The 144179-nt window shown below is 42.5% G+C and overlaps 1 protein-coding gene, 1 long non-coding RNA gene and 1 pseudogene across 3 annotated transcripts; 1 reads left to right on the top strand and 2 right to left on the bottom strand.

Annotated features, from left to right (window-relative positions):
* The first annotated feature begins 2297 nt into the window (after positions 1 to 2297).
* Positions 2298 to 115732, top strand: LOC138828465 (uncharacterized). Of its 2 annotated transcripts, none has more exons than XR_011372251.1 (4): positions 2298 to 2641; positions 14282 to 14408; positions 26920 to 26987; positions 115689 to 115732. It is a non-coding gene; the product is annotated as an uncharacterized lncRNA (long non-coding RNA). The 2 variants fall into 2 exon arrangements; XR_011372250.1 differs by lacking the exon at positions 115689 to 115732 and adding an exon at positions 87052 to 87101.
* Positions 30530 to 85021, bottom strand: Ly86 (lymphocyte antigen 86). Its single transcript, XM_070024632.1, has 5 exons — positions 84844 to 85021; positions 58193 to 58279; positions 56771 to 56899; positions 37817 to 37869; positions 30530 to 34070 (listed from the first exon to the last, which is right to left on the bottom strand). Exons 1-5 carry the CDS (start codon positions 84977 to 84979, stop codon positions 33987 to 33989), a joined length of 489 nt encoding a protein of 162 aa, XP_069880733.1. The 5' UTR covers positions 84980 to 85021; the 3' UTR covers positions 30530 to 33986.
* An 18464-nt stretch (positions 115733 to 134196) lies between the features above and the next one.
* Positions 134197 to 134640, bottom strand: LOC138827878 (large ribosomal subunit protein eL21-like; annotated as a pseudogene).
* Between the last annotated feature and the right edge of the window lie 9539 nt (positions 134641 to 144179).

Raw genomic sequence — 144179 nt, forward strand, 5'->3', positions numbered from 1 at the left:
GGCAATTCTGAAGCCATTTCAGGTCTTACTTGTTGATCAGCCCTGAAGGTGCTTTCCTGGTGGGCTCTGCCTCCTTTCTAAGTCTTCGTAGAGACCAGAGGTCATTGTGAATGAATTGAACTGATCTAGGGATAGGGAGGGGGAAGGGATGGTGGGAAGATACTGCAAGAGGAAATGGAGGATTTGTACCAGCTCTTGCTGGAGTTTTGAGGCAAGTCATTAAGAAGTGTTTGGATTGTTATATCTCATACTGGAAAACAAGATGATGGCTGCTATACTTTTCTCTTCTTTTCTTCTTTGTGCTGCTACCGAGGCTTGAACTTGGGGCCTCTTGCTTTCATTGTCTTTCTTGCTTACATCTAGTGCTATACCACTTGAGCCACGCCTTCTATCCAGCTTTTTCCTGGCTAATTGAGGTTAAAAGTCTCTCAAGGATTTGTCTATCCAGGATGGCTTTGAATCTTGATTTTTAGGCAGTAGCCTCCTGAGTAGGTAGGATTACAGGCATAGTCACTGGCGCCTGGCTTCTATCTTACTGGTTGTTTTTTTTTTTTTTCTCTTAGAAAATCTTTTACCATTTTAATTAACAGTAAGCCAGATACAGGGGTCTTTTTTTTTTTTCTGCGCTCTCTTCTTTGAGAAGGAGAATAATGCACTTCTTTACACCTAGCTGAATGCTAAGTGATGGCAACAATCCCTATTTTTCTATATAACTTTTAAAAAGCCAGGCACCAGTGGCTTATATCTGTAATACTAGCTACTCGGGAAGCTGAGATCTAAAGATGGTGGTTCAAAGCCAGCCTGGGAAAGAAAGTTCATGAGACTTATCTCCAATGAACCACCAAGAACCTGGAAGTGGAGCTGTGGCCCAAGTGGTAGATCACTAGCCTAGAGCAAAAAGACTCAGGGGCAACACTCAGGCCCTGAGTTCAAACCCCAGGACTAGCACACATACACACATACCCACATACCTCTCCCCAACAGCTAAAAATCTAAATATGACATTTTAAATGTGTTTACTTATTATTTATTTTAATCTTTTATTCATTATTCATTATTTCTTTATTTATTCAGCTCCTTAGCAAAGTTAAGGCAACTATCAGCAAAGAATCTCTGGGCAGGAAGTTATTGCCAAAAATAATCTTGAGATGATGTTTGGCCTCTGATACAGGTTGTTGGAACTGCTGTGTTTTTTGTTTTGTTTTTCACAGAAATGACCCCTGCCAGCCACCACTCAAGACCTCCCGTGGGTGTGGGAGAATGAATTGTCATGGATGCCTCCCCCAGATAAACTCCAAAACAACAGGGTGCATCTCCAGAACAGAGGACCTGCAGGCCAGTCTTCCCTGGGGGCAGCAGAGAAGGGAACATGGCACTTCGTTGGGCTCAGTGAACCCTACAGCCTGTTCATCAGTGTATTTCCTCACCAGAGGACTCAGATTCCATCTGCTATCCCCCACCCCCCTCTGCTTTAAAGAATAAACCGCAGTGAATTAAAGAATAGTCCAAAATAAACGATCCAGTCACACATCATGCATTGTGATGCACCAGCTCTCATGTGCACGTGCACACGCATGCTTGTACACACACACATACACACACAGCAGAGAGGTGTCTTTGTTTAAAGACATTGCATCTCTTCTCTGGCTGTGGGCTTCTTCCCTCCTTCTGTCTGTCTGGAAAAATCCCTTTAGCTCCCAGGACCACAACTGTGGCAAAGGACACCCCAGAGTGTTGCCCGTGGGCCCGCCTGGAGCTCTAGGGCAATGTTCCTCACACTCTCCTCAGAGCTTCAGGGATTTGGCCCTGGTGACAATTGGTACAGTTTGCAGTGTTTGGGAAACAGCCAGTATCCGGAGCTCTGGGAATAGCTTTACTTAGCTCTTTGTTTTAAGTTTGGGGTTAAAAAACCCCCAAGAAGTTTGATGCAGGGGAGACCAATTAACAACCACAGCTCGTTCAGAACTGGGCAGCCAAATGGACAGCCCAGCTCTGAAAGTCTCAAGCTGATGGCAGAGAAAGAAGTTGATCTAACAGTCTTTAGCCAACCTTAGGAAGAAATCTTGCTTTATTTCTCCAACTGTTCTACATCTGCCTGGCTGGGCGCCAACAGGCTGTGAGCACTGCAGGGTTGGTATGCTTTGGGTGAGGCTTGTGGCCATAGCAACAGGATAGGATGGGAGAGTCCCAGTCCTGGGAATGAGGACCATAGCCAAGATGCAGAGCAGGCAGGCGAGGGCTTGGGAGGAGAGGCCACGGCTGGCCCTGCTGGAGGAATCCAGCACGTTTTGGCTGTGGGAGAGCTGCTGCAGACAGGAATGGATGACAGCCCATCTCAACTGGTCCCTTCTCAGGAAGAGATGGAGCTTGAACCAGCAGCTTGTTAGGCTTGGAGAATATAATCGCCTGATCTGTGAAGCTTGTTCCTAGCAGACAGAATCAATGAACCTCAATGCTGTGGTTCTGTTCCACTAACCTAGTGTGCCACACAGCTATCTTGAAGTAAAAGGCCCTGGTGGACTGTGGGAGGATGTCTGTGATCTCTCTAGACTAACTCTTCCAGGAAAAGGGTAAAACCCAACCCATCTAAGAGCAGCACTAATCTCTCTGTGATTAGAGCCCAGGACTCTGATTGGAGGAGGTGAGTTCTAATTCCAGCGGTGCCTTTATTCTCCCCTCCCCCAACTTGCATGCCATCTTTCCAGTCTCAATTTCCTCATTGTAAAATGGGGGCATTGGTGAGGTCGTGGACGCTCAGCTCCACGCCTGACCTTTGGTGTCTATGGGGCCATGAATAAAAGATTATGAGGCACTTTTATTGGCTTAGTCTTCCTTCTCTATTTATTTTTGAAACCATCAAAGGGAGTTGAGGACCGGAAAAAAAATGACTACTTTCCCCTAACTTTTTTGGTTTTGTTTTGTTTTAAATAAAGACTTTAGCTAGTTAGTATTTGTGTCTGTACTAGGGCTTGAACTCAGAGCCTCTTGATCTTGCTTGGATTTTTTTTTTCTTTCTCAAGGCTGGTATTGTACCACTTGACTTACCCCTTCAGTTCTGGCTTTTTGTTGTTGTGAGTGGTATTAGGGATCTGGGGGTTAACTGGATATATGATTTTCATGGACTTTGCTGCTCAGGCTGGCTTTGAACTACAATCCTCACATCTCAGCCTTCTGAACAGCTGGGCTTATAGGCATGAGCCACCAGCGCATGGCTAAGACTGTTTTATTTTATTTTTTAAGAGAAGTTTTGGGTTCACAGCAAAATTAGAAGTGGAAGGTATGGAAAGTTCCTATATAACTCCCTCCTCCCCAACATGGATAGCTTTCCAATCAGCACTGCAGTTACACTGGTCTATTTGTCATGACTGCTAAACTGGCTTGGGTTTATAATGATCACATAAAGACCATTGCTGATGTTACAGCTCATTCATGCTGACGTACATTCAGTGGGTTTGGAAAAATATGTAGTGTTATGTATCCACCATTCAAGTTTTCACAGAGGACTTCCGATACCTGGGAGACCTGCTGTGATCCTCCTCTGTCTCAGCCCAGTAATCCCAGATCTTTCCTGTATCCATAGTTTGGCATTTCTAGAAGGTATTGATGCTGTAGTCTAATCTCTCCACATTGACATGCTATGTGTCTTCCTTTTCTTCCTCCCTTTCTCCTCCTCCTCCTTCTTTTCCTTATTTACTTCTACCTTCACCACCTTCTCCTTTTGTGCCACTACCAAACTCGGGGTCTTTTACTCTTGCTCTGATTTTTTTTTTAACCAATGGCTGGTGTTCTACCACTTGAACCATGCCTCCATTTATGACTTTTTGCTGGTTAATTAGAGTTAAGAGTCTCTTGGAGTCTGTCTGGGCCAGTTCCAAACCAAGATCCTCAGAGCTTATCCTCTTGAGCAGCAAGCAGCATGGACCGTAGGCCTGAGCCACCAGCACTTAGCCTGTTTTTCTCTTCTGACTCTTACAAGTGTCACCTGTCATCACAACTTGGGATGTTTGGTGAAGGTAGATGATTGTCTTAAGTCATCTCCTGTGGGCTTTTTCTGCTTACTTCCAGAATGGTGCAGCAATTCCTAATACCCAGATCCTATCTAGCCCATTTTTCCTGTCCTGTCCCCCCAGAGAAGTCCAAGTTGCTGGACCCCACTCTAACCAGGTCTTCCCAGGCACCATTGCTAGAGCCCCAGTATTGAGCACTGGACAATTTTCATATCAACTTCAGCTGTGCAATAGAATCAGACAAGGAATTTTTTAAAAAGCAAGTAAACAATTCGTACCCGGAGATGCTGGTTCTACTCATCTTGGATAAGTTCTGGCACTTTCTTTCCCAAGTGATGCTATTATGGAAACCATATTATTAAATGTCTGGCATCCTTACCCTATGCCAATGGAGGGCCTGCTTTGATATTCTGATGTGGCTACTGTGTCCAAGCACAGCCTTTAGTGAGATCACTCTGCATCCTTGAGGTAGGTAGCCTCAAGGATGTTTCTGTGATTTCCCTGTCCTTGGCATTTGGGGCCTTGGGTAAGCCCCTCCCTTTAAGCCTGTGTGACATCTCCTAGTCACTAGTGTAGCCAGTAGCATATGACATAAGTGACAGGATGCCACTTCCACGATTTTGATATAGAAAGTCTGTGCCTTCTGTCTTGTTCAACCAGCCTACTTATCTCTGTTCCCTCTCCCTCTTGGTCCAGAGTTCTTGCTCTGAGGAAGCAAGCTGAGGGCTGTGAGTAGCCCTGAAGTAGCCCACAAGGCCCTAGGCCTGCTACACCCTGGTGAGTGAACATGAAAGACTCCCCCATTAAGTTTGTGGTAATCACAGCCTCAGCTGACCCAATCTCAGCCTTTGTCTGTTACCTAGCTAAGACTCACAGATTTCTGACTATAGAAGCCATGAGATGATAAATGTTTCTTTCCCTCCCTCCTTTCATCCCTCTTTTCCTTGCTTCCTTACCTCCTTCTCTCTTTCTTTTTCCTTTCTTTTCCTTCCTTTCTTTCATTTTTCCTTCCTCCTTCCCTCCCTCTCTCTCTTTCTTTCCTTTCTTTCTCTCTTTCTTTCCTTTCTTTCTTTCTTTCTTTCTTTCTTTCTTTCTTTCTTTCTTTCTTTCTTTCTTTCTTTCTTTTCTTTCCTTTCTTTCTTTCTTTCTCTCTTTCTCTCTTTCTCTCTCTCTCTCTCTCTTTCTCTCTTTCTCTCTTTCTCTCTTTCTCTCTTTCTTTCTTTCTTTCTTTCTTTCTTTCTTTCTTTCTTTCTTTCTTTCTTTCTTTCTTTCTTTCTTTCTGTTTCTTATGCAAGGCTAATGCTCTACCACTTGAGCCACAGCTCCCCTTCTGGCTTTTTGGTGGTTAATTGAAGATTAGAGTCTCACACTTTCCTGCCTTGGCTGGTTTTATATAATGATCCTCAGATCTCAGCCTCCCAAGTAGCTAGGATTATAGGTGTGAGCCACGGCTCCTGGTTTGTTTCTTATCTTAAGCTATTCAATTTTGTGATCATTTGTTACACAGAGAAGTTAACTAATATACCTTTAAGGGAAGAGCTGGGTCCTTTAAGCAGAAGTGCATTGTTGGATGAGACAGGCTTTAATGTTATTTTCGAGAAATGGACATATATGTGTTCTGGGGGAGGGGGTTGTGGAGTTTTTCTTGAATAGGTAGGGCCCAGATGGCCTCAGTGGAAGGCAGGTGTTCAATAAGCAGTATCTTGCTAGCCAGACTAATGCTTTTCAAATGTGGGCCAGTGTACAAGCATGGGGGTGGGGTGGGGGCGGGGGTGGGGGTGTCTCTTGTGAGGATGAAGAAATTTGTTTCTCTATGTTTCAGTAGGAGGGGTGTGTGTGTGTGTGTGTGTGTGTGTGTGTGTGTGTGTGTGTGTGTGTGTGTGTGTGATTCCACAAACTCCAGATGTGTTATGCTGTTGGTCCTGGATCCCAATATTAGGGAAAATGGAGCTACATTGTTTGGATTTGTGTTTCTCTCTATGGGTTCTTACTTTTAAATAGTCCTACCCAGTTCCAAGGCAGTGGTGCAGGAAGGTAGGTGCCTTGCATCCTGTGGGAGTTTAGAAGGTAGGGCAGTGCCCCCTTGTGGCCACATGGTGGAAAAGCTAGAGGAATCACATGATAGAAGCGTTTAAGTGGAACATAGTCCAAGATTGGTAGCCTTTTAAGGTTCCAGTCGTTAAGGGATCAAAGTCTAGCTCCAGTTCTAGGCTAGCTCTAGTTCTTTTTCAGTACCACTTTTGGAGCTTCCGTTTTAATTTGTATTTCTAAAAGAAGACTCCCTAGCAGTTCTTTTTCTCCAACTCTTTCACCCAAGTTGCCTTCTCCCTAAGAACTGGGATCCTGAGACACAACAGCAGAAACTTCTCAAAAGTTTTTAAAAAATGATCTCCTATTTCATGTGGATGAAAAGAGACTGTGTTTACTATAATAGGAACATCATTTCCTCCCCAGATATATGCACAACATGTCTGCCCTGGGAAGATGTCTCTGGTCTAAGGGATGTGCTCCTGGGACAGTGCCCGTCCTGGTTTGGGCAGCTCTGCACATCTGACTAGGAGAGTCTCTTCCTCCCAGACCTCTCAGCTTCCTCATCTCCCCCATCTTGAACACTTCTTCCTGTCCTTGCTTGCCAGCCATCTTCTCTGGCCTTTGCTTGGCTCTCTGCCAAGGGTGGGTCCAAGGTCAAGCACATAGCAGAAAGTTAACAGTTACTGGCCATATCTCCGACCTCCAACTATGCCACCCTGGAAATACTCTGCCCTCCCTCACAATCTCACCCTCTAGTTGAGAGATCCAGCTCTCTGGGTTCAAGTCTGTCCTCCTGGGTATAATTTGACCCCCAAATAAACTCCACCTCTGGGCATACCATGTTTCCTCGATAAACCCCACCCCCTGGCATACCACACCTCTAGACAAGCCCACCTCCATGTATGCCACACCCTTGAATAAGCCCTTCTTGATATGCTCCACCTTCTGGTTATGTCCCATCCCTGGTTTATTCTACTCCCCTAGCTAGACCTCCCATCATAAGTTTTTCTTCCCTGACAATATACTTGAAGATAATTGTTTCCTTTCAGTGTCACACATTCCAGCCTCTCATAGCCTCTCCTTGTAGCTTAAAGACTCTTTCGTTCATGATTTTTTCAAAATTCCTGGTGACAAGAATATTCTGCAACATAGACTTTTGGCCCATCCTATCAGAGCAGTCTCAGGAGAGGAGTCTGAGAATCTGTACTTCCACACTGGCTGCTGATCGTTCTTCTCCCAGACAAGCTTGAAGAGTGCAGCTGTGGCTCCCCCAGGACTCCCTACCCAAACCACGGGAGCCATTAGGGAATTTGCCAGCCCTGTCTCCCATCATTACCCAACCAAACACTGTTGTCTCCTTTCTCACTTGGAAGATTAAGGCCATCTGCTATGAGCTTCTATCTCCCCGCCCCTAGAAAATTTCCACATTTTCCACTTTCCCCTCTTGGCTCCTTTTGTTAGAAAATAAACATCTTCCCACTGCTGACCTCTCTCTCTCTCTCTCTCTCTCTCTCTCTCTCTCTCTCTCTCTCTCTCTCTCTCTCTTTCTCTTTCTCTCTCTGGATTTCTACCCCACCCTGCCCATCTCTTCTGGCATGAGGATTTTTTTGATCTTCAATCTTTGCACATTTTTCCTCATCAATGAGTCTCCCACCTCAACTGACTTTTTTTTTTCTTTCTCTTTTTCTTTTCTTGGGTCCGGTCATGGGCCTGAACTCTGGGCCTGGGCACTGTCCCTCAGCTCTTCAGCTCAAGGCTAGCGCTCTACCACTTGAGCCACAGCACCACTTCTGGATTTTTTTCTGCTTATGTGGTGCTGAGGAATCGAACCCAGGGCCTCATGCATGTAAGGCAAGCACTCTACCACTGAGCCACCTTCCCAGCCCTGACTGACTTTTTATCATCTTCCTAAAATACAAGCATCTCACAATAACTTGACTTCTCCTTTAAGCTACTGGCTCACCTCTCTGCTTCACCTCTCTTCTCTGGTTCTCCCTCTGTCTTGTTTTCCCTCTTTTCTCCCTCTGGGGTCACTTGGTGGCCTGCACAATTCTTTGTAAGACCTTTGAATAAGCTTAGGTAGTGCAGCGTCCACTGCTGCAGCAGCACAAGGTAGAGATCATGGTTAGAAAGCCGAGGACATTTTAGACTAGGCAGCTGCCTAGGTTTTGTTTTCTCTGACGCTATTGTGATCCAAGTCTATATTTTGGTTCTTCCTTCCAAATTCACAGGGTCTATCTTTGTGAGCAAGTTAGCTTTGGTTACAGTAACAAAATGCCCAAGATCGGCAACTTTGAAAGAGGAAAGTTTTCTTTTGGCTCATGGTTTCAATCCATGGTAATGTGGCTCTGTGATCCTTGGGCCCGTGGTGATGAACACATCATGATGGGACCACATGGTGGAGCAAGTACCCCTCTCAGGGTAAAGTGGAAAGAAAGCAAACAAGAGAGAGGAATGGACTGGGATACCAATCTCCTCTTCAAGGACACACACCCAAAGACCTAACTGTGTCTCAGTAGCCTCCCCCTCACTTCTCTTAAAAGAGCAGAGCCATCAGCAAGGGACCAATGCCCAGCATTGGTGTGCTCCTGGCGGGCATGGAGGGCAGAAGGTTGCGAGGCCTATGAGTGTAGTTCTTTGCACAGAAGTTGGAGATTGCAGAAAACAAAAGCAAAAACAAAAACACCAAGAGCGAATGGGTATCTAAGGAAAGTTCCACCTCCAGACTAGATCTAGTCCTGAATAGCACAATATTGACCATGCAGAGAGGCGAGGATGGAAATAAAAGTGGGCTGGCAGTTCTGCTCATTAACCCTGTAACTCTCGGTGTTTCCACATTTTACCTGATGATGACAAGCTTTGGGGTTGGTATGATGCAGGTTGACAGATGAACTGGAAACCCTGTGTTAGTGAAGACTCCTGACTTATTCTGAGCAGGACCAAAATAAAAGCCACAAAGACCAAGTTTATTCGTCCCTTTCACATCGTCTTCTGAAAGACAGTTGGTGGTTGTTCACTTGTGATCTGTGGGGGTGTGGCTAAGAGAATTCTTTGATAAAGACCTTATTATTGAGCCCAGATTCTGAAATTAGAGTAGGCATGAAGAAAGGACGTTGCCTGGCTATTGAGATCTTTCATTCTGGTGACTTCAGAGCAAGCTGCTGGACAGACAGTTCTAGAGGTCTCTTTCATCTTTTGATAGGCATCTTGTGGTATCTTTGCTCAAGGAAGAGCTGAAGTAAAGAAGTTTAGAGGCTGGGCGTCTAGTTCAGAGGTAGAGCACTTGTCTAGAATGCTCAAGGCACTGGGTTTGATCACTAGCAGCACTAAAATAAAAATAATAAAATAAAATAATGAATAAAATAAGTTTAATAAAAAGAAAAGGGAAGTTGGGTTTGGAGGCTGGCTGAGAAGTCTCACCAAACAAGGTCCTCAGAGGAGTTGTATTAATTGTGGTCACCTTTATGGCTCCATCAAAGTCAGCTCAGAACCAAGCTGGGTCTTCCACAGTTGGCCCATTTTGGGTCCCTACAACAGAATTTCTTGTCTAGCTCTACATGCTTCATTACACGTTTAAATCATGAGCCGTATCGAGGGCATTTTGTACACGATTCTTTATGCATTTATAGTATCTAGAACTATGCTTGCTCGGATCAGTGTGGTAAGTTCAACCAGTGATGAATCCAGGAAATATTTTATGGATTTTTGTGGCTCTTTATCTAATTACCCCCCACATCTTATTTAAAAGTGTATGACAAAACTAGGGGTGATGGTACATTTCTATAATCCCTGCATCTGGGAAGATAGAGAATCATGATGCGTTTGAGCTACAGCTTGGTCTATATAAACCTTGTCTCAAAGAATAAATAAGTATGCATGGCAATATTCATGCCTATGAGAGGCATAACGACTTGTTGGTTGATGGACTGATTTGGAGTTATGAGTAGACAGACCTGCTGGGTATTTGTAAGGGTCCTTTCAGTGTGAGGATTCTTCATCATGCTGGGGGCCATCTTTCTGCTCACATATAGAACCATCCCTTCCTGTTCTTCATTATCAGCAATCCTGGACCATTGTGCATCTGTTGTGCAATGTAGCTATCACTCAGAGTCAAGAACCTTCTGGATATGTTTGTATTGACACCACCCTGATCTTGCCTTTGTAGCTTCCTTATACCACAAACTGTAAATGTAATGTTGGTGATGCCACTCAATGCTGGTAATGTCATTGCTCAGTGTTGATGACGTCACCGTGCAGGTGGCTACCTCATTCAAGGTGTGTCTATGCATAGGAGCTTTGGTTAACTCAGAGTTGTCCCTGTGCTTTATTGGTAATGGTCATGATGGAGGTGGAGAAGAGGCTAATCACCTTCTTACCCATCTTAAAGGGTTGTAGTTCTTACCCTTACAACAAAAGATAAGGCAATAAGAAAAACTATAACACTAGCTGTGTGCCAGTGGTGCATGCCTGTAATCCTAGCTATTCAGGAAGCTGAGGTCTGAGGATTTGGGTTTGAAGCCAGTTGGGGGCAGGAAAGTCCCTGAGAGAATCTTATCACCAATTAAGCACAGAAAAAAGCTGGAAGTGGTGCTGGTGGCTCAAGTGGTAGAGCACTAGCCTTGAGCAAAAGAGCTTAGGAACAGCGCCCAGGCCCAGAGTTCAAGCCCCAGGACTGGCAAAATAAAAAGTCTGTAATATTTATTAATTTACAAGACAAGAGCCTTCATATTGAAGACTCAAAGGCCCAGAGTGAATGACTCATTTTCATGGGTTTGATAAGTGATGGACAGCCCATGATTGGAAAAAAAATGATGTGGCTTCATAATAATACTTGGGATTGTTCTTGGTATCTGGTTATGGGATAAGACCCTTTCTGAGAGTGGGAGTCTTAAGACCTATAGTCAAAACAAGGTGCATCAGAAAGTGTCTCTAATGGCCAGCTTTTACACAGAAATGTGAGGGTACTTAGATCATATTGTTAAGAGTTAAAAATTGTTTTTTGTTAGTACTCAAGTTTTGAACTCAGGCCTTCATGCTTGCTAAGCAGGTGCTCTACCACTGAGCCTTCTCTTCAGTCCTGTTTTACACTGGTTATTGTTGAGACAGGATCTTGCTTCCTGTTCAGGTGTGTGTATGGCCTGTGGTCTGTCTATTTGTAGCTTCATGTCATGGTTGGGCTGACAGGTGTACAATGTGCCCAGCTTTCTTCTGTCAAATTGCATTCTTGTGGGCTTTTATGCCCTAGACTGGCCTAGAAAGACAATCCTACCATGAAGCTAAGATGACAGATGTACACCATTGTACCTAGCTATGAGTTGAGAAGGGGGTCTCATGAACTTTTCTGTCTGGGCTAGTCTCACACAGAGAGATCTCTGATTCTTGACCTCCTAGATAGTTAAGATTACAGGTTGGAAGCACTAGCACCTAGCTGAAAATGTTAAAGCTTTATGGCTGGCTTTGGGGAAAAAGGACTGTGGCTTCCATATTCCATCTTAGGGAAGTATAATTCTAGTTTTTGTTTTGTTTTGATTTTTTGAGACAAAGCCTTGCTATGTAATCCAGGTTGCTCTTGAACTCACAAACATCTTGTCTCAGCTTCCGGAGTGCTGCGGTTAGAATTTGAGTTTTTATGGCTTGCCTCTGGAGGAGACTGGAATGAGGGATGAGAGACAGGAGGATGGAAGAAGGTTGGAGAGATTTGTTTCTGGGCCAGTTTCTGAGGCCTTGAGTTTAGGATATAATTTTCTGCAGCTCCACACCACAATTACAAGTGTTATTAGAGCATGTGGAAAGACATCAACCATAGTGCATCCTCTGGCTATAAAATGGATCGGAGCAAGGGTCAAGATGATGGTGACAAGTTGAATTGTGTTCTCCAAAAGATCATCTGGTGAGGTCTTTCCTTCTCTCCTCTTTCCATGGTGCTGTCCTGTATCAGAGAATGTGACATTATTTGAAAATACTCCTTGTAGATTGTGTCAACAGTAGGTAAGGCTGTTAGGTTGAATCCTACTCTAATATGACTGGAGCCCTGAGAATATGGAGTTTGAGCTGGGCACTGGTGGCTCAGGCCTGTAATCCTAGCTACTCAGAAGGTTAGGATCTAAGGATTGTGGTGGTTCAAAGCCAGCATGGGCAGGGAAGTCTGTGACACTCTTATCTTTAATGAATGACCAGAAAACTGGAAGTGGTAGAGCAAAGTGGTCCAAAGTGGTAGAACACTAGCCTTGAGGGAAAGAACTCAGGGACAGTGCCCTGACTGAAAAAAAAATGGAATTTGGACGGACACTGTGCAGAAAGTGAAGCATTTTGCACAGTCAGTGCCTAAGCACTTACCTAACAAGGATGGCACATACCTTTCCCCCTCTCCTTTCTAGGCCCAAGGCACCAATGCACCAGAGCCTGCTTGCCCAGGGGCTCTGATTCAGCCCTAAAACCTCTGCGCAGTTTAGCAAGTGCTCTCTGAACTGAAATGCCATTCTCAAGTAGAACTTGGATATCTGCCTGCTCCTGTGTCTCTGCTGTGCAGTCCCAAGGCATTTCCAGGGCTTACTGACAGGCAGGCAGCTATGTTTAATGACTGAATTCCGTGACTTCCAGGTATTTTGTTAGGACACCATTATCCAAACAGTGCCTAGCAGAGCTTGGGCTTATTGGAAGAACACTCATTTCCTGGGGTTCTCTGCCAGTTTTTGATTTAGGAAAATAAAGGGTGGAGGTTTTGGTAGTCATGGCAAGGAGGGGAGGGAATTGCTTAGATGTGTAGAACCCATGGGTGGGGTGGGTAGGGATGAGTCTGTTGCTCTACGGGGTGAGGGACGAGGCGTGTACTTTCTGAGGGTTCCCACAGGGTCGGAAGTCAGTGTCAACTGAACAGAATCAAGAAATATTGTGTCCCAGTATTCCACGCCAAACTCTTCTGTTTTTAGGAGTGAAAGGAAAGAGGAAACATGTTCTATCAGTTCCTTTCGCTTTTCCTCTCCTCATTAACCAGACACTCTTAGGAAGTTTTGGGTAGAAGGGAAATGGGTTTTCTTCAAAGGAGAATATGCACACATACCACAAACAGATCATATGTATACACATATACATGTGTGTACACACAGACACCCTGCCCTCCCCCATCCAAACTATGGCATCAGTCTTGCATTTTCTTACAACTCTTCTTAGTTTGGAGCTGAGAGTTCTTACCCTTTGCTTGGGCTTTCCCTTACTTCCTACTGACATTCCTCTAATCCTGGTGAGGAAAATCCATGGACTGAGCCCACCACTTTCTAATGCTCACCCTGGAAGTATGAAGCCATGGGGCTATGTATGCTGCCATGTATGCTGCTATATATGGTGGATATATGCTGCTGATATCATCCCTCGGGCAGCTGATTGTAAAGTGTGCTCTGCAGGTTGTCTGAAGTCCTTGGCATAGACTTTCTATGGAAATAGTATTGGTGGGCAACTTGATAACCCATTTGTAGAGTGACCTTTCCTTTTTCTCTTTCTTTGCTTTCCTGCGTTGCCTTTCCAAACAAACGACTGCTCAGCTTTTGGGTCGACACCATCTAAGGCTAATGGAATATTGTAACTAGCCAGATTGAGTCCGGGATCACCTCAACAAGAGCAAGGTGGCATAGGGTTTGGTGGAGAAAGCAAAGAAGGTTCAGATCAACAAAGCAAAGGGGTCCTACTGCCACCCCAGATGGAAATAGCCCTACATGAACCAAAACCAAGGGAGCAGGGGGAAAGAATTACCCACTCTATGTAAGAAGGACTTCTGGAATAGTAGAAACAAAACTAGGACATGGCTTACTAAGGGTGTGCTGGAAGTTTACCCACAATTACGCCCTGGTATTTAGTGTTCCCTTCATGTTCTATCCAGTCATCGATACATATAAAACAGCTGCCTTCCCCTAATCCTTAATTTTCACCACTCACTTCTACAGAAGGTAAGCCCATGACTCCATCATGGAGATTGGAAAGCCATGAAAGCCAGTCCTGCTGAGTCTGGGATTGTGCGTTGGGCTTCCTGCCTGCTGGGGTCAGGCCTCACCTTTCCTGGAACCAAGTCTAGGGAAGAAGGTTTGCTGGGTTCCTGGAAGGAAGCTATTTGCATGTGTGTGCTTAAGGCACTGCACATGGGCAGAACACTACTGCAGGTGTGCCTAAGACAGGGCGGGGAGAGCAAGCTAGGCCTGGAACGGGCTGTGTCATCCCCTGACATCTTCCCTTGACTGGACTTGTCTCAACAGGATGTAGGAGAGCCTTCTGCTCCATCCATGAACACCAACGGGCAGGATGGAACTCGCTGCTCTGTCGACGTGAGTCCTGTTGCAGAGGAAGATCACTGTTTGTTGTGGAATGCAAAGGAATGATAAGGTGACGATCCTGATGCAGATTGAATTGCCTCCAATGTTAAATTGCTGTTTTTGTATGTGTTAACGAAAAAAAAATGCAATCTCAAGACAATCTGTGCCCACCTATGAATCCAGAGAAATCAGAAGCATGCTGTTCGCCCTCCCTCCCTCCCTTCTTACCTTCCTTGCTTTCATCCTCCTCCCTTTTTCCTTCCTTCCCTTCCTTCTCTTTCTTTCCTGCCCTCGCTCTTTCCCCTCCTCTTTTATCTCTCTTTCCTTACCCCTTTCCCCCTTTTCAGGGCAGTTCTGCTTTACTTTTCAGCCTTTGGGGAGATGCCTGGGGCTGCATACCAAGTGCGGGGAGTGGGGGAAGACACAGAGATCACAATGTACTTGGCATGCGTTCATGGCATTTACATGCATTGCTTTCCTTCCACTCTGGCAAGCGTGGGGGAACGTGCTGGAATCATCCTTTTTACAGACGAGCAGCTTGGAGTGTAGAGAGATGAGGTAACATGAGCATCACTGGGCAAGTTAAATGAGAAAACCAGTCTCCAGACCCAGCTCCACCCCCCTCAGCCCCAAGGCCTGTGCTGTTTCTGCGGGGTGGGGGTGGGGGTGGGCGGCAGGCTTCTGAAACCTGCACAGCCTCTATCCAGCTGTCTCACGCTGCTGCCCATGCTGGAGAGTTCACCAGGATCCAAAATCTTGGGCTTGCCTTTTTTTTCAATCTGTTTGTTTCCTACGTTTTATTACAGATGCCAGAGTTTCCTTCTTTCCTAAGAGTTATTTTAGGGTAATTAAAAAAAAAATCTGGCCAGGTATGCCAGTGGCTCATGCCTGTAATCCCAGCTACTCAGGAGGTTGAGATCTGAGGACTGCAGTTCAAAGCCACTCTGGGTAGAAAAGTCCCTGTGAGACTCTTATCTCCAATTAGCCACCAGAAAATTGGAAGTGGAGCTGTGGCTCAAAGTGGTAGACTGCCAGCCTTAAAGACCTGAGCAAAAGAACTCAGGGACTGCTGCAGGCCCTGAGTTTAAGCCCCATGATTGAAAATGAAACTGTATCTGGCTAGAGGGACAGAGTGGAGAAACTGAGGTAGAAGGCAATGAAATATTAAACTTGGGGGCCATATTTCACTGATTCTAAGAGGAACACTTGCTCCTCTTGCCACTCTGAAACCTCCATGCCTTGCATTTGCTGCGCAACTGTGTTACACAGCTGTCATGGCCTCTTTGGGAGCAGTGAAGCTCAGAGAATGAGCTTCTGAGATATGGAGGAAAACCCTGAGGACCTTTATGGAGATAGGCTCACTACAGAGCCCCGGCTGGCCTTGGACTTTCGATCCTCTTGCCTCTGCCTTCTAGAAGGCTGAGATGATAAGCTTATACCACCACATAGAACCTTCTCAAACGTTCTTGATGGCTTCTAGGATGGCAATCTGAGGAAAGACCGGATGAAAGATCCTGACTTCAAGAGTAACAGGACAAGCCTGTAATCCTAGCTACTCAGGAGGTTGAGATCTGAGGACCAAGGTTCAAAGCCACCCGGGAAGGAAAGTCTGTGAGACTCTTATTTCCAATTACTTACCAAAAATCCAGAAGGGGAGCTATGGTTCAGGTGGTAGAGCTCCAGCCTTGAACAACAAACAACCAAAAACAACAACTAAGGGACAGTGCCTAGGCCCTGAGTTCAAGCCCCAATACTGTCACAAAAACAACAATAAAAAATAAAACAAATCTCAAACCCCAAAGATAAACAAGCTCTGCCATATTAGCTGGCTTCTAATTAGGAAGGAACTTACTGTAGCTCTCTTGATTTGCCCCATAGCATTAATATGTTAATAAATATATAAATATATAAATATATGTAAATAAATATATTAATAATGAATATATTTAAACATATTGTACACTTTTAACTTTATCACTGGTGCTACAGGTGCATTTCTATGCTTCTTTCACTGATGGCCAAATCTATGTAGCAGGGGATAGAGATAGAAGTGTATGCTTGGAGGAAGTTATATTCTCAAGAACTCCAATGAATTCGTTTGAATGTAGTCCCACCTAAAAGAGGCTCCCTGAATAGCATTGTCTCCTATAGGTATCTTTACCAATAACCCATCTCCTGCTCCCCGCAGGGCCCCAGTCCCAATGCCAAAGCCAAGAGGATGAGAAGGTCTCCCTGCTAGGTTCTTTTTCCTTCTGTGGCCCATTCCTCAGTGTGTGTGTGTGTGGGGGGGGGAGGTGTTAATCTTTCTTTCACAAGTTTTAAATGGTAACCCATGATGTTTTGTGTAACACCTGACTCCCCCAATCCTTCGGCACTGGAGTGAGCTTCTGTGTGTCTTCTGCTCTTCTGCCTCTGTTCTCTGGGGCCTCATCAACTCTGCAGTCACTTTGACCATGTTGACCATGCCCCAGTTCCTCAAATGTGCCCGTCTTGCCTGGCCTTTCCAAGCTCATTGCAGGATTCATGTGGGTGCCACTGGCTTTTTAGGAGTCCTAGAAACATTCTTTCCACCTCACACGCTGCTCCCAGAGCTCTAGGTGCTGCAAACGTACTAGAGGAATCCCATTGGTGCCTGGCAGTTGACCTTGTAGAATGCTGGATGCTTCCATAGAGATGGTTGAACCTGTTCATCCCAACTTTGTGAGGAAGGACTGTGCATCATTTGCAAGAGGTCTAGGTGACCGGTGATGAACTACTGACTTGGCCCAGGAAAATGGGGCAGTTCCCCCAGGGCTCCCAACAATGGGTAAATGGCTGACACACCTACTTCCCCAGCTAAGGGCCCACGCCTGGGGCAGGCTTATTCTCTGTGCTTACTTGGTGTGAAATCGGCATTTCTCAGTAGAAGTTTCTCACTGCATGGCCCTGTGAGTTCCTGTCTTCCTTCCAAGCAAGATGGCCACCTTCCTTCCCTTGTGTGCAGGCCATGCTACAGCTCGGCTTACTCTCAGGAATTTAGGACCAACATTCTCAGTGAAGAATGTCAACACCAAAGAGTGACTTTTCTCTAGTCATGAGGAAAGCACAGGCCTGCTCAGGGGAGTCTTGGCATGGGGGCCCAGAGCTAGGCCATCTGGGGTGTGGAATGTGAGGGGCTGAGCCCCAGGGGCCTGCTCAAGTATGTTTAGGCAATGAGAACAGTCTCTAGGACAACATACTAAGAGAAGGAGGGAAGCAGACCTGGGTATGAAATGGAGGAGGGATCCATTTGGGGTGTGTGTGTGTGTGTGTGTGTGTGTGTGTGTGTGTGTGTGTGTGTGTATCCCTCAGTGTGTACATGTATATGTAAGGCTGGTATGTGGGGTGGGTATGTATATGGCATGTGTATGTGCATATGTGCATGCTATGTGTGTAGTATTTGTATATAGTATATGGTATGTATATGTGGTATGTGCATGTGTGTGTATGAAGTGTGTGTGTGTGTGTGTGTGTGTGTGTGTGTGTGTGTGTGTGTGTGTGGTGTAGATCAGTTGGGAATGGAACCTCAGGGCTCTCTCAGCGTGGCTGGCAACTGTGCACTGTCTTCTGATCGCTTCCCAGGGCAGGACCCTGCCTGTGATCACTACTGTTTATGGGCTTAAGTTAAGATTAGTGACTTACTAACACATAACACTCATTTGGCTGTCACAATAACCTTGAGGTAGGAACTGTTTCCTTAATTAACATTCATGGAAGAGGTTCTAGAGCTTCCGAGTCTGGAAGCCAGTCTCCTGGGACACTACATTCATAGAACCAGGCCACCATCATTCTCTCCTGTGGCATGAGGAGGATTCAGGGCTGGCCTAGAGCTCACGGTGGAGTGTCCTGGCTCCTATGTGGCAAAACCCTGCCTCAAACAAGAAAAAGTGAAAATCAGAGCAATAGAAACGACTTCCCTTTTGCAGCAGAAAGGAATATTCTAGACGTCCTCAGGATTGTTGAGAAAATGTGTCCTGGTACTAAAATTAAGGGCAGGAAAGCTGCTTAACATGCCCCTTTCCCACCTTCTTCCATGGTCCCCTAAATTCATGTAGAGATAGAGAACTCCCTGCTTTCAAACCTGTCAGTGGTGCCGTTATCCCTGAGTTAGGTGACACCTCATTGTGGCTTTCCAAATCTTCAGATGACATCTATGAGCTCATTTTCTCATCCATTAAAGAATTAAAAGGTAGGAAATGCATTTAAAGCAGACAGAGCAAGTTTATTTGAACCTGAAAGGTGTGAAAGTAGGGAGTCACTCTAGGGAGAGAGGCCCTGAAGATGAGTCCTTCGGAGGGAGGTTTTTGTTCTATAGGGCCCTTCCCACATCTCTTCTAGAGCTTTGCTCAGATTGCTTGAAGGCTGATGCATGTACTATCCTGGTTCTTTTCATTGGTTGGGCTGGTACCAACCAATGGGATTATGGGAAGAATCATTTGAGCAGAGGCCTGAGGCACTATGGGAACAGGAAGCGCCATGGTGGGCCACATGTTGTCTGCCACCTGTTAGATTCGTCACTTTTTATTGCTTTCTACCTAACAGTTCCTCTTTGTTTCCCTCAGAACCTTTTCATGGTCTAAGCAGACACACAACGGTTTAAAAGCTGGCAATTTTGCCATTGCCACTGACATCTCAGACCGGAGCTTCTGGGCCAGTAAATGCTGGAGTGACTCAGGACTTGGGAGACTGAGGTTCTCGGCTCCCACCACACATGGCTCAGCTTCTTGTTGCTAGTTGCAGAACTTCCTGCAGGCGCGGCCTTCCCCAGTGGTGCTGGATCAGTCTGGTGACTTGGCCGGGTGCTCCCTCTTTTACACACCTCCTCCTATTCAAGGGATGATTTCTGGGCAAGGCTGTCAGTAGGAACACTTTCTCCTGCTGTCTAGAAGGCACAGCTGCATTTGGTTGCTGGAAAAAAAATGTTTGTTGAAGGTTTTTTAGAGATAGCTGGGAGAGTTTGACATCTTCGAAAAGCACAAACATCCTTTATCTGCAGGATGAGGTTACTCTCTGTTTGGATTGTGTGTTTTTGAAAGAAGGAAATCATTTTCAAAAGCATCAAATTTATATCCAGGAAGTATCCTTAGGACAATGAGACGTTGAGAAAGAGGCAGAGTATTCAGGTTTTTTTGGTCATTAGTCACTACTGCCATCTGCTGGCTTTACTAGTGAACTACATGGGCTTCTTAGTGAACTCTCTCCCTCAGCCCTTTCAGCAAGTTCTCCTGGAGTAAAAGCAGTGATGGGAGCATTCATCGGGGTATTTCATTAAGCTATGGTGACAAAGCAAACACAAGAATGAGAAAAAAGTCACAGAAGAACCGCATCTGAGGCACTTGGATAAAGAATTCACAGGACAGTTAATTATATTCTCTTGAGTTGGTTAGCTTTGTTCAAAGTAAGTATTGAGTTGAATCTGAATTTCTAAGACACATAGTTACAGATTTAGAGAAATCTACTAATTTGAAAATTAGTGAAAAATTAAGGAATTAAAAAGTAAAAATTGTAAAGTAAATGGGGTGGCTATTTCCTGTAATCTCAGGAAGCTGGGACAGGAAAATCTCAGATTAGAAGCCAGTCTAGGCTACATAGTCCCTGTCTCAGGAGGCTGAGATCTGAGGACTTAGATTCAAAGCCAGCAGAGAAAATTAAGTCCAAGACACTCTCATCTCCAATTAACCTTTAAAAATCCAGAAGTGCAGGTGTGGCTCATGTAGTAGAGGGCCAGCCTTAAGCAAAAAATGCCACGTGAGAATGTGAGGCCCTGAGTTTAAGCCCTAGTACAAAAATATACCCTATCTTTGAAAAACGTAGATAAGGACTATCTCCAAATCAGGCACAGAAACAACTTGGGATCTGTTCCCTTGCTTGTGTCATATAGGTTTCCTACATTGGCCCTTATTGTGTATAAATATAAATTCTGGGACAGATGAAGGATGATTGGACCATACATACAATATACAGACCCTGAAAGACAGAAACATTGCTTGCATTTCAGTTCAGTGAGAGGTTGTATTTGATCCCTAATGTTGAAAGTGCCGATTGATCTGTAGAGGAGGACTTCAGAATTGTAATAGGGACAATGAAAAGGGCCCATTCTTCCTTCTCTTATCCCAGATTCCAGGGGGCCACACAGCCACTGTGTTAGTCTGAGTCTTCTGTGAGGATGATCTACCAAAGGACTGAGCATGCAAAGGATTTATCAGAGGGGGCATCTGCCACAGAGGCTGGGAGGGATGAAAGGAAGGCTTAGGAGGCTGCCAGACCACAAGTGGGTAGGTCTGACCTAAAGGGGAGTAGGGAAGAGGTAGTTAGGTTGGAGACATTGTAGACCACAGCACAGATCTAAGAGAAGTGTGGACTCTTGTGGATGGGAACACATCACAGAAGTTTCCCACGATCCCTGTCTCCTGATGACCACGTGATGACCCTCTCAGCGACTGGCTTCTTCTGAATGCAACGTGGCAAACCAGGAGGCATGTCACTGTCATGAGTTCACCTCGCTTGTAGTTCTCTTGGCTATTTGGTCCATCAGGGAAGATCTCTGCTGCCTAGAAACAAACCTGACTCATCACCCTGAGGAGCTCAGTGGCTTGATGGATCATCATAATGGAGGTGGTAGTGCGTTCCATTCTGTCATTGCTGTTTTTAATTAAGAGATGAAACTTTGCTGTGCTGCCCCAGTGGCTATTTACCACCCTCCTGCTCATCAGCAAGTATAGCCTGGTGCTCCCTGCCCCTGAGATGTCACCAAAGAAAAGCCAAACTTAACACAGATATACTCTCAGCATAGAGCACGTTTGCCCCTAACTGCTGGCCTCAAGTGCTCTTCCTGTCTCAGCCTCCCTAGTAGCTGGGATGACAGGCTTCCTTCCCACCTCTGTGCCCTGATGTAGGGATGGATTTATATTCCCCATAGTCAGAAACTGAGAGGCACAATCTCATGGCCACTAAAGACACTGAAGCAAATGTTATACTATATACTTCTCATCTTCCCTGATGGCTTGAATAATCTCTCTCTCTCTCCCTCTTCCTCTATCTCTCTTTGCCTCTTCCCTCTCCCTTACCCTCAGCCTCTTCTTCTCTCCTTATCTCTGAATATTGTTTCTATAAAACAGTCTAACATGTTGGTAGTCTGTAAAATGGAGCTAGCTGTGTGTGACTCCAGCTAATAGCCAAGGAAGACACAGAACCACAATCACGTTAGGTGGCCTTCTGGCCAATAGGGTGTGTGTATAAACTATATACACAACTCCAGGAAGGGTTCTTAAAAGCGAGAAGGTGCCAGGTGCTAGTGGCTTGCACCTATTATCTGGTTATCTGGTAAAGCTACTCAGGAAGCTGAGATCTGAGGATGGTAGTCTAAGGCCAAGCCAGGCAGAAAAGTTCATGAGACTCATTTCCAGTTAACCAGCAAAAAGCTAGAAGTGGCTCAAGAGGTCGAGTGCCAGCCTTAAGTAAAAAAGCCAATTGAGAGCAGATGCCCTGAGTTCAAGCCCCGGTACAGGCATATAACAGAGGGGGAGAGAGAGAGAGTCTCACTTCTTTGCACCACCTCCTCTCTGGCTGGCAGAATGGGATGGGATGGCTGGATCTGGAGCAGCTCTTGTGGAATATGAAACAGAAGCCATGGGTGGAGTAGCCAATGATCACCAAGGGCAGGCACTTTGTTACTGTTCTCGTTGTAACAGAAATTACTCCTAACTGAAAATAAATGAATTAAAAAATCATCATTTTATTGGGAAAGTCTGAAGGTTAAAGGAGTAAGCATTTCTTAGGGGCTAATTTATGCCAAAAAGAAAATCTCCATGTGCCAGCCCTTTGCAGGTGGTATGTTTGCTCTACCTGGTAAAGGTGGTGGTATGTCCTCCTGTGGCTGGGAGGGCCGTCCTCGTCATTGGCAAGGACAAAGGAAGAAAACCCTAGTGCTCCTCATGGAGAAGCCTTTGAAAATCAAGCAGGAGCAAGCAGCTAGCATCCTCCTCTCCCTGAGTGGCAGCTTAAAAACTCTGGTCCTGGAGGCTGAAGGTTATGGAGCAAAGAGACCCAGGAGGAAAGCACTTTCCTTTTAATTGTCATCAAGTCTCTTGAAAGCTTTTCTTTAAACTATCCTTTTTGTTTTCAAAGCTGGAGAACATAATAAAATCATCCTTCATTGGGTTTGTTATTTGTTCAAACTAGTCCTGTTCTTTGGTATTTTCTGGAAGGGTATGGTTCTTCTTTTTTTTTTTTTTCTATTACTCATTGGGCTTGAACTCAAGGCCTGGGTGCTGCCCTAAGCTTTTTCATTCAAGGCTAGTACTCTACCACTTTGCGACACAATGTCACTTGCTCTTTTCTGGTGGTTAATTGGAGATGAGTCTCATAGACTTTCTTGATTAGTTTTGAACTGCGATCCTCAGTTCTTAGCCTCCTAAGTAGCTAGAATTACAGGCATGAGCCACCTGCGCCTGGTGCAGATAGGGTGATTCTTTATGGTGATTTTCAGACATGAATTTACCCTTCAACACTGTGGCTGGTGTGTGTTGGGAGAGCCCTTGCTTGCTTTGGTGGTTCTGGGTGTGATTCCCAATATGCACAAACAAAAGTAAACCACAGCAAAAACAATGGTAGCAAAACATTTTGGGCTGTGTTGTTCATAACACTGTTAGTCAGCATTCATACTTTCAGTGTGTCAATGCAGACGTGGCCAGTAGGGTTGTTAGAAGCATCAAGTCTGATAAAGCTTGCGATCTCAGAGGCTTAATAGATAGAGTATGCCTTTGTTGTAGATACACAGCAAACATGAGCTCTTATTATCATTGCTATTTATATTAGCATCTAATCTGCAGTTATATGCTATCTGGTATGGCATCTACAGTGGCTCAGGGCCTGTGGTCACTGCATATTTGAAATAAAGCCAGTCCCAGCTGAGATGTGCTGTAAATATAAAATACATTGGAGTCTTAGTATAGAACTAACAATGGACGAGATCTCACGAATCATTTTTAAAAGAGATGACATGTTGCAATAATAATGTTTTGCATAATTGAGCTAACTAAAATACACATTGACCTTTTTGTGTGTACTGGTACTAGGGTTTGAACTCAGAACTTCCTGCTCTTGGTTAGCTTTTTCACTCAAGGCTGAAGCCTACCATTTCTGGCTTTGTGCTGGCTAATTGGAGATAAGAATCTCATGGACTTTTCTGCCCTGGCTGGATCTCAGTCTCTTGAATGGGTAGAATTATAAGCACGAACGACCAGCGCGTAACTCTAGAGGTTTTCTGTTGTTGCTTTGTTTTTGTAAATTTTTAGGAGGAGTGGAGGCTGGGCAAGGCCGAGGTAAGGTCAAGAGAGTAAATGCAATGACGCATTGTTATTTTAATGGAGCAGGCCCAGGGCCCAACACATATGCAAGATGATAGAGGGAAATTAGGAGGGAGGCTAAGAGGCTCAGTGTCTCAAGTTTTGCCTCCAGAATAACTTTCAGCTGGGATGTTTTCTTATTAAAGCTGAGGGTTGGTTGGCAGGGATGGGGTCTGGGGAAGGGGTGGGTTAAGATGATTTCAGGGAGCATCAACCAAGAGGCATAGGCTGGTATCTTCTTCAGGCAGAATATTCTTCTTATTGAACGCTTTTTCTTCACTATGTGCAATGTGGCAGGAGAAGAGTCTGGAACCTGACTTGAGCCACTGGGTAAGGCTGTACAGGTTGTGGACTGCACAGGCATCCCTGGCCAAAGGGAGAGGAAAGACTGAAGTCCAGGGTGTGGGTGTTCCTTTCTTTGCCCACAGGTGCCATCTGCTTGCGAAGTGGGATGCCATGGCCCCCTGTTCTTTTCTTTAACCCACTGGAGGGCCATCTGTGCTGGTGGGATGGCTGCATGCAGTCTTGGGGTCTGGCTGCATGACAAGGCTTTGTTTCATCGAGACAAAGGCCATTATGCATATTGGAAGACACAGGGGTCCTTGTTACACAGTGAAAGCCTTGCCCTGGATCAGCAATAATGAGTACTCTCATCTCATTAGCTAATTACCAGCACCTCATTTACTGTATGGCTTTTGATTCACACACCTTGAGTCAAGACCATATGTGATTTTTATGCAGCCTACAAAGTCAGGGACATAATAATATTCGGAGTAATTGACCAGCAAATGTTTGTTCTAGGTATGTCTGTGTTGTTAGGACAATGGCTCTCATACATTGCCTTTTCGTTGCTTGCTTGAAGGACATATGTTTTGTTTTGCAACCTCCCTGAGTTTGCTGTTCCTCCTCCCCAAGCGCCACACACATTTGTTTGGGTGCAAGGCAAACAGATGGCAAAGGGCCAGGTATACTTCAAGCAGAGGCTCCGCGGTGGGAGCGGGGAGGAAGGCACACTTTGTGGAGCAGCACATCCTTGCTGGCTGAGAGCAGGAAAACCAGCTCTACAGGGACAGAGCCAGCCAGGCCAAGCTGACTCCCAAATGGCAGTTGGGGAACAGCAGGCCTGGGGGACGGGCTTGGATGGAACATGCTATCCTTATCCTGGTATGGTTCTGGGGGAGAGAGAGGGAGGGAGGAAGGGAGGAAAGGAAAGAGTGAGGGAAGGAAAGAGGGGAGTCCTACCAAGCAGGAAACCTGGTTTTCTGATGTTACGATTATCTGTGAGTTCATAGGAAGATACTTGAACAAGAGTAACTATTAGTCATCACTGTGAGCATCACAGTCTCTCCAGGCTCTCCCCCTTTGCTACCTAGTTATATCTAGGGCCGTTATGTCAGCTCAAGACATTCTTGCCAAGGGCGGTGGGACATACCTGCAATCCTCACTCTCTGGAGGCTGAGGTGGGGAAGGTCACAAGTTGGGGACCATCCTGGGATATACAGAGTGATGCTGTTTCCAAAACAAACAAATAAACCAACACATCTCCAGGATCTTGAGGTTCTTTGAGGGCTAAGCCTTGAGGCTACAATGCTTCCCATTCCCATACATTGTTCCCATGCAGCCAAGCCCTACACCAGGACACCAAGTCTGGTACCTTCTCTGCCCAGCCATGGGCCGGATTATTTCTGTTCTGCCTTGCCATGATCTCTTTCCCATTCCTTCCTGCCTTTGCCTAAAATATAAGCTGATTCCAACCAGGCATATAATAGTTATTATAAAATGAATATTATAATATGTAAAATATAAATATTATAATTTTATCATAACATAATATATGACATATACTATATGATATATAATCATATATAATATAAAATATAATTATCATTATATTATTATATATAATAAAGTACACAATTTATAATGCAATATAATAACATTATATAACATAATATATAAAATATAATATATTATTATATTATGTTATATATCATATGATATATTATGTATAATATATCATATATTATATTAATATAATAATATGAACTATTTTTTTGTTTTTTTTGTTTTTTTTTAAATTTTATTTTATTTTATTTGAGAACATACTGTACAGAGGGGCTACAATTACATCTCCCCAACGTATATTACGCTTTTTGTTACAATGAAATAGTTGATTTCATTATACTATAATAAATATACGTTATATATTAAATAACAGTATAGATAATATAATAACATCTATTAAACATAATAACATTATTATATATAACATATTTATATAATATAACATATTACATATAACAATATACTATAATAAATAATTTATAATAGGTAATACTATATAATATATATGATATATTATAAAATTCATTACATTATTTAATGACTATTATTCTATTATAGAATTGCATAATTATAATAATATATATTTTAATATTCTAGAGCTCAGCAAGCAGTAGGTGCTGAATCGAGGTTTATGGGAGGAAGCAAAGGAGGGCAGGAGGGAGTGGGGAGCATCCTTCTGTCCTTCCCTTCATCTAGGTTGGAGTTGACAGTGCGTGAAGTCAGGTTCTCATGGAGCACACAGCACAATGTCCCTAAGTTCTGAAACTCAGCAGTGCAGTAAACCCATAAACATCACAATCTGTCCTCCTCCTCCCTCTCACCAAGTGAATGAGCCCAGCATTCATTAGCTTACTCTGTGTTTGGCTCATCTGCTGCTCCTGTTACCAAATTCTGCAGCCCAAACTGAAACCACAAAGCACTTCTTCATTAGATCAGCTCTTACCTAAGGGACTAGATGGCATAAGAGTCTGGATTTAGAATCAGACCAGCTGAGTCCCAGTGGCTGAGCTCAGGGAAATGGGGAACCTTGGGCCAGCTACCCCACTTCCCCAAAGTACAATTTCCTCATTACCCACCCACAGGCTGTCCATGGAAATTGGATTATTGAGGTGGGAGTAAGATGCCCAGCACATGGCCTGGCATGGAGAAAATGCCCCAATTCTCATCAGTTTAAAAAACACTCTTTAGTTCTTGCCATCTTTCTTCCTCTGCTGGTGCACGCATCCCATGGACTATCCCAGAACTACTTACTTCCACTCTGTCTGAGCAGGAAGGAAGGAGGAAAAGCAACAGTCAAGCGGGAGAGGCTTTGGGTGCTTGAAGGTTTTATTTATTTATTTATTTTGTCTTTCTACCCTTCTTGTGTTTCAGGAAAGGCCAGAGAAGTATCATGGTTTGCAGCTAAGGAAATATTGGTGGATAAAGTCCCTCCCTCCAGGGTAAGGAGAACAAATGATGGAAGGAAAGAGTCTTATTTTTGGTTGCACATTGTGTAAATCAGCTTTCTGTCACCTTAATGAAATGCCTGAGATAACCCGCTTAGAAAGTCTCAGTTTTGTACTTTCCAGTCCTGGGTGGATTGGCTCAGTTGTTTTGGGCCTGTGCTGAAGAAGCCCGTCATGGTAGGAGCATAACAGTACAGCCAAGCCACTCACTTTACCAGCCAGGAAGCAGGAGGAAAAGGAAGGGCATCCAACAATTCCCTTCAAAGTCATGCCACCACTAGGCTTCACTTCTGGGAAGTTCACTGTCTCACAGGGCCAGGCATAGTTGTTCAACCCTTTAATCTCAACTACATGGGAGGAGGAAATTAGAGGTATTGTAACTCAAGGCCAGCTTGGGTAAAACCTTAGAGAAACCTCATTTTAACAAATAAGCCAGACATGGTAGTATGACCTGTGGTCCCATCCAGCTACATGAATGATGTTAAGTAGGAGGATCACGGTCCAGACTGGCTCTGAGCAAAAATGGAGGCCCTATCTCAAAACAAACAATGTTTTTGCTATTTGTAAAGCAAAAAAAAAATGGAAAGTTTGGTACCAGTGACTCATGCCTGTTATCCCAGCTACTTAGGAGGCTGAAAATGGGAGGATCGTGGTTTGAGGCCAGCCCTGGCAGAAAAATTCTTAAGATTAATTTTCAACTTATACCTACATATAGTGGTGTGTGTCTGTCATCTTAAACTAGGTGGAAGGCTGAGATTGGGAAGATCACCATGCCAAGCCAGTCCAGGCAGAAAACTCCTTGAGACCCCATCTTCACAGAAGGAAATGGGATGCATGGGTGCATCCCAAGGAAGATGGCATGACTAAAGTAGGAGGATTGCAGCTCAGATCTATTCTAAAATTAACCAGTGAAAACAAGAGCTATAGATGTGACTCAGTGGTTTACTTGGGTTACATTTATGGGCCAAACTACAGAACACATCAAAGGAAAGCTGGATCAGAAGGGATTTGCAAATGGTTACCAATGAATTAACTGAATTTTAATAGACTCTATGGAGAGGTCAAATGGTATAATCTTTTAGAAAGACTAGGTCAAAGCCCAACAATATTGACACCAGGAAATTGCTACCTGCAAGAAAGGGATGGGGCCAAGGGGCCAAGATTAGACTAATGAAGGAGAAAGGGGAGAGAAGGCAGTCAAAAATTCATTGTACATACTACAAAACTAAGAAAAGTAAAGAAAGGGGCGGGTGGAAGGCAGGCGCACTTGGTGAGGCAGTGACACTGATCAATTCGCATTGTAGTCATAAACGGCTTTGTTTTATGGCACTTGCTATGTACAACTACTTAAAGATAATAAAACAATGAAAATAGATGGATAAATTTGAAACTTGCTTAGGGCCAAACTGAATAATTAAAACCATACTCTGCTACAGAGGCATTGGTAAAGTGGAGAGCTCTGCCAGCCCCTGTAGGGACTGGCTTGTCAGGGGTGGTGAGGGAGGAGACAGAGGCGCGTGGGTTGCTGATGCAGAAACATGCAACCCGCTCACATCTGAGCCCTAACTGGTGGTGCTGATCTCTCCCTGACAACCCAGGCCACAATCAGGATGTAAACCGTTTCCATCTCTTACTGGCTATTTTTTAAAAATTCTCCATCTGAAAGAAGATATAATTGTTATATTTTCAGCTGTTATATTCAGTTCTTCTTGTCTTGGAGATGTGTCTTTATTTACAGGAAACAAGTTTAATTTAAACACACACACACACACACACACACACACACACACACACACACACTTTCTTTCAGCTGTTATATTCAGTTCTTCTTGTCTTGGAGATGTGTCTTTATTTACAGGAAACAAGTTTAATTTAAACACACAAACACACACACACACACACACACACACACACACACACACACAAACACACACACACACACACACACTTTCTTTCCAAGGCCTTTTTGGCCTGTTTCTGGGAGAAAAGATTTCCCTCAATCTTGTGAAGAGTCCATTGTTGCAGAATGTAACCGAGGGGCATGCCTCCACCACTTAGGTGAAATCAAAACACCAGAAACCATTTCAGACTTCCAAAGGGAATGGGGTTTGGGAGTGCTGTCCTTTGGATCTGGTATGGCTTAGTTGAAGGCTTGGTTCCTAGCTGGCTTTAAGATTGAGAGGTGACTCTCTCTGCTCTTTTCTAGCTCTTCTCTAGCTCTTCTCTTTTCTAGCTATTTTCTCTCTTTTTTAGCTCTCTCTTTTCCCCATCTCTCTGTCTTTCTCTCTCTTTCCCAGCTCTCTCTTTCCCAGGCCTTTCCCCACTGCGTGGAGGACCAAGATGGCCTGGTGCCAGCCTGAATGATGAATAAACCTACCCCTTACCTGAATAGCACGTGCGTGGTGCATTTCTTACTTGGCTACCTCTTTTTAAAAACCTAACATTAAAAAAAAAGATTGAGAGGTGATGAAACCTTTAAGAGTTTAAGAGACAGACCTAGTAGGAGGAAGTTAGACACCTTGCAGCGTGCCCTTGAAGCGGTTACTGGGACCAGTTCCTTTCTGTCTTTATTTCACTTCCAGCAGCCATGGTATAAACAACTTCCTTCACCCATGTCCTCTTTCAGGATCGAATGTGCCTTTATTAATTTGATTTTTTTTGCTGGCATTTTGCTCAATGACAGATTGGTGATGAACACAGTGTGTTCCTCTCATTTTAGTCTCACAGGATCAATTGCTCCCAGGTAAATATGATTAGAGCTTGCATTTACAGATGAGGAAACTGAACCTTAGAAAAGACCAGGTACTTGCACATTGAGCTTCATATCTCAAAGGTAGCCTGATTCTAATCATGTTTCCAACTTCTACTGTCTTTTTTCCCCTTCTTCTCCTTTTACCCCTTCTCTACTTCCTGTTTCCATTTAGATTTATGTGTGTTTCCAATGAGAATAGGATGTATCAGGGACCAGTGATTAGGTAAATCCATCAGGACAGGACCAGGGCCATCAGAAGTGGTCATGTGACTGGTGATTAGTGTTCTACCAATCAGAATGAATGACAGGGCTTCAGAAAAAAGATGGTATTTTTTTTTCCCCAATGCCATTCCTGGGGCTTTGAACTCAGGTCCTGGGTGCTGTCTCTGAGCCTTTGTCCTCAAGTCTGACTGGCTCTACTACTTGAGTGTCAGCTCCACTCTGGCTTTTGGTGGGTAAAGAGTCTCATAGACTCTTCTGCCCATGCTGGCTTCAGCCTTGATCCTTGGATCTCAGTCTCCTGAGTAGCTAGGATTACAGGCGTGAGCCACCAGTGCCCAGTTCATCTGTAACATGGCAGTGTAAGGGTGGGCTTTCTAGCTGCTGAATGGATTTGCTATTACAGGGAAGATTTTTTTTTTTGCTTTACTTTTTTTTATTGTAAAGATACTATACAGAGGGTTACAGTTACATGAGTGAGGTAATGAGTACACTTTCTCTTGAACATTGTTACCCCCTCCATTATTTTCCCCCTACCATCCCCTCCCTCCCTCCCTTCCCCGAGGTTCTTTTTTTTTATTGTGATTAAGTGATTACATAATTTCCAGAATTTCACAGTATTGTGGAATAATGATGCTCATTTAAAGTCACAAGTTCATTCTAACTTTCCTGGAGCAAATTGTCTATCACAGTCTGTAACATATAACGGTGTTCACATGTTATATACCATATATGTGATCAGCAGCATGGGGATATTTAGTAGTGGTTCAACCAGATGAGTGGGAATTCTTTGTTTCTTAAGTCCTGTTAGTTTTGTCGTATCACCTAACATTTTGGATTTATCATCCACTTATCAGGGAGACCATGTACCGTTTGTCTCTTTGTTCTTGCTTACCTCGCTCAACATGATTCCTTCTAGCTCCATCCATTTCCCTGCAAATGCCATTATTTTGTCATTTCTAATGGCTGCATAATATTCCATTGTGTATAGATACCACAATTTTTGGATCCATTCATCTGTGGTGGGGCATCTGGGTTGTTTCCATATCCTAGCTATTGTGAACAGTGCTGCAATAAACATGGAGGTGCACGTGTCCTTGTATATTGGTTCCTGTTGTTCAGGGTAGATGCCTAGAAGTGGTATGACTGGGTCGTAAGGCAGGTCAATCTTTAGCTTTCTAAGGACCCTCCAAACTGCTTTCCAAAGTGGTTGAGGAAAAACTTTTTAAGGGCAAAGCCAACTTTCAGGGAAGGACTGAGGAAAAGAACCACAGAGAGTTGAAGGTAAAGGCTTGACAACAGCAAGAACCTCCCAGAAATCACTGGCAGACACAGGAACTCCTCAGGATTCAGCACTCACAAGAGCCAACATATCCACATATAGTTAAATCACACCAAGTTGTGTTCTCTTTTACAGTCAAAAACTTCCAAGTGGGGCAGGGACCTGTCCCAGAGGGCTTACCACCATTCTGGCCAGACCTTTGCCTAACGAAGATTTTCTGGAACACTGGAATTTCCTTCAAAAGTATTTCTTTAAATGATGTATACAAAATGTTGGAACTTCCTCAAAACTATGAAGAAGGCTGAGTAGGTACCAATGGGTAGACCTGGCTGATTCCCATGACAGACTTGGTCCTGGGTAGAAAATAATCCTGAACCAAACTGTTGCTTTCCCATCAGAACTCTACTGTAGATAAATCTTTGGAGTTTTTGATGGCTTGTTTTGAAAAAGTAGTAAACTCTGTTTATGAGGACAGAAGCAGCTTTGGGTTATTTGATAGATTGTCTGAGAGTCACAACACCTTCTCTTCCCCAAGATAGCTGCCTTACGAGAACCTGGTTGTAGTACCAGCTCCCCTTAACATACCCTGCCTTCTGGGCTACCCAATCCATAGCCGATCTTAGTGATTGTATTCTGGCTGAGATAAATAAATGTTGATCATGACTTTGGCCCTTTCGCCTTCCTTTTAATAGTAGACTCCTAAACACTAGAAATGTTCTTAACTTGCATAAAACTCATGGTGGGGAAAGTTAATGCTCATGGCAGGACATTAAGACATGGCCCATTTGGGGACAGAGAAACATTTTCTTTTTCTCCTATGTTGCATCCTTCGTGACATTGCTGAGCACTGATGTATTCACTCAGCCTATATTTACTTGAGTCTCTAACATACCCCATCCCACCACATACATACAGACACAGACACATTGTCAAATTCAAGTTCAAGGACAAAGGAAAAGGAACAGCTGGGTTCATTCATGTCCTTGGCAGGCTGTGACTCTGAGCTCTGGGACATGGGAGTGTGCAGAATATCTGGAGAGCCTGTGCTGGCTGTGGGATTGTGCACCAATAAAGGATCTGTGTCTCAAATGCGAGGTTGTAGGTGGTCAGAAATGTCTTGTTCATGTGCCTAACAGTGCTAACCCTTATTGTGACCAGAGGTTTGTCCTGAGCCTGGCACCATCATGCCTGTTTTTTTTTTCTCCTGAGCACTATGGGCTTAGATGGAGATACAGCTATGTATCATTTTTGTCTCTCCACAACCCAGAAAAGGTTTAAAGGTTTACTAGTCATTTATGGCCAGCCATTTCAGGTAGTTGAATTATGTGTATACAGGAATTACAAGCACCTAATAGTTTTCTGAACTATGGAATTGTTTTTCCTCCTTTAATCTACCACAATGGTAGTCTTCTGGATGTCAAAAACGAGTAAATGATACAGTCAACCAGTCCGCCCTACTGTACCCCTTGGCAGAAGCAACCATTAGGCCAACCATTAGGCACACGGGAAGGAGCGGGTGGGAGGATCCACAGTGTGGAGGAGGGGTTGCGGAGCTTAGGTGTTATCTTCACATGTAAGATACATGTGAGGTGGCTTCAGCTATACTTGGTAGGCAGCTTGCTTGTTCACTGAGGCATTAGAGGAGGATTTCCACACAGGAATGAATGAACCCACTACTGGACATGTGGTTTCTTAATATTTCAGGAGACCACTAGCTGTATGCTTGCAGGGACAGTATTTATTTTGCTCCCTGGTGCATCCTAAAAGCATAGTATCCTATATGTAATGTTTAATAATAATTCCTGGAAGGAAGGAAGAAAGGAAGGAAGGAAAAGGAAGGAAAGAATTAATGTCATCATATGCTGAGGCCAGGTATAATTATGTTTTGGGGGTTGGTATACTTTAGATCTTGAATGTTCTTCCAAAGACCCATTGTTAAAAGCTTGGTAATTGGGAACTGATGGAGCCTTTAAGAGGTGGGCCTATGGGAGGTCTTTAGGTAATTGGGGGAGGTGTTCTTGAAGGGGATTATGGGACCTGATCTTTTTTATCCCTCTTACTCCTTCTGTTTGTTAGGTGAGTTTGCTTGGCCATATAATCCTACTGTGCTTTGTCATCGGTTAAAGTATCAGGGCCAACAATCATGGACTTGAACTTCCATGTATTTGTTAGGGTAATGGCAAGCTGAAGGAGGTAAAATGAGTGTGGATCTCAGTTATCACCCCAACCCACCCCGGTTCAAGTGCATAGATACTGCCCAGGAGCAGCAATGGCAGAATCTTCCCTGATCCTCAATTTTTGGCAGGCCACCACCCTCTTGACTTTCCTAGAACTACTCTGCTGTATTGCTGTATCAATGGAAGAAATGGTCTGGAGGAAATGGCTCTAACAACAGCACAGAATTAAAATTGTTTGTACAAGCGATGAACACAGTTGTGGGACACCTGGTTTTATTCTGGGAAACTGAGGGGAAATGTTCTTCAAGTGTGAAATGGACGTGAGTCTGAGATGAGAAGGCATGACCCTGAAGTCTGGTGAGGCCACCTAGAGTGTCCTGGAAGGTGGATCATTCCAGGGGCCTCATTCTATCCACAGAGCCTGGCATCACGTGATCCTAGAGCAGACTTTGGCAGCTATACTCCAAAAAAGCATCACCTTAGAGCCATTTTCTGTCATCTCTTATAGAGTAGGTGGGTCTGGGGGGTCCTGGAGTTCCCATGAGATTCAGTTTCCAGGCCAGTCAGGAGCAGATAACAGTTGCATTGGCACATGCCACGGTGGAGCGTTTTTCATTGTATAGTTCCAGCAAGACTTGGTATTCTCCCTGAAAAGGACACAGGTAAAGTATTAGGGGAACGACTCACAGTCCGGTCATCCATTTACTAAGTACAATCATCCCTCCACACCCATGGCATCCATGAAGTCAACAGTTGATTGAAAGACAATTGCATCTGTAATGAACATATACTCCTGGAGGAGTGGGAACTGATGGAATTAGGTAGTGGAGTTAGGTAGTCGTTAATAGGATGCTAATAGGTGTTAATAGGATGTCTCTGGCTGCTAGCTGCAAAAGAGGCTGTAGCTGGTGAAGGTGAAGCCAGGAGGTAGGGAGTACTGCAGGTCAGGGATGGGAATGACTTGGGGGGGTTGGGGAGAAGAGTAAGACTCTGGATAGATTTCAAAGATGAGCTAGTAAGATTCCCTGTGTGTATACAAGATGCAGGGTACCGGAATCAAATACAGTGAAAACAGGGGTTATACCGTGGAGGAGGAACATACCAAAGAAACAAAACTTTACAACCTCGGTGGGAGGGGGTGAGTGGTGAGGGGTGGAAAGGGGTAGAGGGGAGTAGTTGGGGAGGTGGGGAAGGAAGGGATAGTAAGGGAAAAAACAAAGGAGGAGGCAACAATGCTCAATAAGAAATGTACTCATTACCTTACTCATGTAACTGTAACCCCTCTGAACAGTATTTTTACAATTAAAAACGTGTGTATGTGCTTGTGTGTGTGCATGTGTGTGTGTGTGTGTGTGTGTGTGTGTGTGTGTGTGTATGTGATTTCCTGTGTAGAGGAAGGATAGATGGGCTAAAGGTGATTCCAAAGCTTCTGGCCTGAGCAACTAGGATAGCAGAGACTATTCCTGGGGTTTGGTTGAAGGGGAATAGGTGGCTGTGTCTTTTAAAACCAAAAAACCCCCCAAAACCCAACTCAAGCCAGGCATAGTGGCTCATGACTGTAATTCTAGCTTGTCAGTCAGAAGGCTGAGATCTGAGGATCACAGTTCTAAGTCAGCCCAGGAAGATCAAGTCAAGAGACTCATTTTCAATTAACCAACAAAAATCCAGAAATGGGACCATGGTTCAAGTGGTAGATTGCCAGCCTTGAGTGAAAAAGCTAAGGGATAATGCCTATACCCTGAATTCAATCCCAAGTACCAGCACTAAAAAAAGAAAGTATTCAATATAAAAGTTTTAAGTCCCATAGCCTAGAAGTGAAGAAAGATTGGGTTTTCTTCTTTTACAAGACTTTTAAATTATACTTAAAAGCTCTAGGAGAAAACTCTGGCAAATTCCAGAGCAGGGAGGCTGGAAAGTCTCACTGGGAGAAGAAAGCTAGTGGAAATCCAACATGGCCACTGAGATGATGGCGGCTGAGATCATGTCAATTTAGCAACTCAGAGATTGGGATGGGAATGAAACAAATATTGGAATGCAAGTCAGTTGAAGAGAGAAAGACACTGAACTTCTTTCGGGTTGTGGATGCTCAAGAAGATGAAGTGGAAAAGAAAGCCTTGTAAATTATTGCGTACTTTTTTACAATTCTTTTTATGTATTCCATCAAATTCTTCCTGTAGTTGCATACTGAAAATGTATTGCCATGTCAGAGTGGCCCAAATCCAGACATTTCATAAATCTCATTTGTGTGTGTGTGTGTGTGTGTGTGTGTGTGTGTGTGTGTGTGTGTGTGTGTGTGTGTGTGTGTGTGTGAAAAAGGAATGTGTCTCAGCTCTAAGTCCTACCAGCAAATACTTAGGATGAGAGCTTCTTGTTTACTTGGTGGAAACCTGCTGGGTTTGGAAAGTTGCCAGCTAAAACTGTGTTGAAAGTCAAATCCCCAGAGGCCTTATTAAGAGGTTGGACCAAGTAGAACCTTTAAGAAGTAGTTAGGTCATCAAATTGGAGCCCTCCGGAGTGGATTAACTCATCCATGGACCAATGGGTTAATGGGCCAGTGGCTTTTCTGGAGAGCAGGGTTTGTTATAAAATCTATTTTGCCTCTGTGTCCTGTGATGTCTTGGGCTGCCTCAGAAATCTGTGGGGATGCCAGCTGAAAGACCCTCATCTGATACTGCCCTTGACCTTGGGCCTCCCAGCCTCCAGAATGTGGGTCACATAAACCTTTATTCTTTAGGAATTAACCATTTTTAGCTAGGCAGTAAGAGCAATCTAGACCGGACCAAGGCACAGTTTGGGGCAGAGGAGCTGTAAAAGCCTTTGGGGTTTTGTATATTTGCCTTCATTGGAAGGAAGTCCAGCCTCCCCAAGCACAGTTCCTAGCCTGCCTACTGCCTCTTATGTGCTGCTAGCAGCCCTGGGCATGTGGAGATGTAGAGATCAAAGATCCTGTGGACAAGACCCAGCAGCCCAATTCTCTTTTGTGTGTGTGTGGGCCTGGCATTTGAACTCAGGGCCTGGGCGCTATACCTGAGCTCTTTTGCTCAAGGTTAGTACTCTATCACTTTAAGCCACAGCTCCACTTCCCTTTTCCTGGTGCTTAATTGGAGATAAGAGTCTCACCAACTTTCCTGCCAGGCTGATACTGAACTGGGGTGATATTCAGATCTCAGCCTAGCTTTGAGCTTCTTTTGCTTAAGGCTAGTGCTCTACCTCTTGAGCCACAGCTCTACTTCTGGCTTCTTCTGAGTAGTTTATTGGAGATAAGAATCTTACAGACTTTCTTGGCTAGGCTGGCTTTGAACCACGATCCTTAGATCTCAGCCTCCTGAGTAGCTAGAACCATAGGCATGAGCCATGAGCATCCAGCAGCAGTCCCATTCTTAGTGGGCTTTGTGCCTAGAGGATTCTTGAAGGTTCAATGACACATCAAAGGCTAAAATCAAACATGTAAGTGCCAAATATGTAAGTGCCCACTGTATAGTAATATCTCTCTCTACTGCTTAAATAAGGGTGTGTGTGTGTATGTGTGTGTGTGTGTGTGTGTGTGTGTGTGTGTGTGTGTGTGTGTGTGTGTGTGTGTGTGCTGGTACTAGGACTTGAACTCAGGCATTTGGTGCTTTTTCAATCAAGGCTGGCATTCTACCACTTGAGCCACAGCTCAACTTTGGATTTTTTTGTTTGTTTTGTTTTGTGTTGGTCCTGGGGCTTGAACTCAGGGCCTGGGCACTGTCACTGAGCTTCTTTTGTTCAAGGTTAGTTCTCTACCATTTGAGCCACAACTCCACTTCTGGCTTTTTTGATAGTTTATTGGAGATCAGAGCCTCATGGATTTTTCTGCCCAGGATGGCTTAGAGTCTCAGTTCTCAGAGCTCAACTCCTGAATAGCTAGGATTACAGTCATACCAGGGCCCAGTTTAAACAGTCTTTCTATGTAGTCCAGGCTAATCTTGAACTTGAGGTTTTTCTGCCTCAGCCTCACCTAATTGAGATTACAATCATATGCTACTACACCTGGCTAGAAATTGTTTTCTTACTGACAGAATATAGATTTTTTTTTTGTCATGGGGCTTGAACTCAGGAATACTGTCCCTGATCTCTTTTGCTCAAGGCTAGTGCTCTACCACTTTGGTGATAATTGGAGATAAGTCTCAGAGACAGACTCTCCTGCCTGGTCTGGCTTTAAACCATGATCCTCAGATCTAGTTTCCTAAGTAGCTGGGATTACAGAAGTGAACTACCAGCACTGGGCTCAGGAATATTTTAAACTGTTTCATTCCTTACTTTTGCTTTTCTTTGTTTTTCCTTTTTCCTTTTACTTCTCTCCTCTTTCAAGAAATAAACTGTTCAATACAATAACTAAATAACAACACAAAACAGAAAACCACAATCTTACCGTCGGAATAATTACACCAAGATTATTGATGGGACCCGCGTAATAAAGTTGCTCTGAAAAACATAAAGCATAGAAAATGTTATTCAATCATTTAAAAACTATCTGTGTTGACGGATGACAATTGTGGATACTAAAGTGCCATAATCAATAGCCACTAACAGAAATGCTTTATTTAGCTTCTTGATCCCAACAGACTCTTCATTCATTTGCTCATTTATGTGATTACATCTTTATTGTTCTCTTACCACATGGTAGGCACTGGGGAGCCAGGTACACATTGTTTACTGTCTACCAAATAGACTGATAATACTGAAAGAACTAAGCATGATAATATCTAGGTTGTAAAAGGTGCTTAAAAGAAATGAGAGAGGGGTTGGTATGGTGTGAAATTGGGGCTGGAGCTAGGCTGCACAGGATGAAATTGTGAGACCATTTCTCATAACTATTTGACCTCAGACTCAGATGCACATTTTGTCTTTAGTCTGGGGTTCTTTGTTTTTCAGTCATTCTAATGTAAACACAATGCCCTCTTCACAGAGTTGTTAGGACTTGAGAGTTCATCAACATAGACCATGGATAACGGCATCTGGAAAGCATTTGATGAGTATTTGCTAGCCCTGGGACCCAGGGACACAATATGTGACAGAATGGCTGATGCAGGAAAGGCATCTCTACGGAGACTTTGGAACTAAGCAATGGATGTAGCTCGGTGGTGGAGTGATTGCTTAGCATGTGTGAGGTCCTGGGTTGGATCCAAAAGAAGGAAAGAGGAAGAAGGAAAAGAAGGAAGAAAGGAAGCAAAGAAAGAAAGAAGAAACAAGGGTGGGAGGACAGGTGACAGAGAGGGAAGGGAAGAAAGGAAGGAAGAAAAGGAAGAAGGGAAGGATGGAAATAAGGAAGGAAAGAAGTAAGAAGAAAGCAGGAAACTAAGAGTGAAGTCCTGAAGGCCAATGTGCCAACTACTTCAACAGCCGAGAAAAGAGAGTTTTAGAGCAGCAGAGTACAAACAGAGGCCCTGATGGGGATAAAAGACAGATGGGAGGTGGGTTTGCTGAAGCAAACTGGATCATCCTGGAGAAGCTTGGATACATGGAGAGGCACAAATATTTTAGCACATTGAAGGCAGGGCAAGAGTTTGGGCTTCTGTACCAAAGGTAATGAAAAAGGTGTTACAAGCTCCCGTAAAAACCCTTGGGAGAACAGAAAGGGGAAGTGATGGACTGGGTAAAGGTGGAGGTGGAGAACCACCAATGAGAGCATGGCATTAGGAGACAGGACTCAGGCCGAAACGCTATGGAGAGTGAAGGCCAGGAAGCGCTACAGCCCACACCTCTGGCTAAAGGAAGGACCAGGTGGAAGAACCTGGTGAGGAGAAAGCCATGACTAAAGAGCTTTATTTCCCGGAAATAGTTAACGAAATGTCTTTGAAGGCAATTTATGGAAAAGGAATTTTGGGTAAGAGAGTCAGTTGAATGGAATTTTTCAAGGTCCTACTACTGGGGAGCTAGAAGGTGGAGGAAAGTTTTGATGTGAGATTTTAGGAGTGAAATATATCTATACCTATATAGCTGTATCTATATGATATAGATATATGCAGTTTCAAGTCATTTAAGTCTTTTTATTGTTAATAGAAAGGTGATATACAGAGGGTTTACAGTTATATGTCAGGTAATGAGTACATTTCCTTTTGGACAAGGTCACCCTTTCCTTCACCCTCTCCCAGTTTTTCTCTCCTATTTCTATCCACTCATTTTCAGTAGTGTCTAGTGTGAATACAACTGTTACATTTGTTCACCCTTTGCCCCTCCATTTGTGTGCCCCACTTACCCTACTGAAAACAAACTAACAAGACAAAAAGCAAGAAACAAAACCAAAACAGCAACAAAGAAAAAAACCTCCTATTTTCATTTCCTGGAGATCATCTCAGTAAATATGGCTGTCTATGATCAGATGCCTATACGCATTGTGCCTTTGTGTGAGGAGTGGTGCATTTTTACAGTCTGTGACAACATCCAGGATTGACATGACAGGTGGTGAGGATGGGGAAGTGCTGGTTGGAGGTAAGGAGGTGAAAGGATGTGCAGGCTTCAATACTGAAGTCAGCCAGAGGGAAGAACCTCACCAGCTCCTCAGGTGATTACTGCCTTCTGATTCTTGGGACCATGAACTTAGCACCACAGTGGCTACGACTTCAGACTCTGGGGTCAGACCGTCTGAGGTGAATAGCTCATTTTCCTATTAACTCAGGCAACCTGACTTCCTTGGGCTCCAGTTTTCTGACCAGTAAATGGAGTGATGGTGACGCCCACCTCACTGGGTCATCACGCATCAGCACCTGGCCCAGGCTAAATACCCAATACATGTTTTGCTATTAACAAACCCACTCAGCAGTCCACACTGGTGGATAAGCTCAGGAGCTCTGTGGGGGAGCTGTATACAGCAGTGCACATGAATGATTTGTGAAGAGCTATTTAAGTCACTGGCCACCTGGGAGTATAAATCATTGGTTTCTGGGGCTGTTTATTTTATGGGATTCTGTCTTCTTGTTTGCATACCTCCCACTGCACTGTGGTATCTAACTCAAACAGGGCTGTTGAATGAGGCTATTGAATGAGTAGAGCCAGAGTCAGCACACAGGTTTGCTAATCCATTTCATTCATGCTCTAATTCACCCTTTCTACCTGCTGGATGGGTGGAGCCTGGGATGACATTGGATTAAGGAGCAAGCTGTTCAGAGTACTGATGGGGTATGGACAGGTGTGGGAAAAGGGAAGTAAATAAACATTGGGTTATTGATGGTATTGCACCAAGCTCTTTTGATGATATAGTGGCTTCCTGCTTTGCCCAGCACCTGTCTTTCCATAACTGCTCAGAAAATATTTTGGAATATTCAAACTGTCCCTATTCAAAAGGGCTTTGGACCAGGGACAGCATGGCTCTTACATAAGCAGTTGCCAAAATTGAGTGAATTCAAAGGCATGAGGATAAGTTCCCTTTTAAAATGCTGCTACAAACCGGGCTTTGGTGGCTCATGCCTGTAATTCTAGCTACTCAGGAGGCTGAGATCTGAGGATCATGGCAGGAAAGTTCATGACACTCTGATATCCATTAATCACCCAAAAACCTGAAGTAGAGCTGTGGCTGAAGTGGTAGAGTGCTAGCCTTGAGCAAAAAATCTAAAGGACAGCACCCAGGTTCATGTGCATGTATGCGCATGCACGTGCACACGTGAGCACGCATGCACACACACATACACACACACACATACACACACACAACTCTGCAGGGCAATCAGGGATTGAAATCACGGGACAGAGGACAGGAGACTAGCTGTTAGAATAGCTTTTGACTTCTCTTAATACCCAGGGTCTCAACATATCTATCCTTTCTTTCTTTGGTCAGTTCTTGGCACCAGACAGATGTAACATGCAAATACACAAACATAACATGCATACATATTCATGGGTGGTGTCAGTTATTCCTTTATCCACACTAAACATCCTGGGACATGACCTGAGAAATGCATGTTTTGCTATGCACAATTTATTGTGCAAACATTATTGTGCAAACATTGTGGAGGGTACATACACAATTAGGTGGTATAATCATATGGAACACCATCAGATATATGGTTTCTGATAGGCTGAAACATTGTTTTGTGACACATGGCTACTTGGCTTGGGACAAGCAGGAGTTTTACTAGAAACTACTAGTGTGGATGATGTGGTATTGGAAGCAGACATGTCAAAGTTCTGGATCTTATCTTCAAGGACCTTTCGGTGTTGCTGGGGAAGACACAGTAAGAATCTACACCAAACCCTAATTGTGAAGAGTGAGGGCACTGAATCTAAGTGTGGAGGGTTTGTGGGGGCAGGGAGGGTGGTTCCCCCTGGGACCAACACATTTTCATGCCGGTGCTTTGTGTATCCCAAGGGAAAACCCTTCCTGGCATCCCAGCACATGTGCAATGGAATGTCCCAGTTAACAATCTAGGACCTATAGGAAATTATCTTTTTCCAAGTGGATATACTCTGCCAGGACATTAGAGCAGAAGGTCAAGGAGACCTCTGCCTGGACCCTTCTGGTCAAAGGTAATTTCATTGCAATCCCTAGGGCTGTCAAATTTCTGCCTGGCTTTCTGCTTTCTTATAACCTCTGTGACTCCTAGATGCCCTTTTCAGAATTACTCTTCATTTGTTCCATGGAATGGGTTTTTGCAATCTACAGCTCAAGGATGTGATTTCTAGGGGCACAAAACACTTGAGTCGCAGCTGCCATGGCTTAGGAGTTAGTGTGGCCTCAGCTCAGAGTCTGAGAATGAAGAATGGATGTGCCAGGCTGCGTGTGGTCCAGTTTATGCTTCCATGCATTGCTTTGGATGACATAATGCAAAAGATTTGACCTAGCAGGAGTTCACGACCCAGTGCCCCTACTTATTGGCCAAATGATAGTGGGCCATTTGCTTAAATGTCACCCCACTCAATCCTGTCCTTACAAAATGTAACTTGGAATGGCTGCTTGCTAGCAGAGGAGGGCTGGAGAACTTATATACAAGCATACTAAGCACAGCAGGGTCCCCAGAAAGGGGAGACGCAGCAGTAGTTACTATTCACTGTTGAATATACTGCTGAAATACCGAATAAACTAGGTTTTGGGGATCTTTTGGTGGAGCCATCATGCACAATCATTAAATCCTTTGCCTATGTTTTGAAAGCTGGATTAGACTGCCTGTGTGTGTGTGTGTGTGTGTGTGTGTGTGTGTGTGTGTGTGTGTGTGTGTGTGTGTGTGTGTGTGCGCGCGCGCGTAGGGGGGTGTTGTGTGTGTATGTGTGTGTAGGGGGCGTGTTGTGTGTATGTGCATACGGAGTGTCGGTACTAGGGCTCAGGGCCTCGTCCTTTCCCTTGGTCTTTTCACTCAGGCTGGCATTCTGCCACCTGTGCTCCACTTCCATTTTATGAATGTGGCTCTTGAAGGAACCAAATGCCTTTAAGAGGTTCTCCTGTGCTCATTCGGGTCCCTTGATTTGCTAGGTGTGTTCTTCACTCTTAACAGGTCCTTTACTGGGGTGGAAGATTTTCATTAAATTGGTCTGCTACACTTTGCACTTTCAATGGGAGCTTTTATTTTTGTGGTAACAGGGGTTATCAAGATCTTGACAAGAGTTGCAAGTAACTCATGGAGCTGTCTTTTTTTGGTTGTTGTTGTGAATTTAATGAAACAACATCTAAAATTGTACCTTTACTCCTTCCTTTCTCAGATCCTCTCCAGTTCTGAGATCCCTTTAATTAACATCCTCACACTCCAGGGCTATAAAAAGAGCCCAGTATATTTGCAGCCATTTCTTTCTTTCCTTCTTTTGAAATCCTCACCTGTTTTAAAAGATATTCACATCCCTAGTTGGGAACATCGATATTTTAAAAAACTGATTTGTGTTTGTTTTTTGGAGAGGAAATTGATTTCTCTTATTATATTACTATTTTATTTCATTTCTTTTTGTGCTGCTCAGGGGATCAGCCTCATGCATGGTAGGCAAGTGCTCTACTACTGAATTCCACAGCCCTGGAAAATAATAATAATAATAATAGTAATAATAATAGTAATAATAATAATAATATTTGTGCTGGTCCTGGGACTTGAACACAAGGCCTGGGCACTATCCCTGCTTTTTTTTTCCCTCAAGGCTAGTGTTTTACCACTGAAGCTACAGTTCCACTTCCAGCTTTTTAGTGGTTAATTGGAGATCAGAGTCTCACAGACTTTCCTGACCAAGCTGATTCTAAACTGTGATCCTCAGATTCCAGCCTCCTAAGAAGTTTTAAATTGTGGAAGATAAAATTGTGAAGATAAAAGGACACTGATGGACACTGTGGGATGCTGATTGAACCAAGGCCAGTGTCCCGCTTTGCCTTTGCTGTCAATAAGCAGTACAGATTCTGTGCTGTAGGGGGTGTGCTGTGCTCATGAACTCTGCTAGGCAAACCTCCCCATTTCCCAGCTCTTCCTAGCTCCTCACAGCCATTGCCTCCAAATGTGGACACGTTCTACAAAAATACCATCAGCATGGGAACATTATGAGGGTGCTTAGCAATGTAAAAATACTTAAGAGTAACAATATATGATGCCAACTCAATTGGTATATCTAGAACAAAGATTTTGGTTAAAAAGATTATTTAATTAATTTTGTTTTTGATAAGGATGGAACCCAGGGCCATTGATGTAGAAAGCAGGCGTTTTACCACTAAGATACATCCCCAGACCTCATTCTGAGCCCCTTTTCTAGATAGGGCATAGGAAGGCAATTATCACCCCAGTGAATGATTGACAAATGATCGACTTTATCTTTAAGACACATATGGCTAACATAAGCATCCTTTCACCTAGTGAGCATTGTTAAAATTACTGTTTTGTGATGAGAACACTTGAGCCTACTTTCTCAGAAGATTCCAAGTGAACAACGCAGTATGGAAATCAGACATCTGGAATGGATTCAGTGTCCCCACTGTACCTCTGTACCCTCTGACCAACATCAACCCCTCTCCCTTCTCCTTCATCCTTACCACTCTCTACTGAGTTGATAGATTTAGTCTCTTTTCTTCTTGAGAGATTCCACACAGAAGGAGATTGTATAAGATTTGTCTTCCTGTGCCAGCCTAGTTTTGCTTACAATGATATTTTCTAGGTATATTCAATTCCAGTTCTCAGGGCTTCTTACATGCTTGGCTTTTTTTTTTTTGAGGGGGGGGGTCCGGTCCTGGGGCCTGAACTCTGGGCCTGGGCGCTGTCTCTCAGCTCTTCAGCTCAAGGCTAGCGCTCTACCACTTGAGCCACAGCGCCACTTCCAGCTTTTTTCTTTTTGCTTATGTGGTGCTGAGGAATCAAACCCAGGGCCTCAGTCATGCAAGGCAAGCGCTCTACCACTGACCCACCTTCCCAGCCCCACATGCTTGGCTTTGTTGCTCATAGTTTGCACTCTACCACTTGAGCCATGCCTTCAGTCTGGCTTTTCGCTGGTTACTTAGAAATGGAGTTTCATGGGCTCTTCTGCTTAGGCTGGCTTTGAACCTCTATCCTTCAGAGCACAGCTTCCTGAGTAGCTTGGATTGTAGGCTGGAGCCACCAGTGCCTAGTCAAATTATCATTTTTAATTATTTCATTTGCTGTCCTGGTTTGAGAGTTTTTTGGAGCCCCCCAGGCCTTTTAAAAATTAAAAACTTTTTTGGGGGGAATTCTGGGCTTTGCACATTTCTGAACCATTTTACCCTTGGAGCCTTGGATTTCTTTTTATCTCTCAACCAACCCTCAGAAGTCTCAGACTTGCCTGACTGCGATGTCTCAGAAGAGTCTTGCTGGGCCTCCCAGTCCATTGCAGGGAGTGGTCCTGGTGAGTGGTGAGTGGAACCCCAAATCCAATTTGCACCCATTGGGCCAGCTCTGGGCTGAGTCTCACGGACAGATTATTTTGGTGTCTGGGTCACAACCCCTCAGCCCATGTTGGAAAATCCCCACCAGTGTGGTGGGAGGCAGCTTCTTCGATATTTTCCCAGCTCAGGGCTCTCAGCTCCCTGGGCATTTGGCTTTGGAGGAGCCAATGGAACAGGGAAGTACAGGGAAGTGGAGTCCTGGGGAATGTTCTCAACTGAGTGTGTGTGTGTGTGTGTGTGTGTGTGTGTGTGTGTGTGTGTGTGTGTGTGTGTGTGTGTGTGTGTGTGTGTGTGTGTGTGTGTTGGGGGGGGTGTCATCTGACATTTAGGACAGTTTTTAGCCACCCACTGCAGATCCTCAAGGATTCTGATGGATGGGGCATCAGCTCCCTACCTTGGTGATCAGCTTCCTGTCAACACTTCTGAATGGCTTTTCCTCCTCACTCAGTTCCTCTCCCTCCTGACTTCCCTCTGCTTCATGCCTACATCTATCCAAATCTTTGCTAGGAGAAAACACTGAATGAGCATGTCCTGGTAGAAAGTGTCTGCTATGTTTTCAGTATGGGTCATCCTCACCAAATCTCATACTGGTCCCTGGTGTCATAGAGGTAGTGAGACTTTAAAATGCCTCTGGGTTAAGAGGAATCTATCCTGACAAAGCGATTGAGTCCTCCCGGAAGTGGGGGTCTGCTTTCCAGAGATTGGATTAGTTATCATGTGAGTAGGGCACTATTCAGCTGGGTGTTACCTCATGTCTCCTCTTTTTCCTGCTTGGCTGTGCTGTCCTCTTTATTATAAATCAGCATAAAGTCCTCCTCAGGTGCAGTGATTGGGTCTTGGACTTCTCAGCCTCCAGATCCATGGAGATCTCTTTTCTCTGTCAATTCTCCAGTCTCAGGTAGTTTATCACAGCTGCCAAACACAGACTAAAACCACTGCCTGCTTTCCTATGCACATCAGCGCTATCCTTGAGCTAGTTGAGGTACAAGAAGCTTGGCTACCAGTATGCTGTTTCTGACAATAGGGCCATAAAGCTGAGACATACATCAGAATGTTCTGGATGTAGCTCCCTGATTTTTGTTCCAAAACTAGCAAGGAGAATTTCCATGCCCTGCATTGTCCCTGAACTACACACTTTGGGAGAAGACAGAGACAGAAAGAGAGAGAGGGAGAGAGGCACACACAGAGAAACAGACAGACAGACAGACAAATAGAGAGGCAGAATGAGACAGAAAACAGGGACAGGGCAGAGAGAACCACAGCTTTGCATGGAAGGGGATAAGCAATAAGGAAAGTGTGGTTAGAGGAGGAGAAAAGCATGACTAGCCTATTTTCTTCAGTCTTTTGGATGGACTTTTGCTGCCTTTGAATAGTGGACCAGTGTGGTGCAACCTTCAGTGAAAAAAAATGAGTTATTACAAGCTGGATTTGAAGATTTGGGGATGCCTTGACATATCAGTAGATACTTTATTTTGTGTGTGTGTGTGTGAAGACCATTTCTGTTGCTACTAGAAGCTCAGTCATTAGAACTTGCTCAATATAACTCCCCAATTGGGGCCAGTGGCCCACATCTGTAATCCTAGCCACTCAGGAAGCTGAGAGCTGAAGATCTGGCTTGAAGCCAGTCTAGTCAGGATGTCCATAAGACTGTTACCTCCAATTAATCATCAAAAGGCCAGAAGTGGAGGTGTGGCTCAAGTGGCAGAGTGCCAGCTGTGCGTGAAAAAGGTAAGGGACAGTGCCCAGCCCCTGAATTCAAACTCCATAAGCACGTACACAGAATATATTACTTCTAAATACTTCCTGGAAACACTCGGAATTTTGTGCAGTCCCTTTGACTGAACTGAGGGTGAGTGTGCTCTGGGACCTCTCAGTGGGATCTTTTTGGAATTGTCACCATACTTTAAAGTTCAAAACTATGTAATAGGAGTTTGGATTACTTTTCTTCTGCATGGATTATCTTAGCTTGACCTCAGCCATGCTCCTTGGCTCTCTTCCCCAGTGTATTCAGCCAGGCTTGTGAAGAAGTCTTTACTGCATAAAGAGGCTTATTGTTATTGACAAATTGAAAACATTCACTGCGAACTTTCAATGGAGCTCTTACAAAATTACTAAATAAGACTTCTCAGCTGGGTGCCAGTGGCTTACACCTTTAATGCTAGCTACTTTGGCAGCTGAGATCTCAGGATCATGGTTCAAAGCCAGCTAGGGCAGAAAGTCCATGAGACTCTTCTCTCCAATTAGCTATCAAAAAGCTGGAAATGGAGCTATGACTCAAGTGGCAGAGTGCCAGCCTTCTTTTTGCTCAAGGCTGAGCTCAAGGCTCAGAGATAGTGCCTAGGATCTAAGTTTAAGCCCTAGTACCAACATACACACACACACACACACACACACACACACACACACACACACACACACACACACACACACACAGAATTCTCTTAGAACTAGGAGCCTGTAGTTTATACCTGTAATCCTAGCTCCTCAGGAGGCTGAGACATGGAGAGTCACTGTTCAAAGCTAGCCCAAGCAGAAAAGTCCTTAGGATTCCATCTTCAAAGGAATCAGCAAAAGGCTGTGTTGGAGGAATGGCTCAAGTGGTAGCATGCAAAATGCACAAGCTGAGCAAGTGTGAAGCCTTGAGGTCAAACCCTAGTAAAAGGAATTCTCCTAGGTCGATTCATTTGAGGTCCTCTACTCATACCTCTCTGATGATTCAGATTTATGCTCACTCTCTCCACTCTTTTTCCCTAATAGTAGGCTGGTTTCCAACAGAGATGGTTTCAATACATGAGTCATGTCACTGGCTTTTGGACAAATAGCTTCTTTTGTGGGTCGAGGATGTGGCAGGTGGGAGTTTCTGGGGAGCCTGGGAATTGGTGACAGTAACAGCCCAGTAGTCAGCCTTTGATGGAGCTTTGATAGAAAGCAATGATATGACCCTCTAAGAGAAAGACTCATATCTTGCCTCAGGCCTATGAGCAACTGTATGATCTGTGAAGTTCTCAGCGTTACATGACTTTTCTGAGGACATTTTAATCAAAACATGTCGACTTTGAGGTTTCCTTGGATTATATACAATTTTTTGCCTTCCTTACCCAGCATGCAGTAGTCAGATAAATTATGCTAGTTTTCTGGGTAGCAATGGTCTCCCACAGTCTAAACCCCAGAAACTCTGAACTTTTAATGTACATGGCGACAAGGTCTTTGCAGATATAAGAATAGTAAATAAAGAATTCTAAGATGGGGATGTTATCTTGCTCTACCCATGTGGACCAAGTATAATTACAAGAATCTGAATAGGAAGGAGATAGGACATCAAGGAGACTATGTGGGGATGGAAGTAGAGAGAGGATGGTTGCTGTAGTGAGTCGAGGAGTCCAGGCAGCACGGAGAAAGCTGACATGGAAAGAAGACAGATCCCCTTCCCCTGTGTTCTCATAGGAGCACAGCCCTGTTGATATGCTGATCTTAGATTTCTGACGTCTAGACTAGAAGAGACTAAGTCAGCGTTGAAAACTGCCAAGTTTGTGCTCATCATGACCGCAGCAATTAGAAGCTAATACAGAGGTTTTTGGATTAAGAGAGAACAGCCCAGATGGTCAGCTTGAGAGGAGGCCATGCATGGTCATCTGTTTGGAGTTGGGCTTCCCGTAGAGGGTCTTTGAGAATCATGCCATACATTTAATGTTGGATTTGAGCAGAAGACAAAGTCCTTGGGTTTGAGCTTGGTTGTGGGGAGGAAATTTCTAGCATAAATGTCCATGAGTTCGGGACAGAGTTAAATTAGAAGAGTATAGAAATACTAGGTCATAACCCAATGTACCAGAACAATGTGCAAAGGTGCTAGTGTCCTGTATGTGGGCTATCAAATGTGCTAGCTGTGGGTACCTGGAGCTCTGAGAGCTTGCATAGTAGCTAATGTGACAAATGAGTTCAACATGGAACTTAATTAAATGGATATGATTGAAACAGCCACGTATAACTTCTTGTTGCCATATTAGACAACATAGTTTGGAGTCAACATTAACAGAAATATAATGTGATTCATAAATGTAATTCTAAATTTTCTAATAGCCACATTAAACAAGGAAAAGTAAAATGACTGAGATTCATTTGATGAAATATTTTGTTTAACTTGGTTATTAAATATTAGCATTTCAGTATAGAATGACACATTGTATTTATGATACACTTATATTCTGCATACTATTTTTGGCACAAAGTCTTTGAAACCAGTGCATGCCATAGATTTATCACATCTCACTTGGAAATGGGCACGGTCCAGGGGCTAAATGGCCACAGGTGAGTCATGAGGCTTCTTCTGGACTGAGCTGTGCCCATTGTTAAATCCTGGAAGGGAGGGCTAGGAGGTGAAATAATTTGTTTTCAATGTCTTTCTTCCTGCCAGGCCTATTTGTTATTGCTGCTTAAGTTCTCTTAGAGAAATACATAATTTCTGGCAGCAAGGGAAAGAATATTTAAATTGCTTTATTTCCCTACGAACCCAGTAGATTACTGCAGATGACCAGACTCAATATACAACTTGTAGAATGGTGAGCTGATTGGCTCCACTGGTATAGAAATGAAGGCATTGGTGATGGGAGGAAAGAGGAGAGAACTTGGCTTGATCTGCAGAACTGTAGGCAGCTCTGGGCAAGAGCCGGTTGACTAAGGAGTTTGACTCAGTAAGCATGATAGAGGGCTGCGTCTCTCAGACAAGGGGGCTCCAGTGTCCATACCCAGCTGACCTTTTGGGATGTTTACTTGCTTAAAATGCAAATACCTTTAGGACTGGTGGCTCATGCCTGTAATCTTAGCTATTCAGGAAGCTAACCTGGGCAAAAAAGTCTGTGAGACTTCTACCTCCAATAAACCAATAAGAAAAGCAGGAGATGGGTGTGGCTCAAGTGGTAGAGCACCAGCTTTGAGCAAAGAAGCCATATAACAGCATAAGGCCCTGAGTTCAATCGGCAAAAAATGCAAATGTTAGTGACTATGGACAGATTGGTACTTTCTGGAAGATGTGGCTTGTCCTTTTTAAAAAAAATTATTGTTATTATAAAGGTGATGAACAGAGGGGCTACAGTTACTTAAGTCAGGTAAAGAGTACATTTCTTTTTGGACAATATCCCCCTATCCCTTGCTCCCTCTAGTTTTTTCCTCCCATGCCTACTCTCAAATTGTATAGTTCATTTTCAACATAGTGTCCAGTGAGTACTATTGCTGTATTTGTTTACCATTTTTCTCTCCATTTTGGTGGTCCTTCTTAATTAGCTTTTTAAATGATTATTACGTGAAAGTGTGTAAGTCACTGAATTTGACTGATAGAATTTCATAAAAGGATAAGGACTAATAAAGAAGGTTGAATTGTCTTAGGAACTTAACACTTTTTCTGGTCCTAGGTCATCATTAGCTTTAGCCTTGTGTGTGTGTGTGTGTGTGTGTGTGTGTGTGTGTGTGTGTGTGTGTGTGTGTGGGTGTGGGTGTATGTGGGTAGTGGGGCTTGAACTCTGGGCCTGGACGCTATCCCTCAGCACTTCAGCTCAAGGCAAGCGCTCTACTGCTTGAGCCACAGAGCCACTTCCTCATCATTAGTTTTATTAAGATGGTTTCACTACTCATGGAATAAGTTGGCTGATGTCAAAGAATCATTTCAACATGCTCATTTATAAATGCACCCAGATTTGTGGATGGAGAAGCCCAGAGCTATTGGATTCCTTATCAGTAATGTAAATTCTTTCATGTTGCCTAGAAAGGAAGAGTCCTCTCTTGCCTGGTCATTGCTGGTACCTTTTCTAGGGTGGCCACTTTCCTAGGTCTGTGCTCTGCAGTTCATGGTAGGCATTTTCTGCTAATTCAGTAAGTCCATGAACTTTCAGCCATTACATCTGTGCAGGAGGAAATCTCCAGCTGCTTTAAGTTTGTCGGCAAAGAATAAAACATGAAGATAAGAAAGGAGTTGGAACTTCACACTTCCAGTTTCATAGGAAATGCACAAGGGCCAGGAAGACTCCATATTTTGACAACTAGGGAATAAGCAGGCTTGAGGCAAAGACATCTTTCCTGCTAATTTTGAAGGAAAAGGCCTTAAACTTCCAAGGATCAAAGGAGCCTCCATTGCTTTTCCAGGTACCTGTTAAAATGCATACTTCTGCTGGGTGCCCGAGGCTCATGCCTGTAATCCTGAGTTCTAAGGATTGTGGTTCAAAGCCAGCCCAAGAAGGAAAGTACATGAGAGTCATATCTCCAATTAACCACTAAAAAGCCAGGAATGGAGCTGTAGCTCAAGTGGTAGAATATCTGCCGTGAGAGAAAAAGGTAAGGGTCCTGAGTTTAAGCCCCAGTAATGGCACACATGCATGCGTGTGTGCATGCGTGTGCACACATACACACACACATACACACACTTCTACTGTGAGACTAGTAATTTCTCAAAGGTCTCAGAGCCTTGTGTGTTCTTAGCTGTATGAAGTCGTTGTCACTGACCACCTGGTGGGTGTTTACTCTCCTAATCTCATGCTAAGGCTTCACATACAATATCCCATTTTACCCTGATGAGAACCCCATGAGGTTGCTCACATTTTCCTTATTTGTATAGATAAAGGAACTGAAGCTCAGGGAGGTTAAGTAACTTGCCTGAGTCACAGAGGTAGGAAATGGAGGTAACATACCTGTCCAGCTCTCTGTAGTCTGGCTTCAAAACCTGTGTCTATTCACAAAGCTAATATAGTGATGCTGTGGTCCCTGGACCAGCATCATCAACTCTGTCTGAAGACTTGTAAGACATGCAAATTCCTAGGCTTCTGTCTCCAGATATGCTGAAACTCTGGAATGGGTTCTGTAATGTGCTGTTGAACAAAAATAACCTCCAAGCTTTGCTGAGGTATGTTCAATTTTGAGAACTGCTGGGCTGGGGTTCTCCTCCTAGCGGCTAATGGAAACACTGCAGTATGATAAGGTAGGGAGCCAGGGATTATTTCTAACAGAATAATATTACTCTTGGTAACATCCTGCCTGCAGCTACAAAATGATAGTGGGAAATATGATGGCAGGAGAAATAGTGCAATTTCCTAGGTAGAGAGACCTATCACTCTCTCCATGAGCCATGGGAAACAGAATCAAGACATTTGTCATGTGGGCTATTTACAGTGATTGATGAAGGATAAAACCCATAGCTGGGATTAGGAGGGACTCAGAATGCAGTACGGGGACCACTGGAGCAGAAAGCTCATAGCAACAGCGCTCACAGGAGCAGGTGGTCTAAAATGCCCCAGAAACAAAAGGTGCTAACAGTGGAACAGAGGTGACATATTTTATAATGGAGGTTTCAGACATAGCTGCCTAATCCCTTTCTGTTATGGCAGAAATCAATGAGCAAGTTCCCTGGGCTTGCATTTGTTAACATATACAGAGAACATTAAATAATTGAATAATGAGGCTCTTGACAGTGGTGCCACGTTCCTGGCATGCTTTTAGAGGTTGTCAGGTTGTCAGCATAGATTAGTGCTCTTCAAGGTAGCCTTTATCTGAAAGGTAGGTTTTGCCTTGTCTTCTCCTATAACAGTGCAAAGTATAAGGAATTTTTGCAGAAAGTGTTTATGAGAATTTTTTCCCCAAATCTAAGCCATACATAGATTGCATTCCTATCGTTCACCCAAAGATCCCTCCTCCCCTTTCATTAGCCTGTGGAAAGGAGCACATTGAAACAGAAATAATAGAGAAGTCAGCCAATGGAATTTGAATTGCTGATTTAGATAGAATGGTTAAGATTGGATATAGACATTTCAATTTAGAAAGCTCTGCAGTTAATGACACTCAGGATTATTATGTGCAAATTGTTCAGCAAGAACTGGGACCAAAAAGAAAAACTAATAGCCAGCATGAACATTCACCATAGTGGTGGCTTGACTTATTTGCATATGTAAAATCAATAAATATTATAATCCAATCCTTTAGATGCTGTCAGGGACGATATCTGTCTTACGGGCAGTTATCATGCTAGGCTTTAAGTATAGCTCTCTTGGGATCTATGCTGCTATACATTGAAATTCATCTAATTATGATATATTCCCCACTTTGGACAAGCACTTAAGGTAGAAAAGTTCAGATTTACACAAAAGATAAACCAGAGAGCAATTATTCCCTGAAGAATTCTTTGCTCGAAATAGCTCTTACCGTGATATTTTCTTTCAGTTACAAGCTTTTAAAATTAATGCAAAATCCAAACCTATTTTTGTCCTATAACGTACATAGTGTAAGAACTGAGATATGTCCATATTTGTTGTACATGTTTTGCAATAGAACTTTCTTCTACATTTCTGCTGAAAACTGGCTTTTACAGGAATGGTTGCACCATAAATCAGCAGTTCTTGTGGACATCATTGTCTTCTCTGGGCTTCTGACTAGGTAGCTCATCATAGGAGGAGCTCCTAGTAAAGAAAACTCATAGACAGGAAGCAAGAGAGAGAAGAAGGAACAAGGTTTTATAATCCTCTGAAATCACACCTCTAATGACCTAAGGCCCTCTCACATGGCTCTACCTCTCCCAATACCACCATCCTGAGGACAAAGTCTTTTTAACAATTTGGCCTTTAGACTATCTATCTATCTATCTATCTATCTATCTATCTATCTATCTATCTATCTATCTATCTATCTTCTATGTAATGCCAAAACCCTGCAACATGTGTCACCTAACCTAAGGGAAATAGGAAAGTAGTCCTTTGTTCAATTTCCTGTTTGTATTCCAACAGTGGACCCCATTGGGAGCCAGCTCCACTTCAGGCTGTTCCTCTTCACTGAACACAGCACAAAGGACAACTTGAAGCTGTTACTTGTGCATCTGTCATTTCCTCTAGGCAATCAGGATATCCTCGATTATAGAAAACACTTTGTCTTAGCCTTACCAGAGCACTTGGTACAGACTAGGACTTTGCTATTGTGGAAGAAAGTAAAATAGGAAGGAAAGGAAGGAAAAAAGGAGGAAGTAGATAGAAGAAGGGAGGGAGAGAAGGAAGAAAAGAGTAAACAGAGAGATAGAAAGGAGGGAAGATAAGAAAGGAAGTAAAAAGGAAGAGACACAAGAGGGAAGGGCTGGAGTGAGGAAGGGAGGAAGGAAGGGAAAGTAGAGGGTTTTAGCTAAGGCTTTTGGTTGGTCTAGATGAGGAAAGATAGAAAAACGTTAATAGAGGCAAACTAACAAGGGTTAACCATGCTGAAGCAATGCGTGAATATACTCAATTCATAAAGAATCTTTCTAGGAAGTTGATAGAAGACTGGTGGAAGACATATTCTATTGAGTTAGCTAAACGGAAAAAATATATCTTAATTTGAAACATAACAAGATCAGTGGACAGCAAGAGTCCTTAATGATTTTAAAAAATAAACTCCTAATTTAAAGATACATTTATTTCTTTCCATAGATTTCATTGTTCTTTCATTCATTCCAATGTAAGATTAGGGGTTGGGAGCCACCTTGACAAGGTTAGGCTACTAGTCCCTTACCAGCTCTGTAATCTGAAGTTTAGAGATTGCTAAAGCTCTGTGGCTCAGATTTCATATCCATGGATTTAGAATATTAATGGATTTACTTATAAGGCAGGAAGTAAATGACTTAATGGATGCAAGCTTCTTACAACAGAAGCTGGTACAACTCTGGATAAAGTTAGCTGGTTCCTCTGTGTGTCTGTGTGGAGCACTCCCTAAGTACTAGCCACAGCTGGAACAGAGTCAGCCTTCTGCATCTACAAGTTCTACATCCTTGGATTCAACAAGTCATGGGGCAAAAATATTTGAAAACCAACCGAGTCACCCACCCATTCACCAACCCAAAATGAATCAACCAACCAACCAACTATCTAACATTGTTTCTGTATTAAAACGCAGGCTGGGTTTTTTGGCATTATTTTCTAAACAATACAGTATATCAACTATTTACACAGCAAGCATTTACATGTAAGTAATCTAGAGCTGATTTCAAATATACATTAAGGTGACCACAGATTCTAAACACTACTATTCATTTTATGTAAAGGGACTGGACATCCATGGATTTTGACATTTTCAGGGAATCCAGAGACCAGCTTCCTATGGGCACTGCTAGATGATTGTATGGGGACTAAAGAGACAAAAGTGACTCTCAGGAAGCTCACAGACTGTGGATGACAAGTGAGGCTCAAAGCCTGTAGTACAATGCATTCAATGCTGCAAGACAGCAATCTGCAAATCCCCATGATGCACTGGTTTTCCTTCTAGTCTACCTTCCTTTAAGTTCCATGTTTTCTTTTCTTGCAGATATACTTCTTTCACCTGAATCTCTTGGACTAGGAAAGCGTCTCCAATGTCTTCTGCAGCTTTCATTTAGAAAGGATAAGGTCATTTTTTTCAAGGACTCTTGCTGCTGAAATCCTTAGCTTCCTTGAGTGGAGAAGTGGGCAAGAGGATGTTTCTGGAGTGTGAAGTTGAGTTCTACTCCCTATTGGCCAGTAAGAATAGAATGGAGGCCCTGAGTAGGAGGGAATGGCTTATAGAGAAGGCCATCAGAGAATAGATAAGTTTTCATTAAACAAAGGAACATTTTGAAACCTTAGCCTGACTCTGAGGAGGGGTGGAGAGGAAGGATGGTTAACATTCTGACTTTCTGGTAGTTGATTAGAAAAAAGAGTCTTACAGACTTTTCTACCTGGGCTGGCTTTGAACCTTGATCCTTAGCTCTCAGCCTCCTGAGTAGCTAGGATTGCAGGTGTGAACCACCAGTACCTGTATAGTAGGATTCTTCATTAAGAAAATGGAAGCAATAGCCTGAGGCCTTTAGCTTCTCTGCTTTGAGTCTAGCTATCTAATATCTTTATCTGCTATCTACTCCGATGGGAACAGCAATGACAGAATGCACTTTGGTTTAGTTTCCTTCTACTTTGTTATATTTTTCAGAATCCATTATAATATTGAGGAGACCCTGCCACTAAAAAAATTGAGAGTAGGGGGCTGGGAAGGTATCTCAGTGGTAGAGCACTTGCCTTGCATGCCTGAGACCCTGGGTTCGATTCCTCAGCACCACATAAGAAAAAAGAAAAAAGCCGGAAGTGGCACTGTGGCTCAAGTGGTAGAGCGCTCGCCTTGAGCTGATAAGCTGAGGGACAGCGCCCAGGCCCAGAGTTCAGGCCCCACGACCGGACCCCCCCCCAAAAAAAAAAAAATTGAGAGTAAATCTGGAAACCGGTTGAATCCTCATGGATTTTTTTTTGAAACTGTGGGTCCTTTGTACTGCCAGCCTTTTTTTTTTTTGTAAAATAAAATAAAAATAAGGTGCCACTCACAGCAACAATTTTGTCTGAAATCATCTCTTATGCACCATTTCAGTTTGGTGTTCATAAAAGTCCTGTAAGGTAAGCCCATGGATGGATTTTCCTGTTCTTTTTATATATCAGGCACTGACAGATGAAGTCAAGGTTGCCCTAGGTGAGGGGCTGAGTAAAGCTCTGCTCCGGGCTCCTAACCTCAGATACAGGTTGTCAGCAAGGGATGGCTTACCTCCTTTCCTTCTTCCACAGAAAGAAAACTTGGGCAGATCCTCTTCACAGACAGGATAGGAAAAATTCAAAATAGGAGAGCCTTTAGTGACCAGAGCTATGTCAAGGAACAGCTCTCTAATGTCCTCTCCTAAAGAAAGGAAGAACAATGCTGTAACTATATTTCTCCATATTCAAGGCAGTGAGGCTCCTAAATTGTGGATTCCCCTTCTTCTCTTTGTGAATAACAGCTTCCTCCTCCTCCTCCTCCTCTTCCTGCTGCTGTCTTGGGCTTGAACTCAGGGACTGGGCCTTATCCTTGAGCTTTTTTTTTTTTTCTCTCAAGGCTCAGTTTTCTTCTTTTCTTGGCAAAACAGCGTTTGGACTATGCTACAGGGGATCACAACCAGCACCTTGGCTATAAAAGTGGCCCTTTGCCTGTTTGGGGCAAAGTAACTCATTGGCCACATTCCTCATTCTGCAATCTGCCTTCTAGAACTTTTCAAGAGACCTAGTATTATTTATCTTTCAAGGCAGAGTAGGGTGTGGTCAAGCCACAGATTCCCAGTATGGTTGTGGGGACCACCATGGCACACAGGATGCACTGGGAGCTTTGGTGAGCTTTCTTGTGGTTTCTGGTTCTTTCTGCATTTTCCTCAATTACTGCCTTTGTCTGCCTGTCTGTCTGTCTGTCTCTCTGTCTGTCTGTCTCTCTCTCTCTCTCTCTCCCCTTTATTTCTTTCCTCAAAGCATTTTAGTTTTGAGATGCTGCAGACACTGTGTAAAGTTTTACTGGAGTTCGTTGATTAAGGTGGGGAAGAAGGATTTCACACATCTTTGTCTGGATCAAGGTTTAAGAACTTGCATTAGCAATCCAGGAAGCAAAATAATGCAAATGTGGTTTACATTGCTGGAAGGAGGGGACAGATTTACATGTGGCACAAATAGCCAGGCTAGGGCTCTGTCTTCTGTAAACATCAAAACTTGTTCTCTTTCTTTCAGCCAGGGCAGAAAAGTCCATGAGACTCTTCTTATGCCCAATGAATTCCTCAGAAAAAGCCAGAAGTGGCGCTGTGGCTCAAGTGATAGAGCAAAAGAAGCTCAGACAGAGCCCAGGCCCTCAGCTCAAGTTCTAGAACATGGGAAAAAAACCCAAAAAACAAAACCCTTTCTTTTTTTTGTGTGTGTGCTAACCTTACTGATTTCAAGTGTTTATATAATCCAAACAAGTGTCTGGAGTCTTTTTAGTGCAAAAGCACAGTCTTAAATGAGAGTTTTATACTACCTAGGTTTTACTCTGGGAAAGATCTGAAAATGAAGATGAAACAGTTCATTTGGGAGTATAGTTTAGTCAGCTCTTAACAGTGGATGCAAGTCAGCTGGCTGTATACAGCAGGAAGAAGCTGTGCCGTGCTTTATTCCAAGGTACTGCTTTTTTACTTACTCAGAATGAGTCCAATTCTAATGTTGAGATTTTGTTTTAATTGTTTGGAACACTGGTCAATAGACAAGCCAAAATCCTGTAATGGATCTGCCAAGAAGAAAACAACAGATTATCCTGAGTACATTAAATGGTCTGAAAACTCATGATCAAAATTCAAACCAATTACATGAATTGTGTTTACCCAAGTCTATTACTATTTTATTTTATTTTTTGCATATGCCAGACTGGGGCTTGAACGCAGGGCCTCTAGGACTCTGCTTTTTCACCCAAGGCTGGCAGTCTACTGCTTGATCCATACCTCCTCTTCTAGTTTTTTTGGTGTTTACATGGAAATAAGAGTTTCAGGGACTTCTTTGCCTTAGTTAGCTTCAAACTGTGATCCTCAGCTTTCAGCCTCCTGAGTAGCTAGGATTATAGGCAGGAGCCACCTACAGCCTAAGTCATTAATATTTATTTAAAAACATAGACCTCACTATGTTTTAAAATTTTATTTTATTGCAAAGATGCTGTACAAGGGGTTACAGTCAAATGAGTGAGGAAACAAGTACATTTCTTGTCAAAAATTATTTCCCCCTTGTTTGGAGCTCACTATTTTTGATGTTTGTGATGTTGTCACTGACTCCCTCTCTCACTCTGTCCAGTCAAGGTCCTGTCCACTCTCAAAGCTGTCCAATGCCATTGATCAGTGTAGTGTTCACTCTTACCCCCTCCCCCAGGGTCCCAATTCATGAACTAAGTGGTGTGTCTTGAAAGTTGAGTTTCAGTTTTATTTCTTAAAAATTTACTCAAGTTTCATCAATGAAAATTCAATTATCATTTGAGTTCTTTCAGTTCCTGAACTTTTGGCCTTAAAATGACTCATTGATTGCATAGACCATCTCATAAAATATTTGTTATTGTAACTAAAGGCAGAGGGAGAAACGTGCAAAATTTCAGAGTTAAGACCTTTCTTTGTAGTTCTATTTGATCCTCTTCTAGTCCATCCCATTCAATGTAATCATTTTCTTCTTTTTATCTTTCACTCATAATTTCCTGCTTATTTAAGAGACTCCTATGGCTCATCCATGCCTCAGAATGAAGTCCAGGGATGGCACATTACCACTAATATATTGCACATTGAGTCTGGCTAGTGCCATACACACCCAGCACACTTCCAAGGAAACCATGTTTCTTCTATGCCAAATGATCCTACTGCTATTTAAGACAGGTGCTGCACCATTGAGCAACATCTTCCTACTTCTTATTTACACTTTATAGTAAGAATACCCAGGTCTTACTCATGCCTGCCTTTTGAGAAAGCTTCACTGAAAAACATATATATATATATATATAATGCATATATATATAATTTTTAAGTTCTTTGTTACATAGAGCTTATTTTACAAAGAAAAAATAAAGGCTGCTCAGGAGAATGAGCAGTGGTACCAGAAAATTGATTGTCTAAAACAATTTATTTTCTTTATCTATTTATCTATTTATTTATTTATTCATTCAGTTTTTGGTGCCTGGGCATGTCTCTGAGCTTTTCTTTGTTCAAGGCTAGTGGTCTTCCACTTAAGCCACAGTGCCACTTCTGGCTTTGGTGACAAGAGACTCACAGACTTTCCTGATGGTGAAAAACAGACTCAGAAAGGTTGTGTTAACTTACCCAGATCCCAGCACTAGGAAGTGCCAGAGTCAAGATTTAAACCCAGAGTTAAAAATGAACAAACACAAACATACTAATGCCTTATACTTTTCAGTAATATTCAAGAAATAGAGTTCCAAATATATCTGGTGATTATTGGATTCATAAGATTGTCTGGAGTATCTTCTGTGCAGGCATATGCCATTGCATAGTTCTGTTCCATACTGGTTTCCATTTCAGCTGAGCTGTGAGTGGAAACATTTGCCAATAACTGTTCCAGACTATTTTATTGTCCACATAGCTTATGGCATTGCATAGCAAGTCCAGCCTTGCAAATCTAACACAGGCACATTTTTTTTTTGTCAAATACCTTTGATCTAATTACTAAGTTTTGGGGGATGGGTAATGTCCTTTTTCTCTCTATGACCATTTGGTCTTTCCTAAGCATTCATGCAGTCTGAGGACTTCTTTCAGATCAGAAAACAGGGGTTAAGGAGCATAGAGACCATTGCTCTTACTACATATTTGACACTCAATACTGAAAAAAAAAAGCCAGCATGGTGGCCCATGCCTGTAATTCTAACTAGTCAGGAAGCAGAAATTAGGAAAGTTGCAATTTTAGGCCAGTCCAGGAAAATGTTCTGTAGACTCCAACCCAAACAATAAAAGTTGGGTATGTTAATGCACACGGTTCATCCCAGATATGTGGGAGGTATAAATAAGAGTATCTCTGTCCAGGCCAGCTGGGACCTTATTAAAAAATATAAAACAAGCCATCCCAGACAGGTAAGTCTGTGACACTCTTATCTCCAATTAATCACCAAAAAGTCACAAATGGAGCTGTAACTTAAGTGGCAGAGTGGTAGCATTGAGCAAAGAAGCTCAGGGATAGGGCCTAGACCTCGAAATCAAGCCTCAAAACTGGTGCGCACTCACATAAAAATAACGAAAGCAACAAGCACTGGGTATAGAGTTCAAGTAGTAAAGCAAGGTCCTGAGTTCAAACCTCAATACTACAGAGAGAGAGAGAGAGAGAGAGAGAGAGAGAGAGAGAGAGACAGAGACAGAGACAGAGACAGAGACACAGAGAGACACAGAGAGACACAGAGAGAGACATAGAGAGAGACAGAGAGAGAGAGAAAGACAGAGAGAGAGAGAGAGACAGATAGAGAGTAGAAGCCAGTTACTAGATAGTGGCTGATTCATCTGTATCTTCCCAATTATGGATAAACAAGTTTCTAAGGAAAAATAAAAGAGGCTAGCTGTGTACTGCTTAGTTAATTAGCAGCTATAGAATTATATTGTATGAGCCAGGCGCTGGTGGCTCACGCCTGTAATCCTAGCTACTCAGGAGGCTGAGATCTGAGGATCGCGGTTCAAAGCCAGCCTGGGCAGGAGAGACCGTGAGACTCCTATCTCCAATAAACCACCAGAAAACCGGAAGTGGCACTGTAGCTCAAGTGGTAGAGCGCTCACCTTGAGCTGAAGAGCTGAGGGACAGCGCCCAGGCCCAGAGTTCAAGCCCCACGGCCGACAAAAAAAAAAAAAAAAGAATTCTATTGTATGAGTGTTAATATTTTAAAATATAGGAAGAATAAACTAAAGGGAAGAAAAGGAACTAAAACATTACTTCGTTACCAGAAAGAACATCATTGATTGTTAGCAAGCAGTCAGCTGTCTTTCTAAGGAAAGGCACATAGAAGCAGAAAGACAGATTGCTTAAAATGTCCTGAGGGGCACTGGTGCACTTTCTTAGCAGTTATTTTGAGTTTACATGTGAGAGTGATACTTTTTGAACATACATATGTCTTTTGCAACTCCATCATTTCCTCTCCATCCTCCATCTCCCCTCATGAACTCATACTCTATTCTTCCTTATGTTTTCACTCCAGCACTTGGCAGGCGCTGGGTTACATTTGTTTTTTTATATACCTCAGCCTTTCCTTCACTGATGCTGCAAAGGCAGGCTCCCAGCACCAGAGGCATTGTGGGTAAGATTACACTATGAGTGCTGGACACTGATGGCTCATGCCTGTAATCCTAGTTGCTCAGGAGGCTGAGATCTAAGGATCATGGTTCAAAGCCAGCCTGGGTAGGAAAATCTGTGAGACTCATCTTCAACGAGTCAACAGAAAACTGGAAATGGTGAGGTGGCTCAAAGTGGTAGAGCACTAGCCTTGAGCAAAAGAGCTCAGGGACAGTGCCCAGACAATGAGTTCAAATCCTACAATCAGAAGAAAAAAAAAAAAAAGATTACACTAACATCCTAAGTCATTGTTTGTGGAATGAATATGAAAGAGTATTTGGAGTTAGTTCAGTGGGAACCTTGAAACATAGTTTCTCAGCCTCCTCATTACTGCCCTGCTTTATATAATCTTTCCTGTGGGACTGTCTTGTAGGCTTTTCTGTTCAGTAGCATTCCTGGGTCTACCTACTAGGTTACTTGTCCTCTTTCTTTCCCTCCAGTGTAGCAACCAGAATGTTTGCAGGCAGTGCCAAAGTCTCCCTCCCTGGAGCTGGGGGAGAGAGAGCGCAAACTCACACTAGTGAAGTATTGCTTTTAGGAATTACTTTTTCATGCTTTACCTGTGCAAATGCCTTGGGACCACCTACCAAAAGAAGACGCGATGGTTAGGTTTTGTTTTGGTTGGTCATGGGGCTTGAACTCTGGGCTTGGGCATTGACCCTGAGCTCTTCATCTCAAGGCTAGTGTTCTACCACTTGAGCCACCTCACCATTTCCAGTTTTCTGTTGATTCATTGAAGATAAGAGTCTCACAGACTTTCCTACCCAGGCTGGCTTGGAACCAGCGCCACTTCTGGTTTTCTTGTGGTTAATTGGAGATAAGAGTCTCATGGACTTTTCTGCCCAGTCTGGCTTTGAACCTTGATCCTCAGATCTTAGCCTCCTGAGTAGCTAGGATTGCAGGCGTGAGCCACCAGCATCTCGGCTTGGGTTACATTGTGAAGGAAGTTTCTCTAATATGGTTTAAAAGGTGGTTGGAAAACCCTGAAAATTTGCCTTAAGAAATGCCCTGCCCTCCTCCTCCTGCCCTCCATCCCACAGCCCCAGTATTGGAGTTAGAACTCAGGGACTTGGGCTTGATAGGAAGGAGCTGAATCTCTGTGGCTTTTTTTTGCTTTAGCTATTTTTCAGGTTGATTCTTACGTTTTTGTCCAGGGCTGGCCTCAGACCTTAATTCTCCTACTTAAAACTACCACATAGCTGGGATCATGAGTGTGTGCCACCATGCCTGCCTTTGATGAGATGGGGTCTCCCTCACTTGTTGTCAGGGCTGGCCTTGGAACTCAAAACTTCGGATCTTCCCAGCAAGCTGGGATTATGGGTGTGAACCACCACTCCTGTTCTCAAGTATCTTCTAATACATGTAAATCAGATCACCTGATTCTGAATCTTCTGAAAAAAAATGAAAGCTTAATGAGACTTGGTACTCCTGGGCTTCGAGGGCAGAGATAAATGTTTCCTGCAGAAACTCCATTACAGAGCAGCAAATGAGCTATCGAAGGAGGTCAATGTTCATCATGAAATATGTAATCTGTTCATTTTGAATCTTTCTTTTCTGGTCTCTGTACTATTCCCTCTTTCTGTCTGTTCTTTCGATGTGATGGCTTCAGCTCAATGGCGGACAATATTATAGTGAGTGAACCCAGAATGCCCTGAATTATCCCAGTTGCCCCCACTCCTGGGGCTTCCTTCCTGGAAGGAAGGTATTTAGGAGGACTCCTAGATAGCTGAGTGCCAGTCCTGCTGTGGGGAGGCGTGGGGTGGTAAAAGCAGCCAGCAGCACCAGCCTTATGTGCAAAGTGTAGCCACAACCAAATCCTGCCTGTGTAGGTTTTCCTGCATATTCATGGAGTAGAGCTGCAGAAATAAGCTAGGCTTACAGCAGGACCTCAATGAATCCCAGCCCCCGAGCCTTTTTCATACCTTATTAGTGGATTCTGGTCTTGGGCTGGCTGTACTTGGGCTGTGGTCCGGGGGCTGACACAGCTTCCTTAGTAATTTCTAGATACTGTGGGTGTGGGAGCTGGCAGTAGGGAGAAAGCAGTTCTGAAAATGCAATTCCTGGAAATGCAGTTCCTCTGCAGAGAATGTGGTAGAGGCCAGGAAGGCAGAAGCACCCTGCTGGGATTCTGCATGGTTTGATGTCAGGGAGCCCTAATGGGTTCATGTACCAAGTCCTGGCCTCTGCATTGCTGGTGGGGTGGTTTGAGACCTAGATAGGTTGCTGAATCTCATGGAATTAGTCCTAGTTGTTATGTCTTGGAGCTCTGTGGAGTTTTTTCTTGCTAACATGATAGGTTGATAATAATTATAGATGGACTGAGGGAAGTTTTATTGTAAAAGCTTCCATATAAAAGAGACCAAACCAGGTTATGGGCACTGCTACCATTCAAGAGATTCATTTACATTTCACCAGTGTAATAAAGGTGTGTGTGTGTGTGTGTGTGTGTGTGTGTGTGTGTGTGTGTGTGTGCAGGTACATGTGCACATCTATAACTCCAGAGCTATCATTTGGATTTTAAAAAAGGCCAGAAATCAGCCTACCTTTTCCTATAGCTGATGAAAGCAAAGGCACTGTGAAATTAGCTGACATCCTTCCAACTTCACTACCACTCTTTCCCTCTCTCCTCCTCCGCTTCCCTCCCCACTCCTCCTCCCTCTTATTCCTTCTGCCCTCCTCTTACTCCCTTCCAGCACTTAGCCTGGAACACAAGTGTTCCTCTAACATTTCCTAACCATCATGGCTTCCTGTGACTCACCTGACTTTCAGAGCTTTTATTGCTTCCTGTGTATGCTATTAGCATAAAGAACCCTGACCCAGGAGAAGGTCAATGTCAAGAAAATGTGTGTACTTGGCTAGTTCCCAGTAAGGTGAAAAGTCTTGTGAAAGGCTTGTACCTCACACTTCCTGTTTCTGCACCTTTACAACTGGCTCAACCACAGTTTTCTGGATGGCCTGAGTTTTCTCACCTGTTCTTCTTCTGGTCCTCTCAGCCATCCTCCACATCATACCTCTACCTTTCCTATCAGTGCAGACACCATGCTCCATTGCCCTTCTCTTAGAGTCTACCAGAGGTAAGCTATAGAGACTAGGAACCATGTTTTATTTATTTGTGTTTAAATAACTGATATCTGTTTCTTGTGGACCTGCTCAATAATATCGACTGGTTGGATAAATAGATGGAAAGCAGCAGAAGATGTGAGGACAATGAACTTTTATTTCCAGCCTTGACTTTGATGGGTGCCAGCAATTACTTGGGAAACCTGGGTGTGAGGCTAGTGAAATCCATCTCATTTGCACACTTGGTAATGCTCTCTGAAAACTGCTAGGAAAGTCACTTTGATTTGAAAATAATGGGGGAATTTACTTTGGGACTTAGGATGGACTTTCTGAACGTAGGTACACAGCTAGTAATCTGAGGTTAAATAGTAGCAGATACTCATTTTTGAGAATTCTAAGTAAAATAACCAACAGACACAGCTTTTAACTTTGTCATTTAGACTGGCTGGCTACCAGTTCCACAAGCTCACACTCTGTGTGTGATCCAGATCTCATTGTGCACTGGTTTGCCTTCTTATCTGGCTCTGTTTGGACTGGGGTGTTTTAATTATTCTTTTGTATGAATTCAAAGGTCATTGGAAAACTAAAAGAAGATGGTGCATATGGCTTTGGAAATTCATTACCTTCACACTTGTTACCAGCACAATACAAGATAAACTTTCATCTTCTCTGTACTTGAGTCTACCCTATTTCTTCCACTCCACACTTCCACCTCTTCTCTGCCATTGTCAAAAAAAAAAAAAAAAAGAGTAACTTAGAGTGTGGCAAGTGTATTCTAGTTATGCTTTTGATTATTTCTTTATCTCTTCTTTTTTTCTACCTGTCAAATCTCATCTCTATAGAGTAGCAGAACAAAACCAAAACAAGATCATTGTTTCAAATAATAGCTCCCAATCAAGTCTCTTCTGCCAGAGTTACTAGGAGTTGACTGATACATTCAAAGTTGTGTATATTATACCATATTGTATTTCTAACTGAGATTTCTAGATGCTTAAACATGGTTCTTGATACCAAATGCAATACAAATAGAATTTAGATGGTTACAACAGAGTAGCTACTGTTAGTGAAATAAGAGATTAAGAGCTTTAGTGCTGGGTTGGGAAGGTGCTTGCCTTGAATGCATGAGGCCCTGGGTTCCATTCCTAAGCACCACATAAGCAGGAAGTGGAACTGTGGCTCAAGTGGTAGAGCTCTTGCCTTGAGCTGAAGAGCTAAGGGACAGTTCCCAGGCCCAGAGTTCAGGCCCCATGACTGGCAAACAACAACAAACAACAACAACAACAAAAAACAACTCTAGTTCCCTGTAAGCTTTCTGGTAATGTGGTGAATAGCTTTTTCTTTGGGGCAGTGTGGGGGGGCAGTGGGGCACAAAATGGGAGAGTGATTAATTGGAGATAAGAGTTTCATGTCTGGGGTTGGCTTCGGACCACGATCCTCAGATCTTAGACTCCTGAGTAGCTAGGATTATAGACATGAGTTATCTGGCTTTTTATTTTTGATGCCAGTCCTAGGACTTGAACTCAGGTCCTTGAGCATTTTTGCTCAAGGCTACTATTCTACCATTTGAGCTACAGCATTATTTTTAGCCTTTTGGTGATTAATTATAGATAAAAATCTCATAGACTTTTCTATACCCTCTGAGCCTTGATTTTCACATCTCAGCCTCCTGAGTATCTAGGATTACAGATGTAAGCCACTGATACCTGGTTAGATGTATTTTTGAGGGTGAAGATGGTTGCAGAATTGAAAATCCTAAGTTCTTGTTTCCAACTGTGAAATAAATGGAAATCATTAACTCATTAGTTCTGTCTTTATGTTGACCAATTAGAGGAGGAATCTGTATGGCTCACTCTGTCTTTTCAATCTAGTCCTTTAGAACAAACTAAGTTTGTTTTCCTTGAGCATGGGAGGTTTGGACCATGCATGGTACAATAGTCTGTTACCTGAGATTCTACTTTATATGGTTTTCATTATCCATGGTCAGCTGAAGTCCAAAAACATTGGAAGGAAACTACTCAAAATATACAAAACACACATTTCACATTCATGCCATTTTGGATGCTGGGAGAAAATCCCAAGCCATTTGTCAGGATATGGATTATCTCTTTATCCAAATCATCTATGTACTACCAACCCATTAGCCAGTACCTGTCTGGATTAGCAAACCTATTGTCAATATATCACAGTGCTTGAGTACAAGTAATCCTTATTTGACTTAATAATGGTCCTAAAGTGATGCAGGACCAGGCCTTACTTCTTGCTTTAGTATGAATCAAGTGGTCTATAACTTTGATCTACTTTTTGTAAACTCACAATGCTTTGGAAAGAAAAGCAATAAATTATTGTTTGCAAACAGCTTGATCAACCAAAAAAAATAATTGTCCCTAAGCACAAGATTGGAAATGCTCTCATTTTGATTATGCCAAAGGGAAGCTGTTAAGTGTTTCCTCCAAGTGAAAAAATAAAACCTGTTCATTTCATAAAGAAAACAGGGCTTGCTGAGATCTGTGCTAAGAATGAAATGTTATCAGGCCCAGCAAGCTCTATGATTTTAGACATCCATGGAAGGCTGAGAACCTATTTCCTGACAAGAGGGGACTACTAGAAATAGGGTTGCTTTGAACTTGATTCTGTGGTTAGAGATGATATTTCTCGCCAGTTCTCAAACACAGCTGTATGAGAAGTACTGTAAAATACCCAGGCCTGAGTCTCACTCCAGGTGCTCTGATTTAAGGTGTTGGGTGCTCAGCACTGAGAATTTTCGACACCTCCAAGTGAGATACACTTTATTTGGAAACACTGTTAAAATCTAAACAAATTTTTCTGTCAATTTCCCATGTGTGTGATCTAATGGGTGAGCCCCTGAACCCACAACACATCACTCCAGTCTCAAAATTTAACCCTTCTGTAGATTTTATAATGAATCTCTTTACAAGTCACTGCTAACTTCAATAAAATTTATGATGTAGGAAGCTTCAAGAGAAGTATCCATTGATTACCTGTTCCTGGATTACCTGTTCCTACCTGTTCTCATCTTGTAATCTATTGTCTATCTCTTGAGAAAGAGCACCTGTTCCTTCAATGCTGAGGAGTTAGACTAGACTCGACTCTCCTGGGGCCTCAGCTAACTACCACCAGAATTCTCCCGGGGAAAGGAAGGGCTTTGAGTAGGTGCAATTCATGCAACTACTCCAAAGAGCTTTGTTTCCCTTGAGCATCAGCTCCCTAAACAAACATGATCATGGCATGGAAAGACTTGAGATCAGGATCCAAGGATAAAGAAGATGGAGGTAAGAGGAGGAATGGTGAGAACCAGCAGAGGTTGGTGAAGAATCAAACATTAAAAAAATGTGGAGAATGTGGGAGAACTGCAGAATTTTGGCAGATGTTAGTAGGAGGCATGGAGCTTGGAGAGCCAAGGCTACAGACTACTCCTGAACCTTGGAGTCTGGGGCTACCTGCAGAGCCCACCAAAGTGCACTTGGCTGTGGAGCAATCACTTGTGGATGGTGCTTGCCTGTCCATGCACAGACTAGAGGTCCCAGAATCACCTGCAAAAGGATTGTGGCAAGGCCAGGAAATGGAGTCTATTTTTGCTTAGTATCAGGAAAGCTGCTATGACCATTCATTTTGTAGGAACAACATTTTCATTTCTCTGGAATAATGCCCACGAGTGGGATTGCCGGGTAAAAATATGGTATGTTGGTAAAAATATGTTTAGCTTTGTCAAAAATTCCCCACTGCTCTCCAACATGGCTGTGCTTGCACGGATGTCCTCTGCTAGCAATGAAGGAAGGATTCAAAAGACAGGGACTCTTGCTGGACAAGCTAGGTGCTGAGAGAAAAACTGAGTATCTTGGAATCCAATGTAGGGTCAATAACTTGCATGCCCACTGAGTCCTAAGGAGTCTGACAGGCCTTCTTTGTGACATAATTGGTACCAAAGTAGCTATGTTGCACTGTCGGGAAGGGGACAGCAAGGTGGCTTGGCACAGCTGGAGTTTTTGCTTAGCTACCTTCCTTTATTTCAAGGCTGAACTCAGGACCCCTGAGGTAATCGGCCCCCCTCTGAAGCCTAAAGAAAGAGTGTTAATTGTCGAGATTTGTCTCCCAAATGCTTTCTAGTATGAGATCAGTGTTATCCGTTTTTCTATTTTTCATCCTACTCTTCCTGTGCCTGGTAATGAATTGTTCACTGCTGTGCCCAATCCCCCTGCCGGCCTGTAGGAGTTAACAAAATCAATTTACACATTTCCTAAGAAGCAATCCTGTCAACAGAGGTGCTTTGCCACGAGCCTCCATTTCCACATTAGTGCATCTCAGTGGGTGTGAATGTGGCTGCCTCTGATTTAAAAGCCAGTGGGCTCAGAAGTCAAGAAACATTAGAGACTCAGGTTTTCCCAGAGGATACGAGGCTCAATATCTCCCAAACATGGAATCCCAGGCCTTCTACAGACTACATGGAGTCCTTCAGAGAAGGCAAAGAGGATACTCAATGCTAGGATGACTTGGACTGAAATCAGACAAATGAAATTCCTCCTTCCCAACCAGTTCACCATTATTTCTTGCATCTTGTGCCTCACTGAGAAGGAACCTATGTAAGGTTTTTGGATTCTTGGCTCAGCAAGAGAGATCTCTCTGCCAAGAGGAGGAGATATTTCCATTGGAAACTCCACACTCCTTGTTTTCATATTATCTCTGATGTGACACAGAGAATTTGGGAATGAGATCCCATGAGTATGAATAATATGGGATTCTGAGCTCTGGCAAGTCAATGTTGGAGGAGCGAAGAATTGACTGCTGTAGGCCTGCAAAATAAATTCTTAACCAAGGAAATAACTTGTTTCTCTTTCTCCCAAATCAACACGTCTTTGTGCTGTTCTCTTCTTTATTAGAGGGCTTAAAAAAAGTTTTCTTAAAAAGCGAAGAGAATCACACCAGAAGGTAAGACCAAGATGTGTTGTATTCATAAACTGCTTTGTTAAATGGCAACTCTTATAAACTACTCAGAGATAATAATTTTTTTAAAGTAAGAGGTGGTCACTAAAAAAAGGTGGGGAAAAATAAGGTAGGAAAGTTAGATGCTGGGGTTCAAGTCTGTAATCGTTGCTACTCAGGAAACTTGAGATTTGAGGATTCTTGCTTGAAGTCAGCCCTGGCAGACAAATTTAAGAGACTCTTACCTCCAGTTAACCAGCAACAAGGCAAAAATTGAGGTGTTCTTCAAATGGTTGAATACCAGCCTTGAGTAGAAAAAGTGAAGCAGGAATGTGAGACCCTGAGTTTCAGCCCCAGTATTGGCGTGCACACACACACACACACACACACACACACACACACACACACACACACACACACACACACACACACACACCAGTTAGAAACTGGATTTTGGATGAATATATGAGAAGAGTACACCTACAGACAGCCTCTTGACCTTGTTCTACCTCCTTCTGTGAGACAGAGGGTTTATGGGTTTGTGGCAAAGTAGTTGTGCGTCTCTCTCCCTCTCCCTCTCTTGCTCGCTCGCTCACTCATTCTCTTGATACTGTTTTCTAGCACTGTGAAGATCCACTGCTCCTGGTAGGGAGCCCCCTAGGGACCCTGCAATCAAGTGATGTGCACTAGGCCTCCTGCTCCTGCTTGGACATATTACTTTTAAAACCTCAGGGATATTTTTTTGGTGGGGGAGGGGAGTCAGGATAGTTGATCAGCAAGCTGATCAAATAAACAAAGAGACACTGGCAATTTCCTCCTTAGTTATCTTTTGAGAACATAAATTACACAGGAACTTTGTTTTTAATTTAGTCAAGCTGAAGCCAAGTGTGAAGTGGAAAGCTATTGTTTCTTCTGGAAAAATGGAATTCCTGCCCACTCCCCGCTCTATTAGAATTGCACACAACTCAGGGTGAGTCAGACTAGAATTTGGTCTCTGCAGTCTCAAGGTTTCTTGTATTTCCCTTATGGAGCATCCTCTATCCAGTGATCTAGACTAGGACAGACAGTCCCAGGGGAGGAGAAGGGAGGGGGAAGAAGGGCTTGGGCATTCATCTGAAGGCTGAATTTGGTAGACTGTAGCAAGCTTTTCTACACATAGACTGCAGACCAGAAGAAGCAGACTCTGGTATTAAGATTTCAGACTCTGGGGGCCCTGAGTCACCTGTCATATTTTCATCAAGTCTCTCCTGTCATGGTCATTTGTTTACTACAAGCTATAATAGACCTTAAGAAGGCTTATGTCACAGAAGGCCCCAATCTTTAAATAGGTTTTTGCTTTCAACGTTGTGAATAACACACACACACACACACACACACACACACACACACACACACACACACACACACACACACACACACACACACACACACACAAACTCAGCAGTTTCTATTCATCTATGGTTTTATTTTATAGTTTCCACAGCAGCCCAGAGATATTAAGTGGAAAATTCCACAAGTAAACGATTCATAAATTTTAAATTGCATGCCATTCTGAAGAGCATGATGAAATCTGTTGTTCTCTTCCTCATTAGAGGGGTGAATAATGGTTTTGCTAAAAATATGAAAAGAATCACATTGAAAGGTAAGAAGTGGACAAGAAAAATAAGGTGGGGAAAGCTGAATGCTATAACCCTAGCTACTCAGGAAGTGAGATGGGACCTTTCCCTCCCCCTGGGGAGCTGGATCCTCCCCTTGCCTAGTGTATGCAGACCAATGTGCTACCCGCCTGTTAGTCACTCAGTAACAATCACAGTTATTGGAATGATTCCTCAAGAATCACAGGGCTTATCGGCACATAACCCTTGCTTTGCTTCCTAATGGTCCCCAAATGTAAGAGTATTGTTGCTAGCAATTTTATTACAGTGTATTATTATAATTACTGTTTTACTGTTCATCTTTATGGTGACTATTTATAAATTAAATTTACCTTCGGCATATATGTGTAGGACAAAACACAGTATATATAGTATGTAGTACAATTCAAAATTTCAGGCACCCACTGGGGGTCCTGGTACATATCCTCCATGAATAATAACAGAAGAAAATTATATGTAATTTCCATGTGAAGTCTCTAATGGCTTTATACGTGTTGATACTCCCCAAATTATAACTGAACCTCATAGATTCCTTGTTTATGCAAGAGTCTAATTCTACAATGTCTTCAGTAAGAAGGGATGTGGGCAAATCATCTCAAGAGAACTTCCTGGAAAGGATTCTTTGCACTTTGGAGAGATGGGTGCGAGGAGATAGTCTGATCTTGGCTTCTGTGATAGCTTTGGCCAAGATTGGGCAAGTTCCCATGGTGCTTTTTTGTACTTGCTTGGGACGCTTCAACCAGATTCTGCTGCAGGTGAGCTTTGTGAGTGAGGCTAGATGCATTGTCTTTCTGGCTCAGTGGCTCCTCTTTGGCCCAGGGGAGCACTTGCATGGCAGCTCTGAGGATTAGCCTGGCTGCACAGTTTCCATTTCTACAAGAAGCCCTGAAGTCCGCCTTGTGGGTGGCAGGATGCTGACCTCTCCCTACAGAATGCCAGGCTTGTGGGGAAATTAGCCAGCACAGGACACCTTCCCCCAAACACAAATGTTTCGGACCATCCAAACCTACGACTCTGCTTCTCAAGATATTACGAGAACATGTAAGAGCTGCTTTAGACTTCTCAGCCTGGGGTAGGGCATGTTTGCCTTCCCTCACAGACAATGAGAATGTGACTGAACAGACCAACCCCTGCTACATTTACACTGCCACAGAGTGATGAACAGACAGGATTGCGAGATCTGTAAAGCCCATCTGTAGAAGAGGGAGAGTGGATTGGGATTGAGCACTCTAGTGCCTCATCCTTTTTTGATTGGAGACAAAGACATAAACAATACCAGGAAGTTGCTGGGATAGGAGGAAAGGCAGTGTCTGCTGTTTTGAGTTCTTGGAGATCTCACCTCTGTGGCTGTGTCTCTAGGAATTACTTAGCAGGCATATCGAGTGCTAACAGAGCTGGGAAGGAAATTGGGTCACATCCTAAGCATTAGATGTGTGCAAAACCTCATTCTTTGTTATTTGGAAATTCAGAATGCTGTTAGCCATATGGACAGACCAGAAAGAACTGTGTGTTTTTCTCGATCTTTGAAAGTAAGTAGGAATGAAAACAAAGAGTTATAAAATGAGCCAAGTAGTCATGGGGAAAAAAAGAATAGGAGAACTGATTAGCTCAAGTGTTCCCATATTAAAAGCAAACAAAAACCCAGCGGAAACCCAGACCAGCACTTAGCACCAGTAATGGCATGGAACATCCAAGCAGATAGCTCAATGTTAAGTCCTAAGATAAGGAGTTACCTAAATGTTGCACTATGCAGACAACATCTGCCCCTTCTTCTCAAACAACCTTTCTGATTGTGTGTTGAGATGAGCAGCCTAAGTTCCCAAGGTAGTTGGTGAATCAGGGTATAACAAGGGCAGGACAATGAGTTAAAAGACAATGACCCCAAAATGAGAGAGCACATCATTTGAAGAGAAAACCCCAAAGTAGAGAGCATGTTGTGAAGAGAAGAGGCCTCTTTTTAAGGTCAGAGAGGACACCATTAAGTACAGAGAGATCAATTTGATGACTAACTACAAGACTAGAATTAACTAGATGGTAATTCAGAGCTTGTATCCTCTGCTGACCTGACAATCTTTCTCATTTTAACCTTTTTCTAAAGAGCACAGAAAGGCAAATGTATATATATATAAGATTCAGGGTACCAAAATCAAGTATAGTGAAAACAGGGGATATACCATAGGGGGAAGAACATACAAAGGAAACAAAAACATCACATTGTACATTTAACACAATAACAAAAAAGAAAGACCTCTTGTGTCTATATCTTTGCGGGGGTGGGAGGATAAATAAAACACTGACACAAGGACACAGGATGACCTGTTGCAACAATAATACCCACAAGACAGTATATTAGAAATGAACTTTACAACTTTGGGGGGGGGGAGTGAGGGAGGTGAGGGAGGGAAGGGATTGTGGGAGAACACAAAGGAGGGGTAGCAATGTTCAACAAGAAATGTGCTCATTACCTTACTCATGAAACTGTAACCCCTCTGTCCAGCATCTTTACAATTAAAAAATGTAAAAAGAGTAGAGAAAGGTTTATCATCTGAAACACATAAGAAAAACATCGGAGTTATTCAAAACATAATGTCCTTCTGAACAGAGGATGGGCATTTTATTCAGATATATAGATTTATATAGGAAAGTGCTAGGGACAGGCATATTTCTGGCATGATTTGTTCAAATTAAAAAAGTAAAATGACAGACATATTGTTGCACATATTTAGCTGAAGGTCATGGAGCGAATGTGTGAAAGGTTAAAATGGTAGACAGGAACACTTTTGTTCATGCCCAGTCATCATAAAAATGGCATATAGGATAGAGGTTCCTCAATTAAACTAAAAGTAGAATGACCATATGATCCAATGATGTCCAACTTGGGTGTATATCCCAACAAGTGTTAGTCGGAATACAACGGAGAGACTTATACTCATATGTTTTATAGTACTACTCACAATAGTTAAGTTATGAAGCCAAATGCCCTACAACTGATGAATGAATAAAAAATATGTGGTATGTTTTTTACACAATAGAATACTATTCAGCTATAAACAAGAATTAAATAGTTAAGTTATGAAGCCAAATGCCATACAACTGATGAATGAATAAAAAATATGTGGTATGTTTTTTACACAATAGAATACTATTCAGCTATAAACAAGAATTAAATTATGACATTTGCTGGGAAATAGATGTACTTAGAAATCATCATGTGACGTGAAGTAAACCAGTTTTATAAGGACAAAGAAGGCATATTCCCCTCCCCTCCATGTGGATGAGTCCTAAAAAACACACTTCCTCTCCGCCCCCCTATATAACATAATGGTACCTGTGAGATTGTTTTGGAGGACCCCAGGGGAGAAAGTAGAAGGAAATAAAATGACAGAGGGTGAATACTATTGAAAGACATTGTGTTTATGTATGAAAACAGCACAAGGAAAGGAAATCAAAAGCTATTGAATAATACAGGAGTAAGGAGAATGTGGAATGAGAGAACAATGGAGTGGGGGTTAATCTGAATAAAGTACAATATACATATATGTGAAATAAAGAAAGCTCTTGTACAATTAATATACATGAAACTGAATGATAAGGCATTCCTATACAGTGAGACTAAAGGATGATATTCTTAAGAAAGGAACACAAAGGCATCTATGCATCTGATCATATAATATAATATTTATCAAAATGAACTCCAGGAAATTGAGTTGAGGTTTTTATTCCTTTTTTTGCTGTTTTTATTTTCCTTTCATTTTGTCCTGTTTGTTCATTTATATGTCTTTGGGAGTGTAAGGGGAGGCAGAAATGGAGAGACAAAGGGTGAAAAAATGCAGCAGTGGTCCTTACTAGACACTATGTTGAAAATGAACTATACAATTTGAGGATGGGGATGGGAGGGAAAAATTGGAAGAGAGTGAGGGAAGGGGTGACATTGCCCAAAAAGAAATGTACTTCTTACTTGACCTATATAACTGTAACCCTTCTGTACATTACCTTTATAATAACAACATATTTAAAAATAACTGTATGATTAAAAAGATAATGGGCATAAACACTTCTGGCCATGCTAAGGAGATAATATTTATCCCTCCATATCAAGAAAAAAGGAATAAGTATGAATACAAAGGTGACAAGGAAAATTTAAACCTGTAGTACCAATATTTTGACACAAGCTTAAGAATGATAATAGCAAGTGAATGATTTTGTGATAATTTGTGTGCACTTTGGTACTGAAGATTTTTTTAAAGCCATTAAGAAAAACTCGCTGAATTCAATTAGATGCTTAAGGCAATTCTATTAACAAATTTGTGGATAATATGTGCATGTCTACAAAAAAGGTTAAATCAACAAAATTCTGATTAACAAATGCGTAAGTAGTTTCTAATTGTTTAGGATTATGTTTAAACACAGAATAAAAAGAAAAAAATGGTCAGTGAAGCATACAGAGGCCTGTCACTGGTGACCCACACCTGTAATCCTAGCTACTCAAGAGGCTGAGATCTGAGAAGGTTGAAGTTCGAAGCCTGCTGGGGCAGGAAAGTCCATGAAATGCTTATCTCTAAATAACCACCAAAAAACCAGAAGTGGCACTGTGGCTCAAAGTGGTAGAGTGCTAGCCTTGAGTGAAAAAGCTCAGGGACAGCGCTGAGGCCCTGAGTTCAAGCCCCATGACTGACAAGAAAACAAACAAACCAAAAAACCATAGAGAGTTCTTTGAATAGGAAATGTCTCAGCTGAGAGAAAGGTTGCTAATGTTCAACAGACAAAGGGATTTTGATTGCTCTATTCTTGGTTTCTCACTGGGGCTGCTGTGGTTTCTGTCTAGTCCGAAAGGCGAGGGAGATGTCAGGTTGCAACCAAGGGATCCTGCAGGCAGCACTCTGGTTTAACAGACAGCCCCATGTGAATCTTAGGGCTGTAAATTATGTGTGCGGAAGGCAAGCAGGGATTTGGGATGTGGGGATGCTTTTCTTTGTTTCCCTAGCTGTGGAGCTGGTTACCACACCTCTCTGTTCTGTAGGTGGAGAGGTTAGAACAACTGGCTTGGAGTTTCAAGAAAGGACTAACAGCGCTGCCTAAGGAGTTTGGCCACTAATGGTCTGGTGTGGCCACGAATGCCTTGCACGCTGAGAAATGCACATGTCACTCACCAGCCTCACACAGATGTGCAAATACTTATTTTATGAGACTCCAATACACTTCTTCTACAACTTGGTTTCTCCAGCATTCTAGAACAAAGCTACCAGGGACCTGTGATGTTACCTTATGGGGCATCCTAGCAAAGGAACTATGGCAAATGAGGTGTCCTTCAGTTCCTGGGCAGATTCCACCCTTTTCTTCCAGTGCAAATCCACATCCCATTATAGGGGCCTGGGAGTGAGTCTGTGTCCCTGGACAACTGGTATCATGACTGGCAACCTCTGCCAGCTGGTTGCTTATTCATCACTGGGGCCTGGTGCTTGGCAAACGATACCAGGAACTCAGCCACGCAAGCTGGAGCTCATTCACCTCACTCCAACAAGCCTGCTGCTTTGCAGTGTGCTGTCTATACTGTCGCTTTTAAACTGACTGCTGGGGTAGAGCACAGACCACCTCCCTTGCTGTCTCTTTGCTGATTCTCCTCCTCAGACATGAGCAGAGCCAGCTGTCCACAGGGATCTCATCAGAGGGAAGGAGTGAACAGCCCTTCAGAAGACATTTCCTGCCTGCACAAGAGGCCTCTTCACAAAACCACAGCCTTTTGGCTTCCTTCCCTTTTTAGGTCCCTATTCACGAAGTTGTTTAGCATCTCCTTTCAATTTGCTTTCATGCCTCCTCGGTGTTTTGGCTGCAAAGGGGTTAACACCAAATGGAACCCAAGAGCAACTAGTGGCTGGGTCTCTGGAGCATCTTGCATGACTTCCTACCCTCCCAGGACTCATTTGCTTTCTACGAACATTTTTTAAAATCTCCATCTCCTTGTCATCACTTGTATTTCTTTATCGTTTTCCTGTCTTTACAGTTGATCCAAAATGCCAGCCCTACTCTGGGCAGCCTGCTGTTCAACCTCACATGCCCAAAGTTATCATTTTACAATTGCATCTCTGTCTCTCTGGGTGTATGTCTATTTTTCCTTAATTGTACAGTTTTATAGCCCTGTTAATCTGGGAAAATAAACTCCAGGAGAAATTGCTTTCTGTGTGCAATATTTGGAAGTATTGCTAAATGACTTTATGGTTGTCTTTTTTTTTTTAGGGGGTGAGGGGTGTTGTGTCTCTTTGGTGTATGCTCCGTTTACTTCAGAATTATTAGGTTCTGAGGAAAGTAGGTTTATATTTTTCCCCATCCCTTTTCTCTCAGGGCAACTTAAATTTCTTTTTTCTCCTGTGAAACATTCTATCAATTTGTCTTGTTCTTTCTGCTCTGCAGCTAAGTCATCTGCAGTTTACCCAAAGCTTTGCTGGATATGTTGCCAGCATCTTTTTTGTATTCTGGAATCTGAAAGTCTGATTAATTGTCTTGCTTGACTACTCTGATGGATTGATTATTTGGCTGCAATGTGACTCAATGTAGATTTGGTAATTAAGGGACTTTTGGAGGTCAGGTAAATTGCCTGCCCTGTAGCAAACATTAGCAGCTCATGAAGCCTATTTAGGCAGATGTGGGCAATACTGGTTGCCTTTGAGGACAGGAGAATGGGTGTTGACTGTAATTCTGAAGCTAATCACCTTCCTGATTAGCTAGGATTACCAGCCTGAGCCACCACTGACTGGCCTCCTCCTTTTGCTTATTCTGGTCAGAAGTTGAAAATCTCCTAAAACAAAAACTCATTAAATTTTAGTAACAATGTCACTTCCTTATTTTATTTGCCTTCAAGGCAAATCAAATATACTTCTATTGACTGAAAAATACCTTACAAAGTCATCAGCAGCAAAGATTTATTGAACATGTAGTAGATGCTAACTACTTTTCATGTAGTCCTTCCAACTTAATCCTCTCACAGCTCTGTGAGGTAGGTAAAAGCATTATCATTGCTATGGAAGACTGAGTTCTGGTCTCCAAAGGCATCTACGTCCTGGCCCCGAACTTTTCATGTGTGATTAAGGATCTTGGCTGGGGGAAATTATTCAAATCACAACTGCCAATATGGGAGAGTAACAGAGAAAAGTTTGACACAGAAACAGAAGGCAAGGCGGTCATTAAAGGCAGATGCTAAATACTCAACCCCAAAGTGATGTTATTAAGAGGTGATGATGTCATAAGGGTGGGGCCCGCATAAATGGGATTGGTGCCTTTATAGTCAAGGTCTTATACATCTCACTCTACATGAGTAGATAGGCTAAAACCCACAAGAGTCTATAACCTTGTTGGCACCTAGATCTCAGACTTTCAGTTTCTTGAACTGTGAGAAGAGACCCAAATCTGTGATAACATGTCATGGTAGCCTGAGCTAAGAGGAATAAAAGAGAAGAAAAGGTCAGGGCCCATTACAGATGAGATAAGGGCTTAGGATCAGGAGCAAACTTTATTCAAACTCAATCAATATTATTTCTGTCTCAAGTCTTTGTGAAATGGGCATATTCCTTTCCATTGCTGCTGTAACAAGTTTCTGCTCCCTGGCTTAAAAGATCTCCCACAGTTCTTGGGATCTGAAGCCTAAAATCAGTTTCCTAGGTGAAGGTGTTGGCCGGGAAAGGCCTCCACAGAAGCTCCTGAGGAGAGCTTATTGTACAGTTATGTTTCTTGGTTCATGGCTGCTTCTTCCCTCTCCAGAGCCAACAGTGTAGCATCTGCCTTTAGTCACCACCTTGCCTTCTGTTTCTGTGTCAAATGCTTTATCGCATTTTGGGTCTAGAATCAACTGAGCCAAGGACTTCAGACTAAAATCTCTGAAAATATGAGTTACAATAAATCTTACAGCCGGTTGCTGGTGACTCACATCTGTAATCCTAGCTACTCAAGAGGCTGAGATCTGAGGGTCAAAGTTTGAAGCCAGCCTAGTCAGGAAAGTCCATGAAATTAGATCTCCAACTAATCACCAAAAAGCCAGAAGAGAGCTGTGGCTCAAGTGGTAGAGCACTAACCTTGAGTGAAGAAGCTAAGGGACAACATCTAGGCCCCAAGTTCCAGCCCCAGGACCAGCAAACCCACACAAAAATCTTTCTTCCCTTAAGTGGCTTCTGTCAGGTATTTGATTGCACAATGAAAAATGTAACAAATGTTAAAAAATGTAATAAGAGAGTGACAAGGAGTCCATAAACACTTGACTCTGACTTGTGTGCTCTCCCTGAGACCTCCTTGCTGATTACATATGATACACAGGATTCCATTTATACATATTTCATAATGTACCTCATCTTAGTGTACTGGAAACCACATGGAAAAAAAAACCCTTGTGGGCATTTGTGGCATGTTTCTGGGCTTTAAAAATGACTTTATAGTTGAATAAAGGAAAGTTCCCAAATTATTTTCTTGTACCTTGTGCTTTGATAAAGAGGAAGGCTCTTGTTAATTGCCTTCCTGACCATTAAGCAGGGTAAGACTTCTGCTTTTTTTTTTCTTCTTTAGAAAAAATCTGCTCATTTCCTGATTGATGTTGGTAGCTCAGAAACTGCTAGCAAGTCCCTTCCTTCTCCTCAAGTACTTCTGATTACTCAGAACAGTTTCTAACCTAAGATCTCCTTCCCCGCCTCTCTCTCTCACACACACATACAACCAAATGAAAAGAGAAGAAACAATGGAAACACATACCTGGGCACACAGCAGGATCCCAGAAGCCCTTCTGTTATGCACTGAGGGTGTCTACACTTTGGCCTAGATAGAGCAGCAAGAAATTCTATGTAATCCTTGGGAAGGGCCCAGTGAGGCTACCTCCCTGTGAACCCAGCAGCTAAAGTGGGGGACCATCTTCACTTGGCAAATGTGTGCAGCCATTCAGCCCCCAAGAGCTTAGTGACTTTCAGGAGACAAAGTGGAATCCACTCTGCAGAAGTTGCTAGGTCAGCTTGCCTTTCTGCTGATACTAAAGTATGTTCAAGACTCACCAGATCTTAAGGCAGAGGGATGATGCTCGAAGTTCCACTCTTGCTGGCTATAAAGCCTGTTTGCAGCCACATATGGCCTCTACTCTGCTGTCCATGTTCCTTCTTCTACAAGGCACCCTCCTTCTAAAGAAAGACAGCCCATTCTTATCTCTGCCCCCATTGCCAATCTCAAATTTCACTCCCATGTACTACCAGACCTTCCTCAGTCTTTGTCTACATAATGTTGTTCTCTTTGTCAAATTTTCACTTCCTCTTTTCTCCTCCATTCCATCCAGCCTGCACACAAAACACTAGACAGCACAGACATGGGGAACATGGTGTCCAGAGCCAAACAGGCTGATGATCAGTTTAATTCCATAATTATATAAAAAATGCCTTGCCCCTCTATGCCTCTGGGGACATAATTCTACCACCCATTCTGTTTTAGAAAAGTTAGCTAATACTTCGTGTGGCTGTCACAGAGGCAGGTATCAGGTACCAGGGGACAAAAAAGGTCAGAAGAGGATGAGGATGGTGTGTGAATATGTCCAGGAGGGAGTCATCAGGCTTAAAGAACGATTAAAATAGCTGGGTGACTGTGGCTCACTCTTGTAATCCTAGCTCCTCAGGAAGATGATATCTGAGGATAGTGCTTGCAAGCCAGCTCAGACAGCAAAGTCCATCAGACTCTTATCTCCAGGTAAGTGCCAAAGAGCCAGATGTGCAGCTGTGGCTCAAGTGGTAGAGCATTAGCCTTGAGCAAAGAAGCTCAGGAACAGCACCCAAGCTGCCCAAGCTGGCAGGACTTGAGTTCAAGCACCAGGACTGGCAGAAAAAAAAAAGAAAGGAACAAAGAAAGAACCAGAAAGAGAAAAGGGGGAAGGAAGGAGGGAGGGAAAAGGGAGGGAAGGAAGGAAGAAAAAGAGAGGAAGAAAGAAAGAAAGAGAGAGAGAGAAGGGGGAGGGAAAAGGGAGGGAGGGAGGGAAGGAAGGAAGGAAGGAAGGAAGGAAGGAAGGAAGGAAGGAAGGAAGGAAGGATTAAAATAGGTATGATGCCACCTCCTATTGCTGCAGGTTTTCTAGTATGTGGCAGGTACCTTGCTAAGTGCTCTGTAAGCTTTGCTCTTGTTTTATAGATGTGGAAACTGGGGTTGAAAGATGTGAGCTAACTCTTCAATGCTAACCCATTCATAGATGTAGAGGAAAGCCGTGTCTCCCCTGTTCTCTTATCTCCAGTGTTTGAAACTGGCTTGTCCCTGAGTTTTTGGGACTCCATGGAGAAGCCCTGTCTCCAGAAGCATGTACTATCCCCGGATGGGCATGTGATATGATAGGTCCTTGCTCTTTCTTGGATGTCCTTAGTCTTCTTGCCTCCTCTGGTGGTGAGTTGAGTACATGCTGGGCTTGGCTGGAATCTGAGGCCAGTTGACCACAGACACCTTTCACATGTGATAAACTGGAAAGATAATCTTGGTCTTGCCATGCTTCCTAGGCCCCCCATCATCCCACACAGCAGCATCCCCCTGGGAAAAGCAAGAAAGATGACATAAGCACTATCCCCATCTGGCCACTCATTCTTGCTTACGTTCCTTCTTTTGGAAGGAGTAAAACAAGTCTGTCAAATGGTTCTGGTAAGCAGCCCAATTATCCTGCTGTTCCAGGGCCAGCTCCTTGGGTGACAGAAATCAGGACCAGCTGTTTGCACAAGAGCTGCATCTTCACTACTCCCTAGCATTAGATGGGGTCAACTTTGATCTTCAACAGCATCTCTTCTCACCACCTCCTTTGGCCCAAATAGCACTTTCTTGCTCTGTTTCCCTCCAGATGGGCAGAGTTTTGCAATTCTGTGCCTTTCCAGGAGCCAGTCCTAACCTTCATTGCAGGGGTGATCCCATAGCTGTTTTCTCCCTACTCAGGAACTCTTTTATATCGTGCTCCCAATTCATGAGTTAAAGTTGTAAATACTCCACACTAGCCGCATTTGGAGATGAGGTCTTTAAAAAGGTGATCAGGCCCATTTCAGAAATGTAATTTAGTTACTGATGTATTGAGACAGAATCTCACTCTAGCCAGGCTGTCTTCAAATTTGTTAAGTAGAACAGACTAGCTTTAAACTTGCCATCCTCCTGCCTGCTTCAGCCTCTTGAGTGCTAAGATAACTTTCATGCATCAGCACACCCAGACCTAACTACTTTTCTTTTTCTGTGCTGGGAATTGAACTCAAGGCCTCATACATGGTTGACAACTACTCTGAGCTACATCCCCAGCCCATGATTAATGTAAAACAAAGTCATCAGAAGATCCTAACCCAATGTGCCTGGTGTCTTTGGAAGAAGAGGAGACCAGGACACAGACACATACAGACATATGCACACAGAGATAAACACACACAGATTCCCCTTTCTCAGGCCTTCCCCGCCCCCCCCCCCCCCCCCCCCCCGCCCCACAGCCTCCCTTGCTCTCCTGAGAAAACACAGGGGGGAGTTGCCATCTGCTAGCCAAGGAGAAGAGGCTTCAGGAGAAACTAGTCCTGCTGACTATCTGATCTTAGACTTTAGTCTCCATATATGGGAGAAGATGAAGTTCTGTTTTTTTTCAGCCACTAAGAGTGTCATACTTTTTTCAGCAGTCTTAGCAGATTAAGATGTACCCAATGGGTTAGGTCAGATGTTCTACTCATTGGATTGAAATTTCCCTGCAGGCAGGTTGCTCTGATCCATTAGAGTAACTACCATATCTCCCACTTACTGTCTTGGTCCATTCTGTGCAATCACAAAATACCACAGACTGGGTAGGTTATAAAGAACAGAATGTTGGGACTGGGAAGGTGGCTCAGTGGTAGAGCGCTTGCCTTGCATGCCTGAGGCCCTGGGTTTGATTCCTCAGCACCACATAAGCAAAAAGAAAAAAGCCGGAAGTGGCGCTGTGGCTCAAGTAGTAGAGTGCTAGCCTTGAGCTGAAGAGCTGAGAGACAGTGCCCAGGCCCAGAGTTCAGGCCCCACGACCAGACACCCCCCCCCCCCAAAAAAAAAGAACAGAATTTATCGGCTCAACATTCTGGAAGGGTGAGAAATCTGAGATATGATGAGAGCCTTTGTGTTGTGTTATAATAGCAGGAGTGAAGGGTGAGCAACTTCTGGATTGTGCATAGTGGCACTAACCCATTCATGAAGGTGGAACTCTCTCAACTCCATACCTTTCATAAGATCCTACTTCCTAACATGGATACACGGGCAATTGAGTTTCCAACTCCTGCCTTTTCAAACCACAGCCTCCCTTGTGTTGTTTTTACACTAGGGAAAGCCCTGGGGGGCCATGGCTGCTTCCCAGGTGCTTGCAGCGAATGACAGATCCTGGTACCACTGCGTGGAAGCGGCAGCAGAGCACAGGAACCATTGGGCTCAGTGACTTTTTCACTTGATAGGCCAGCTAAATGCACTGCAGAGCTAGCTCAGGGGCACAGCTTGGGTGAAAAGCTTGGTGGAGATGGCGGTTCCCTAATTCCTTATATGATTTGGAATACTCCTTGATTATTGTTTTAGGCAGTACTGGGGTTTGAACTAAGTGCCTTCTGCTTGCTAGGCTGGCACTTTACCACATGAGCCACACCTCCATTCCTCTCTCCTCCTTTATCACAGGTTCTTTTTGAGATAAAGTCTTGATTCCCCAGCAAGAATGCACCTGGTCTGTGATCTGCCCGCTTTAGGCTTCCCATGCTTGCTAGGATTACACGTGTATGGACCTAGAGTCTCTTGGACTTTTCTTCCTGGGCTTCAAATCATGATCCTCTTGATCTCAGTCTCCTGAGTATCTTAGATTATAGACCCAAGCCACCATTTCCTGGCTCTCTTGGCTCCATATTTTACCTACTTTTTTTTGTCTTCTTGTTTTTGTCAGTTGTGGGGCTTGAACTCAGGGCCTGGGCAAACTGTCCTTGAGCTTTTGTGCTCAAGGTTGATGCTCTATCACTGTGAACCACAGCAACATTTCTGGTTTTCTGGTGGTTAATTAGAGATAAGAGTCTCACAGACTTTCCTGCCCTGGCTGGCTTTGAGCAGTGATCCTCAGATCTCAGCCTCCTGAGTAGTTAGGATTACAGGCATGAGCCACCAGCACTGGCTTAGACTCTTACTTTCTCTTTCTTATCCTCTCCATTGTTCTCCCTCATCCACCCCCACTCCTTCCTCTCCCAAGGACTCCAAAAGTCTTCCAAGTCCCCTGCAGGTAGGAAGGGGGTTGGGGTATTGGTTCCCATTCCCTCTCTCATCCAAGTTAGCACTAAGGTAGCCCATAGCTGTAGGCCTTAATTGCCCCATAAACAGGTGACATTGTGAAAGACCTTACCGCAGCTCCGGTAGAGAACCTCCAAGCCATCACTGCTGCAGGCCCTGTGCACCGGCCAATCTTCACTCCCACCATGGCCACCACTGCTGCAAGCAATCAGAGTCCAGATGAAGAAGGTGGCTGGGACTCTGATCATGGTGAGGGCCTGCTTGTGACCAGCAGATAAACAACAGGCTCAATAAAGAGGCCTCTAGGTTTCTTCCCCCCACTCATGAAGGGGGAGGGCATGTTTCACTTCTCAAATTTTAGGCTCCTGGGGACTACACCATGACAGGCAGAAGGCAGTGAGCAGAGACATTTGAATACTGACTGCAGGACTGTTGGCATTTGAAGTGTCAGGGTGAAGCTGTTCTGGGTCTGGGACAGGTTGAGTGTTGATGGTCTGCTCTCCCAGGGAGAGGGCCCAGTGATGCATGAGCTCATGCCTCAGGCACCACAGAGAAGCCCTTGTTAGAGCCTTCTCCACCATTCCTGGGGGAGGAGATATGGGTTACAGACTCAGGAAGGACAAGCCACCATGTGTTTCCATGTACATCTCCACTGGCTCCTGGCTTGGGCTGTGGGCAAGGACCCCAGCTGGGATAGTAGGTAGTATTTGGTGTTTCAATGACTGTGGAATGATAGTGCATTCTGGAATGAGACTTGTCATGTTGATATTTGATTCTCCTCTGGTTTTTGCTCCACCATTAGAATGAGGATTTCAGTAATGAATTTCCCAGCTACAGAGCAGAGTCTTACTTTTAAGAAGATGGGATATGGTCTCTGGAGCTGGGGGCAGGTATGGCCCTAAGGAGTGAGCCTTCTTGTTTCTGGCTTTGGCTCAGTAGGAAGAGATAGAATGGGTAGGGAAGGGAAGCAGGGCCTCCCTTTAAAAAAATTGTGTGCCAGTACAAGGGCTTAAACTCAGGGCCTTGTACTATCACATGGCTTGCACCTTCCTTCCTTCCTTCCTTCCTTCCTTCCTTCCTTCCTTCCTTCCTTCCTTCCTTCCTTCCTTCCTTCCTTCCTTCTTTCCTTTCTTTTTCCCCTCCCTCCCTCCCTCCCTCTCTCTCTCTCTCTCTCTCTCTCTCTCTCTCTCTCTCTCTCTCTCTCTCTCTTTCTCTCTCTCTCTCTCTCTCTCTCCCTCTCTCTCTCCTGCTCTCTTTTTTTTTTTGCCAGTCCTAGGGCTTGAACTCAGGGACTAGGTTCATCCCTGAGCTTTCTTGCTCAGAGCTAGCTTTCTACCACTTGACCCACAGACCTACTTTTGGCTTTTTGGTGGTTAATTGGAGATAAGAATGTCACAGACTTTCCGGCCCAGGTTGGCTTCAAACTTTGATCCTCAGCTCTTACCCTCCTAAGTAGCTAGGAATATAAGCATGAGCTGCTGGCACCCAGCTCACTTTGGTGCTCGATTACTTGAGCCATGCTTCCATTGCTGGCTTTTTGGTGGTGAATTAGGAATAAACGTTTCTTGGACTTTTCTGCCCCAGGGTAGCTTCAAATTACAATCCTCAGATTTCAGCCTTGTGAGTAGGCAGGATTACAGGTTTGATTGAACCACTAGTGCCCTTTTATGGCTGGGTTAGTTGCTGGGTTGCTGGTGGCAGGATTCATGTTGCATCCCACTTTCCTTTCAGAGCCAAGATTCTGTTCTGCTTCTCTGTCCTGATTTAGGACAACCAAGGCTTCTTAACCCAACACCCCACACCACCCCAGTTCCACTTTAGTGTGAGACACAGTTAGGGACAAGGTCAGCAGAGTTCAGGAGCAGCAACAAAGACGTTTCTCCAGGATAACAAGCATTTCCTCAAAGGCACTTAGTAAATTGATTATTTCTTCTAGTGGCTAAAGAAGAAATAAAGTAATCTCAAAACATTTTCTTGAAGGAAGTGAAATTTTATTACCGATGAGGACAAATTCATCGAGTTAACTGGTGGATAATTTAGATGTCTTGGGAAATATCAGGGAGTAGTCATGCAGGGAAAAGAAAAGCCTGTGTTTTTTTTGTTTGTTTGTTTGGTTTTTTTTAGATACCCATTTGATCATAGGTTCAGTGATGCTAGGTTTCCACAGTGGTTCTCAAAGTGTGATAGCCGGAGACAGTTTCCACTGGGGGCTTGCTGACACACAGGCACTGGGACATATTCCCAGGTGATGTTCATGCCGCACTTGGAGAACCTTTGCTTTAGGTTATATGATTTTGTCTGATTTATATTGTTCTTGAAGGAGGAAGAGAACAGGAAGGAGAAGGAGGAGGAAGAGGAAAGATTCTGAGACCAGGAGTCCAAGTATGAAAGAATGTAAGGATGAAGCTGATTCATATGAGGAAATAAGATGATCCAGAGAGGAAGTGGAAAAATGGAGGTCAAGTGATGAGGAAAGGCTGCTTGGCATGTGAGGTGAGGCATCCTGTCCACAGGTAGAAGGAGCCAAAGGTTCTTACAGCATGCTGTGGGACAGGCCACCCTACTCTGCGATCCTCATTTAGTAGAGACGTAAACTCCTAGGAATGCTCTCTCTCTCTCTCTCTCTCTCTCTCTCTCTCTCTCTCTCTCTCTCTCTCTCTCTCTCTGTTTGTGTGCACATGTATGGAAAGAGAAAACATTCATGTCTGCATCAATTCTCCTTTGGGAATAGCCAACCTAATCAAGGGGTTGGGCACTGTACTTCCCCGGGACATTCAGGACAATTTCTCTCCATTTCATGTGCAGATAAATGGCAGACAGCAGCTCCTATCTGTAACCCAACTCCATCTAGCATTTGTTTTGGTCTTTGATACTAAATGTGATTTCATCATTATTGGTATTTGGCTGTGGCTATCCTCCTCAAATTCCTCTCAGATAGTTCTTATACACATGCATTGCATAACAATGTTTTGGTCAACAATAGACCGTGTTTATGGCAGTGGTCAACATCATATTTATCACATTGCCAGCTTGTACCCTTTTCCCTTGTGCTTAGTTTCATCTCATGTTGTTTTAGTTATCAAAAATGGATTTTGCACCAGGCACAAGTGGCTCATGCCTCTAATCCTACCAACACAGGAGGCTGGGATGTGAGGATCATGATTCAAAGCCAGCCCAGGCAGGAATCTTCGAGACTCTGAAAGGATCCTTCACATCCATCCCAGGGGACCACCCTGAGGCAAACAGGCACACAAGAAAAATAAGGTTTATTAGAGGGGTCATATTTCTCAGGAGAGGAAGCACATAGCACCCGTCCTTATCCAGGTAGCTGGAAGGTCTGTGGGAGCAGGAAGTGAGGTAGGTGGGTACTCAGGTGGGTGAAGCGAAGGAATGGCCAGCTGTAGGGTGGGAATTCCAGGGTAAAGAGAAGCTCAGGTATGGGTGGAGCTGAGGACCAAAGGTGGGCATAATGTTAACATTCTTATCTCCAATAAATTACCAAAAAGCTGGAAGTGAAGCTGTGGCTCAAGTGTTAGAGCAGTAGCCATAAGCACAAAAGCCAGGCCCTGAGTTTAAGGCTAGGCATCAAAGATAGATAGATAGATAGATAGATAGATAGATAGATAGATAGATAGATAGATAGGATTTTTGCACACACAATCCATGTCTAATATTGCTTGTAAGAGACCATATCAAGTATCTGACCCAGAACCAAATTCAAAGTGACAAACAACTACAAAGGTGAAATGTCAGTGGTTGCTATTGCTTACCATTCAGAATCATCCCATTCCACCCCATGGAAGATCTTGAAGAACAAAAGCAAAGTGTCAGCAATGTGGAAGAACATGTTCCACTGAAAGCAATGAGGTGATGGATTTGTGAAGAGCCTGTATCAGAAATGGACAAACTTCCAATAACCTGGACTGAAAACCAGAGACCATGATGACCATAGTAGATCTGAGAACTTTGTATTTAATGTTGAAATAAAAGCTGGTCCCAACTTTATTCTTGAATTGACTGCTAACTCTGGGTGATTTAAACAGATGGAGAACTTTTACATAGTGAATTGTAAATCTGCTAATGCTATTGTGAAGGCAGCTGAAGAATTTAAGATTTAATTTCCAGAATCTACAGAGAGTTTAGAGAATCAACAACCTAATTAATAAATCAAGAAACTAGCTAATTAGGGACTTCTCAGAAGAAGAGTAAAAATGGTCAATAGACACATGAGGAATGATCAACATCTCTGGCCATAAAGGAAATGTAACTCAAAACAACACTGAGATTATACCTCACTATATTTAGAATGGCCATCAAGAATATAAACAATAACAGACTCTAGCATGGATGTGGGAAGAACCCTAATTCCCACTGTTGGTGGGAATGTAAACTTTGTCAACCACTCTGGAAAGCAGTTTGAAGATTCATCAAAAAAACTAAACATAGAACTACTTTATGATCTAGAAATTTCACTCCAGGGCATTTATCCAAAAGATTAGAATAGGATATAGTGAGGCCACACATACAACCATGTTCATTGCTGTATTATTTATGATAGCTAATGTAGAGAAATAGCCCACATTCCCCTCAATTGACAAATAAATCAAGAAAGTGTGGTACATATAGACAATGGAATTTTATCCATTAGGAAGAATGATATTACATCATTTGTAAAGAAATGGATGGACCTGAAAAATATTAAGTGAAGTAAGTCAGGCCCAGAGAGACAAAGGATGCATGTTCTCTCTCATATGTGGAAAGTAGAACGAATTTATAAATGTACAAGTGAATACATAGGGAGTGTATTCAAGTGCTCACAAACTTATTAACTGAGGTATGGTATTTGCAGGGAAGAATTCAAATGATGTAATTCTTTTGAAAACTAAGTTCACAGTCCAATAAAATGAATAGAAGGAAACTGATACTTGAAAAGGTGGTCGATGGGGTCAAGGGAAGGGGGTTAGAGGAATACAGAGAAGAAGGGGAGGAGAATGCAGTCATAATATTCAATGTATATCATATGAAACTAGAAAATTTGGGGGAAGGAATTTAGTTGGGAGATATAGGGGAAAACAATGACAGGGATGACATCAGTCAAGAAGCATTGCACTTGTAAGCTGATTTGTTGAATGGTAACCCCTTTGTACAACTACTTAAAGATCATACAAATATAACTAAAATGAAGCTGCTTCTTTGCTCCTTTTTCCAGTGGCATGTCACTTTTTAGCGGGAGGAGACAGGCCTGATCTCAAGAGGCTTTTGCCTCTTGATTGACTGAAAACTAAAATCTGCCCCTCTATTGTGTAGAAGTCAGGAAGCCAGGCTACTTCCGGTGTGAGAATCTCCCTTCCCCTCCCCCCGTTTTTTTGGTTCTGGTATCAGGGCTAAACCTCAGAGCCCAGGCACTGTCCCCACTCAAGGTTGGCACTCTATCACTTCAGCCACAGCTCCACTTTCAGCTTTTTGATGGTTAATTAGAGATAAGGCTCTCATGCATTTTTCTTCCCTGGCTGACTTTGAACAATGATTCTCAGCCTCCTGCGTAGCTAGGATTATAGGTGTCTGATGCCAGTGCCCAGCTCCTGTGTGAGAATCTTTAGTAGCCCCCTCCTAGTCGAATACTGAGCTTTCTTTCTCTTCCTCCTTTTGCTCCTCCTCCTTTTCTTCTTCTCAGAGCTTCCCACTTGTTCGGCAGCAGGCTTTCTACTACTTGAGGAACATCTCTAGCCCCCTTTAGTGTTGGTTATTTTCCAGGTATGGTCTCATTTTATGCCTGGGCTGGCCTGGGCTCTTAGTTATGCCTCTCTGTGTTGCTGAGGATGACAGTTATGTGACATTTCATCCTGCCTTTGTGTTTCCCACATAATGAAGATGACAGGCACACACTACCTTATCAGACAGTTAAGTACAATGGAGTCTCAAGAACTTATTCCTGGGCTGGCCTTGAACTTCAACACCTCAATCTCTGACACTGAAGTAGCTAGGATTACAGGCTTGAGCCACCATGCCTGGTACTACTGAGCTTTTTGGCAATTTTTTTCTATGGCTTTCAGGTTTCTGGAGGACTCACCTAAGGAAGGTATGGTTCTTGACATCACATAGGACATGGATGTACCTGATAGAAATGTACGAAACACAGCCACTTGTTTTATGGTCTATCAGGGAAATGCTACCTATTTATCATTCAATAGATTCATTCAATAATTTATTCAGCAAGTATTCATCAGGCATGTTTACCACACCAGCCCCAGTTCCAAGCACAGAACTCAGCAAAACAAAGTCTTTATTTTTACAGAGCTCACTTTGCAGTGTGAGTCGGCAGATAATAAACGAAATTGTTGAGTGCCATAAAAGAGGCTTCGTTTGTTGGAAACTTCTTTGGGTTCTAAATAGAAAATTAGACTGAGCTTTCTGAAGTATTTTCAACTGACTGCTGCACATACAACAGTTAAATTTTTTCCCCAGACCAGGAGCTCATTAAAGTTTTTCAATAACTGTGTGCTTCAATGGACGAACAGTAGAAGGCTGATCTGAAATGTCACTCCCCTCCCATTTTCTTGCTGTTTCTGGATTTATTATCGTTGTTAATGTTTAATTATTCCAGGGACACAATATGCAAAGCCTTTGGTTTCTAAATGGGTCTATAAATCCTATGACAGACTATACACAGAAACAAATTTTATTATTTGAGAAACACTTGCTGCACCAGGAGAGAGATGGAGTTTATACACCAGCCTGATCAATTTTCCAATGATTGAATGGGCAACTCACTGCACTATCTGATTAAGGCAGAAGAAATTGCTCTGAGATTTAGGGAGGGGAGGTCTCATCTAAAAGGACCGATGTTCATTGTATACAAAAATTTTCCAAGCATGGGACAAATTACAAACTTGTAGCAAAAACTCCACTCTTCAAATAGAGAATGTTCTTAAGAGCAAGCTACTGATGAGATTTTGCCAGTAATTTAAAAAATAACTGAAGGGGAAAACATTAAAGAGGAAGAACTATAGTAACTGTAGTAGTAAAGAAGTAGTGGTGTGGCTCAAATGATAGGGTGCTAGCCTTGAGCCAGAAAGCCAAGGGACAACTCCCAGTCCCTAAGTTCAAGCCCAGTTTTGCTGTGTGAGCATGTGCATACACACAATCACAGACACAGATACACACACAGATACACACACAATCTTTCACATGATATGTAAGGAGTCTCATGTACTATTATAGCTGGAACCCTTGGTTGCTTCTAGAACTTCCTGGCTATTATGATGGAATTTACCCCTGTTATATTTAACTCAAATTATTGGAGTACACATTTTGCTGCACTAGCATATGTTATTTGGAATAAAATAATTTACTTATATTTGCCAAAATATATGGAACTGCATACCAAAAAAATGTGAATCTTCCTACAGTTAAATTAAAAGCTTTAGCATTAAAAATACCTTAGGTCATACTTTTCTTTCTTTCTTTCTTTCTTTCTTTCTTTCTTTCTTTCTTTCTTCCTTTCTTTCTTTCTTCCTTCCTTTCTTTCTTTCTTCCTTTCTTTCTTTCTTTCTTTCTTTCTTTCTTTCTTTCTTTCTTTCTTTCTTACTTTCTTTCTTTCTTTCTTTCTTTCTTCCTTTCTTTCTTTGGTACCAGGGTTTGAACCTGGTACCTCTCTCACATTTGGCTTGCTTGCTCATCCAGCATTCTACTGTTTGAGTCATACTTCCAGCCCTTACATTATGGTTGTCATGTTTTTCTATTCTTTATTTTCTCTTTTGGAACTCCTTTAGTTTTTATTGTCTATTCTTTAAACAGTTCCTTGTCTCATAATTGACTATATGTTTCATTTCTTTATGAAATTGAGTTTCTCCAGGAGTGTTAAGTCACCACTACAACCAGGTCACAAAGCAATTCTATCATTCTCCTACCTCAAATTTCTTCATACTGCCCCTTTGGGGTCCTGCACTAGCTACTTGTAACCCCTGATAATTTTCCAGAATTTCATTTAAATGGAATCATACAGAATGTAGTCTTTTGAGCCTGCTTTTCACATAGCATAGTATATTTGAGTTTCACCATTGTTGGTAAGTATATCAATAGTTTGTTTCTTTTTTTTATTGCTGAATAATACTCTTTACTTTTATTTTAACTTATTCTGCCATATTTTGTTTGTTTGTTTTACATAGATGAAAGACAACTGGGTCATTTCCAGTTAGGGGGTGATTAGGAATAAAGATACTACACACTTGCAAAAAACCCCCAAAACTTACTTGTTCTTTAGGGCAGACCTCTGGGATTTTCCCCCTTAAACTTCTCTCTCCTCAGGAGGACAGCCATGCAGAATTTTGAAAAAGTTCTAATGGAGAGCTTTCTAGTACCCACAGTACTACACTTATCCAGTAGTGATTTTAGCATCATGACTAACCAGGTGGTCTATATTTTGGTCACTTTTGGAAAGATCAAGAATAGCCAAAATGTAATAACTATGTGTCAGACCCTCTTTTGATATCACTCACACACACACACACACACACACACACACACACACACACACACACACACACACACACACTCTGTTGTTCCTTTAGTCCTCACGACAGCTTTTCAAGGTAGATACAACTACATATGCCCCTCCCCAATCCCACCCTCTCCCCCACTCTAAAATCCTAAAAGACTTTCTTTTAAAGACAATTCTTCTTCAGGGCTGGGAAGGTGGCTCAGTGGTAGAGTGCTTGCCTTGCATGCATGAGGCTCTGGGTTCGATTCCTCAGCACCACATAAGCAGAAAAAAAAAAAGCCGGAAGTGGCACTGTGGCTCAAGTGGTAGAGCACTAGCCTTGAGCTGAAGAGCTGAGGGACAGCACCCAGGCCCAGAGTTCAGGCCCACGACCAGACCCCCCCAAAAAGATAAAGACAATTCTTCTGATAGAAAAATGCCATCTAAGTTGAAGACACTGTTTATAGTTTTCCTTGATCCCACCTAGATGAGTCTTAATTTGTTTCAATTGAAAAAAAAAACCCAAAAATTAATATGAATGATGAGTTGGTAACAGTTCTTGTACCAGACTCTACTGGGATGAGATAAAATGTAGAATCTCTAAAAATCAAAGAAATTCTGATTTTCTTTTCTTTTTTTTTGGTGGTATAAGAGTTCCAGCTCAGGGCATTGTGCTAGCTTAGCTGGTATTCTACTGCTATACCTCTAGCACTTGTTTTTGTTGGTTATTTTGAAGATGGAGTCTCACAGACTTTTCTGCTCAGTGTAGCTTTGAACCAAGTCCTCCAAGTCTTAGCCTCCTAAATAGCTAGGATTATAGGCATGAGCCACTGGCTTCCAGGAGAAATTCTATTTCTAAAACACATTTGTGACCAAGGATTTCGATAACAAGATTCTGCACTGATGATCTGACTGATGATCCTCATTTACAAGATGAGGAAACCAAGGCATACTTTAATAATTTGTCCTGCATCACACATGTGGTGACACCTCTGAAGACTGGCCAGTTACATTCCAGAGCCTCAGTTCTGGACCTTGGTGAAAATGACTTCTTGGCTGCTATGCACATCTGCTTGCTTATCTTCCAGTTTGTAATATCAGCAAATTATTCCCCTCTCTTGGAAACCAATGGGAGTTGCCCAGTATTGCTTTAATAAGCGAGTTGGACCTGTAGCTAGGATTGCAGGCATGAGTCACCAGTGCCTGGTTATCCGTTGACGTTCATATCTTCTCAGAAAACCAGATCCCAGGAGCCAGCCTGAGGCTCAAACTTCTCCGTCATCAGATCCTGGTCATCAGCCAGTGTGGGAGGATGGCTTCATGATCGGGACTATAAGCTACAGAGACATCTGCCCATTAGAAAGGTTAAGTGACCCAAAGAAACCATACTTTGGAGGAGCAGAAGAGAGGCTGGAAAGGGGCTGGTGACATGGGATACCCCTAAAGAAAGAATGGCTCCTTTTCATCCCCTGGCTAAAAGGACTGAAACAAAAGATCAGCTAATTTCATGACAAGTTGCTACCAGTCAGAGGCAAAGCTCTCCTTTGAAGCAAAACATATATGCTATATCCAATTGTAATGTTACCAGTGAATAAAGTGGGGGAAAAACCCATTGTGCATCTGTCTGCTAAAATGGTGCTTCCCAGGGGTGTGGCCTGCCTCCACTCACCTGGAATTTAATCAGGGTAAGTTCTTGGCTGTGAATGGTCACTTTCTGACCTTCAAAGCTTCTGTTTCCTCAATGATGTGTTTGAAGCTCAAGATCAGAGAATTCTCATTAGTGAGTAAAAAAATGAAGTTCCAAACTGGATGCTGGTGGCTCACACCTGTAACCTTAGCTACTCATGAAGCTGAGATCTGAGATCATGGTTCAAACTCAGCCTGGCAGTAAAATCTGTGAGATTCTTTTCTTTTTTTCTTTTTTTTTTCTTTTTTTTTTTTTTTTTTGTCGGTCGTGGGGCTTGAACTCTGGGCCTGGGCGCTGTCCCTCAGCTCTTCAGCTCAAGGCGAGCACTCTACCACTTGAGCTACAGCGCCATTTCCAAAATCTGTGAGATTCTTATGTTTAATTAATCACTATAAAACTGGAAGTGGAGCTGTAGCTGAAAGTGGTAGAGTGCTAGCCTTGAGTGCAAAAGTTCAGAGACAGTGCCTAGGCCCTGAGTTCAAGCCCCATGATCAACCAAAGGGAAAAGCGTGTGAGAGTACATGTGTGTGTTTGTGAGAGAGAGTGTCTGTCACTAGTATGTGTTGGCATTGGGACTTGAACTCAGGACCTTGCACACTTGTAGCTTTCTCACTCACGCACTCTGCCACTTGAATCACAGATCCATGTCTGGCTTTCTGTAGAGATAGGAGTCTCATGGATTTTCCTGATTTGGCTGTCTTCAAACCACAATCCTCATATCTCAGCCTCTTGAGAAGTTAGGATTATAGGCATGATCCATTGCAGCCTGACATGGTTAACTATTTTTGTAAATTCTTGTGAATGATTATTGCTTTTCAATTATGCATGACATTTGAATGAAAGAAACTAAAGATAAGAAGCTGCTAAATTTAGACAGACCTTCATGAAAATTCTACTCAAGAAACATTACTATCTCTTCCTTTTTATACTATTTCTCCTTTCTATCTTTAGATAAACTGTTGAGAGTTGGTAACAGTAGAGATTATCCTGCCATTCAGCTTTGTTTGAGACTCACATTTACTCTGAGGATGATGTAGACTATTAATACAACTATTATACATAAGTAAAACTAAAGCATTTTGTTTCTTTAAAAAAATTTAATTACCATCATTTATTTAGTTATTTACTTTTGGCCCGTCGTGGGCCTTGAACTCTGGGCCTGGGCGCTATCTTTCAGCTCTTCAGCACAAGGCTAGCGCTCTACCACTTGAGCCACAACACCACTTCCCATTTTCTGGTGGTTAATTGGAGATAAGAGTTTCACAGACTTTCTTGCCTGGGCTGGCTTTGTACCTTGATCATCAGATCTCAGCCTCCTGAGTAGCTAGGATTACAGGTATGAGCCACCAGTGCCTGGCTAATTATTATTTTTTAAGGCACTGTCTCACTGTGTAGTCTAGACTGGCTTCAAACTCATGATCCTCTGGCCTCAGCCTCCCAAGTGCTGGAATTATAGATATGAAGCATCATGTCTGGCTCAAAAATAATTGTTCACATGAGATGTTGTTTTGGCTGGGGTAATCTCTCTCTTTTTTTTTTTTTTTGTAGATGACTAACTGGGAAGACATGTAGGAAAAGGTGATTTCTTCAGGAATGCTTCTGCAACTGTCTCTCTTGGCAATGAACACATGAGTTTACATTGTAGGGGCCACAGTTACAGCTCCAGCTCACAGAACATTGTCTCCTCGGAAAACTCTTGTGTTTGATAAGCATTGAAGTTGTGTGACTAGGTCTTTATCCCTTTGTACACATAAGAAATGCTTGACCATTGCTTTCCCCTAAGCAGCATCTAGAAGAGCATTCATAAGATATGGTAGAATCAGAAAGACCTATGTCTGTATTCTGGTCCTTCCCCTGACTGCAGTGTGATTCTGACAAGTAGTAAACTCTACATGATACAGACTAGAGTACAGGTTTTAGGTTTGAAAACAAGACAAAGACATGTGGTGGTGGTTCATGCCTGTAAACCTAGCTACTCAGGAGGCTGAGATCTGAGGATCACAGTTCGAAGCCAGCCCAGGCAGAAAAGTCTGCAGGACTCTTATCTTTCAGAAAACCAGAAGTGGCATTGTGGCTCAAGTAGTAGAGTATCAGCCTTGAGCAAAAGAAGCTCAGTGACAGCACCCAGGCCCAGAGTTCAAGCCTCAGGACTGGAAAAGAAAAAGAAAAAAAGAAAACAAGACAAGCCTGGATATGGATAGAAAGCGCTTCTTAGATATTTGGTACTAATATCCTGTTAGCTCTTATTGGAGAACAACTCAGCCTCTGTAAATAGGCACTGGGGATAGAACTTGTGTGTGTGTGTGTGTGTGTGTGTGTGTGTGTGTGTGTGTGTGTGTGTGTGTGTGTGTAAGTACTGGGGCTTGAACTTAGGGCCTCAAACATTCACTCAGCTTTTGTGCTCAAGGCTGTTGCTCTACTACTTGAACCACACCTCCACTTCCATTTTTGTTGGTTGTTAATTGAGGAGTCTGACAGACTTTTCTGCCTGGCTTCTTTTGAACTGTGATCTTCATATCTTTAGCCTCCCGAATAGATAGAATTACAGCTGGGAGCCACCAGCACCCGGCTGACAAGCACAGTCCTTTTGAAAGAAGAATGCCAGTAGGGAAAAATATCAGCACAGTCCAAATTCTTGATGGGCAGGGCCATGGGCCCAGTTGATGCTACACATGCAGAAAGTTTGTGATTCAGCCAAGGAAACCAGAATTGAGAGTTGAGAGGATACAACTTTTGAACAAAGCACAAGCATGGTAGAAGGCAGCAAAGAAAACATCCTATCTACTCCCTGGTGGAAAGCCCACAGCTCCTCCCAATCACCTCATCTTTGCTGCTTCTCAGTCACAGCTTCTCACTCACCTCCGTGATTAGCTACCACAACTGGCCCTTGTCAGAAGACAGACAAGCCAAGTCCTGCAGTCAGAAGAAAGACAAGCCAAACCCTGCAGTCAGGTCCCTTCCACAGGAATGTGCACATACGCTTCCAGCCTGTGGTGCGTTGCTTCTCCTAACAGTTGTCTTCAAGAGAAATAAAAATAAAAATTATTAGGAAAAATGCTCTTTTGAATCATCCACATACTTAGCATGTTGGTGTGCCTCATTCTTTTTTGAGAGATCCAGTTCCCAATACTATTATTACTTTTCACTGAAGGATTTTGAATGTTTCCTGAAGTATAGGTTTGATGACAATGAATTCCCGCAGCTTCTGTTTATCTGAGAATATCTGGATTCACTTTCATTTATTGAAGTATTTTTGCTGTGTGTAGATTTGTAGGTATATCAGTTATTTGCACAGTGACTTGAAGATGGCATCCTATCCTCCTCCAGCTTTTGTTGAATCTGATGACCAATTAGGGATCATTTTTTGTTATTATTGTTGAATCTGATAGCCAGTTAGGGATCGTGTTTTCTTTCTCAGTCATTGCTTTTCTTTGTTTACTTAAAAATGTTTCAGTATTAAGTAGTTTGTACAAAGAAGTTATCATTTCATTGCTTTTAACAGTTCCTTTTTATCTTTATTTTCTAAAAATTTGATGATGATGTGCCTTCCTGTGGTTCTAGCTGTGTGAGTGTTTTTTGTTTTTCTTTTCCAGTCTGGAGTTCTTGGAACTATTTGGAACTGGGAGTTGAATTTACATTTGGAAAAATTTAGGCTACTATTTCTTTAAATATTTTCTGCTTGAACTTTTATCTCTTTTCTTTCTGGATCCAAATTATTTTTATGTAAGACTGATTTTCTCATACAGATCACTAATCCTGTTAAAAATCCTATTTATTACTTATCCCCCAATGCTTTTGTTTCTATTTAAAATTCAAAATATATTTTAAGTAATATAATATCAGTTCATATATCAACTAGTATATTTCAAATAAATTTTCTTACAGCTGATTTTTATTATTTCTCTGATGAGACCCCTCCCCCATTCTCTTTATTTCTTCCTTAAAAATCCTTAATCATAGCCTGACACAGTGGCATGTTCCTATAATTCCAGCACTCAGGAAGCTAAGGTGGGAAGTGGATCGTAAGTTCCAAGCCAGCTTAGATTGTATACTTCAAAAAACAAAATAAAACAACAACCCTTAATGGTTTTTATGGTAGCTGTTTTAAACTCTTTTTAACTAAACCCAGTATGTGAGACCCTTCTAAGTGTTCTATCAGCTGATATGTTTGCATGGATTGTACTTTTCTGCTTCTTTAAGTATATACGAATTTTTCTATTCAGTGACAAAGCATTATGCTGTTGAAAGTTTGAATTATGCTGACTTCCCTCAGAAAACATTGAACCTTCTTAACAGAACCTTTTAACAAATACCATTGAGGAGCTAACCCAGGGCAGCACAGCTTGATCATGGCCGAGTTTGGATTAGACACTGTTAGAACAGGCCTAGAGGCCAGTGAAGGCTGGTAAAACTCCACTATCTCCCAGCACAGCTTCCTCCAGAATCTATCATGTTTCTAGCCCCTCCTTGGGTATGCATTGCCAGGGTTTGCAGAATTTTGTCCTGCATGTGTTTAACTTGGTATTTCCCTAAAGAGTTAAGAGGCTATGAAAATCCAGTTACCTCAGCCATCTAAATGTCCATCTGTGTCTCATACCAGTTAGATGTTGTTTTGTGTGTTGCCTACCTGTGCCAGAGCTTTGAGAGAGCCCTTCAAGTGAAAGTCAGGGTGATGAGAAGCCTACTTTGTTCCTTATTTTAGGTATCATGTTCTATGGGCAGACATTTTGGAAGCATTGTTCCTTATCCCAGAAAGGAATTGACTGGAGCGATGACTCAAGCCATTTCATGGGGGCTAAGACTTAAGAATGATGGGGACAATGTCTTCTGGAAAAATGGATTCTATATTTTATGATGACAATCATATATGACATTCTCCCAGTGATCTGAGGGTCCATAATAGACAGCAAAGAAGAGAGGGTGTTCTGAAAGTTTCCTTGTGTGTACCACTTGCATCTTTTACAACAAGCATAATGCAATTTATGCAGTTTGTAAAGAAAATTCAAAACTGGTAATCAACTTGGTACCAAGCAGAGATTGGGTTTTTCACTTTTAATATAATTTCTCCAAACCTTAAATATCCCCAGTATCTTCAAAGTCAGTTTCCTGTGGCATATAATCAATGTTTTGGTTTCTTTTTCTTGAATTTCAACACTCTCGATGGTAAGAGAAAAAAAGTAAACTTTTTGATTTTGTAAAAAAAAAAAATTGAAAAATCAGCTTCTCAGCTGCAATGAGTTGGCTTTGACAGATTAATGGAAGCAGCTACATCTCATCTGTCAGGAAATCCTTAAACAAATTAATATGCTTTTGTGAACAGGAATAATGTGGAAATTCATACATATTTCATACCTCTTTCCTGAGCATCTCCAGTGGTTGAATTTTCTCCAAGGATGGAGTCAGTGGAGAAAATAGAAGACACTTTCTGGAGGGAAATTCTTCTTCATTTTTTTCTCTTAATATTCTTCTCTTAAGTTTTAAAATTATTTTTAAGGAGCTGTAAAAATGGATTTCAATGTAACATATCAGCGTATGAATACAATACATTCTTGGTCAATGCCACCCCTTCCATCATTATCCCCCAACTCTCACAACCATGCCTGTCTCCTCAAATTACCTGGTTCCATTTGCACATATGTACATAGAATTATAACTGTACTTGCCCACTCTTTCTCTCACCATTCTTCTATTTCCCTGCCCTTGACCCTCCTTCCCCCTGACAACATATGTTTCAGCTTCCTGGTCTTCATTTTGTTAACTGTAAGTCAGTTCAAAAAAGTTACACCCTTGGAATCCTCCCTTGCAGACACTATCCTTCAGTCAATTATTTTGCATATATATATATATATGCATATGACCTTACATATCATACACTGGCTATCAATGGTGCCTACAGGTTAGTCCTCTGGGGAGAAAATACTACTCTAGTTGGGATAAACCTTTTCTGGAAGTTTCCATTTGAGCCTCTTATGGTCTTGATGGCTCTGGACTTTATCTTCTGGACTTGTCCTTACTGGAGTCAGAGGAATCCTGTTTGCATGTAATATTTTTGTCTAACCAGTTGATTGCCACAAGGGGAAAAAAAAGACAAGAAAATTGCTTTCTACAACCTCTTGGCAATAGCCTTCATGTCTAAGAGTTGTAGACTCCACTTAATTCAAAGTGAGAACAGATTTTAAAATGTCAAGGACAGCTGGGGAGTGATTCTCTCAAAGTCCCAAGGCTCAAAATACTTGTCAACCTGGGGGAACAGGAGAAAGAAGCTGTACTCCAGCTGTTCAAATAGGAACTGTTGCATCTCAAAGATTCTCCTCTAAAACAGTTCCTTCCTCTTCTCTCTTCTTGTGATTCCATGACATGTATGTCTAGTCTTTTGCCCTGTTTCCTTACACACAGATTATAAAGCCCTTGGACTCTTCAAGATGATGAGTGTCTTTGTTGCAACTGATTTTGTAAACACAAAGGCAGATAGCTGAAGGCTAGCAGAGCTTCCATTTTCTCAAGATGGCTGCTGGGTGGTTTAGAATAGTGTCATCAGCTAGAGCAAGGCAAGTATGGAAGAGGAGGACCTCCAGCTTCATATACAACCTCTCCAGGGTGGCCAATGACTTACAAATCATGCCAGTTCCCCAAAGGGCAGGGGTTGACGTGCTATACTTGGACAGTCTTGGAGGTGATGTACCAGAGAAGGCTCAGAAAGGCTACACCTCTCATACCTCTTACATCTGACTATTCTCTAGTATCCTTTCCAATATCTTCCACAACCAATGGATAGCATAATTGTTTTCTTGAGTCCCTTAAACTGCTTTTGGAAATAATTGAACCCAAGGAGAGATTGTGGGAACATCAATTTACTGCCAGTGTATCAGAGGTACAGGCTACAGGTGGCATCATAAAAGCCTACACTTTTAGGAGTTGAACCTTTGACCTGTGGGATTTGAGGTTGTGTCCAGGTAGACTGTGCTGGGTTAAGAGGAATTGGAGGACACTCAACTTAGCTTCACCATAAGTTTATTGAGCAACTAAGTGTTGGCAGAGTATAGGAGAAGAAGCACAGTTTATTTCCCCTTTCCCACCCCCAATCAGCTCTGTGGCTGACCTCTGTGACCCCTCAATCTTGGATTCCATACTGCAGACTTGGATGCTCATCTTGATGCTACACCTCTATTTGCTCATGCAGACAGTGGGCATGAGCATGAAAAGAATAGGCTCATGCACCTAAGCTTCACTCCTGCTGCTGGAGGTGAGCCTCATCTCTACTCAAAGCCCCTGGTGGCCTTTCATGTGCCATAAAGATAACCACCTGTTTTCCCAGGATTGCTTGTAAATGAAGTGAAATAATTCTTGCAAATGCATCTGTGGCATAGAAAGCATTCAATGCACACACACACACACACACACACACACACACACACACACACACACACACACACACACACACACACACACACACACACACACACAGTTTTAGAGCCCATCCCCATCATGTATTTTCACCTCTGCTTTCTTACTCTGGCTCCTGTGTCCTTGCATCTGAGTTAGGAAATAGCTTCCAATCTAGCTTCTCTGTCTGGAGCCTCTCTTTCTAAGGAGTTGAACCCTAATGGATACTGTCCCTGAGCCATGCTGTCTTCCAGGTCTCTCCTTGTATATTCTATTTTATCCAAGATGGCACCCAACTCCTTGGTCTAGTGATCTCAGTTTCCACAGGTGATTATCCCAAACGCAGACCATCTTGAAGTCTCCCCATTCACAGAAGGTGGTTTCTGTTCTCTTCACTTTTCTAAATAGGCCTGGTGGCTGCTGCTCCTTGCCCTTGTCATTCTTCCTGTACTTCCTCTCCATTCTATATCAGATGGGCTTCCACAAAAACTTTCCCATTATACCCACCTGGGTGGTCTGTCTGCTCAGCAATCCCAGCCTAATGACTCAGTACTTCAAAGTTGTACTCTGTTTTATATATGTCCTGTTCCCTTGACTGTATTACAACTCCGATAGGGACTACCATAGATAGCTCTAGCTTTATGAATATAGCAGAATATTTTACAAGATCAGTACATTGGGGTTAATAGGAGACAAGATGAGGTGGATAAGAAGATCTTCCCTGACTTGCCCCCTAGTGATTCTGATACTTGGAGCTCTGTTTCACAATGGCTCCTTAGTATTTGATATGGATTTGCTGTTCCTTTATTCTGGAATAAGTTTTCATGGAGCACCTACTGTGTGCCAGGCCTAATTCAATTTTGCTGGTAGAACTTTCTTTCACACTCCTTTCCCTTCCATTCCTTCCCTCCCCCCTCTCTCCTTCCTTCCTTCCTTCCTGCCTTCCTTCCTTCCTTCCTTCCTCTTTGTCTCTTCCTCCCTCCCTCCCACCCACCCTCCCTCCCTCCCTCCCTCCCTCCCTCCCTTCCTCCCTCACTTTCTTTCTTTTTCTTTCTTTCTTTCTTTCTTTCTTTCTTTCTTTCTTTCTTTCTTTCTTTCTTTCTTTCTTTCTTTCTTTCTTTCTTTCTTTCTTTCTCTTTCTCTTTCTCTCTTCCTCTCTTTCTCTCTTTCTCCCTCACTCCCTTCCTTCCACCCTCCCTCCCTTCTCTCTCTCTCTCTCTCTCTCTCTCTCTGTCTCTCCCTTTTCTCTCCTCTTTCTCTCTCCTTCCTTCCTTCTGTCTTTCTTTCATTTTTGTCCTGGGGCTTGAACTGTGGGCCTGGGCACTGTCCCAGGGCTCCTTTTGCTCAAGGCTAGCACTCTACTACTTGAGCCACAGCATCATTTCCTGCTTTTATTGTGATTCATAGGAGATAAGAGTCTTACAGACTTTCCTTCCCAGGCTGGCTTTGAACCACAATCCTCAGATCTCAGCCTCCTGAGTAGCTAAGATTACAGGTGTGAGCCACCGGTGCTCAGCAAAGCTTTTACTTTGATTTTATTTAAAATCATTCAGAAAAGGTCAGAAGTAAACCTAGGTTTTGGGAAGGATGGAAAGTTCTTCAATTTTTGCCTTTGAATTAAAAAATACTAAAATGTAAATACAATTAATATCCAAATAAAATATATAAAACAACTGTAAAATCATTATATTTAAAACACAAATGCCGGTATCACTGCAAGATACATGGAAATAATAATTTAATTAGCTAAATATCTGCTTTTGCTGAATATTTGATTCAACTAGATATTTTTGTCTTCTCCCTCTTCAGATAACATTTTGTAATATTTTCATGTCTGGGGACTAGGGTGCTCATTCCATATTTCCTCTAGCATTATTGATTGAATTTATTATTAAAGATAGCTTACAAAATGACTTTTTTCCTTTCCAGTTAGTTATTGATAAATATTTTCACTCAAATTTGAACAAACATCTATTGAACTTCTTTCATACAAAAACTAAATGGCCTTTTCTAATGTTTTCATATACTAATTGCAAAAAGCCCACAAAATAACCAAAACACCTTTGAGGTAGAAACATAGGGCTTCTTAAGAGCTTAGGTTCTTATTGTATCAGTGATTTGTGCCAACTTGTCTCCTTTACTTAGAAAATTTATTCTTATTTTTCATTATTGTTACTACTATTACTACCATTACTAGTACTGCTGTTATCATTACCTTAATATTGGTGGTGGTAGTGCTAATCATGGTTAGAGAAGTGTTCCTTTTTAACTTTAGTGTACTTTTCAGATAAAGTCTCACTTTTGCCAATTTTGGATCATGATGCGCCTATCTGTACTTCACACATAGCTGAGAGTACAGACATGTTCTACCACACTCAGCTTCTAATCCTGTAAATTGGAATACAAAACAACCCAAAGAACTTGTTCTTTACTTCTACCTAGCACATAGCATTACTTTGGAACGAGTTACTACTTTTGCTTTACTATAAAGGAGCAAATTGTAGTATTGCAACAACTTACTCTTTAATACCAGAATAATTCTTACTTGTTTTATTGTTCTTCATATGGATTCTGTTTACATTTTATTTATTTTTCTTTTCTTTTTTTTTTGGTTGGTCTTGGGGCTTGAACTCTGAGCCTGAGCGCTGTCCCTCAGCTCTTCAGCCAAAGGAGAGTGCTCTACCACTTGAGCCACAACGCCACTTCTTTTATTTATTTTTCAACCTGACATTCACCTTAGCTTCTTAGGCAATACATTTAAGGATGACTATAGCAAATGCTTCTTTTTTAAACCCAAGATGGGGAGTTAACAATTTTTATTCATTTTATTGATATAGTCTCAAAGCTCCCTCAAAATTGCAGATAAAATGACATCTTCAAGCTTTATAAAAATAACTCCATTTGAAGCTCGTGGCTGATGCCTGTAATCCTAGCTACTCAGGCAGCTGAGACTTAAGGACTGTGGTTTGAAGCTAGCCCAAGCAGAAAAGTTTGTGAGACTTTTTATCTTTAATAACACCCTCCCCCCCAAAAGCCAGAAGTTGAGCTCTGGCTCAGGTTGTAAGTGCTAGTCTTGAGCAAGAGAAGCTCATTGAGTGCTAGCCCTGAGTTCAAGCCTCAGGGCCAGTACAAAAACAAAACAAAATAACAATACAAACTCCATTTGCCTTACAAGACTGAAAAGTGAGTGGATGATTTGTTTAGAGCTGTATTAAACTGAACAATCCAATATATTTGTAATAGGACAGAACTTCTATTTTGACAGAATGCTTGTAGAAAATGAATCCTTGCCAGGCATTGGTGGCTCACACCTATAATCCTATCTACTCAGAAGGCTGAGATCTGAGAACCATAGTTTGAAGTGAGTTTGGGCAGACAAATCAGACTTTTATCTTTAATTAACCAACAAAAAGCCAAAAGTAGAGTTACAATGCAAGTGGTAGAGTTCCAGCCTTCAGGGAAAAAGCCAAGCAAGAGTACAAGGCCCTGAGGTCAAGCCCCAGTACTAGTGCGTGAGCACACACACACACACACACACACACACACACACACACACACACACACACACACACACACACACACACACACACAAAGAAAAAACAAAGAATGAAACAATCAAACCCCAAAATGCTACAGAACTCCAATCTGAAAACAAAAACAAACAAAATAAACAATCTTTTACTTAGAATGATTAATGTCTGCTCATCAGAGTTCATTTCAATCCTTGTTTCTCATGATGTACCCACACAATTCTGAGATTTGATGCTGTGGAAATGTGTAAGACAGCCACCTCTGGGCCTGAACCTTCCATTCAGTTCTGATGGATTCACAGAGTGGTGGTGGGGCCCTCCCCACAAACACAGTTACTCTGCATACCCAAATATACCCTCACTTCACCAAGAGAATGGATGCTTGGCTCTGTGGCCCTCAGCACCATCCCTAAAAGCCATTGGCCAGCCCATCCCACCAGGAGAGCTTTAGATGGTGCCTTGGATATGAGCCCTTTGAAGTTGACTTCTTTGGCTGCACAGTAAGTCAACCTATGGCCCAAATATGTGTTGGTCACATGCTGATAGCAAGGAGTGGAGTCCTTTAGGACAGTGCTTCTTATTGTGAGATCTGTGGACCAGCAGTATCAGTGGATACCTAGAGCTGTAAAAGGTAAACATTGGGACCCATCCCAGACCTACCAAATCAGAACTGAGGGCTCTGGGTGGTTCTGGTGCTTAAGAATGGCTTGAGAGGGGCTGGGAAGGTGGCTCAGTGGTAGAGCGCTTGCCTTGCATGCCTGAGGCCCTGGGTTCGATTCCTCAGCACCACATAAGCAAAAAGAAAAAAGCTGGAAGTGGCGTTGTGGCTCAAGTGGTAGAGTGCTAGCCTTGAGCTGAAGAGCTGAGGGACAGCGCCCAAACCCAGAATTCAGACCCCACGAACGGACCCCCTTCCCCCCAAAAAAAAGAATGGCTTGAGAAGGGCTGGGAAAGTGGCTCAGTGGTAGAGCGCTTGCCTTGCATGCATGAGGTTCAATTCCTCAGCACCACATAAGCAGAAAAAGCCAGAAGTGGTGCTATGGCTCAATTGGTAGAACACTAGCCTTGAGCTGAAGAGCTGAGGGACAGCACCCAGGCCCAGAGTTCAGGCCCCATGACCGGCAAAAAAGAAGAAGAAAAGAAGGAGAAGAAGCAGAAGCAGCAGCAGCAGCGGAACAAGAATGGCTTGAGAATCATTGCTGCTGAGTTATACATTCCAATATGGTAACCCCTGGCCATATGGCTGCAAAGTTAATTAAAAGGAAATAAAATGAAGACTCTCTAGTGCTCAGTAGCTGCATGTGGCTGGTGTCCAGCAGAGTGGGGTATACAGTTACTGAATATGTCAGCAGCCAGCATAGACAGTGCTGCTTTAGAATGTACATCATCCAGGTGGACCCTCATCCATAACTTGTTCCTGCTAGGGCCCAATTGCACATCTCAATGATAACGCTTATCACACTGCATGGATTTGTTTATTTATTTGTATTTTGCAATGTTACAGATTGAAGGATTGAACCCAGAGCCTTGTGTGTGCTAGGAAAGTACTCTACCAGTGAGCTATACCTTTAGTCTTTTTGTCATTATTTATGTATGCTTATATTTCTCCATCGATAAGCTTTGTGGGCTCTAAGTCTGTGTATTTTCCATCTTCATAGTCACAGAGTCTGGCCAGGAGCTTAGAACACATTAGTGGTTTAGTAAATATGTGTACAATAAGCATAAATAAAATATGCCCATATAAACTATTCTTATAAAATGGAGACAATTTTGCTGTTTCTTTTGTAATTCTAAAATGCTTATTTTATCTCATGTAAGGATGCTTTAAAGGTATTACAAATGTTTTGATTTGGGGGAGACTAGACCCATTTTTATTTGATGGAGGCCAGTGGTCTTCTTCAAAGGGTAAATTGGAGACTTTCTAGTTACAGACTACAATTATTTTGGAAGCATTCTTTACTGAAATAGTCTCTCTCTGTGTGTCTCTTTTTGCTCTCCAGAATCACGAGATTGTTATTGAAATAAATAACACAGGCAGGGAAAAGCATTGATGATAGTGCTATTCATTCAATAACACTAAGATAAGAGCCACATTATTTCACCTACTTACATCATTTTTATCTAGCTCATGAAAGGAAGATAATTTAATTTCAGGAGATTGGAAGCATTGATTGAGCAGGGAGTCCCTAGAGTATTTATTAGACAAATGAGACCAATGAAAAAGGAATGTATTTCTCATCTTTAATTTCCATAAAAGATTTATAGCCAAACACAGGAGAGTTGATTTTGAAATTTCCCCTAAGCCTGATTTGTTCAGGACCTTGAAGACAGACGTGATCAGGAAGTTGAGCAAAGGTAGCCTTGGGTTTTCTACCGTATCATTACCTCTTCAACCTGCAGTCTTTGTTCTGAAGCCAAAGGCTGCAAAGCCGAGCAGCAGCCATGGCTCCACTCTACTGCATTTCAAATCACAGACCTTTCATATTAATTATAGCCATTATTATAGGGTGCACCCGGTACTTGTGATTTTCCCCTCCAGGATGAAAGATATTTTAAAAGATTAAATTCAGATTTAATAAATGTTTCAATTTGCGCTCAGTGGATATGAGATAGGAGGAGAATTTGTTTCTGTGTTAAATGACAAAGAAGAAGTTCCAGCTTCCTCCTCCTACCAGGCCATACTTGCATCAGTCTCGCCATTTTTCCTGATGACCTCACTCCATCCAGCTTTATCCCAATTCCAGCCATGCAATTTATCTGAATTTAATATCACAAAAATGTGGGAATCTTACTAATGGTGGGGAGACTGGCAGGGTCTTTTATAGCCTGTGTCTAGTCTCCATGTTTGTAAAAGGTGAAGTAGGTTAAGATTCAGGAATGTCATTCCTGTCCTGCTAAGATTTCTCTACCATTGCTGCCCGAACCTACCCTGGCATCCCATTCATCACACTAAGCTTTATGGTCTTTAGGTCATTCCCGGAGGTCATTTCTTCTCTCTACCCAACCATCTTTCTTCTAAGTGTGGGCCCTGTCTATCATGGCACACATGTAGTGACTCTTCAGATCCAGGGGCCCTTCAGGATGACTTGAGCAGTCCTGCACATCCCTTTGAGTGGTTTTGAGGAACCTGTCACAGACTGGTGGGATCTCCATTCCCAGAGAGGCCCAAAGTTTCCCAGAGCCTGGGAGTGCCTCCTCCCTTCCTTTGAGGATATTTATGTCCCTAAAGAATACCTGGGCAACTGCTTGTCCTGCTGAGATGTAACAGTCAGTCTTTCCCTCTGCAACCTGGCTAAACCTGAGCCTAGCACCAAAGGCAGATCAGACAGCCTGCTCTTCCTTGGGGTTGAGTGGGGTTCTTCTGCCTATACTAGTGTTCTGCCACCACAACAGTGAGGGAAGGGGAGGGGGTGTCCTGTTTACTGTGGGAGCCAGGATGCACTCTCTCTCTCCCTTCAAGGGTAGAGGTTGTGAACTTGAGTGAAACTCACCAACTATAGGAATGAAAAGAAGAGTGTAGAGGGCTGGGAAGGTGGCTCAGTGGTAGAGCGCTTGCCTTGCATGCTCGAGGCCCTGGGTTTGATTCCTCAGCACCACATAAGCAAAAAGAAAAAAGCCGGAAGTGGCACTGTGGCTCAAGTGGTAGAGCGCTAGCCTTGAGCTGAAGAGCTGAGGGACAGCACCCAGGCCCAGAGTTCAGGCCCCACGACCGGACCCCCCCCCCAAAAAAAAAAGAAGAGCGTAGAGCCTTCAGGAATCATGGAGTCAATGTTGCAATCACTGACTTCAAGAAGAAACAGAGGGACAGAAAGAGGGCTTGAAGAAATAACAGTGGAAAAACACATAAAATTTGGCAAAATACATATTAGGTGTAAGAAGACAAGGACAGTCCAAACAGGATAAACTATAAGAAAGCTATGCCAAGACATACTCAAAACTTTCAAAGGTGAAAAAAAGACAAAGAAAAAAAATCTTGAAAGTAATCAGAGAGGTTAATTCTAGTCAAAGGTAAATTTTAAAATATAAATAAATAAGTTTATTTTAAAATTTATATGAGAAAGGCATAGGCCTTGGATAGTTAAAACAATCTTGACAAAGAACAATAAAGAAGGGAATTTGCCTGATTCAAAGTCTTAGTATGTGGTTATGGTATTCAAGACTGTGTGGTAATGGTGGAAGGACAGACGTACAGATGAATGGAATAGCATGAAGAACTATACAGATCTGACCAATTATATAAAAATGAACTAAAATGGATTATGAACTTTAAGGCAAATATGAACCTTGAAAATTTTAAGAAAAACTTTAATATTTTTGGGCTTTAGGGCTAGACAAAGAATTAATAGAATTGTCATCCCAAGTATAATCCATGAAAGGAAGAAAAAAATCAATACAGTGGGCCTCACAAAAATTTAAATTTTGCTCTGTGAAAGCCCACATGGAGAGGATACAAGACACAATCTTGAGCAAATATTTGCAAACCATATATCTGAAGGATTAGTATCCAAATCATATATATATATATATGTATATATATATATATATACATATATATATATATTTAAAAAACCTCTTGAAATGCAACAATCCAGAAACAATCCAATTAGAGGTTGGATACAAATCAAGATAAGATAATCCACCTAAGAGTACCCACGGTGGCAAAGTTAGCTTATGAGAGCGCTCCACATTCTTGGCCATTGTGACAGTTAAGCATGACTCAAATGTTCATGGAAACTTTGTTCAATGGCCAAACATGGAATCAGCCAGGATGTACTTCAGCCTGTGGATGGTTAAGTGTTCTGATGGTCACAGGGACTAATTACTGCTGAGCAACACAACAGAGTGGACTGCTAATGTGTACCGAGACTTGCCTAACTTTTATGACTCTCTAGGGAATTATGATGAGCAAAAAACATCTAATCCCAAAGAGCAATGTAGCATTTATATTACATGTATAGAGTATATGCACATTCCATTTCTGCACTGTTTCTTTTAAAAATATTATTGTAAAGATGATGTACAGAAGGGATGCAGCTACATGAATCAGGTAATGAGTATATTTCATTTTGAACAGTGTCACTCTCTCCTTCATTCTCTCTGTTTTTTTTTTCTCCTCCCAAAAAAGTTGTACAGATCATTTCCAACATTGCGTCTAGAGGGTTTCACTGCTGAATTGGTTCACCCTTTGTCCCACCATTTCTGCTGCACTGTTTCTTAAACGACTAACCTTTAAAAGTGGAGAAGAAAGCAGTTGCTCCCATAGGTTTGTGTGTGTGTGTGGTGGGGGGGTCCTTCAGGGGGTGGGAAGTGGGTGTAGTTAGAAAGGGAACTGGGGGTGTTTACTGACTTGACTGTGGTATGAATGCATGAATTTACAGACTAATACAACTGTATAGAACCACACACACACACAAATGCACAAACACATACATGTGCACACACAAACAAGTAAAACAGGAAATCTGCCAGTGGTTTTCATATTATACTGTAGTTTTGTAAAGTGCTGTACTAGGGAGAACTAGGTAATTTACACTTGGAATCTTTGGCGTATTGATTAATAAACAATTCATCAATTACTTATTGCAATTGATGATTACTGATTAGTAATAATTGCTACTACTCACAGCTTAGGACTGCATGTGAATCTGTAATTTTTCTCAGTAACAACTTTAGCTTAATGAAAATGTATCTCCCCTACTGAAATATTGTTTTCAGGTAGCTCTAATGAGATTCCTACTTTCTCAAAGTTGGAGCACCCTGCATTTGTTGGACCAGAGGCCATGTTGGTAGTTTTCTTGGGAGGGTTTCCAGTGAGAGCTTTGTTTTGTACAGCCCAGTCCCTTTGGACACTGCTGGCCAATATGAAACTCAGTTTCTTTCCAAAAGCAAGGTTTCTCCTCCTTTGAGATGTGCTACATTATCATCACTTTCAAAATCTTTGTGGAACATGAGCATAAATATGATTGTGGAATAAATTGTGTAGAACAGGCCAGTAACTTCAGGGGAGCACGCTCCTTGGCTCTTCTGACGTTAGTAGGGAGCCTCCTGGTGGTCATTTGGCCAGCCTGCATCTTCCCAGGAGGCTCTGGAATTGGACCAACATGTTGGGAGAGAGGACTAATCTTTTCAATACAGGTACTGCTTAAGTCTAAAGTTTGATGTTGTAGGGTGGAGAATTTCAAAAAGTTGGGTTTTGTGAGCCATTGTGATCATGGTCTGACTGAGCACACACAGACTGTGGGGTCTTAAAATAGTTTTCTACAGTCAGATAACAGAATGACAAATAGAGTTCAGGAGCTGTGCTATTGCATAGACTGAAGATACATATTCATTAGGTCCCCTGTGGCCCTCCATCTAACTTTGAGGAGGGCTAATTCCATGATGAGACAAATGGAAATTATTGAGCAATATTATGCAAGTTGCACATCGGGCAGATTTTACTGCTACTTGGAGTAATGAATGCACTGTGAAGGACTAAGCAGGGAGGGGAGGGTGGGATGAGCAAGGGGGACCAGGAGCGTGCTCTAGTCTACATGAGTAGTCAACTATCCCAGTCTAGAGAGCAGTTAACATTTTTCTGTTAGAAGAACCACTGGAGTTTTTTCTGAACAAACTTCATCATTCTGTCTATCTTTTTTTGGTACATTCCGGGACAGTCATCTCAAGATGCTATTTTGGCCATAGGAAACCAGATGGACCAACCTGCTGAAGGACAGAGAGGTGGTAGTGTTAGAAGGGTGCTTGTGAGTCATTGGAAGTTTCCTCAGGAGGAGTTAAGAGTGCTCCAACAGAGGAAGCCCCCAGAGCTGGTGTTTTCAGACAGCTTTGGGAGTATCAGGCTGTTCCTGGTCCTGTGGGGGTGGCTTAGAGTTTGGCATTATTATGCTGGATGAATCATAATTCATGTACGGTATGTTAGAAGCTGAGACTAAAACGTTCATGAACTTTAGTTCATGGTATTTGATAGTTAAAGGGAAATACTCAGTGGATACCATGTTATATCAAGTGCAAGGATTGTGTGAAAGTCGAAAAGAAAGCATCTGCCATAGATCCTGTCCCAACAATCTTCCAAGATTCTTGAGAAGATGCATTATATTGCCACCAAGAACAAAACAGAGGCTCTGCTGGCATTGAAGACATGGAGGTTGGAGGGTGAGTGAAACAGGTAGGGACAATGCAAGTCGTTGTGGGATGCTGCAATCTGAGTGGGTCAGAAGTCTGGGTCATAGGTTCATAGTTCATTTATTCTTTGCAGATTTCACTATGGTAAGGAATTGGTACAGAACATAGGGGCTACATTTACTTGATCAGAAGCCGAGAACAGTCCCACTGTGCTCTTTCCATATTTTTAGCTGGAATGCACCCTCCAACGTCTACATTTTATCATCCCTTTGCATTTTCTGAGGAAAGGCTCTGACTGGATCTCACATGGTCTAGGTTTATTGATGCTCAGACCTCATGTCTCTGCAGGATTTCTTGTCTCTCCACATCTTCCTGGGGGATGGGAGGAAGGCCTTTCAAACGCACTGGTGAATACACACATCTCCGCACTCTCCAAGCTGCCGAGACAGTGCTGTGGTCTCCTTTTCACGCTTCCACGTGGCAGTACATTGTCACCCACCTGCTCTGCCAGGGGCCTCCATAGTGTCATCAAGGGTTCGTGAGTGTCACAATCGCTACTTCCTCTCCTAGAGCTGGTGGTGATGTGGCAATTTCAGTTTTTATTATTGACAGTTTTATTTATTGACAGCCCCGTGGCCAGACTCTCTGGGCCCGGCCACTTGCATGAGAGACAACTTCGCCACCATTTCCCTGGGTCATCTATGACCAAGGTGATGTGTCAAGCTCAGTTTTGGTAGGAAGATTGGAAAGAAGCTCCAAGCTTTCCCCACTTACCCTTGTTCTTTTTTTCCCCCCTGTAAACTCCCTGCTCAGACGCGTGGCTAGCAGACCTCAGCTAGGCACTTAGGGGGAAAAAATGGCACCTTGGACAACATGGCAGAAAACAAGAATTCAGCATGTATCACCTTCCTAGTACCCAGTAGGTTTCTTTGGGGGTGGGGTGGGGAAGGAGGGATGTTCAAGAAGTTGACATATGCGTTTTACTAAAGTAGAAACCTATGCACTTCCACCCTCGAGCTTAGGGGATATATGTGTAGGGTCCAATTAGAAGGGAACTTCTGTGCTCTGGCTCCCAGGCTTAGGGGCAGTGGTGATCCAATCAGAAAGGCCTCCAGCAGCAGGTGGCTACTGTTTAACCAATCAAACTTAAAGATGCACTTCTCCTAAGAGATAAAGAAATGGATACTGAACACCTGGCCAGTCTAGACAAAGTGTCTATTGATACCCAGACTGTGGAATTTCTTCTCTTTGGAGGTTCTTTCCCTTTCCTTTCACTTTTAAATAAACTTACTGTTTAGAGGCTTTCCTGATTCCATGGAATCAGAGATTCTAGAATTTAGACCTCAACTCCCCTAAGTGTAACAGGACATTTCACATCATACAGGTATCACATGGAAAAATGGCATAATTTTGAATTAAATTCTCTCACTCCGTAACTATTCCTTGGTGGGTACCAGATTTGAGTTAAGTTAGGCGCTGAAAGAGGACACAAAGGAGAGTGTGATCATAAGCTTTAAAAAGCTAACATGGTCTTCTCTGTCTCCTCCTTGAGTCTAACTTGTGACATACATGGGATTCTAGAGACAAACAAAGGTCATCCTTCGAAGCTGCTCACTTACCCCAAAGCACATCCCTTTGATTTTCCAACGCTTGACCTTGAGGCCATTCAAGGAAGATTTCTTTCAACTTAAATCCTTTCGAGTTTTTCTTTTGGACTCTCCTTTTCATCCAAACCACAAACCATGACACCAATGTATGATTTCATCGTTCAGTCATTGTATTAAGACTGAACTGGCCTTTTCTGTCTACCTCTATAGTCCCAGATTTAGTTTGTAAATGTATTTTTATAAATCAGGAATGATATAAAACTGAAACAATTCTTAAATGATTTTCATCACTAGACTTCAAAGTTCCTGTCTGTCTGTCTGTATGTCTGTCTGTCTGTCTGTCTGTCTGTCTCTCTCTCTCTGTTAGTTGTGGGGCTTGAATTGTGGGTCTGGGCGCTGTCCCTGAGCTCTTCAGCTCAAGGAGAGTACTCTATCACTTTGAGCCACAGAGCCACTTCTGGTTTTCTGGTGGTTAATTGGAGATCAGAGTCTCATGGACTTTCCTGCCAGGGATGGTTTTGAACTGCAATCCTCAGATCTCAGCCTCTTGAGTAGCTACGATTACAGACATGAGCCACAGGCACCCAGCTCAATGTCCCTCTCTTAATTCCTCTCTATCCTCACATATTTTTATTTATTAATGTTGTATTTATTTTAGTGCAGAGATTGAACCCAGGGCCTCACAGATGCTAGGTACCACTGACCTATACCCAACCCCATCCCAACATAATCTCTGCAAGGATCCGGCACAACCATCCCAGGGGACCATGCAGAGGCAAGCAGGCACAGGAGAAAGATTATTATGTTATTTAGAGAAGCCATATCTCCCCCAGAGAGAGAGCTCATGACTACCTCCACCAACTAGGCAGCAGCAGGGTCTGGGGGTTAGGAAGTGAGGTAGATGGGAGTTCAGGTGGGTCTGGGTGGAGAGAGGGAGGGGCCAGCTGTGGGGCAGGAACTCCAGGGCAGGGAGGAGCTCAGGTTTGGGTGGAGCCAAGGACCAAAGTAGGCATAATGCTTACAATCTCCACCTCCCTATATAGAAACTCTTACCCCATCTGCTTAATATTTACTCTTTACTCCACTTTGCTATATGCCGATGTTTTCATCTGGTGTGTTCTCCACTCACCTTTGCACTTTGTCCTTTAGCTCCAAGGAAGCCCACCGTGGAATACCGTTCCTGTGACTCCTCCAGTGAAGTGACGGCTCCAGTTTTCTTTACTATTTTGTCCAAGGGTGCAGAAGCTTGTACCTTTGTTGAAGATGCAATTTTATGAACATGCTTGATGTGGTGGATTTCCCATGGGCTGTCCTTCTTTTCGGTGTTGGGGAGATTAATTACCTCCCATTATTTTCAGTCTTATTAAGTTAGACTTGGCTCAATACATTGAATTCAGCAGGCTTCAAATCAATGTTATTAATGAGTGATGGAATTCCTTGACTCTGTCTGACAGGTTTAAACCTTGTTGTACTGCTTCCTTGGTGAGTTATGTCAGTTAGTTAGGGAATGATAGTGGACTGTTTCCTAAAAGGCAAGTTTACTGGGGGAAGTAGGAGAAAAATGAGGGAAGGGGTAACAAGTTTGACAAGAAATGTGCTTATTACCTTACTTATTTAACTGTAACCCCTCTGTACATCACCTTGACAATAAAAAAATAAAGAAGTGAAAAAGGGAGTTTACTTTACATAGAGAAAGGCCTGTATGTGATTCCCTGCAGTACCTTCCTCTCTGATATAGACTAAAGGTTGCACCTCTCCTCCATTTCCTGCATTGAAATCCTCCTAAAGTGATAGTATCAGGAGGTGATAATGTCACAGGAGCAGAAGCCTCATGAATGGAATTAGTGTATTGATACAAGAGGCCCTATAGAACTCTCTCTGTCATGTAGAGATACAAGAAGTTGTTATTCTGCAACCCATAGCAAAGCCTTCACTAGAACTCAGTTATGCTGCACCTTAATTCTAGTTTGCTAGATGCAGCACTGTGAGAGTTAAATTTCTCTTGTTTAAGGCAACCAGGCTGTGATACTTTGTTACAGTAGTGCAAAATGAGATATTTTCTTAGCAATCATCTTGCCATAATGCATGGTGTATGTGGAGTATAACATAAATCTGTTTCTCTTTTGAGGATCCTGGCTTAAATAGTCTATTTATGAATTTTTGATCTCAGGATAATTCTTCCCCATGTGATAACTGAGCAACTCAAAATACTGCTGCCATGGAAGGACTCTTTTCTCAACATGGATGGGAGACAGAGCTGAAGAGTTCACACTGGCTCTTAAAGGTTTTGGCTCAGAAAAGACATAAATCAATTCCACTCATAGACTGTTGGTTGACCTACATCATGTTGTCCTGCTTAACTCTTAAGAGGCTAGCTATTTCATACGTAGTAAGTATCTTTGTTCAGATACAATATTGCTTCAAAGAGTTAACACATACTTTAAAGTTATCTAAGCATGGCTGAGAGTCTGGAACAACATATTTCATATATCCTTCCAAAGCAGCATTTTCAAAAAAAAGTATAATTGCTCATTCAAAGGATAGGTGCACTTACATGAATTTGTTGTAAGGAACACTGGCCAGTCCAGGCATGATGAGACATATCTAAAATTCCAGCACCGAAGAGGCTGAGGCAGGAGGATTTTTGAGTTTGAGACCAGGCTGAGATACATGACAACACCCTGTCTTAAGAAAAGAAAAATTGCTGGCCAAAGAGAGCCATAATTAGTTCCTGCTTAGTCAACTTCTTCTTCCATAAATCACATCACTCAATGCTGTCAAACATTGCTTTACTCTGACAGTAATGACATTTTCATATGATCATTACCATAAATTTGTACATACATAAAAAATGTTCTGAGAAATAAAGGATTTTGTGTGACAAGAATTTCCTTGCTTATAAAATTATAAACATCTTATTGAATTTTATATACATGAATTTATAGATAACATTTATATTATAAATGTTTATATGTTGACTTGCATATATAAGATGATATATAAGGATGCATATATCATAAAAACAAATTACAATACTAAGGCTTAAAACCCCAAACTTCCTGTGCCCTACCTCCTTCCAGAGTCTACGCTAATTTAACTATTCAAATGTTTCCTGGAGCATATAACTTCAAACAGATGATTGCTCATTTTGTTATTTCACAATTCCCTTCCTCTTTACGTTTAAATTTATGTATTAAATTCTTATTGTGGGAGATGAAAAATTTGACCTCAAATCCACCAACCTCTTTGCATGCATTTTCCTACTTGTCCCATCAACACAAAAAAACTATGCATCATTTTTGGTAAGTTAATACTCTGTGTTTATATCACCACAACCATAGGAACCCTGTTCATAGACAAAGCAAGTAGTGTTCTATGAGTATATTTCCATTATTAAGTGCAACTTTTTGTCTTTTTTTCCTGGAATTTATTGTTGACTTAGTTTAAGATTTTTTTTCTAGTCCCGGGGCTTGAACTCAGGGCCTGGGTGCAATTCCTGAGCTTTTTCATTTAAGGCTAGTGCTCTCCAACTTTGAGCCATACTGCCACTTCCAGTTTTCTGGTGGTTAATTGGACACAAGAGTCTCATAGATTTTACTGCTTGGGATGGCTTTGAACTTCAATCCTCAGATCTCAGCCTCTGGAGTAGCTAGGATTATAAGTGTCAGTCACCAGGGCCTAGCTACTTTAAGCTTTTTATTGCTCTTGTAGATTTTTGTCAATAGTTGTGTCAATAATTCATTCCCACCCTTCCTAAGACTTACCTCCCAGTATATTTAATTACACTTCCTCATTTTAGCAAACGATTATCTAAAACTACTCTCACCTTGCTATTCAGGTTTCACCATCAGGCCTGAAAGCTTTCAAACCACATTTTGCCAGCTCCCTTCTCAGCTGCATTCTGCTGTTGGAAGTATTCACAGGAATTAGAAGGTGTGAAAAGATGGGCTCTGATGTTTCTGGAAGCGGTATTTTGCAGCAAGTGTCAATGATTCTAGCTGAGTGACAGATCAGGGTAACCCCGGACTCCTGCAGTACCTACACTGACCCCAGCAATGACTGACTCCTGCTTGGCATAACAAATACAGGACTGAATCTGGAGCCCCTACCCACAATGCAGCTGGGGAAGATGGCCTCCCGTGTACACTGGCTCCTGAAGCGTGTGGTGGTCGCCCTCTGGGAAGCAGGATTTCTGGCAACATTACCTTTCACTCTTTGCTCTTCTACTCTTCATAATAATTTGGTAAGCATACTAAATCTCCCTCATGTCAAAAATACCTAAAATGATTTTTGTTGTCTTCTCTAGAAACTGATGCCCTGAGCCACGATCAATTAGTAACTGGCTCAGTAGTAAATCTTTAAAGATCAATTGTCATCCAATACAATGACAGCATAAGCCACGTTAAAAAATTCTCATAGCTATATTTTAAAGGAAGTCAAATGAAACAGGTATGATTAATTTTAATATACATCTAATCTAATCCAACATAGGTAAAACACTTAAACTTTTAGCATATAATTGAAGTAACATGATAATGAGTGACACATTTGGCATCCTTTTTCATATTACACACTTCTGAGTGTTAATAGCCATGTGTGACAGGACTACTGTATTAGTTGACACATTTTTAACCCGTAGCCCTGAGATGGAAGTGTGCCTTCTAGCCTGAACACAGTCCACAAGATGAAACTTTGTGGTTCTAAACCCAAGGGGTGCCATCTTCCTGAGTTCAGGGTCTTCCTGTGTGAATTGCTGAAATTCCTGAACTGTGAGGGAAGGAGAGGCCAAGGGGCTGGGCTCAATCTATCAGGTGACATTTGGTTTAGTCTTCTGTTGTCATGGTTGGGGATTCTTTAAAAAAAGTAAAAAAAAATCTTGCTATATAGCTAAGCTGGCATTAAGGATTACATTTAACATCAAGACCCTCATATTGTGTAGTTGATTTTGCTTCTTAGATAAGATGTCAGACTTTTCTTTCATTTCCCCTTCTCTCTTTCTTTCTCCATTTATTAAAAAAGTTGACCATCTTTTTTCTGTTTTGTTCTACTTCCTGGGAGCATCTTTAAACTTTTATGCTTTTTTTCTGAATATTTCATTATTATGATCAGTCTTTTTGAAAAAATGTTGAGGCTTTCTCCATTGCGTGAATATTCGTCAACTTGCTTCATGCTTTTTCTGCATGGAATATTTTTTTATTCATTCGTCTGAGAATGTTAATGATAGTTTCTTGGAGTTTCTTTTGACCGCTTGTATTTCATCTTTTGGGTTCCTTGTTTGGTATGCACTTCATATTTTATGTTAGAAGTCACAACAGATGCATTTGGTTTGGAAAAGACAATGGAATTTTATTTTCCTCCCCAAAGTAAGAGAATCTGAACAAAGAGGTGATGATACAAACATTTAAAGGGCAAAAGAGATAATATGGAGAGAGTTTACATGAGGTGAACTTCATCTCTGGAAACTAGGAGACTTTATTGCTCAAAATTGTGAGACTTTGTAAGGGGAGAGCCCCAGATGGGAAGGAAACATTTGGAATGTCTGCAATGCAGGGATCCACATATGCTGAAAACCTTGAGCTGCAGTAGAACTCACCTGAGGCCCAGAAGCAGAATTTGGTGACCTTCCCTAGTTAGCCTTGGTGGGAGGGGGAGGAAGGACTTGGCCAGTGGTAAGGTAAGGTTTCTCCTGCAGTGTGGAGCTCGTACTTTAGTCCTGGGGAATAGGGACAAGAAGCGCACAGGAATGCAGGAGAGCACCAGAATGCAAGAACAACTCCACGGCTGAAATCAAGAGAGATGGTCTCAGCTCTGGCTGGGGAAAGTCAGATAACCAGCTCACTTCATGGCTGTAAATCAAATTGAGGTTGGATTTTGATCTCCAATAACACCTTCAATTTCAAACCCAGAATGCATAGGATAGAGGGGAAGAAGGGTAATTTCTGTTCCAATGTAAAACATTGGTCTTAAGAAGAGACCCCTTGCCTGGTGATTCACTTACAAAAAAGAGAAAGTCAAAAACAAAACCCCAAGTTAAAATCCCGCAAATCTCGAGCTATAAAACAGATGTTAGCACCGCTGCAGTGGAGCCCGCCGGGAGGCTGGGAAGGAGAACATTACATCATTCCATTCGGCCGGGTCTGCGACTGGCGGCATTCACGCCGCTGATGACCACCAGATGGCGCTGTTGGCTCGAGATCCCGCACTTTTCCCCAGCCTGGAGGTCCTGGGAAAGCCTGACCTGAATCTAAAATTTCCTTAATCACCACATTTGGCTCAAAAGCAAGACAGCAGAGAAAAGCTGTGCATCCCAAAGAGGCAAGGAATGGCAGCTCACTGCCATTGTGTGAGCAAGTTATAGGTGGTCCCTGAAAATCTGATTGCAAGAAAATGGCTTCAAAATGCAAAGAATTCGGGGAGCCAGCGCCCCCAGACAAACGTCCTTCCCCGCAGTCCCCGACATGGAGCTCTCCGGCATGCGCCACGCGGAGGTGGCCAGCTCCGGGGACCTACGCAGCGTCTGTCTGCGCAATGCCCAGATGGCAGGGGCTGGGAGGGCCTCCAGAGAACTGCGATTCCCTTGCATTTTCCCAACTCTGGCCTCCCCAGCCACCCTAGCGCCAGGGCTCCTGCATCTGCTGGTTCTGACCACCCCAAACCGCCAAGGGGGGTGAGCTCGCTCTCTAGCTGCTTGGGGTGGAGGAAGGAGGTAAGGGAGTTGGTGAAAAGGAAATTAGGAGACCCAATCACCAAGGCTGGCCTATTTGCACACTATAGGGGCCCTGGGATCCCACAGTGTGCATGCCATTGCTATTATCCAGGGAGCAAAGGCAGCAGCCAGGCTGAGCCTGACATATCTAGGATCTGGGGGAGGGGGGTGCGTGCGCTCTTGGCTCCTGGCTCATGGCAGGTAGGCGTGGATTGCAGATTTGGACCCTAGAGGGGCCTGCTGGTTCCCTGGAACTGCATCAAAAAGCCTGAGCCTAATTGTTATGGCTTGTTCCGCAGCCCCCTACCTCCCCCCCTCCTTCCGCCCATAGCTCTCCAGCCCCCCTGCCCCACGTCCCTCGGCAGCCTGGCGGCCTTCTTCCCCAGCAGCTTGTCCCCCAGGATGCGTCTTGCTCCTGCCGAGGTCATCTGCTGAGCGCAGCTGGGCGGCAGGCGGGAAGAAACTGATGAATTTTTCATGGCGATTCCCTTGGCTGTCGATCTGAAGGCAATTTCTGGGGCCGGAGCCATTAAGGTGTCTGTACCCAGGGCAACTCCTCCCCTCCTTGACCGTGCTAATTACTGACCTCTGGGGAGTTGGAGAGAGTTGGGGTCCCCCTTCCCTCTCCAGGGCACTTCTTGGTCCCTTTTAGCCTTGTTAGATTTCCAGACCTGGGGCAAAAACAGAAAGGCCAAGGAAGGGAAGGTGCCTGTCCAGTTTAGTGGCGTTTAAGGAAAGCCTGCCTGGATTCAGCCTGGAACCAGAGCCTGAGAATGCTCCCCAAGGCTCTCTGGTGGGGTGGGGCTGGGGTGAAGGATGTATGTCACCAAGCAGTGGAATGGGAGCCCTGGGCCTCAGAGCCATAAGACGCGGCAGGTGAAGGCTGGGTTTAACTTTGAGTTCCAGGGGGAAGAAGGTGTGGCCTTCAGACTATGTGGCTAGCATTTACTTCTCTATAAAAATGTGGACATAAAGCTGGGAAATGGTGGCTCATGCTTGTAATCGCAGTACTCAGGAAAATCCATGAAACTGTAAACTCCAATTAACCACCCAAAAGTTGGAGCTGTGGCTCAAGTGGTGGAGAGGGAACCTTGAGCACAAAAGCTGAGGCACAGCACCTAGGCCCCAAGTTCAAGCTCCAGGACTGGCGTGTACGCACTCGCGCGGGTGCGTGCACACACACACACACACACACACGAAAAATGTGGAAATAACTATCTATAGGGATAACATGTAGCTGGAGAAAAACACTGGGTTTGCTTTTCTCGGGGGAGGGTGAGATGTTTGTTCTTCAGCCTTATGGATTCCTTTTACAAGTTTAAAACATACAGACTATGCACATAGGGCAGCATTAAACTGCTTATTAAGAGATTTTTGACATATCTTAATAATATTTTGAAATATCTTTTAGTATAAAAGATGGTACACATATTTGTATATTTTGGGAGGAGGAAATATGTGAAGACAGTTTTTTAAAAAATTGACCCAAAATCCCTTTGGTCTGTTGACATACAGTTATGGGCTAGGTTGGTGGTGTATACTTGTAATCCCCGCTACTCCAGAGGCAGACATGGGGATCATGGGCAACTTCCCAGCCAGCTGGGACAAAGTTAGACAACGCACTGCATCAAACACAAATATGAAATGTAAACAACAGAGATCAAGAGGTAGAGCACTAGCTTAGCAGTTGTGAGGCCCTGGGTTCAATCACCAGTACAGCAGGTAGGGGGTTAGGGGTGGGAGGGAGAGAGGTGAAGAGACAATATGAAAAAACATTGCTTATCTGAAGGTGAAGGTGGAAATGGTCTTAGGGTATCTGGCTGGTCCCTTCAGCTCACCTACAGCCCCTTCCCCCCAACACTTGGTGAAGAAGTCAGTGAGATCTGCTCTCCAAAGTCCTCCTTAAGACTCCCTGCTCCAGCCAGGCGCTGGTGGCTCAGCCTGTAACCCTAGCTACTCAGGAGGCTGAGATCTGAGGATCGCAGTTCAAAGCCAGCCCGGGCAGGAGAGACCGTGTCTCGAGACTCCTATCTCCAATAAACCACTAGAAAACCGGAAGTGGCGCTGTAACTCAAGTGGTAGAGCGCTCACCTTGAGCTGAAGAGCTGAGGGACAGCGCCCAGGCCCAGAGTTCAAGCCCCACGACCGACAAAAAAAAAAAAAAAAAAAAGACTCCCTGCTCCCAGTTCCTCACTACTCTCCTTTGCCAGGACATGGAATCCACTCCACAGACCATGGTTCTGTCACTGGGTGGTAGCTAGTGTCTCACTCTTTTTGGTGTCTTGCTTAGAACTGTAGTTGAATTCATTTTAAACAAAATCAGGTCCACTTTAGAGCTTTTCTCTGAAATACTAAGTATGAAAAAAATGGAGCACTATCTCCAGCATTTGAAAGAAAGTGTGTTGTGAACCAAGCATTTTTGTTCTATGTCCAATGATCTTCCACATTTCAACCCAACAGAAAGACATTTCCATTAACTAAGAAAGTATGACCTGGGTGTGCTGGCACATGCCTGCAATTCCAGTATTTGGGAGGCAGAGACAGGAAGATCTAGAGTAGCCGGCTGGCCTGAGTTACATAGCAAGATCCTCTCTCGAAAGACCCCAGAGTCAGCAAAGACAAACAAAAAAAACCATCAGAAAGAAAAGTGACTAGTTTATTTGTTGGAGGAAAGAAATGAGGTCTAGGTCTTCCTTCCTGTGGAGAATCTGCTTTCTGGCTTCCTTTTACTTTCAAATAAACTTGCTCTGTCTGTTTAAAAAAAAAAAGAGAGAAGAAAAAAGAAAGGAGGAGGGTTTTCATTTGGCTAGAAGGAGCAGCTTGTATCAGAATAAAATTTATGCTGAAGAATGGTGAAAGCCGAATACAGCAAAATATAATACAGAAGTCTGAGAACATTCAGGAACAACCGAGATTGCTAGGTGGATGTTGCTGGGAGAGGAAAGGGACACCCGGAAGTGAGTTCTTTACCGCTTCCTGGTCCCCTGCGAGCACTTGCTGACTCATGTACTGTCATGGGATGGAGAATCCAAACGGAAAGTGACAGCTCATTGCCTGCCACCGTCAGAAAAATTGGAGTTCAGGATACAACGTTGCCAGGACTTGATGGACCATGAAGACACAGAGAAAAGGGAACTGAAGAAAATTGAGTGTGCGTGCAATTTCTCTTCAAACCATTTCCCAATCTCTAAGCTGAGCACGGGAAGAGTGAGATGCCAAGAAACCAAACAAAAGCAGCTGTTAAGAGGCTTCAAAAGTGAAGCCAAGATGCTGGCATACGCCTCAGGGTGGGTAGATACAGCATGCACTTCAGACTTTCCAAGGGGGATGGGCCCTTGGAAAGACTGAATTGTCAGTGATCCTGGAAGCCCAGGCTTCAGGAATAAAAGCAAGCACAGGATAGCAGCTTTCAGATAACTGGCAACATGGGCTCCACTGGCCTCCATTCTATGGTGATGCATGGACTGTCCTCAAATTCTCTTTTCATCTGCCACAACTTAAGCTAGACTTCTGGAGAAAGATCACACATTTCAGTGTCATACCCGGTTTTGTATACCATCCCTAGATCCCAGCCAAGACATCTGGAGAATAGAAGATGCATGCTGGCAAGGGAGAACAAAGGGAATGAACTGAGGAGCCTTAGGCCAGATGTGGTCCCTCTGGTAGGGAGAGCTGGCTTGAACCATTTCTAGACCTTGTCAGAGAGGAGGAGGAAATGGACTGCAGCTGGTTAAGTTGGGTGGCCAGTCCCAAAGCTCCATCTACTTTAGAATATGGTTTGCCAGTTTCTCACAAACCAAAACATGCACTCACCAACCCTAAGTTGAATTCCTTGGAAGGTACTCAAGACAGATATAAGCATATGTGACATTGAAAAAGAAAAAGGCATCAGTGGCTCATGCCTGTAATGTTAGCTACTCAGGAAGCTGAGATTTGAGGATTGTGGTTCGAAGCCAGCCTGGACAGGAAAGTTAATCTCCAATTAATCTCCCATAAGCTGGAAATGGAGCTCTGGCTCATGTAGTAGAGTATTAGCCTTGAGGAAAAAACCCTGAGGGACAGCACGTAGGCCCTGAATTCAAGCCCTGGGACCAGCACAAACACACACACACACACACACACACACACACACACACACACACACACACACACACACACACACACACACACACACACACACACACACACCACAAAGTAACTTATACATACTTACAACAATTTTCTTCCTAATTACCAAGATTTTGAAGCAACGATGATGTCTTCTTTTAGGAGACAAATGGATGCTGTGGTACATCCAGATAATGGAATATTATTTAGCACTATTAAGAAAGAACTATCAAACCATGCATGGATATTGAGGAAACTTACATACATATTGCCAAGTAGAGAAGCCAATCCAACAGGCCTTCTGTATACACGCCCTGCTTCCATTGCAGTGGTACTCAGGAAAGGTAGAAGGATGGAGACTGTGAATGATCAAAGGCTTCCAGGGGCTAGCGAGGGAGATGGATGAGTGAATGGGGCACAGAGAACTGAGGGCAGCAAGAGTACTTTATGTGATACCTACATCGGTGGGTTAGTGTCACTGAACATTTGTCAATGCCCACAGAATGTAAGAGGGAAGTTTACCAGCAACAGTTGTATGTCCCAGTGGGTTCACTGATGTAAAAATATACCGGTGGGGATGTTGATGTGGCCAGTTGGTTGCACTTTGGGAAGCCACATGAATAGAAAGGGTATGCCTGTATTTCTTTCCATTTTCCTGTGAGCCTAAAACTATTCTTAAGAAACCACCACCATGACCACCAACAATAAACCCTTGTTAAGGGGGCTTGGCCAAATGGTAGAGCCTTCACATAGCAAGAGTGAGGCCTAAGTTCAAACCTAGTACAGAAAACAAATGAAATAAAAAAGTCTTCATTTATTTATTGAAAAGGAATCACCCATGAGTCAGAAGAATAAAACTGTAGAATCTCTGAAGTAAGTACTCAAGGAAGTATGTATGACAGAAAAGCCATACATTGTTTCCAACACAGACTTTTCTCCTTCTCTCCTCTTACCTGGTCCTGATCCTGCAGAGGGCAAGGATGGCAGCTGACATATGGTGGTGGGAAGAAACTGCTGGGAGAAAGTGGGGAACAGAGGGGTGATACCCAGATTTCCCCCATAAGAGGATGGGGAAGAGATTTGAGGTATTCATAGGGACTGAGCAGCCCACTCTCTGAACCGTGTTTATGGCTTCCTGGGACAGCAGAACCTCAGAGGTGGAATGTCATGAGTGGTGCTTGTCCAAGGGCCTCCAGGCAACGTGTAGAAGCCAGGAGGAAAGCCCTGCACTGCAAAGCCCCTCGGGTTTAAGGTCACCCACATACGAATGCAACATGCAAAACGTGAGCCCTCAAGAACAGAGAGCCGCAACCTGTGGGAGTCAGCAGGAGAAAACAGCCTCAGACCAGCCATCGGTGACTGGAGACAGTAGCTTCATAGATACAGAGTATTACATGAAAACTTTTTAAAAAATTAAAAAAATGTACTCACCAAACAAGAGACGATAAACAATGACGAGAGATGAGAAAATTAGCAGAGTACTTTCAGAAACAAGACCAAAGCGTAGTGATGACGGAGACAAATCTCACCAGGCAGCCCAGGCTGATGGCAAACTCATCATCTTCAAGCATTAGCTTCCCAAGGACTGGGACAAGTGTGCACCCCCCATGCCCAGCCTCATTGATTATTTGTTTTAAGATGTTCTATACAAATTAAACAGAATCCATGAACAAGAGAGGAGACACCACCCACACAGATCAGAGAGAGGAGAGCATATAAGAGGGTATAGTCACAGGAGAGAAAAGGAAAAGGCATAACACTCTTTCAAGAGACTAAGTGAAATTCTGAAGGATCTGCATTAGGAAGAAGGAAAGTGATTCCTGAAGAATACCTATATTTAACCACTTAACACAGTCATGTATGAAATGTTCTATTTGTGGAGTTTCAAAAACCCAGATGAAACTACAATAATTGTCTATTAAGTGGAGGGGAAGTGATTGGCAATAAACAATTCTATCCCTCATAAGGAGGCTACAGATTTAATTTACATTGATATTGTTTGTATAGTAAAATTTCAAGGGTCATCCTGAAAGAACAAAGGCAGAGTTCCAATTAGCAGGGGAGAAAAGCTGCATTAAAAAGATCTTAAGCTAAAATCACACAAGGAAGTCAGCAGCAGAACTGTGCAGAACTCGAAAGCAAAATGATAAGGATGAAGTGTTAGAATCGTCTAATATATCAGCAATACAATGAATACAAAAACACTAAATTTATAAGTTGGCAAAAAGAGCTTTCAGAAACAACACACCTACAAATTAAGTCATGCAAAGATTAAAAATAAAGGCTAATCCAAGTAAACAAAACAGAACAAACAAAAAACTCCAAGCAAATTCATGTTATTTATATGAAACATGCTATACATTGAAACAAAACTTAAATAAAAAGAAAAAACAAATTATTACAGGCATAAAGATAAAGATGAAATGTTAAAAGACTCAATGCATATGCACCTAGTAAAATAAACATAAAAGACAGAAAGCCAAAATTCACCAAAGGTCAAGGAGAAACAGATAAACCTCCATTAAACTATCAATCTAGCATTGAATTGATTAAGGAACCAAATTAGGATATAGACAATTAGAAAACATAGGACACAGTCTGATTTAATGGATACTTATATTGAACCCTGTACCTAAAACTTTGAGTAATTGGGGAACACTTTGTCTTGTGCATGTAGTATTTGTTCTGTATATGCAGTGGTCCTTAAAGCTAGGTCTATAAAAATCTTCAAAGAATTGCTAGTAGAGACAGACAATACAGAATTATAATGAAAATCCTAACTTACAAAACCTGATGATAAAGCTTAAGAAATAATTTAAGGAAGAACTAAGTGACTAGATGGGAAAATAAGAGAGGTTAAGAATTAGCAAAGTAAAGAACCAACTGAAGTTTGGGGAGGAAAAGCAACAACAGGAAATGGCAGGCATGAAACAATAAAAAATAAAGGAAAGAGAGCAAATAAATGAAATAACAAACAAAGATATTCTAGAGAGAGTCTGCAATGTTGTTGCTTTTTTGTTCTTGTGCTGGGGCTTGAACTGAGGGCCTCGGCACTGTCTTTTAGCTTTCTGTTACAGGCTAGCACTCTGCTACTTGAACCATACCTCTATTTCTGGCTTTTTGCTGGTTAATTAGAGCTAAGAGTCTCAGGAACTTTCCTTCCTCAATTGTCTTTAAACCTCCATCCTCAGATCTCAGCCTCTTGAGTAGCTAGGATTACAGGTATAAACCACTAGCACCCGACTTCATAGGCTGGTTCTTTAAAATACACTAGGGACACAGAAAAATCTCCAGTGAACCTGGATTACTAAAATTGAGACATGCTTCAAGTGAGCAATTAGGAGTAAATAGAAAGAATATGGTCACAGATAAAGAAAACATAATAGAATATGTATTTTCTTCAGGACCGCAGATTGATTCAGGGCTTTGCGCTTGCTCAGCAGGAATTCTACTACCAGAGTGGGGACCATAGCCGTTTTGGTTCTTATTAATTTTTTTGAATAGGATCCCACTCTACCTAGGAGTGCCTGGACTATGATCATCCCTATTTAAGTTTTCCTTATAGCTGGAGTAACAAGTGTGCATCCAGTTTTTTATTGGTTGAGATGGATTTCTTGTGAACTTTTGCTGATGTTGGCCTTGAATCAGGATCATAGTATGAGACACTAAGCCTGGCTAGAAAAGTTTATGAAAAAGCGTTTGCTAGTAACCAGAATATTTAGGTAAAAAGACAAATCCTTGGAATATTTTACCGAAACAAGGTCAAGAGAAAAAAAATAGCACAAATAGTCCTATAACAATTACCTAAAGATAAAAGTTAAGAGCTTAAAACATTTTCGCTAAGAAAAGCAAGCCTGGAGGGTTTGATGGTTTATTGATGGATTGTGTTGATCTTTTAAGGAAAAAAATAATTACAGTATAATAAAAATTCTTCATAAAAGTAGAAAAAAGAGCACTTATTTTATAAGATTAGTGTAACTTTATTCCAAAACTGGACAGATATTGCATGAGCTCCCTTAGAAACAGTGGTACAATATCCTAATGCTAACTGATAAATCCAGAAATGTATGAAAAAGATGATCACATTGGCCGGGCGCTGGTGGCTCACGCCTGTAATCCTAGCTACTCAGGAGGCTGAGATCTGAGGATCGAGGTTCAAAGCCAGCCCGGGCAGGAGAGACCGTGAGACTCCTATCTCCAATAAATCACCAGAAAACCGGAAGTGGCGCTGTAGCTCAAGTGGTAGAGCGCTCGCCTTGAGCTGAAGAGCTGAGGGACAGCGCCCAGGCCCAGAGTTCAAGCCCCACGACCGACAAAAAAAAAAAAAAAAAAAAGATGATCACATTGAGTGACAAAAATTGATTTAATAATCATTTTTAAAACTATCATTTACCAGATTGAAAGAGAAAAGTAAGCTATCTCCATAGAAGTAGTCAAAATATTCAATATCTTGTCATATTTATTAGCCTTACTATGAAACTAGAAACCATTAGCTTGATGAAGTATATTAACCCAAAACCTTAAGAAAATATTAGCATTCCACTTAAACTATTCAAGATGGCCCTGCATGGTATAACTGATTCTAACATTATTTGAATTCCATGGCAATACTGCCCTGAACACACCCAAACATGACTAATGTGATTTTGGCATTTATTTTATTTTGCCAGTCCTGTGGCTTGAACTCAAGGTTTGGACACCGTCCCTGAGCCTCTTGGGGCTCAAGGTTAGTACTCTACCACTCTACTACTACTGGCTTTTTCTGAGTAGTTTACTGGAGATGAGTTTCATGAACTTTTCTGCTCAGGTTGGCTTTGAACTGCAATCCTCAGATCTCAGCCTCCTGAATAGATAGGATTATAGGCATGAGCCACTGGCGCTGGCTTGGGCATTTAATATTTTCTAGCAAGTTCAGGAAAGAGGAGAAACAAGGAGAGAGAATGCATAAGAATGAAAGAGGAATGGAAGAACTTAAAGGGAAAAAATGAAACTATTTTTATTTGCAGATAATAATGTTCCACAAAGAAACTCCAAATGAAGCTATGGGCAGCTTGTAAGAGATTTGTAAATATTTAACCAAGTGAGCAAGATATGTAAGATCAATATTAAAAAGTCAACCATAAATATTTCAAAAATACACTAAAATGATGCTATTTGCAATAACAATAAAAGTACAAAATCATTCAGTAATAAATCAAACAAAACTTGTGAGGAGAATTATAAAAGAGTAAAACTTCTACCATAGCCACAACTTTTCTGCAAAAAGCCAGGGCCAGATTTTGCCTTTCAGAAAACAGATCTCAGTTGTGTGGGCCAGAACTCTTCAGAAAATAGACCAGGCTTGGTGCTTCATGCCTGTAGTCTCAGTACTCTTGTTTGAGGCAAGCTTGGGCTACACAGAAAGACCCTGTCTCAATATCAATTCTATTTTGTCTATCGGTTCACAGAGTTGAATAGACTTTTCTGTCTGTGCTGACTTTGAACTGTGATCCTCCAGACCTCAGCCTTTTGAGTAGCTAGGATTAGAAGTGTGAGGTCCCAGGGATTGGTTTCTGTTGTTATTTTCTTGGGGTAAACAAGGAAACAAAATGAACACATTGCCTAGTGGTTATTTGTTTTGGATTGCATTTAGTAATGGAGCAAGTCAAGTGAGGAGAAGTAGTTTGTCTGCTAGCCTGTCACATTAACATAAAAGACCTTGAAGAAAATACCTTTTTTTTCTCTCCCTTCTCCCTCCTACTCATCAAAGTAAGGAAACTGAGCAAATGGCTTCTAAGATTCTATGGTATGGAAATGGCAGGAAAATAAATCTTCCTGATAGCATTCTTGTCACAGAAACTGACTTTGTTAACATAGGAAATAATACAGAGGTGGATGGAGGAAAAGAACAAGAAGAGCTGGATGCCTGACACTATAAATGAACAGGACTCTGGATGGAGAAGAGAAGAAAGTAGAGGCACAGGAACTAGATGCCAGCCCCTGGTGGAACCAGTGAACAGCAATGTCAGGAAGGAGGTGGTCAACTGTGTGGGTCGAGCACCACACCGGTGGCTCACGCCTGTAATCCTAGCTACTCAGGAGGCTGAGATCTGAGGACTGCAGTCTGAAGCCAGCCTAGGCAGGAAAGTCCATGAGACTCTTATCTCCAATTAAACATCAAAAAGCCAGAAGTGGAACTGTGATTCAAGTGTAGAGTGCTTGCTTTGAACCACAACAAAAATCTCAGGGACAATGCCCAGGCCCTGAGTTTAAGCTGCATGATCAACACACAAAAATAGTACATGTGCCAGCCGGGCGCTGGTGGCTCAGGCCTGTAATCCTAGCTACTCAGGAGGCTGAGATCTGAGGATCTCGGTACAAAGCAAGCCTGGGCAGGAAAGACCGTGAGACTCCTATCACCAATAAACCACCAGAAAACCGGAAGTGGCGCTGTAGCTCAAGTGGTAGAGCGCTCGCCTTGAGCTGAAGAGCTGAGGGACAGCACCCAGGCCCAGAGTTCAAGCCCCACGACCGACAAAAAAAAAAAAAATAGTACACGTGGAAGCAGGTGACAGGATGCACAGCTGAAATTCACTCTGGTGGCCCTCTGCCTCCAGTGTTCCAGTGAATCTTGCCACACACAGGAAGTGTGAGGCTGGCTTCTCCTGACTTTCTTGTGTGAAAGTGAAGGAAAGCATTATTGGCCTGTCTGGGTGGAGGGGTCATCATATGACCTGCAATGACCACCAGCTCAGGCAGACCTGGGGCTGGCTCTTAGGATAACCATGAGAATATCAGGTTCTACCAGGAGCTCAAGATGGTGAGAGGAATGTTCAAATCAAGAGACTGAGAAGATCAGGGTGACCCCTAGCTCCCACCAGATCTTCAGATCTATATCTTTTGGAGTAATTCTGAGTATTCTACCACTTCTTCACATAACACTCGTGAAAATTGTCAGAATCAAAATGTCAAGCCCTAACAAGCAAGAAAAAATGAAAACAAACAAAAATCTTAAGGTCTTCAAGCCACATGGCTATTATAGGAATGGTTGCTAAGACTGAAGGCTACGTTTGCCTTACTTTTGCCCAGGACTTTCAAAATGTTTGAATCCCCAAGAGAGTGTAAGAATGCTCATCTGATGCACAGTCTCTAGTAATGAAATAAGCTCAGCTCCTGTGGCCCCAGAGCCAAGGTCTCAAGTTAACTTCTATGAACTCTTCATTCTCTTGTTAATGACCCCTGTAGATCTTCACCTCTCTGAATTTACCCATGATTCATGATGTAACACATGTCCTTCATTTTTTATTGTGGGTGTTCCTTTTTATGAACAAACATGATCTTGGCAGAATCTGTTGTCAACATTTCTATATTGCTACTCAACTTCTTTGCATTTTTTCAAGCAATTCCATGTATTTATTTCTTCTCTCTCTTTTTTAAATGGAGTTTGAACTCAGATCCAGACTTTCTGCTTAGCTTTCTTGCACAGCTGGTGCTCTTCCACTTGAGCCATGCCTCCAGCCTAGCTTTTTGCTGGTTATTTTGGAGATGAGATCTTGAAGACTTTTCTACCTTGGCTGGCTTTGCATCTCAATTCTCTGAAGCTCCATCTTCTGAGTAGCTATGATTATAGGTGTAAGTCACTGGATCAGATTTTTTCTACATCCTAATTGTATTGTGTGTGTGTGTGTGTGTGCGCGCGCGCACAAGTGCGCGCACGCATATGTGCACATGTGCACATCTACACGTCAGTCCTGGGGCTTGAACTCAGGGCTTGGGGGCTGTCCCTGAGCTTTTGTGCTCAAGGCTAGCTCTCTACCATTTGAGCCACATTTATGAGCTTGGCTTTTTGGTTATTAAATGGAAATGAGTCTCATGGACATTTCTGCCTGGGCTGGCTTTGAACCACAACCCTCAGATCTCAGCCTCCTTAGTTGCCAGGGTTTGAGCCCCCAGCACCCAGATTCCTATTTGTATTTATATAAAGAGTTTCTAAAAATCCTCTTTACTTGGTCATTTATGTATATATATATATATTAATATTGCTTTTCTGTAGAAAATAACAAGTTCAAAACACTGGCTTGTGCTCACAAATGAGTGAAAAGTTAAAACAAGACATTTTCCAAGACAGAAAAAGCAACAATCATGATTTTTTTTTTGTTGTTGATGTCCAAGGAATATTGTTGGTTTAGCTCTATAGGTTGACAGGGAACTATCCAGTATGAAGGAGAAAAAAGATGAAAACATTTACTTCACTTGGTAAGGTGAATGGAATTAACCTACACTGTTTTGAAATTTCTTCTTAGTAATTACAACTACCATCCAATTTCCTCTAATTATTCTAAGATGAAAAGAAAAAAGTAAACAAACCTATGATTAATTTTTAATATTTTAATTTGCTTAAAAACACTTTTTTGTGTGAGGGATGTAAAAAATAAAAATGCTCTTCCTAAAAAACCCCAACAACAAAACAAAAACAAAAAAATCTTCTTACTATTTTATGTCCATAGATCTTGTAGAATCACAGCTGTTGAGAAAGAAAAGATTGGCTAGAGATAGTGTGAAGATCCTTAGCTGCAGGGCTCCTAATTGTACACAAGATGAAGAATCCCACCTTAAGGAGAATTGTGAGGAGGGTTTGAATGGTTGGAGAATTGGAGAGATGCCCAGAGACTGAATGAAGGCCAACACAGTATTAGTTAAAAATGGACTTAAAGTAAATTTCACTAATACCCATGAGAATTATCATATGTCTCTTTCATGCAATTTTGAAAACTAGTATTCTATGTATTGTTATATCATGATTTTTTTTTCATTTTTATAGTCCAGTAGTCTTTTGTTTTATTTTATGTTACTTTTTTACATCTCTTAGGCCATGAATTCATAAGGAATAACTTCCAACAGCTCAGGCTCCTTTCCATTGGTTCCACAAAGTGTGTTTCTCTGGATGGAGCAGGCTGAAGCTTCAGTTGAATGCAAGTTCCTTTCTCTTTGGCTTCCTTCTGGCCATTTTCCTTTGCTTGTTTTGGGAAGCCATCTTGGCTGTGCTCAAGACACACATTAATCCTCTTGGCAAGGATCTTACCCTTGACTTGCTTGTCCACACAATGCTAACAGCATGCTGGGTAACACTGTAGACCTTTCCAGTTTTGCCATGGTAACATTTGTGGGGCACTCCTTTTTGAACAGTACCATTCCCTTGATGTCTGCAATAACACCTTTTTTGTAGATTCGCATGGATGTGGCCATGTTTCCTGAAGAGTCTAGAGAACATGCCTTGGTACCTCTCCTCTTTCCCTTTGTGTTCATCATTTTGGCCAATCACTGGCAGACCATGGCCCAAACATTCAGGCTAGCTACCGGGATGTAGATAAGAGAAAGAGTTTATGATGCAACCACTCATATCATGACTTTTTAACCAGCCTAACGTGGAGTCTGGATTCTCCTGTTGGAATTTTAGGTCTACCATTATCATTGGGAGACCTTGAGCATGGGACATCTTTGCACTTGAACTTCCTCATCTCTAAGATGGAGATTATTCTGTCCACTACAGGGAGCTGTGCAAGGGTTTGTGGGAGTTAGGAGGAAAATACTTAGCAGTGACTGGTGCATTGTAAGCATGACTAAACATTCAGAGATTTCTGTGGAGTATCTAGTATTGCTCATTGTTCTGATGAAAATTCATTTGCAACAATCTTTTTTTTTGTGAAAATACTGAACAGAGGGGTTACAATTATATGGACAAGATAATGAGTACATTTCTTATCAAGCATTGTAGCCTCCTCCTTTGTTTCCCCTTCCCATCCTTCCCATGCCCCCCCAATCCTTCCCCCCAAAAGTTGTAAAGTTAATTTTCAACATAACAACTTGTACATCTCATTGTTGCAATGGGTCCACCTGGAAACATCTCTAGTTATCTTCTTTTCTTTTCTTTTTTAGTAACAGTACTAGAGCTTGAAATCAGGATGTTGGCTCTGTGCCTTATTATGTTTTGCTCAAGGCTAGCAATCTACCACTTGAGCCACAGCTCCATTGCCAGCTTTTTGGTGATTAATTAGAGATAAAATCTCATGGACTTTCCTGTCTAGGATAGCTTAGAATCTTGATCCTCAGATCTCAGCCTCCTGAGTAGCTAATCTAACAGGTGTAAGCCCTGACACGTGGCTGTGGTTATTTTCTTGAGATAAATTGCTACATAGAAAAAAATTGTTGAAAAAATATAAATAATTTTATTTCTTATTTATAAGCAAACTAACAGAAAAGCTCCTATCACTCCTATCAGTAAAACAGCAGGCATTTCTGTTGGAAATGAACTGGGAGTGTGTGTGTGTGTGTGTGTGTGTGTGTGTGTGTGTGTGTGTGTGTGTGTGTACATGAGCGTGTGCGCATGCGCTTGCATGCGTGCGCTTTCCAATTTGCTAAGGTAAGAGGATGTGGAAATAGTGTTTTACTATTGTTTAAATTTGCATTTGTCTGATTGGCACTCTTCCCTTGATTAATGTTACGGATCATTCTTCTATCATCCTGGTCCTGCTTGCCAGCCCCCCTCCCGTGATGCAGGCAGCTACCTCAATTTCCTCACTGCTGGATTATTGATCCCCAGTTCTCTCTAACATTTATCACACACACACACGCACAAACTGTTCCCCCAATAGGTTGTCCTGTCCTAATGTTTTCTAGTTTGTCATTCTCTCTCTTAAGAATATGGCGCCAGCACTCAACATAATATTCCACATGTGGTCAGAACAGCTGCTAAGTGTGCCAAGGAATACCATGGTTCAATTAGAATGTGTTTTTCTTTTGAGAATCCATTAGTGCGCAGTTTCCTTTGAGTTTCTATTGAATTGTGCAGTGATTTAGAGTGGATTTAGATGTGAGAAGTTTTGACAAAAGGACTACTTTTAAGAATTGTGTCTTAAATGGCTTTTTCTTCTCTACCTGTTTAATGCTGCTCTAAGATCACACAGGTGGTGGAACTTTCACTGTTTGAGCTCCCAATTCTATGGCTACAGTAGGGTAGCTATTTTAGCAGCATCCTACACAACTGAGGGATAATGGATTCTTCCTATGCTGAACAACTGAGGTAGATATAAGGGGAATGAAGGTGACAAAATCTGATTCTGAGAGATTTTGTGCAGGAAGGGTGGGACGGAGGAAAAGAAGAAGAGTACAACAAAGAGAGAGAGACAGAGAGACAGAGAGAGACAGAGACAGAGACTGAGACAGAAAGAGACAGAGACAGAGAGACAGAGAGAGATAGAGAGAGAGAAGGGAGAGAGAAAACCTTCTTAGTGTTCTTTGATTAGTGTTCTTCTTTGATTGCTATTCTTGTTCAACAAAGGGAAATTATTGGATTGTTGTCTTTCATGATACCTGGAGATACCTATACTTCATAGAAATCCACAGAAATGTTCTGTGCTCATTCAATATTTTGTTACTTGAAAAACTTTAGGAACATGGTAGGATTGTGAGATAATTAGAGAGAAGGAAAACAGTGCATGGTTCTCTGTGAAGATGACTACCAAACTGCATGTACTTTATCCAATTGATCTGAAGGAATTGGGGTTATTTTGACCTTTGACAAGGCTTTAGAGGAAGAGTGAATCAGTCAGAATCAAGCACTGATGTCTGAATCTGAGCGCTATTGTTGGGACTGATTACTGGAATATAAGGGATTCCAGACCCAGAGGGGATGGGTGGGAAGGGAGAGACTATAAGCACAGTAGAAGGCTCTTTGTGAAACTAGGAGTCCAATTGGATTCAGAGGGTTAGGATCTTAAGAGCTGTCAAGGTAGTTGAAGCAATCCAGGAAAGAGGAGACAGTTTGCTGGGCTCAGGAGGCTCCTATATGGATGGGTGACAGGGAGTGAGGGAATGGGAAAGAAAATTCACCTGAACAGGGCTCTTCATTGGCAGCCAACCAACGTCTGCTTCTCAGGATAACCCTACTTTGGTTTTAAAGCTGTTGCATCACCTGGTGGGTTCTTTTTTGGCATCTTGAGGTGATGCCAAGCAGGTATGAATCTGGTAAGAGCGAAGACAAATTTTCATAAGCTTGATGAATTTTCTCATTGTAAGTACATTTCCCCTTTGCCGCACTGCATATTTTTCTAGTAGACTTTGATATTATGGAAAAATATTTGATTCTTTTTTTCAGCAACTGTTGTTGTGATTTTTGTTTGCAGACTCTGGGATTAGATGTATCAGATTCCGTCATTGGCTGTGGAGTCCAGTAAAGTATCGTGGTTCCTACATCATTACAATGGATTATTTTGATTTTTCAAATTCCTAGATCCAAACTGTGTTACTGTGTGAAGGAACTGAAGAAGGGATGGTAAAAGAAGCAAAACGGGGTGTCTGATGGAATTGACATGATTCTGAGACCCATCCTCAAGGGAGAAGTTTCTAGAACACACTGTACCTTTCTGAGGCCAATCTCCTTGGAGATTCATGTGCTGGTGTTGGCTTCACCAGAACATTCTTTTAAAAAGAGTTAGCTTCCCTGCTGAACAGCAGTGTTAATTTTTCATGGGCTTACACTGTGATGAGAAGCAGGAAAAGGATGAGAGAGCTTCAAGAAAATAATGTTGAAGCAAAATAAGAGGAGACTTTCTCTGGTTCTAGAGAGAAAATGGAAACTGTTGAAATTTTGCTTGTTAGCAGAGACAGAAGATAGATATAGAACAATCTGACACAATTAACTCTTTGGTGTGAAATTCTTGGGGGAAAGAAGACAGTGCCAATTCTAGCCCACTTCGCATCAGATCAGGAGCTATTTTGAGTATAGAACTTGCACCTCCAATCCAGCAGGTGAGGGTCTAGTAGAAATGCTGCTGAAAACCAACAGCCTCCTGGATCTCTCTCTCTCTCACACTCTCTTTCTGTGTCTGTCTCTCTGTCTCTTTCTCTCTTTTACCAGTAAAAGATGGAACTTTATATTATCTTCTGTACGATAAAATTACCTGAATCTGTATTAGAAAGTTTAGCACACAGAGACGATTTTTCACTTTAAATTTACATTTGAACTGCTGATTTCAAAAGAAACTCTGCTAATTTTCACTCTTCCTGTTTTTTGATCTTTGATCTTAAATAATAAATCTGTAATCCCCCCTGTATTTCTGGATAGTTTCAGATACAAAATCAGCATTTTCATTCTGTACAATGTTATATACTAGCTGCTTCTTGATCAGAAAATCAATAGGAGTCAAAGCCATACTGCCTCATTTTGCCATCTGATTTTTATATTCATCTTTAGGACCTTAGTTACACAAAATGGAATTGGTCATACGTCTCTACTCATGGAAAGTGGCCATCCCTGTTTATGTTTTAAGGGCTGTGGCTGGGAACATGTGAGACAGTCTCCAATGATCCCACCTCCTCGTTCTCATGCTCTGTGTCAGGCTCTCTTGTTGAGTGATGGCAGGACCTGATGACTTGCTTCTAGTAAATTGGATGTGGCAAATATGTGGGTGTGGCTCACATTTTGGATACCGTCTCTGCCCCTTGGTCACTCCTTCTGAGGAATCAAGCAGCTGGAGAGTGAGCTGCTCTATGGAGAGACCAGGTAGCGAGGAGCTGGAGGAGGTGTCTGACCAACAGCTGGTGAAGAACTGAGGCCCACACTCAACAGTTAACAAAGAACGAAATCCTACTAAAAACCCGATGGATGAGCTTAAAAGTATTCCCCTTGTGACTGCAGATGACACCACAGCTCTAAACTGGAATGGAGGTAGCGGAATCAGAAGCATCTAATAAAGCCATGTCTGGATTCCTAACCCATATAACTTTGGGGTAATCCATGTTTATTATTTTAAGGCTATTCTATTTTTTGGGTCCTTTGTCATAGAGCAGTAATTAATTCAAGTGCTCAGATTATTAATTATTTTATGTGTATAATTTGTTGTGGGACTTGAACTCAGGACCTGGGTGCTGTGCCTGAGCTCTTTTGCTCAAGGGTAGTGCTCTACCACTTTGAGCCACAGATCCGTTTTTGTTTTTCTGATGTTAATTGGAGGTTACAGTTTCATGGGGATTTTTCTGCCCAGGCTTGCTTGGAACTGTAATCCTTAGATTTCAGTCTCCTGAGTAGCTAGGATTACAGGTGTGAACCACTTCAGCACACAATGCAATGTTTTAAATACTTTCCTTAAATCTGTGGGACTTGTGGGAAGATTTATGAGCTATGTGTTTGTATTTTTTTTTAATTTTATTTTATTTTATTTGAAAACATACTGTACAGAGGGGCTACAATTACATGGGCAGGATAATGCATACATTTCTTACCAAGCATTGCAGCCTCCTCCTTTGTTTACCCCTCACCTCCCTTCCCAGCCTCCCCCCACGCAATTATACCCCCCTCCCCCCCCACACCAACATTGTAAAGCTGGTTTTGACATGACATTTTGTACTTCTCATTGTTGCAACAGGTCCACCTGAATCCTTAAACGACTTGTTTGTCCCCATCTCCTCCACATGTTATACTGACATCAAATATAGTGAAAGCGGGGGTTACACTGTGGGGGAGGGACATACAAAGCAACAAAGAAATAATCTTATAAATGCATTAGAAACACATGCATGAAAGAAACGAAAACATTGAAATACATATTTAAGGGTTCATTTTCCTAACATCACATTATCTGACCTTTTCCGCTTGACTCATACCTATACTAGATATTGCAAATAAGGGAAACCATGGGACCTATGCTTCTTTGGGCCTGGCTTACTTCACTTAATATAATTTTTTCCAAACCTTTCCATTTCCTAACAAATGGGGAAATGTCATTCTTTCTGATGGAGGCATAGAATTCCATTGTGTATATATACCACATTTTCTTGATCCATTCATCTACTAGGGGCATCTGGGTTGGTTCCATATTTTAGTTATGGTAAATAATGCTGCAATAAACATAGTTGTGCTGGTAGCTTTAGTGTGGTCTTGTTTGTAAACATTTGGGTAAATGCCCAAAAGTGGGATTGCTGGATCATAGGGGAGATCTATGTGAAGTCTTTTGAGGAACCTCCATACTGCTTTCCAAAGTGGTTGAACAAGTTTACATTCCCACCAACAATGAAGTAAGGTTCCTTTCTGTCCACATCCCCTCCAGCATCTGTTGTTGTGTTTGTATTCTTTACTTACATAATGGCACAGTGTTATATATGTCATTGTTTTACATCTTCTTTTATTTCTTCATTCTATGTTTCTGGAATTATCAAAGTATATTATTAAAACATATATTAAATATATTAAAACATATTAAGACATATCCACTACTTTTGATTACAAACTAATATTTTATGGATGTGTTTTATTCTTCCATGCTCCAAGTGATGGAAATTTAGGTCACATCTAAATACTGCTATCATGAAATAGAATTATGATGAATGCCAGCACATCTGTCCTCCTGTCTACCTTCCTGTTTATAGCTAGGAGTTGAGCTGCTAATCGCAGTAGTTGATTGATGAAGAATGAAAGATGTTTTGGCATTCCATTAAGCATGGCTTACATTGCTAGGCACCAGAGCCTCACATCTGTAATCCTAGCAACTCAGGAGGCTGAGATCTGAGGATAGAAGTTCAAAGCCAACCCAGGAGACAAATCTCTGAGTCTCTTATTGTCAATATACCATCAAAAGTAAAGATGTGGCTCAAATGGTAGAGCTCCTGTCTTGAGTAGAAAAGTCAAATGAAAGTGAGTTCAAGACCCAGCACCACCAGCACACACACAAAAGGAAAAGCCTATAGAGTAAGAACTTAGCCGGGCTTTGGGGTTTGTTATACCTGGACTCCAGACCCCCTGAAGACTACCAGAGACCAGGATCAATGTAAGTGACAAAAGAGTCGTTTATTTGCAAGCTCGAGCTTGGTCCTCCACACACTCGGTAACTGGTGATGCTAAGAGACCCCGAGCATAGAATCAGCCCAGTTTTTATAGTATTGAACAAACAACTTTAAGGAACGTTTAAAGCAAATTCAGCTGGGCAAACATGATTGGTTAACACTGTTACTGATGTGAATTGTCTGACTACTGGGCCACTGTGTCCTGCATGGCCACCCAGTATCTGACTGATGCATCTGGAGGAAATTCCTGTGGTTTTTTTCAAGGATTGTTTATGTCCCTAGTTGCCTGAGAATTGTTTCTCTTTGTGTTACTCCTGGGTTGGGCTCATAGTCAATTCCATGACTCACACCTCACAAGGTAGTTACTGGCTTAAAGATGGAATCACTTAGGCCTAGGCATCAGGCTCTTCAGGCTCACACCTGTAATTCTAGCTACTCAGGAGGCTGAGATCTGAGGATCGCAGTTCAAAGCCAGCCCCGGCAGGAAAGTCCGTGAGACTCGTATCTCAAATAAACCATTAGAAAACCGGAAGTGGTTCTGGGGTTCAAGCGGTAGAGTGCTTGCCTTAAGCTGAAGAGCTCAGAGATAGTGCTCTGGCCCAGAGTTTAAGCCCCATGACCAACAAAAAACCCAAAAAACAGTAAGAACTTAAATTATGTCATTAACAAGACTTCCAGTGTATGTATAAGCAACGTGATGTGGCCAAGGGTTCAGATGTGTTCTGTGTTTCTGTCTTATCACCTCTGTCAGTATTATTTACCTCAGTGGACTCAAGATGGTTATAGCAGCTCTGGGTGCCACATGAAGACATAGTCACAGTAAAGAAAGGGTTAGAGTTTCTCATGTATTTCTTTTTGTGGCAAACAGAAACTTTTTTTTTTTTTTAAATTGTATTTTATTTGAGAACATACTGTACAGGGGGGCTACAATTACATGGGCAGGATAATGCATACATTTCTTACCAAGCATTGCAGCCTCCTCCTTTGGCAAACAGAAACTTTTTACCAGAAGTCTTTTAGGAGATTTCTCTTGTGCCTCACCACTAGGAATATATATACAGAGAGAGAGAGAGAGAGAAAGAGAGAGAGAGAGAGAGAGAGAGAGAGAGAGAGAGAGAGAGAGAGAGAGAGAGAGAGAGAGAGAGAGAGAGAGAGAGAGAGAGAGAGAGAAAAGTAAAAATCTGGAATTTTAGCCCCTAAAGTGGGAGACATTCTGCTAACAAGTAAAAAGCAGAGGAAGCTGCATGACACTTTCTTTCTATCAATAATATACATATTATTGTACTACCTGATGTAAGTACAGTGCTGATTGAATGTTATATTAGTTTCCAAAATAATGCCACGAAAGAAAGTTCACAGGTATAAATGACTCAAAACACAATAATTTAGCTGAGCTCAGGTGGCTCATATCTGTATTCCTAGCTACATAGGAGGCTGAGATCTGAGAACTTCAGCAAACCTGGACAGAAAAGCCTGTGAGGTTCTTATTTCCAGCAAAAAGGCCAAAGTAGAGGTGTGGCTCAAATGGCAGAATACCAGCCTTGAATGCAAAAACCGAGGGAGAATGAGAGGCCCTGAGTCCAAAAGTGCTGAGGGATTGGGAAAAAAGCCCATCATGATTTATTGTCAGACTCATTCATATCTGTGAGTCAGTTGGAAGTTCAGTTAAGTGTGGCTATAGGTCAAATTCAGTTTAGATCAGGTCTCCTCTATGTATCTTTCATCTTCTTTAGATTCAAGATGACTTCACTAGGTCACATTCTTCTCAGGGCAAAGGCAGAGGCACAAGAGATCAAACACAAGCCATCATATTTCAGGCTTTTGCTCAAGTTACTACTGTTTATACACTATTGGATGAAACAAGTCACATGACCAGGCTTAAAGTCCAGAAGTGAAAAAGCATAGAGGAATTCTACCCTGAGACCATTTGAGTCACATGGAAATTCTGAAGGAGAAATCGTGCTTTTGTCATTCAAGTGATTACACTGGACAATAATTTCGTGCACTCTAACCAGTATTCTCTCACAGCGATTGTGCATGAGGTTTCTGAGTGGCTACCTTTGCATTCAACGCTTGATATTTACCAGTCTTCACATGTTTTCCAGCTATATGGTTCTCTGATTATTTGTGAATGAAGTTGAATATTTTTCACACATTTGGGTTTCCTCCTCTGAATTACCTAGTTGTATATGATGCAAATTTACAAATTGGGTTTCCTATATTTTTCTTGTTAATTTGTGGTAGTTCCTTGCCTAATATTACTATTACTATTCATTCTTAGTGCATTTTTGATGTTACAAGTCTTAGCCCATTACCCCATTTATATGGTAAGTTCATTTTTGATATTATGGAATTGAATAGAAATGCTCAAATTTGCTGTATCTTTTTTTTTTTTTTTGTCAGTCCTGGGGCCTGAACTCTGAGCACTGTCCCTCAGCTCTTTAGCTCAAGGCTAGCACCCTACCACTTGAGCCACAGCTCCACTTCAGAAAAAGCTCCAGCTTTTTCTGCTTATGTGGTGCTGAGGAATCGAACCCAGGGCCTCAGGCATGCAAGGCAAGCGCTCTACCACTGAGCCAACTTCCTAGCTCCTTGCTGTATCATTTTTATACCTTGTGTTTTTGGAGTATTATCAAGAACTCATTCCATACATCATAAGGCCACACTTAAATGTATTTATTTCATGGTCACAATGTTTTTATCTGGATTTTAATCAATTTAGATCTGTATTCACACACCCCACACATATGTGTATATACATTTATATATTTATATACAAACATACATATATGCACACATCTATCTATCTGTCTATCTATCTATCTGTCTGTCTATCTATCTATCTATCTATCTATCTATCTATCTATCTATCTATCTATCCATCTAGAGACTTTTTTTCCTTCGCTGATAGTGGGGCTTGCATTCAGGACCTCACACTCACTTTACTCATGGCTGGTACTCTACCACTTGATCTATTTCTCCAGCCCAGCTTTTGCTGATTAATTGGAGAT

Source organism: Dipodomys merriami, unplaced genomic scaffold (assembly GCF_024711535.1).
Source record: "Dipodomys merriami isolate MVZ:Mamm:240054 unplaced genomic scaffold, mDipMer1.0.p SCAF_16, whole genome shotgun sequence".
NCBI classification, from domain to species: Eukaryota; Metazoa; Chordata; class Mammalia; order Rodentia; family Heteromyidae; genus Dipodomys; species Dipodomys merriami.

Bases quoted from the DNA above. Each gene is read 5' to 3' on its own strand.
- Ly86 (XM_070024632.1), bottom strand. From the start codon at position 84,979: ATGATCAGAGTCCCAGCCACCTTCTTCATCTGGACTCTGATTGCTTGC. The intron at 58,280-84,843 runs GTAAGGTCTTTC...TCTTCTTGGCAG, and splicing joins GGTTCTCTACCGGAGCTGCG to ATCCATTACAGGATTTTGGC. The intron at 37,870-56,770 runs GTAAGCCATCCC...TATGTTTTTCAG, and splicing joins CTGTGGAAGAAGGAAAGGAG to AGCAACTTTATTACGCGGGT.